Below are 135,739 nucleotides of genomic sequence, written 5' to 3' on the forward strand. Positions count from 1 at the left end.
CGACTACATTAATAACTACAATAATAAAACAAGGGCAACAAAAGGTAATAAATATTTAAATATATATCTAATATATACAAATATATATTTATATATAAATATTATACATAAAATATCTTCATATTAAATATATATTTATATATAATGTGTTTATACATTATATATTCATAATATATTATATATATACATATATATATATATAATCAGTGGTCTGGGAGGTGGCGCAATGGATAAAGCATTGGGTTCTTTTGCATGAGGTCCTAAACCTAAATTCAATCTCCAGCAACACATGTACCAGAATGATGTCTGGTTCTTTCTATATCTCCTATCTTTCTCATAAATAAACAAATTTGGGCAGGGGTAGACAGCATAATAGTTATGCAAAGAGACTCATGCCTGAAGCTCCAAAGTCGCAGGTTCAATCCCCCGCACCACCATAAGCCAGAGCTGAGCAGTGTTCTGGAAAAAGAAAGAAAGAAAAAAAAAAAGGAAGAAAGAAAGAAAGAAAGAAGGAAAAAAATCTTTATATATAAAACAATGGGGGCAGGAAACAGCTCATTAGGTAAGGCACATCCTTCGCCAAAGTCCATGTTCAACCCCAACCACGTGGCGCCAGAGAAGGCTCTGGTGCTATCTCCTCTCTCTGAGTGAAGAAGGCAGAGTGGTTAAACTGTGCATGTGTGCGGTCCCAGCTCTGCACCCCCATCACACACACACATATTGATCTCCTTTAAAATTAAATTGGGGGTGTTGGGGAGACAGCATAATGGTTATGTGAAAGACTTCCATGCCTGAGGCTCCAAGGTCCCAGGCTCAAATTCCCAGCATGTCCATAAACCAGAGCTGAGCAATGCTCTGGGCTTGTGCTCTGTCTTTCTCTTTGTATCTCTCCTGATGAAATTAAATGAATAAAATATTTTTTAAAAAGCCTTTTAAAAATTTAACTTGGGTGGTCCAGGAGGTGGCGCAGTGGATATAGCATTGGACTCTCAACCATGAGGTCCCGAGTTCAATCCCCGGCCGCACATGTACCAAAGTGATGTCTGGTTCTTTCTCTCTCTCCACCTGTCTTTCTCATGAATAAATAAATAAATTCTTCTTTTTCTTTAACTTTTTTTAAATCTTTATTTATTTATTTGATAGAAACAGCCAGAAATTGAGAGGAAGGGGGAGATAGAGGAGACAGAGAGACACCTGCAGCACTGCTTCACCACTTGTGAAGCTTTCCCCCTGCAGGTGGGGACAGGGGCTCAAACCCGGGTCCTTGCACACTATAACATGTGCACCACCACCCGGGCCCAATAAATAAATTCTTTAAAAAAAATTTAATTAGGGCAATTGGGAAGATGGTTCAGCAGATAGAGAGCAGGACTTGCATAACTGAGGCCTCAGGTTCAATCTAGTGCCTAACATAAGTCAGAGCAGTTCTCTGGTATCTCTCATGAAAGAAATACTAAATTAACCACCTAGGAGGTGCAGAAGTGGAGAAAATGTTGGGCTTACAAGCATGAGGTCCGCAGTTTAATCCCCAGGATCCCATATGCTAGACTGGTGCTCTGAAGCTCTCTCTTCTCTCTAGAACAAATAAATCTATTAAACAATTAATTTGAGCCTGCAAAATAGCTCACTTGGATAGTGTGCTGCTTTGCTATATGTGCAACCCGGGTTTAAACACAGCATCCACTGCACTGAATGAAGTCTCAGTGTTGTGCTGTCTTTCACTCTCTCCCTCTCTGCATCTATCTAAAAATAAATAAATTGAACTGTGAAAATACTGGAAACCAAGGACAATTCCTCTCCCTCCACTCCATGAAGTCTTTCCTTACAAATAAAAGCTTTTAAGCAGTCTATGGAGAGGCGTGCCAACAAAATGATGACTAGTTCGCAGTGCACATCAACATTTTTATCGCATTAAGTCAAGATTCTGGCAAAATGCTTGTTGAATAGACAACTCAAGGCAAAGCCACCAACTTCAGGGTTCTAGTCCTTCTGCCCACAAGCGAATCTAAAGAATTTCTGAGAAAGTGTGTGTGTGGGGGGTGTTGTTAGACAGCATAATGGTTATGCAAAGGGACTCTCATGCTGAGGCTCCAAAGTCTCAGGTTCAATCCCTCGCACCATCATAAATCAGAGCTAAGCAGTGCTCCGGTAAAAAAAGAATTTCTGAAAAGACCCCCACCACTACATACGCCTGCTTCACTTAGGGGTGACAGTCACAACTGTAATCAAAACGGCTGGCGAGAGGCCCCCTGAAAAGAAGGGCAGCTCGAGGGCTCCTGGGGTGACTCTTCGCTAGGGTTGCTGGGGATGCAGCAGACTCGAATTTCCCAGCCCTCCTTTTCCTAGCCACCTTCTAGCCTACCCGCTTGGCTGTCGTGATCCCAGAAGGCTTCGGATCGCATTTAGTTCTCCTCAGAAAAGCTGGAAATGGAGGGAAATCACAGATTTAGCCGGGCAAAACCGAGCAAGGGGTAGGCGTGGCACATGACGCCAAACGTGGGGGGCGTGGGCGGGGCCTCGGGCTGTGCAAAGGCTGTGGGCGGGGCCTACGACGGCCTCATGCTACAGCGGGGCGGGGGCACCGGTGATGCAAACTCATGGGCGGGGCCTGGGGCTGTTCAAAACTCGTGGGCGGGGCCTATGACTGTACTACTTTTGAGGGCGGGGCCTAGGGCAATGCTAAACTCATGGGCGGGGTCTGAGGCTGTGCAAATTCGTGGGTGGGGCTTAGGGCTCTGCTAAACTTGTGGGCGGGGCTAAAATTGGTATTGTTCTCCGGGCCAGGGCTGGAGGTGACTGCATCATGCTTTGGAGTTGCTCTGGCTTGCCACTTCTTGCCCAGGAAAACCCACTTCCTTTAAGATCGGGAGCAAATCAGGAAGATGATCTAATTTATACAGTTTACAGTGGAACTATGGTGAAAAAAGTCCAATAAGGGGCCAGGCAGTGGCGTAACTGGTTAAGCGCACACAGCTGGGTCCCCACCTGCAGGGGGAAAGCAGCGGAGCAGGGCTTCAGGTGTCTTTCTGTCTCTCTCCTCTGTCTCTCCCTCCCCTCTCAATTCTTCTGTCTCTACCTAATAATAAATAAATTAAAACATTTAAAAAATTTTAAAAAGTCTGATAACACAATTACAGTAACTTGTTAGAAAAATGTAGTTGCAAGACAGATGAAAACTTCGGCCTAATATATTTTAAGGAAATAAAGAAAATAGGGGCCGAGTGGTAGATCACCTGGTAGAGCAGACATGTTATCATGTGCTAAGACTCAACCCCCACCTGCAGGATGGAAGCTTCATGAGTGGTGGAGCAGAACTGCAGGTATTTTGACAGTCTTTTTTTCTTTTTAAAAGATTTTATTTATTTATTTATTCATGAGAAATGATAGGAGAGAGAGAGATAGAACCACACATCATTTTGGTGCATGTGCTGCCGGGGATTGAACTCAGGGCCTCATGCTTGAGAGTCCAAAGCCCCATCCACTGCACCACCTTCTGGACCACACTGCCTCTCCTTTTTTGTCTGTCTCGTACCTCAATTTTAAAAACGGTGAACCTGGTTGAGTGCACATGTTACAGTGCGCAAGGACCAGAGTTCAAGCCCCCAGTCCCCAGCTGCAGGGAGGAAGCTTCAGGAGTGGTGAAGCAGGGCTGCAGGTGTCTCTCTGTTTCTCTCCCTCTCTCCCTCTCTTTTAAATGAACATTTATTTATTTATATTATCTTTATTTATTGGATAGAGATAGCCAGAAATCAAGAGGGTGATAGGGAGAGAGACACCTGCAGCCCTGCTTCACCACTCACAAAGCTTTCCCCTTGCAGGTGGGTCCGGGGGGAAAACCTGGGTCTTTACGCATTGTAATACATGCGCTCAACCAGGTGCGCCACCACCTGGCCCATTTCTCTCCCTCTCTATCTCCCCTTTGTTTCTCAATTTCTGTCTCTATCCAATCAATTAAATAATAATATTAATAATGAATTTTAAAAAGGGGGAGTAGGCAGGAGTAGATAGCATAATGGTTATGCAAGGAGACTCTCGTGCCTGAGGTTTCAAAATCCCAGATTTAATCCCTGCACCACCGTAAACCAGACCTGAGAAGTGCTCTGGTTGAAAAAAAAAAAAGGGTGTGTGTGTGGGGGGGGGAGGGGCTAGGTAATAGTGCAATCAGTTGAACACACCCAGTCCCCACAGCAGGGAGGAAGCTTCATGAATGGTGAAGAAGTTCTGCAGGTGTCTCTCTCTCTCCCTCCCTATCTCTACTTCCCTCTCAATTTCTTTCTGTCTCTATTAATTAAATAAACAAATACATATTTAAATGAAAAGGAAAAAAGAGAAAGAAGAATGCTACCAGGGATGGTGGAATTGTGCAGGCATCAAAAACTTTAGTGGAAAAAAAGAAGTAATAGGTGTCCTGAAAAAACAGTACAAGTCAAATATAGAAAAGCAGTACAGAGAGCAGGGGAGATAGCATAATGGTTATGCAGACAGACTCTCATGCCTCAGGCTCCCAGGTCCGAGCTTCAGTCCCCCTCACTACCATAAGCTCGAGCTGAGCTGTGCCCTGGTTAAAATAGATAGAAAAGAAAAACAGTACAGCTAGAGAACCAATATTAAATAAGAACTAAAAAATCTCGGGAAAAATAAAAAAAACTTGTTTTTTATTTTTATTTCTTTTTGTACATCTACTTTTTATTTATTTTGTTTTCTCTTTATTGCCACCAGGGTTATCCATGGGCCTCAGGGCCAGCAGCTCCTAGTGACCCTTTCTTTCTGTTTCTTTTTTAGTATTGTTATTTTATTATTATTATTTGCCACCAGGGTTATCACTGGCTGGGTGCCAACACTATGAATCCACTGCTCCTTGTGGCCATTTTTTTTCTTTTTTTTGTTTTATTTGACAGGACAGAGATAATAACAGGGAAGGGGATGACAGCGAGAGGAGGAAGAGAGAAAAAGAGACACCTGCAGACCTGCTTCACTGTTCATGAAGCTTCTCCCTCTGCAGGCTGGGAGCAGGTCCTCAAACCAGGGTATTTGGTACTCAACCAAGTGTGGCATCGCCCAGCCCCTGGCTTCCTTTTTTTTTTTTTTTTTAAATATTTACTTATTTATTTATTTATTCTCTTTTGTTGCTCTTGTTTTTTTATTGTAGTTATTATTGTCGTTATTGATGTTATCATTGTTGGATAGGACAGAGAAATGGAGAGAGGAAGGGAAGACAGAGAGGGGGAGAGAAAGACAGACACCTGCAGACCTGCTTCACCGCCTGTGAAGCAACTCCCCTGTAGGTAGGTAGCCGGGGGCTCGAACCAGGATCCTTATGCTGGTCCTTGAACTTTGCGCCACCTGCACTTAACCTACTTCGCTACTGCCCAACTCCCCTTGGCTTCCTTTTTAAGCAGCAAAATGCTATTTTCTTTTTTCAATACTGCTTCAATAATCTGTTTTGTTTGTTTGTTTGTTTTTGTTTCATTTCTGAGCCAGGCCTTGGCATCACTCCAGCACACACAGTGCAGGGCTTGGGGTCAGACCTCATTCTTGAACGCCTTATGCTCTGCAGCCTGGGAGTTGGCACCGTGCTGGATTCTGGATTTAACCTAGCTTGAGGTCTTGAGTTGGATCCCCAGCATCACAGGTGCCTGAACAATGCTCTGGATCTCTCTCTCATGAAATACATAAAATCTGAAAGAGAGTAAATGGGAGGGGAGAGTGGAGGAAGGTCCTGCACTCTACCTGCCACAAACGGAACTTGTGAAAAAACACAGTGATACGGAAGATGACCCATCACCCTGACCTTGCCTGCAGGAAGTGAGGACAGATTTTCTTTCTTTCTCTCTCTCTTTCTTTCTTTCTTTTCTTTTCTCTCTTTCTTTCTTTTCTTCCTTCCTTCCTTTCTTTTCTTTTTTCTTTTTCTTTCTTCTGTTTTTATTTGACAAGACAGAGAAAAATTGAGATGGAGAAAAACAGATACTTACAGACCTGCTTCACCATTCATGAAGTGTCCTCCCTGCAGGTGGGGATGGGGGCTTCAGCCCTGATCCTTACCATGCACATAATGGAGTGTGCCACTGCCTGCCACCTCCCTTTAAATCTTTTTTAAAAAATCTCTTTTTATTTATAGAACAGAGACAGCCAGAAATTAAGAGGGAAGGGGAGACTGAGAGATAGACACCTGCAACATTGCTTCACCACTTGCAAAGCTTTTCCCCCTGCAGGTGGGGGTGGGGGCTTGAACCCGGGTCCTTGCGCATTGTAACATGTGCAATAAAGAAACCCCATGTTTCTCTGCAGGGAAAGGCTGCTTATGGCATCTTTTATCCACACAGCCTGTGTTAAATGTGGCCTGTAAATGGAGATGTAGCTATTTTAAGGCTTTAGCAGACTTCTGTGACCTGCATGGTTTAATTTGCAACAAACCAACATCAACATATGTACTGCAAGCTGTGAGAACAGAACTGATGCACATGCCCTAGAAGCTGATGAAACATATTATTGACAAGCAGATGTAAGATTTCACAGTAAATGCGTTTAAAACTAAGAGACGCAGTTGCATTTGAAGGTAGTATTCCGCTGCAAGCTTGAAGAAAAAGATGATGGTCTTTGAAGCCTGGAGTGGGAAAGGAGCTGTCTTCTGGCGGTGCCTCCTGAGCTTATTGAATGTTGGGCTCTGGAGGAGCAGCATGTAGTCAGGTTCTAAAGAGACGATTGGCAGTACTCCATGAAAAAGGTAGAAGGGCTGCGTTGTAACAACTCTCCTAAATATTGCACCAAAGTAAAAGACTCTGGGGTGGGTGGGAGGAGAGTACAGGTCCTGGAAAAGCATGACAGAGGACCTAGTGCGGGTTGTGGTGTTATGTGGAAAACTGAGAAATGTTATGCATGTACAAACTAGTGTATTTACTGTCAAATGGAAAACATTAATCCCCCAATAAAGGATAAAAAAAATTAATAAACTCTCCTAAACCAGTCAGGTTTTGTTCAGAACGCAGCTTCACACCCAGTGTTTCCAGCCAGTGAGTGTGTCCCCGGCCGGGCCTTGCGAGGCCTTGGCATGTGTGCGGCGGCAAGATGGCACGTTCCATGGTTCCATCAACCGACAGCCGCAGGGACCCTCCCGGCCGCGCAGGCCCCGCGCACCCCCAGCGGCCTCCAGAAACCCCTCGAGCCGAGGGCCCAAACCCTGAAAAGCAGCGAGGCCTGGCTGAGAGGAAGCCGAGGCTGCAGAGGTGCCGTCAGCCTCCTGATCCCTTGGCTGTGGACCGCGGGGCGGCGGTGGAGGTGAGCGCTGCCCTTTCTGTGCTAAAGCAGGCGGGAGCCGCTCCCCGGCTGGGACTGTGTTTACTTCCCGTGTTCCCAACTTTTAAGTGATGACCTACGGGACGGTTTGAATTTCAGCTTTTTCAAATTTTATTTTATTTGATTTTTCTTATTTATTTATTTATTTTTATTTTGCCTCCAGGGTTATTGCTGGGGCTCGGTGCCTGCGCTATGAATCAATCCACTGCTCCTGGAGGCCTTTTTTCCCATTTTGTTGTCCTCGTTGTTACCCTTGTTGTCATTGCTGTTTTTGTGGAGAGAAATGGAGAGAGGAGGGGAAGACAGAGGGGGGAGAGAAAGACAGACACCTGCAGACCTGCTTCACCGCCTGTGAAGGGACTCCCCCTGCAGGTGGGGAGCCGGGGGCTCGAACCCGGATCCTTACTCCGGTCCTTGCACTTTGCGCCACGTGCGCTTAACCCACTGCGCTACCGCCCAACCTTTTATTTTTTATTTTATTTTATTTTATTTTATTTTATTTTATTTTATTTTATTTTATTTTTAGTGGTGGGTATTAAAGCGACAAAACGGTACAGCCAGATCCCGAGTAGAGAAGAGAGTGCCCTGTGTTGCTGGTTCCAGCACTTTTGTGATGGTGTTTATGGCAGCGAGGCCAAGGCGAGAGGTCTGGGCGTAGGTCGTTCTGTCAGGTGAGCTTAGGGTGATACTCGGGCTTCCTTGTGCTCTCTGCCGTGAGAGATGGGAAAGGGAACTTGAATCAGAGCGAACTCCTTACAAATTACTCTCTGTCACTTTGAAAAGAAATGATGTAAAGGAAAAGACAAAGACATTTACTTTATCACACTTCGACTCACTTATTCAACTATTTTCTTTTCTAGATTGGCTTTTAAAAAACTATTCTTGAGAGGGTCAGGCGGTAGCGCAGTGGGTTAAGCGCATGTGTCCTAGAGTCCATGGACCCGCTTAAGGATCTCGGTTTGAGCCCCCGGCTCCCCACCTGCAGGGGAGTCACTTCACAGGCACTGAAGCAGGTCTGCCGGTGTCTGTCTTTCTCTCCCCCTCTCTGTCTTCCCCTCCTCTCTCTCTATCTTTCTGTCCTATCCAACAACAATGACAACAATAACAACGACAACAAGGGGTACAAAAGGGAAAAAAAAATAATGGCCTCCAGGAGCAGTGGATTCGTAGTGCAGGCACGGGGGCCCCTGTGATAACCCCGGAGGCAAAAAACAAACAAACAAACAAAAAACTATTTTCTACTAACAGGTTATTTATATTATCACAAGGGAAGTTTTTTTTTAGAGGGATAAGAACTATGTCATGTATTTTTGGAACTATTAAATCTTTTTGTTTTAATTTGAATAAGAAGTTTGTTAATTATTTTTTTTGGGGGGGCAGAGCTAGGACCTCACAAATGCATGACATCAGCACTCTGAGTCACACACACACACACACACACACGGGGGGGGGGGGGGGGGGAGAGGCATCCCACAGCATTGGACCTTCCTGCAATGTTATACACCTGCCATGCAAGCCATGATAGGCTTTTCCAGTGGCAAGGCACACTATCTGGTGAGCCATTACTCAAGAACTTAATGACTTTGTTTTTATTTTTGTTTATTTTATTTTATTGACTATATTGATGGGATAGATAGAAATTGAGAGGAGAGGGTGAGATAGAGAGGCAGAGAGAGGATGGAGATAGATAGTATAATGGTCATACTAAGGGAATCTTATGCCTGAGCCTCCAAAGTCAAAATCCATCAGTCCTCTGCATCACCATAAACCAGAGCTGAGCAATGCTCTAACTAATTAACTAAATAACTAAATAAAATATATTGAGAGAGACCTACATCACTCCTTCACTTCTTGTGAAGCTTCTTTCCTGCAGGTGGAGGCTGGGGCTTGAACCTGAGTCCTTGTGCACTGTACTGTGTGTGCTTAACCAGATGCACCACCACCTGGCCCCCTTACTTTGAAAAAGAGAAGTTAGACGCTTCTTTTTTCTAGTGTAATAGCTACCTCCCCATTGGGCTTACAGTCAGCAGTAAAATATAATATTTTTGTACATGTGTAACATTTCTCAGTTCTCCACATAACAATCTAACCCTCCTCTGCCATCATGTTCCAGGACCTGAACCCCCCCCAGAGTCCTTTACTTTGGTGCAATGCACAAAGACACCTTTAAAAATAATTATAAAATGAAAATATTGACAAGATCATAGGAGAAGAGAGGTACAATTCCACACAATTCCCGCCACCAGAGCTCTGTATCCCATTCCCTCCCTTGAAAGCTTTCTTATTTCTTATTCTTTACCCCTCTGGGAGTGTGGACCCAGGGTCATTATGGGGTTGCAGAAGGTGGAAGGTCTGGCTTCTGTAACTGCTTCCCCACTGAACATGGGAGTTGGCAAGTTGATCCATACTCGCAGCCTGTTTCTTTCTTCCCCTCATGGGGCGGGACTCTGGGGAGGTGGGGTTCCAGGACACATTGGTGAAGTCATCTGTCCAGGGAAGGCAGGTTGGCATCACGGTGCATCTGCAACTTGGTGGCTGAAAAAGAGTTAAGGTACAAAGCAGAACAAATTGTTAAATAATCAGGAACCAAAAGGCAAGAATATAGCAGCTGAGATTTGGGGGGGTCTCCATTTTGGTAAAAAGCTAGTAAGTCTATTTTAGGTATATTCCAAGGGGCTCATGACTACTAATTTTTGCCTAAGCCCTACAGTTAGACACTGTTAAACTAATTTTAATGTTTGTTTTTTAAAATAAGATCACTGAAGAGCCACTGCGGTAATACAGTATGACGTGTGTGTGTGTGTGTGTGTGTGTGTGTGTGTGTGTGTAAACGGCATTTATTAGCAAGCTGTAAATTAGGGGTGGAGGTGGGGGTGGTAGGAGGCGACCACGTCACCTTTTAGGTTCTTTCCCTCTGTCCTCCTGGGCCTGGGGCTTCAGCTCATCGTCCAGGCGCTCCTTTGTCGGGACCACCTTTGACTGCAGGTAAAAGGAGCCGCCTACTGACTTGTTCACCTTGAACAGGTGTTCATACTTCTTTTGGATCTCCTCGGGGGTTCAGCTTGGAGACATTGAGGATCTGCTGGGCCTCCTGGAGGCTGAAGCCAGTGAGGTTGGTGCAGACTGGTGTCCGGCGCGGCCCGGCTGGCTGCAAACTCCGTCCACGGGGCGTCCCTGCCCAACACCTGCGCCCCCATCACGATGATCTGGGCCAGGTACCTGGCCATGATGGCCGCTCAGCCTCGGGGGCGCGGGCCTCGTGGTACCGACTCATGGGCAGCCGGCGGGTCAGATGTCACGAGGAGCGCGCATGTGACAGTATGGCTTTATGTGCATAAAGTGTACACATAAATGTTATTGATTTATTTTATTTTTGAGAGAGATGCAGAGAGAGAAAGACACAGAGATAAACACCAGAGCACTGCACAGCTCTGGTTTATTGTGGTGCAGGGGACTCTTGTGCCTGGAGCCCCAGGCACAAGAGTCTCTTTGCATGACCATGATGCTATCTACCCCCGCCGAAATTTTATTCATTAAAAGCAAATAATTTTCATCATCCTTATATTTTGCACAACTATTCATTTATGTCTTACATGTTATCTTATAAATTAGTTGGATCACATTTTTAAAAATGATTTTTATTTGTTAATTGGATAGAGAGAGCCAGAAATCAAGAAAGACAGGGGTGATAGGGAGAGAGACAGAGAGACACCTTTAACACTCCTTCACTACTTGCAAAGCTTTCCCCCTGTAGGTGGGGACCAGGGGCTCCCACCTGGGTCCCTGTGTACTTTAACATGTGTGCCCATCACACATATTTCTACTGTCAGTAAGCAGTGCCCTAGGTGTGTTATAAATAAATTCCTAAAGTAGGATACTTGCACTGTTTAGAAAGAGTAAAGGAAGGTAAATATACCTAAAACATTACCTTTTTTTTTTTTTTTTCAAAATAAATCTTTTTCATAAAAAGTAATGTAAGTGGTCCAGGAGGTGACGCAGTGAAAAAGCTTTGGACTCTCAAGCATAAGGTCCCGAGTTCAATCCCCCGCAGCATATGTGCCAGAGTGATGTCTGGTTCTTTCTCTCTCTCTTCCTATCTTTCTCATAAATCAATAAAATCTTTAAAAAAGAAAAAGTAAAATAAAGCTAAGCAGAGAACTACCATAATGTATGTCCCAGAAATTCCATGTCCAGATGGATAGATATATCTAGGCCACCTCGGTTGGAAGCCATTTGATTGTTTGCTTTATTTGTTCCTCTGGTTTTTTTTTTTTAATCCTTGTGGAGCACTTTATGGTAAAACCTGTGGGTTTACTAAACATTTTTTGTTAGAATTAATTAATTAATTTATTTACATATGAGTGAAGAAGACAGGAAGAGAGAGAAAGAACCAGACATCACTCTGGTATATCTGCTGCCGGGGATTGAACTCATGACCTCATGCTTGACAGTCTATTGTTTTATCCATTGCTTCACCTCCTGAACCATGGATTTATTTTTATATAGTGTCTTCAATTATATCTTTGTATATAATTTTTTAAAAAAAATTTATTTCTCCCTTTTTGCTTTCCTTGTTGTTTACCATTGTAGTTGCTATTATTGTTATTGCTGTTGTCGTTGTTGGATAGGGTAGAGATAAATCGAGAGAGGAGGGGAAGACAGGGAGAGAGAAAGATAGACACTTGCTGACCTACTTTACTGCCTGTGAAGCAAACTCCCCTGCAGGTGGGAAGCGGAGGGGGGGTTAGGGGTTTTGGGGGGGGAGGGGTTCGAACTGGGATCCTGATGCCTGTCAGTGCATTTTCTGCCGTGTGCACTTAACCCGTTGCACCGCTGCCCGGCTCTCGTATGTAGAGTTTTAAATGGTTTTCTTTTTCTTTTCTTTTATTTCTTTATTTTATTTTTTATTACCTTTATTTATTGGATAGAGACAGTCAGAAATCAAGAGGAAAGGTAATAGAGAGGGAGAGAGAGACAGAGAGACACCTGCAGCCCTGTTTCACCACTCGCAAAGCTTTCCCCCTACAGGTGGGGACCAGGGGCTTGAACCTGGGTCCTTGCACATTCTAACATGTGTGCTCAACCAGGTGTGCCCCTGCCCCCTTAAATGGTTTTCTCTAGATATTATATTCTAGACATGTAACTTATTGCTTATATTCCGCAGTATTGAAAACAGACTCCAACAGATACTTAACATGAGTGGTCACAATTTTGATGAAGCATTCATTGTTCACAAAGACTAAAAGGGAGCCAAGGAAATAGCATGGTGGTTACACAAAAGACTTTTATGTCTGAGGTCCTAGGTCCCAGGTTCACTCCCCAGCACCACCACTAGTAGTGCCTGGAGGAAGATGAGGATGGGGAGTTGCAAAATGAGTGCAGGGTTTCTGACTGAGGTGGAGAAAATATTTGGAAATGGAGGTGATAGTTGTATGAAATTGTTAATATAGTTTACACTATTTACATAATGGGGCCAGCAAAACAGCTCACTTGTGATTGTGTACTGCTTGGTCCTGTGTGTGGCATCTACCACCCTGAAGGAAGCTTCATGCTATGGTCTTTTTCATGCTCTTTCTGTCTTTATCTTAAAAAGAAAAAAAAAAGTTGGGGGTCGGGTGGTAGCGCAGCGGGTTGAGCGCATGTGGCCGCATGTGGCGCAAAGCGCAAGGACCGGCTGAAGGATCCCGGTTCGAGCCCCTGGCTCACCACAGGGGAGTCGCTTCACAGGCGGTGAAGCAGGTCTGCAGGTGTCTGTCTTTCTCTCCCCCTCTCTGTCTTCCCCTCCTCTCTTCATTTCTCTCTGTCCTATCTGGTGGCAAACAACGACAGTAATAACCACAACAAGGCTACAACAACAAGAGCAACAAAGAGGGAAAGAATGGCCTCCAGGAGCAGTGGATTCATGGTGCAGACACTGAGCCCCAGCAATAACCCTGGAGGCAAAAAGAAAAGTTAACATGGCCCCCAATTTTTTCCCCATGTCCTTTGTCTAATACTTGTTTATTTACAGAGTGAAGTAGAGTTGTTGCCATCCATGGAGTTCTTGAATTTTTGTTGTTGTCATATGGTACCAGGGCCTCCCACAAGGCAGACCCTCCTCTACTGAGTCACCTGGCTGGTCCCAAAATGGCAAACTTTACATGATAGTAGTTTTACCAAAGTAAACAGTAAGACTTGTTCATACTGTGCAGTCCTATTTCTGAATTCTCTTGTGCATATCATTGATCAGTTTGTCTATTTAAAAAAATTTATTTATTATTGGATAGAGACAGAAAGAAATTGAAAGGTAGGGGGAGGTAGAGAGACAGAGAGACACCTGCAGCCCTGCTTCACCACTCAGGAAGTTTTCCCCCTGCAGGTGGGGACCAGGGGCTTGAACCTGGGTCCTTGCGCACTGTATCTGGTGTGCTCAACCAGGGGCGCCACCGCCCAGCCCCTCAGTTTGTTATTTTGATGCTGCCCCCCACACTGAGATTTTTAACTTTCCTTTCTTTTTTCTTTTTATTTTTCCCAAATGAAGAGACAAAGCAGTTTGTTTATTTAAATATTTCTTCTTTTAAATTCTTTTTATTCTCTTTATTTATTTATTTATTGGATAGAAACAGCCAGAAATTGAGAGGAAAGTGGTGGATAGACAGGAAGAGAGACATTGCAGCACTGCTTCACCACTTGTGGAGCTTTCCCCCTGCAGGTGGGGACTGGGGACTCGAACCTGGGTCCTTGTGCATTGTAACATATGAGCTCAACCAGGTGTACCACCACCTGGCCCGACTTCCTTTCTCTCTCCTATTTTTAAAATTAATTAATTTATTATTGGATAGAGACAGAGAGAAATTGAGAGGGAAGGGTAAGACAGAGAAGAGAGACAGACAGACACCTGCACCCTGCTTCACCACACATGAAGTTTTCCCCCTGCAGGTGGGGACCAGGGGCTTGAACCCAGGTCCTTGCACACTGTAATGTGAACACTTAACCTGGTGCACCACCACCTGCCCCCCCTTGCATCATTCTTTCCTTCCTTCCCCCACTCTCTTTTTTTCCAGATTGAAGGTGAGAGACAGAAGAAGAAAGGGCTGGAGGTGGTGTACCCTGTTGAGCACACATGTTAACATTAACAAGGACTCAGGTTCAAGCCCCCAGTCTCCACCTGCAGTGGAAGCTTCATGAGTAGTGAAGCACTGCTGCAGGTGTCTTCCTTCCTTCCTTCCTTCCTTCCTTCCTTCCTTCCTTCCTCTCTCTCTCCTTCTCTCTCTCCTTCTCTAAATTTTTCTCTGTCCTATCAAATTAATAAATAATAAGTAAGTATTGAGAGAGAGGGGAAGTTGGACGGTAGTGCAGCAGATTAAGCACACATGATACAAAGTGCAAGGACCGGAGTAAACATCCCAGTTCAAGCCTCTGGCTCCCCACCTACAGGGGGGTCACTTCACAAGTGGTGAGCAGGTCTGCAGGTGTCTTATCTTTCTCGCCCCCTCTCTGTCTCCCCTTTTCTATTGATTTCTTTCTTTCCTATCCAACAACAACAATGTCAGTGGCAACAATAACAATAAGGACAATAACAAGGGCAACAAAATGGGAGAAAATGGCCTCCAGGAGTAGTGAATTTGTAGTGTAGGCACCTAGCCCTAACAATAACCCTGGAGGCGAGAGAGAGAGAGAGAGAGACAGAGACAGAGAGACCACAGAAACACTTCTTATTCAAGAATCATTCTCTTTGAAAAGCTGAAAACTTTCCCCCTAAAATCAGGAACCAGAGAAGGATGTCCACTGTATTCACTATTATTTAACATAATCTTTGAGGTCTCACCACTGCAGTCAGATAAAAAGGAGATATGAAAGGTATAGATTGGAAAGAAAAAAAAATAAAAGACTATCACTATTTGCTAATGACTATCACTATTTGCTAATGACATTATAATATACTTAAAGGTAATATACTCAAAGGCTCCACCAAAAAACTACTAGAAATAATTTAATACATTTAGTAAAATAGCAGGATACAAAACCAATACTCACAAAGCTGCATTTCTGTATACAAATAAGGAGTCAGAGGAAAAGAAAAGAAAAGAAAAGACTCAATCCCATTTCTAATTGAACCCAAAATGGTAAAATACTTTGGGATGAATCTCACAAAGGAAGTGAAGGATCTTTACAATGAAAACTATCCTTAGGGTGGGGGTAGCTAGCATAATGGTTATGCAAAAAGACTGTCATGCCAGAGGCTTCCAAGTCCCAGGTTCAGTCCCCCCCACAGCATAGACAAGAACTGATCAGTGCTCTAACAAAAGAGAAAAACAAATTTGACAGCCACATGTAGCAAAGTGAAACTAGACCGCCACTTAACACCACACACCAAAGTCAAATAAAAATGGATCAAAGATTTGGTTGTTAGTCCAGAAACTCCAAAAATTATAGAAAAAAACATTGGTGAAACTTTGCAGGATCTTCACATCAAAGATGTATTTGGAGACTCAACCCCCTGGGCATGAGAAATAAAAACAAGAGGAAATAGATGGAATTACATAAAACTAAAACTAAAAGACATCCACATATCAAAAACAAACTACGCAAGGATAACCGGGCAACCCAGTAAATGGGAGAAGTTATTTGCATATCACACATTTGATAAATGGCTGATATCAAACATTTTTACAGAACTGGTACAGATTTACAAAAGAAGTAAAAATAACCCAGTGAGCGCACGTGGCGTGAAGCTCAAGGACTGGTGTAAGGATCCAGGTTCAAGCCCTGGCTTCCCACCTGCAGGGGAGTCGCTTCACAGGTGGTGAAGCAGGTCTGCAGGTGTGTCTTTCTCTCCCCCTCTCTGTCTTTCCTTCCTCTCTCCATTTCTCCCTGTCCTATCCAATAATGACAACAATAACAACCATAGTAACTACAACAATAAAACAAGGGCAACACAAGGGAACAAATAAATAAATATTAAAAAAAATAACCCAATGAAAAAGTGGGTTAAACAGACAGCTTTCTAAAGAAGAAATACGCATGGCACATGGACACATGAAGAAATGCTCCACTTATTATTAGAGAAATGCAAATTCAAACCACAGTAAGATTTCATCTCACATCTGAAAGAATGGCTTACAGCAACAAAGCAAGAAATGACGGGTTGTGGAGAAAAAGAAACTGTGCTAGACTGCTGGTGGGAATGCAGACTTGGGAAGACTGGATGGAGAGTCCTTAGACAAGTAAAAATGGAGTTACTTTGTAATTCAGTGATACCACTCCTGGGCATTTATCCAAAGGATGCTGAAACACTACTTTGAAGGAACATAGGCACCCCTGCATTATTCACAGCAGCCAACGAGTGGAAGCAGCCTAAATGTCCATCAACAGGTGACTGACTAAAGAAATTATGGGATATATATTCCATGGGATACTATTCTGCAATCAAGAAATGTGCTGTTGTGTATTTTGGGGGAAAAATGGATGGAACTGGGGGTGATTATGCTTAGCGAAATAAATAAAGAGATCAAAGACAACTACCAGATGGTTTCATTCATATGTGGACTCTAGAAATCTGATGAACTGAGGGGGAAAAAAAGCAAGCATACTGTTTCTAAGACTTGTGAGAACTATGGTGGTTATCTTTGGGAGGTGAGAGGGTGGGGATACAGAGCTTTGGTGATGGGTGTGGCGTGGAGCTGTACACTGTAATCTTACGACGTTGTGACCTATTAATCACAAATAAAAAATAAAAATTAGGGAGAGTCCGGCGGTAGCGCAACGGGTTAAGCGCACATGGCGCAAAGCTCAAGGACAGGTAGAAGGATTCCGGTTTGAGCCCCCAGCGCCCCACCTGCAGGGGAGTCATTTCACAGGCGGTGAAGCAGGTCTGCTGGTGTCTATCTTTCTCTCCCCCCCTCTGTCTTCCCCTCCTCTCTCCATTTCTCTCTGTCCTGTCTAACGACGACGACATCAATAACAACAATAATAACTACAGCAACAATAAAAAAAAAAACCACAAGGGCAACAAAAGGGAAAATAAAAAAATTTAAAAAATTAGGGGGATCCAGTGGTAGCACAGAGGGTTAAGTGCAATGGCGCAAAGCTCAAGGGCCTGAGTAAGAATCCCAGTTTGAGCCTCCAGATCCCCACCTGCAGCTCCCCACCTGGGTCATTTCGCAAGTGGTGAAACAGGTTTGCAGGTGTCTTTCTCTCCTCCTCTCTGTCTTCCCTTCCTCTCTCGATTTCTCTCTGTCCTAACGAACAACAACAGCTGTAACAACAATAACAGCTACAACAAGGGCAGCAAAATGGGAAAAATGGCCTCCAGGAGCAGTGGATTCCTACTGTAGGCACTGACCCCCTGGAGGCAAAAAAAAATTGAAATTAGGGGCCAGGTTACAATGCCCAAGGACCCGAGTTCTAGCCCCCGGTCCCTACCTGCAGGGGGAAAGCTTTGCGAGTGGTGAAGCAGGGCTACAGGTCTCTCTCTGTCTCTCTCCCTCTCTATCTCCCCTTCCCTCTTGATTTCTGGTTGTCTCTATCCAATAAATAAAGATAATTTAATAAAGAAAGTTATTGAAAAAAATTAAAATTAAAAAATTGAGTCAGGAGGTCAAATCCAAGTACTTGCTCTACAGGGTGAGATATCTCTAATTCCTTCATCTTAAAAAAAAAAAGTACTGATTTTTTTTTTTCATGAGAAATAGGGCAGAGTAGCATTCTGGCATGTGTGATGCCAAGGTTCCAACTTAGGATCTCATACTTGCAAGTCCAGAGCTCTATCACTATGTCACTTCCATGATCACTTTATTTTATTTATTTATTTATTTATTTTCCCTTTTGTTGCCCTTGTTGTTTAACATTGTTGTGGTTTTTGATGTCGTTGTTGCTGGATAGAGCAGAGAGAAATGGAGAGAGGAGAGGAAGACAGAGAGGGGGAGAGAAAGACACACCTGCAGACCTGCTTCACCGCCTGTGAAGTGACTCCCCTGCAGGTGGGGAGCCGGGGGCTTGAACCAGAATCCTTATGCTGGTCCCTGCGCTTTGCATCACCTGCGCTTAACCTGCTGCACCACTGCCCGACTCCCGATCGTTTTATTTCTAAGTAATTATAGATTCACAGGAAGTTGGGTGTGTGTGGGGGGAAGTACAGAGAAGTCCCACATACCATTATTTAGATCTCATCAGCTGGCTTCTCATGAAGTAAATAAACCTTTTTTTAAAAATGTTGTACTTTATTTACTCATTACATACGAGAGAGAGAAATATACAGAGACACCATTCTGCTTCATGTGGTGCTAGAGATGAAGCAAGAGTGCATAGGCATGCATGTCTGATGCCCTGCCGGTGGAGCTATTTCCTCAGCTAGTTTGCCTTATTCTTGCTTAGGGAGAAAACATTCTAGATATCTCTTCTAAGTATCGTGTTAATTGTAATTTTCAAATGAACGTCCTTTATAAGACAGGGGAAGTTCCTTTCTTTCTCTAGTTTTCCGAGAGTTTTGCTCCAATCCCTTTCTCATTTGGATAGAGAGGAAGAGAGAGACAATGCTCTGGCATTGTTCTCCCCTGTGGTGTCCAGGGTTTGAATCTCAGCTATGTGCTTAAGGAGACATACATTCTACCTGGTGACCTATTTCTCTGGTCTCCAAAATCTAATTTTTTTTAATATTTATTTTATTTATTTATTCCCTTTTGTTGCCCTTGTTGTTTTATTGTTGTAGTTATTATTGTTGTTGTCGTCGTTGTTGGATAGGACAGAGAGAAATGGAGAGAGGAGGGGAAGACAGAGAGGGGGAGAGAAAGATAGACACCTGCAGACCTGCTTCACCGCCTGTGAAGCAACTCCCCTGTAGGTGGGGAGCCGGGGTTCGAACAGGGATCCTTATGCTGGTCCTTGTGCTTTGTGCCACCTGCGCTTAACCCGCTGCGCTACAGCCCGACTCCCCAAAATCTAATTTTTATCACCGGCAGGCTACTGATCAGATAGTCCTCTCTGCTCAATTTAGCCATCCTCCTGTGAGGTTTTTGTTTGTTTGCTTATTTTTGGTTTTGTTTTGTTTTAGATCTATTATATATATATTTAAAAAAAACCTTTTATTTGTTTATCAGATAGAGACAGCCAGAAATTGAGAGGGAAGGGGGTGTTTTCCCCCCTGCAGGTGGGGACCAGGAGCTCGAACCCGGGTTCTTGCGTACTGTAATGTGTGCAAGTAACTCAGTGCACCACCACCTGGCCCCCTAGTTTTAGATCTATATATGTGGCTGGAGAAACAGTGTAACTGGTAGAACATCGGATTTGCTCGTCTGAAGCTCTGGGTTTGATCCCTAGTCCCACAAGTATTAGAGTGGTGTTCTGGCTTCTCTCTCCATCTCTCTCCCGCTATCCTATATGAAACTCACTGTCCTTCATATGTAATAAATAAAATACATCTTTACATTTTTAACTTTATTTGATGAGAAAGAGAGAGAGAGATTGGTAGTCTGGAAGGCTGGTGTAAAACCACTGGACTTTCAAGTATGAGGTCCCAAGTTTGATCCCTGGCATTGCAGGTTATGTGCTAGAATGGTGCTGTGGTTCATGTTTCTCTCTCTCTCTGTCTCATAAACCTATAAATTAAAATAAAAAGTTAAAAATATGAAAAAGGGGGCTGAACAGTGGTTTACCTGGTTGAGTGTACATGTTACAGTGCACAAAGACCAACGTTTAAGCCCTTGACCCCCATTTGCAGGGGAAAAGACTCACAAGTGTTCTCTTTCTCCCCTTCCTCCCTTCCCTTTCTCCCTCCCTCACTCTTTCCCTCCCCCTTCTTCCCTCAATTTATGTCTGTCTCTAGCTAATCAATAAAATAAAAATATAAAAACAGAGAATCCAGTTGGTGAAATATAAATAATGTCATGTGACATCAATATTTATTCATTTTGATGCTGTAATATACATGACATGTGCTGCTGGGGATTGAACTCAGGACCTCATGCTTGAGAATCCAATGCTTTATCCACTGCATCACCTCCCAGACTTTCTTTCTTTCTTTTTTTTTTAATTTTATTTTTAGAGAGATGCAGAGACAGGCACACACACACACACACACACACACACACACACACACACACACACACACACACAGAAACACCAGATCATAGCTCAGCTCTGGCTGATGGTAGTGAGGGGGAATTGAACCTGGGACTTTGGAGCATCAGAATGAGAGTCTGTTTGGATAACCATTATGCTATCTCCCCCACCCTAGACTTTATTTTCTACGCTAGTGATTTCTCCAAGCAGTAGAGAGATCCACTGAATTATGTAGGTAAAAGGAGAATCAGCCAGTACATAAAGTTATCACCAGAGGGTACCACAGAAGGGCACTGAGCATGTCCCGTATGCCAAGTATATATGTATATATTTTCCAGGTTCTGTATCATTTTTTGAGGGAGTGTCCATTTATAGGCTTGCTGTTATCATGAGGATACGTTTCTCCAAGATAGGTGTCAGTACATCCACCAAATCATCATCCTGTCCATCATAAGGACTTGGATCCTTGTCTTCCCCTTAGGAGCACCTCTTTTCCCCCTTTTGAGTCCCTGAATCTGCTGCGACAGACAGCAGTCCATTGAGGATCCACCTTGTATTGTCCTTTGCGTGCCAGCTATCTCTCTGTTGAGACAGAGAGGGAAAGAGAAAGAGAGATACCCTGAATTGCTCCACCACTTGGGAAGTTTCCCTCTGCAGGTGGGGTACTGGGAGCTTGAACCTGGATCCTCACTTAAATAACCTGTGTACTTAAGTAACTTGTGTGCCCTACCAGAGATGAGCCACCTCTGACTTTATAATTTTAATATTAATCTCATCTGGAAATACCCTCACAGACATATCCTGACACTTAAAAATAACAACTAGGGAGTTGGGCGGTAGCGCAGTGGGTTAAGCGCAGGGGGCGCAAAGCACAAGGATTGGCGTAAGGATCCCAGTTCGAGCCCCCGGCTCCACACCTACAGGAGAGTCACTTCACAGGTGGTGAAGCAGGTCTGCAGGTGTCTATCTTTCTCTCCCCCTCTCTGTCTTCCCCTCCTCTCTCCATTTCTCTCTGTCCTATCCAACAACAACAACAACAACAATAAAACAACAAGGGCAACAAAAGGGAATAAATAAATAAAATATAAAAAAATACTTAAAAAAATAACAACTAAAGGCACAATTAGGACCTAATTAGTCACCATAGTTATTGACATTCCCATAGTTAAGACATTCTTGGATACAAGGCCTGCAAGGGGGGGACTCTTTGTACAAGTCTTTCTTGGAACTTTGACTTCAGAGTATCAACAACTGGCAGTAAATAATTACAATTTATCTTGAAAATAGATCTTAATTCTTCTAACTGATTCAATATGCAATGGTTATTGAATGCATGCATTTGCTTAATTCCTTCCACGTACTGCTCTAGGCATTAGGGACTAATGATGAAGAAGCAAGTAAAGGTTTTGGGGGTCAGGCAGTGGCACTTCTGGTTAAGTACACACACGACAGTGTGTAAAGATCGGGTTCAAGCCCCTGGTCCCCACCTGCAGGGGGAAAGCTTCACAAGTGGTGAGGCAGGGCTGTAGGTATCTTTTTGCCTCTTTCCCTGTCTTATCTCCCACCTCTCAATTGCTCTTTGTCTGTACCCAATAATAAATAAAAATAAGTAAAAAAAAAAGAAAAAAGAAAAGGTTTTTTTCATTTCTTTGGTTTTTTTTTTTTTTTTTTTTGTGGAAAGTTTTAAGCGTACCAAAAGCTAGAGAAGATAGTTTAATCCACTGTCACCCACTTTAAGCAATATCAACTCATAGACTTTTTTGTTGTTGCTGTCCAAGTTTCACTGGGCTGCTCTGGGCTGATTTTTTCCCAGATAGAAAGAGACACACAGGGAGTCAGGCGGTAGCGCAGCGGGTTAAGTGCAGGTGTCGTAAAGTGCAAGGACCGGCATAAGGATCCCGGTTCGAGCCCCCGGCTCGCCACCTGCAGGGGAGTTGCTTCACAGGCAGTGAAGCCGGTCTGCAGGTGTCTATCTTTCTCTCCCCTTCTCTGTCTTCTTCTCCTCTCTCCATTTCTCTCTGTCCTATCCAACAATGATGACGTCAATAACAACAATAGTAATAACTACAACAATAAAACAATAAGGGCAACAAAAGGGAATAAATAAATAGATAAATAAATAAATAAAAGAAAGAAAGAGATATACACTGGTGGGGGGGGGGCATATCACAGCACCTAAGCTTTTTCCAGTATGGTGGGGGCCAGACTCACAGCCGGATTCATGCATGGCAAAGCAGGAATCTTTGTAGATGAGCTATTTTGCTGGCCCCAAATTTCATTTTCTTTCTTTTTAAAAAAATATTTTGGGGAGTTGGGCAGTAGCACAGCAGGTTAAGCACACATGGAGCAAAGCTCAAGGACCGGTGTAAAGATCACGGTTCGAGCCCCCGGCTCCCCAACTGCAGGGGAGTCGCTTCTCAATCGGTGAAGCAGGTCTGCAGGTGTCTATCTTTCTCTCCCCCTCCCCGTCTTCCCCTCCTCTCTCCATTTCTCTCTGCCCTATCCAACAACAATGACAGCAATAACAACAACAATAGAAACTACAACAATAAAACAACAAGGGCAAAGGGGAATAAATAAATATTAAAAATATCTTTACTTAGTATTGGATAGAGACGGAGAGAAGTTGAGAGGTGAGGGGGAGATAGAGAAGGAGAGAGACCCCTGCAGCATTGCTTCGCCACTCGTGAAGCTTTCCCCCTGCAGGTGGGCACCAGGGGCTTGAACCTGGGTCCTTGTGTACTGCAATGTGTGTGCTTAACCAGGTGTACCACTGCCTGGTTCAGGCCCAGATTTCTTTCACTGACAACCTACTGCCCCTTTCCTCACTTCATAGTATTCTGAAGCAAATTCAATATGCTGACTTATTTCATCCATAAATATATTGACATAGATCTCTAAAAGCTAAGTTTTCACTAACTATAACCATAATATCATTACTTCACCAAAAGAACCCCAAATTCAATAATCTCGAGCTTATATTTGAATAATTCAAACAAACAAATAACGTTAAATAATGCTTAAAAAAATAACATATCCCAGGAAGTCGACCTCACCAGTGTGTCCTGGAAACCCACCTCCCCAGAGTCCTACCCCACTAGGGGAAAGATAGAAACAGGCTGGGAGTATGGATTGACCGGTCAACACTCATGTCCAGTGGAGAAGCAATTACAGAAGCCAGACCTCCCACCTTCTGCACCCCATAGATCTTTGGTCCATACTCCCAGAGGGGTAAAGAATAGGAAAGCAGGGAGTCGGGCAGTAGCGCAGCAGGTTAAGCACAGATGTCGCAAAGCTCAAGGACCAGTGTAAAGATCCCAGTTCAAGCCCCTGGCTCCCCACCTGCAGGGGAGTCGCTTCATAAGCGGTGAAGCAGGTCTGCAGGTGTCTGTCTTTCTCTCCCCCTCTCTGTCTTCCCCTCCTCTCTCCATTTGTCTCTGACCTGTCCAACAACGATGACATCAATAACAACAACAACAATAAAACAACAAGGGCAACAAAAGGGAATAGTTAAAAAAAAATAGGAAAGCTTCCAATGGACCAACGGCAAGGACAGGTTACAGAACTCTTGTGGTGGGAATTGTGTGGAACTGTACACCTCTTATCCCACAATCTTGTAGATCATTATTAAATCAGTAATAAAATAAATTTAAAAAATAACATAGAGGGACTGGGTAGTTGAGCCCACATGTTACAGTGCACAAGGACCCCGGCTCAAGCCTCTGGTCCCTACTTGCAGGAGTAAGCTTCACAAGTTGTGAAGCAGGGCTGCATGTGTTTGTGTGTATCTCTCTTTCCTTCTCTATCTTCCTCTTCTATCTTAGTTTCTCTCTGTCTTTATCCAATAAACAAATAACTAAAATTTAAAAAGGCTTTATTTATAAAATAATAATAACAACAACAATGAGTGATTTTGGGGGTTGGGGAGAGACATTGCCAGGGCCTCATGTATGTGTGATTTCAGTGCTCCAGGCAATGAAATTTCATTCACATAAAGAGAAACGGAGGGTGGGTGGGAGGACACAACAGCCCAGTGGTAAGGTACTTGCTTGCCGAGTCCAGGGGCCTGGTGTTGGAGCCCTGTGAAGTCTTGGGGCCAGGTAGTGGCGCACCTGGTTGAGCGCACATGTTACAATGCGCAAGGACCCAGGTTTGAGTCCCTGGTCTCCACCTGCAGGGGGGAAAGCTTCATGAGTGGTGAAGCAGTGCTACAAGTGTCTCTCTGTCTCTCTCCCATCTCCCCCTTCCCTCTCAATTTCTCTCAATTTCTCACTGTCTCTATCCAATAAGTAAATAAAGATAATAAATTTTTTTAAAAAGAGAGAGAGAGAAATGGACAGATAGACAGGAAGGGAGAGATAGTACCATGCTGCACCCTCCCCCGGTGCCACTATAGCACCGTAGCCCACGTGGTGCCTGGGCTGGAACAGCCACGTGCATGGCGAGGCAGGCACCCTACCTGGTGCTATGTTTCTCCTGCCTGAGACTGATTTTGTATTAAGTGCTCAGAGAAATCCCATGTGCAGAGGTAAGAGTTACTGCAGGGAATGCCATGATGCATACAGTGTGTGACTGTCTAGAAGTGCATTCCTGACAGGGGCTCTGGCTAGCGCAGAGGCTGAGGCAGAGCTTTCTTTTCTTCAAAGAAAGAAGCCTGTGAGTCTGGCACTCACCATAGAAGGAAGAAAAGAGAACTATGGCTTGGAGACAGCCATCTGGACCATGACAGAGATAAAATTAGATTTTTTTTTTAGAAAAAAAAAAAGATGTATGCATGTATGTATTTACAGGAGAGAGAGGGAGAGAGGAAGAACTATAGCATTACTGTGGTACATGGGATTAAACTCAGGACTTCATGTTAGAGAGTCCAGTGTTCTAGGCTCTGCACCATATTCTTGCCCCTCCCGCCCTCCCTTCCTTCCTTCCCTGTTTTCTTTTGCTGTAAGTGTTATGGATGTGGCTCAGTGCCTGCATAATTAATTTACCACTGCTGGCAGGCAGTCATTTTCTCAACCCCCTTTCCCTTCCTTTCTCTCTCTCTGGATAGAGACAGAAAAATTGGGGAGGGGGGTGCAGAGGGTAGCACACCTGTTACCATGCATAAGAACCCAGCTTCAAGACCCTGGTCCCCACCTGCAGGTGTGAAGCAATGCAGTTTGTGAAGCAGGGCTGCAGGTATCTCTCTTTCTCTCCTCTCTGTTCTATTAAATAAAATAAAGAAGGAAAAGTTAAAAAAAAAGCCTTTGGGAGCGGTGAATTCATTGTGCTGGCACATAACCCCACTGATAGCCTTGATGGCAATAAAAATAAAGTAAAATAAAAATAAAAACAGAGGGAATAGGAGAGAGAAAGAGAGGGAGAGGAAGAGGGAGAATTGCAGCACTGCTTCACCCCTGGTGAAGGTCCTTTACTGGGGGGCTTGAACCTGGCTTCTTGTACATGATAATGTGTGTACTCTACTGGATGCACTACCGCCCAACCCCTAGATTTGATTAGTATAATGGGCAGCCTTTGAAGGAGAGGGGAAGTTTTTTTTTTTTGCCTCCAGGCTTATTGCTGGGGCTCAGTGCCTGCACTACAAATCTACTGCTCCAGGAAGCTATTTTTTTTTCCCTTTTGTTGCCCTTGTTTATCGTTGTTATTGCTATCATTGTTGTGGGATAGGACAGAGAGAAGTCGAGAGAGGAGGGGAAAACAGAGGGGGAGAGAAAGACATATACCTGCAGACCTGCTTCACTGCTTGTGAAGCGACTCCCCTGGGAACCTGGGGCTCCAACCTGGATCCTTAACACAGGTCCTTGTGCTTTACGCCATGTGCACTTAACTCTGCACCACCACCCAGCTCCCGGGGGAAGATCTTAAAGGATTGTTCTGGCTGCTTGTTGAGAATGGTAGCTGGTATTCTGTAGAGAACAATTGTTCTATGTGCGCTTAACCCGGTGCGCCACCAATGGGGCCCAGTGGGACCGGACAGTGGCACACTGGGTTAAGCTCACATAGTAAGCTGCAGAAGGGTCCACACAAGGATCCCGGTTTGAGCACACCCCACCTGCAGTGGGGGTCGCACAAGCGGTGAAGCAGGTCTGCAGGTGTCTTGTTTTTCTCTCTCCCACTCTATTTCCCCCTCCTCTCTCAATTTCTCTGTCTCATCAAAAAAGTCAAAAGAGAGAGAGAACAATTATAGAAACAAGGAAACCTATTAGCAAGCTATCAAAGTAGTCCAGGTGACAACTGGTGAGCTAGGGTGTGGCGGTGAAGCTGATAAGAAGGGACTCAATTCCAGATAAGTTTAAATCAATAGTTAGCATAATGGAATGGCAAACCATAGGAAGTATATGTGCGAAAAAGATAAGGTTGATTCCAAGATATTTGATCTGACAAACTGGTGTCAGATGGGGAATTCTGGAGGAAGGGCAGGTTTGGAGTGTGCCCACTCAGGGAGTTTGAGATGCCTAGCCAGAGACACTGAGTAGTAGCTATACAGAGAACTCTAGAGTTTATAGGAGAGAGGAGGGCTGGATCTCTGGATCTGGGAAATATCAGTGCATAAGTGATACCAAGAGTCACTGGATTTGGTGAGGTCACCCAGGTAGTGAGGACAGAGAGACAAGAGGAGCTGTTGCGAAGAGAATGGACTCAGGGAATAGCTTGAAGAGGCTGGTGTAGGAAGTGGGAGAGTGGATTGCTAGATTGAATGGACTACGTGGTGGCTGGTGATGACCTTGATTCAGTCTATGGGGATAAGACTGGGGAGATTGTGTAATGGTTATGCACTAAGACTTCCATACCTGAGGCACCAAATGTCCTAGGTTCAATCCCCAGTACCACCCAGAAGCCAGGGTTTAGCAGAATTAACTAAATAAAATAGTGGTGGGGATAAAGATAAATCCTAGTGTGGGTGGAGGTGATGAAGTAAAGACAGGGGAGCAGAGAAGTTGGATAGCAGCTGAAAAAAGTCAGGGAAGTTCTTACAACATATGTGTATGCTGATTGGGATAATCCGGGAGAAAGTGAAAACTAATGATGCAGAGAGAGAGAGAAAGAGAGGAATGACTGCAGAAGCAAAATCCTTGAGCAGCTGAGATAGGGCAGAGGCGCTAGTCCTGGTGTGGGGGAACTGCAGTAGAACTTGAACACCTCTCACACCTCTATTTCTAGGGGCGGTAAGGTCAAGACATGGGTAGATCACAGGTAGATGCAGAGGCAGATCACTGTGCTCAGTTCTTCTTCTTCTAGCATTTGCCCTTCTTCTGTAGCCAGTCAACAGCGTCAGGTTGAGCCTGATGTAAAGTTTCGAGACCTCCTTTGAATCTGGAGAGGTGGCAGTCGTTGACTATGTGGGTCATAGTCTGTCTGTAGCCGCAGGGGCAGTTCGGGTCGTCTCTGGCTCCCCAGCGATGGAACATAGCGGCGCACCGGCCATGGCCTGTTCAATAGTGATTGAGGAGGGCCCAATCATAACGTGCTAGGTCAAAGCCGGGTTGACGCTTGCAGGGGTCTGTGATGAGGTGTTTGTTCTTGACCTCAGCTGACTGCCAACTCTGTTTCCAAGAGACTGGAACAGAGAAGTTCAGTGTAGGCGTAAGGGACCAGATTGGGTGACGAGACGTCAAGCGTTGGACAGGGTGGGCGAAGATATCCACTTATATTGGCAGGTCCAGTCGAGTGTAGACGTGGGAAATGAACTTAGATGATGCCGCATCCCGATGAATATCTGGCGGGGCGATGCTGCTAAGAACTGGCAGCCATGGAACCGGGGTGGAACGGATGGTTCCAGAAATGATCCTCATGGAGGAATTTAATTTGGAATCGACCAAGTGGACATGGGGGCTACAGAACCATACTGGGGCACAGTATTCTGCAGTGGAATAGCATAATGCCAGAGATGATGATCGTAGTGTGGAAGCGCTCGCACCCCATGAGGAGCTGGCCAGTCTTGCAATGATGTTATTCCTCGCGCCCACCTTTGCTGCGGTTTTTATGAGATGTTCATGAAATGACAGAGTGCGATCGAGAGTAACGCCAAGATAGACTGGCTGGGCTTCATGCCGGATTCTCGTATCGCCAAGCTGCACGTTAAGCTCACGCGAGGCCGAGGCATGGTGTAGATGGAAAACAGATGATACCGTTTTTGCAGTGCTAGGGATTAGTCGCCATTTTTTACAGTAATCAGATATCAGAGACGTGTCTTTTGTGAGTGTTTCCTCAAGGATGTCGAACTTTGATGCCTGAGTTGCACAGCAGATGTCATCGGCGTAGATGAACTTCCTTGAAGAAGTTTCTGGGAGGTCATTGATGTAAATATTAAATAGCATAGGAGCCAGAACAGAGCCCTGGGGGAGGCCACTTGAGACAAGTCTCCATCTGCTAGACTTGTCACCCAGATGCACCCGGAATCTTCTGTTTTGGAGAAGAAATGATATAGTGTTGGCCACCCATGGAGGCAGGCATCTTGAGATCTTGACTAGGAGACCAGACCGTGTCATAGGCTGCTGTGAGATCAACAAAGACAGCACCCGTCTTTAAATTCTTCTGGAATCCATTTTCAATGTAAGTTGAGAGGGCCAGGGCTTGTTCGCAGGTTCTTCCTGGGTGGAAACCAGCTTGGGCGGGTGATAGGAATTTCTCTGTAAGATGAGAAATAGGTGACAGAAGCAGCCTCTCAAGGAGTTTGTAACACACGGGGAGGAGAGAAATTGGTCTATAGCTGGCGGCCAGTGTTGGGTCTTTCTTTGGTTTAAAAACCGCTATAATCTTCGCACGACGCCAAACTTTGGGCATAGACTCAGATTCCAAGATGTGGGACAGGAATGAAGCGAGCCACTTCTTTGCCACGGGACCCAGGTTAAGAATGAGTTCTGGGGTGATGTTATCATAGCCAGCAGCTGTTCCCGGTTTAACCCTCTTCAAAGCGTCTTCCAGTTCAGACAGTGTAAAGGGAAAGAGTTTTGGAGATGGACAAGATAACCAGAAGTGGGATGACCACTCACGGGAAGTTTCTCTTTTCCAGACTGGGTCGATCTTAGCACATCCAACTTGAGTTAGGTGACTGGCCACTGAGTTTGGAGATACGAGAGGATGGGAGACGGGAGAGGGTTGGCTACCGGCACCCAGTCTGTGAAGAAGCTTCCAGGCCTTCCTACTTGAGTGGGCGAAGTTCAGACTTTCCGTGAGTTGTTGCCAGCAGGCTTGGCGTGCTGCATCCAGGGAGGCAATGAGATGGTTGGCCACATCTGGGTCGCCCAACTCATCATACTGCTTTAGTAGTTGCTCACATTCAGCATCAAGACAAGGCGTAAAGTTAGCACGTCTCCCACGAGGAATGGCTTGGGAAGCTGCTTTGAAGATGGCTTGGCGGAAGCGCCTGTAGGAATCTTCAGGGGGGGATAGAGTTAATTGGAATTGCAGGAATAGATTTGTTGGTAAGATCACTGAACAGACGCCAGTTTGCTTTCACTGTGCTCAGTGATGGGAAGACACACAAGTTCTCTTCTGGGCTGGGGGAATAGCAGAATGATTATGTAAAGAGACTATCGTGCCTGAGGCTCCCAGGTTCAACCCCTGGTACTACCAAAAACCAGAGCTGAGCAGTGCTCTGGTAGAAGAAAGAAAAGTGGGGAGGAGAAGGAGGAGGAAGAATAGAAGAAGGAGGAAGAGGAGGAGGAAGAAGAGAGAAGAAGAGATGGTAGAGGAGGAGGAGGAAGAGAAGAAGAAGGAGAAGTAGTAGTAGTTGTTGTTCTTGTTCTGTCAGCCTGTTTATCTTTTCTCCATGAAGCAGTAGGCAAGGACATCAACTAAAAATGAGAATTCAGGTGGGTACTGGTTTGCCAAGAAGGGAAGGTCAGGGCAAGAGTAAATTAATGAGAGGAGGGTAGATAGTATAATGGTTATGCAAACAGACTCTCATACCTGAGGCTCCAAAGTCCCAGGTTCAATCCCTCGTACCACCATAAACCAGAGCTGAGCAGTGCTCTGGTGAAAATAAAAAAGAGTAAATTAACTGACTGCAGGGCTGTGGTCAGACTGCAGGGCAGTGTTGAAGGCATGCTTGAGAGGTCTGTGCTCTATAGGAAATGGTCTTCAGAGTTAAACCTTTTCAGATGGCATTTTTTCCCTCTTTCTACAGTCCAGACCCTCTCCAGATAGCTACAATTAACTGGCAGTTAGTCTGTTGGTTGTTGTATTATTTATTTATTTACATGTACGAATGTGCTGCCATGTATTATTATTAATGTCTCACCATTTATCCAGTCCAGCATGATTTTAAGTCTGAGAGTTACAGTAGTGACCAAAGCAAATCTCAGGGCATTTGGAACTTAATCTACTACATCCTAAAAAATAGGAGTCCTCATATTTGACACACATAAGTCCTCAGTGAAGATCAAATAGGACATAGAAACTTCGATATTTATTTTTCGTTGCCAAGGTGTCACAGTTCCAGGCTGAGTTTTTCAGATTGAAAGGGAGAGAGTGTGTGATATCCGTTTCCTCTAAAGTGGTGGGGGCCAGGCTGGATCCAGGGGTCCTGTGCATGGCAAAGCAGGCATACTGTCCAGGTGAACTACTTTGCTGTTGCACAAGTGTCCACATTTCTAGTACAGAACTATAGTCATCTACCTTAGGTCCAGCAAAGGAGTGAGTGATGTGCAGCCTGCCTCAGAAAATGCATCTCCCTCTCTTTCCCACTAGAGCTGGGCTGGCTGCATGGACTCTGGCCAAGTGCAGCAGACAGAAGAGTAATCTGCTGGAATTTTTGTCTCCAGTGTCAAAGTGTGGATTCATCATTATCTCTAGGCGAGCATGAATTAATTGACTATCACAAAACAGAATCTGCTCCATCCAAGTTCTCAGGACTGCATAAGCCTTAGACAATACAGCTTCCTTTGAATTGTGAATATATTCAAGAGGCAAACAGAGCATACACTAGAAAGGGCTTATTAACTAGGCAGTACCTTTTCCTTTCTTCTTTTCCTTCCTTCTTTCTTTCTTTCTTTCTTTCTCTTTCTTTCTTTCTCTCTTTCTTTCTACCAGAGCACTGCTCAGCTCTGGCTTACAGTGGTACTGGGGACTGAACCTGGGATCTCTGAGCCTCAGGATGAAAGTCATTCCCATATGCTATTTCCTCAGCCCTTTTCCTTTTTTAAAATTTATTTCATTAAAATTTTTTTATTATCTTTATTTATTGGATAGAGACAGCCAGAAATCAAGAGGGTGGTAGAGAGGGAGAGAGACAGAGACACCTGCAGCACTACTTCACCACTTGCAAAGCTTTCCTCCTGCATGTGGGGACCGGGGGCTTGAACCCGGGTCCTTGCACATTGCGTCACCACCCGGCCCCTAGCCCTTTTCTTTTCTTTCTTTTTTCTTCCTGCTCTGTCTTGGCCGTACTTTCCAATCTCCTTCTTTTGTGCATTAATATCCATTTGCCTTCCATTTCCAATGAAATAAAGGCTCTGCCAGTCACTAGCGCAGGAAGCCATTATTTAAGCATGAGCAGTAGTTGTTGGGACTCTAGGAAGAGATCTAAGTTTAACTGAAATCACTACTATTTCCTTCTGACTCTTGGCAGGTAGGTGTGAGGAGAGAGCTGAGTAGGAGAGCGTAGACTGTGAGCTCCCCTCTGAAAGAGATCTGGGTCCAGTTAGTGACCTCAGATTTCACTGATATACTACAAAGAAAATGAACAAAGTGTTTGTCTAGTGGATCCACGAAAAATTAAATCAAGAATGGAGTGATTGTGCTTTGGGTCCTATCCTTTTGTATCAGTAGATAGATACTTCTGTGTTGTTTGAAGATAGAATATTAATAGCATAGCATATCCCTATGTCATAGCTCTCTTTATACAGTAGGTGTCAGCCTCACACAGCCTTTCTCTTGTTAGAACCACAGTCTTGGGGGGGGAAAAACAACTCTTCTACTCACCTAGTTGAAAGGATCTGATTCCCAGGTTAAAAGGATCTTTCTCCTCCTCCTCCCTCTTCTTCATCTTAAACATGCAAAACAACAGTATTCACTTACTCTAGTATTGAAGCCAGTTGTAAGGACTTGTAATTGAAAATGACCAAGGGCTGGGGAGACAGCATAATGGTTATGCAAAAGACTTTCATGCCCGAGGCTATGTAGTCTTAGGTTCACTTCCCAGCACCACCATAAACCAGAGCTGAGCAGTGCTTAGTTTCCCTCTCTTTTTCTCTCTCGTGAACATAAAAATAAAATTAAGTTAAAAAATTATCAGAACAGTGGTCCGGGAGATGGCGCAGTGATAAAGCTTTGGACTCTCAAGCTTGAGGTCCCGAGTTCGATCCCCGGCAGCACATGTGCCAGAGTGATGTCTGGTTCTTTCTCTCTCCTCCTGTCTTTCTCATAAATAAATAAAATCTTTTTAAAAAATTATCAGAACAAGGAGAGTGTGAAGGGGTAATAAATGGGGGGTTAGGTGGGGTGCAGATTCAGCCTTGTGGGTCTAGCTGTTATCTAGGTGTCTCTCTAGAAAGATGTGGACATTACCCTGATCAAAGTTCTTCTGTTTTCCTCGTGCGAATGAAATTGAAGCATCAGCAAGTAGCTACAGTGTCCAGGGGAAAAGTTCTCAGTGTGGACAATTGATACCTTTGCTTAGTCATGAAGAGATTAAGTGTCTTGTCTTTGACCCCAATTAAGACACTTTTCTGACCTCAGCTTCCCAAGTTTTATTTATTTAAGAGAGAGAGAGGAGAGAGAGAGAGAGGAGGAGAAAGAAAAAGAGAACCAGAACATTACTCTGGCATGTTCAATGCTGGGGATTAAAACGGGGAGCTCAAGCTTGAGGGTCCAATGTTTAATTCATTGCACCACCTACCACCTGAGCACAACTTCCTAATTTTTAAAACAAACAACAAACACCTGCTTTGTCTATCTAAAGTATTTAATGAAAAGACATTTTTGAAGGAGTTAGGCGGTAGCGCAGCAGGTTAAGCTCAGGTGGTGCAAAGCACACCTGCGTAAGGATCCTGGTTCAAGCCCCTGGCTCCCCACCTGCAGGGGAGTCGCCTCACAAGTGGTGAAGCAGGTCTGCAGGTGTCTATCTTTCTCTCCCCCTCTCTGTTTTCCCCTCCTCTCTCCATTTCTCTCTGTCCTATCCAACAACGATGACAACAATAATAACTATAACAATAAAAAGGGCAACAAAAGGGAATAAATACTAAAAAAAAAAATTTTTGAGATACTGTACACAGAACAGTGAAGTATAAATGGTAAATCACTATTTAAATGTAGACAGTAAATTAATATATATGTAAATGTAGAGTAGATTTAAGAATTTTAAAAAATGCAATGGTCAACATAGATTTTTCTTTGCCTCCAGGGTTATTGTTATAGTGGTGCCTGCACTCCACGTGGCTCTTCTCCTCCTTCTCCTTCTCCCTCTCCCTCTCCCTCTCCCTCTCCCTCTCCTTCTCCTTCTCCTTCTTCTTCTTCTTCTTTCTGTTTTACTAGAGAGGACAGAGAGAAATTGGGGGAGGGAGGATAGAGAGGGAGAAAGAAAGATAGACATCTGCAGACGTGCTTTACTACTTGTGAAGAGATCCCCCTGCAGGTGGGGGGACCGCTCAAACCCGGATCTTTGTGTGGGTCCTTGCACTTCCTTTGTACTATGTGCTTAGCCCAGTGCGCCACCACCTGGCCCCCTAGAGATTTTTCTAAATGGATTATACTGAAACTTTTTTTTTTTTTAAGATTTATTTATTAGCAAGAGGGGTGGGGAGGAAAGAAGCAGAGCATCACTTTTGTACATGCAATGCCAGGAATCATACTTAGGGAGATCATGCTTTTAAGGTCAAAATCCACTGCGCCACCTCCCAAGCCATATACCCAAATCTTTTCTTTTCCATCCTGTGTTCTGTGTTATTCTTGTGGGATTTTGACACAAAGATCCCAATGAAAACAGAGCCAGAAAATATGAATAATTTGTCTTATCGAAGGAGCATGGTTTATTACTGAAAAAGCTAGGAAAGAACTTGCCTTTACCACTTGTAAATTCAAAGTGCTAAAGAAATAGAAACAATCATTTTCAGTGAAACTTCCTGTCTAATTAGGTGTGTTTAGTATCAGGGTATTCCAAGCATATATAACGTCTGTAATCTCCCTTTAGCTTTTAATTAATTAATTAATTTCCCTTTTGTTGTCCTTTTTTTGGTTGTTGTTGTTACTGATGTCATCATTGTTAGATAGGACAGAGAGCAATGGAGAGAGGAGGGGAGACAGAGAGGGGGAGAGAAAGATAGACACCTGCAGACCTGTTTCACCGCCTGTGAAGCAACTCCTCTGCAGGTGGGGAGCCTAGGGCTTGAACCGGGATCTTTACACCCGTTCTTGCGCCTTCCTTTAGCTTTTTAGTTTATAAACTGGGATTAAAAAAATAAAAAAATAAAGTAGGATGACTAAAGTTCACCATATTTGTGGTCTATTTGCACTGGTTTTAGCAAAAGGCCTCAAAATCATCACATTCAGGAGGGGTAGATAGCATAATGATTATGCAAAGAAACTCATGCTTGAGGCTCTGAAGTCCTATATTCAATCCACTGTCCCACCCACCAACCATAAACCAGAGTTGATCAGTGCTCTGGTAAAAAAAAAAAAAAAAAAACACTTTGAAAATCATCACATTACATTCATGCTTCATCTTCCATCAAATCTCTATTACTTCTATTTGAAACCTAGGCAGCTCATGTTTGAGAAGCAGAAAGATTGTTTATCTACACTTTGATGTTGACATCTGAGCAAAAATCATCAAATCAGGTTGTTGAAAAATGAATCCCTCAAGTTTTCCCTCCATGCTTTGTTACACTGTCAGGAAAGGCCAAAGGCAATTCAAAATTCTTTCATTTCCCATGACTCATACTCTCCCATGGAGTTTTGTGCTATATATTCCCTGCCTTGCCTATCCTTTCGTTGAAAATCCTTTTTCACATCATAACTCCCACCTCTCTCTTTCTCCTTTTTTGCTGGGGCTTTCAATTTGCAGTATCTTTAACTGGTAAGAGAATGGATTGAACACTCAGCCTTTGAAACCCGTTAGTACTTGCTGAGTGATCAAGATGGCTGATTGGACTTTGCCACAGTAACTCAACCATCCCCACTGTGACAAACAAAGGCTTTATTTTCCTTGTGATCCAAAATCTTTTGGAATATCCCCCCCCAAAAAAAGGTCAAATTTCTGTAATTGTTGCTCAGCTGAGGTAACTTAAATAATTTTGTATAATACAGATTCAATGTATTTTTTAATTTAACCAAAAGATTGAATTAGGACCATAGAGATAGCTCACTGGGTAAGGCAAGTGCTTTGCTTTTAAAAAAATTAATTTTTTTCCAAAGTCCTTTTATTATTTTATTTATTTATTTTACAGAGCGCTGCTCAGCTCTGGCTTATGGTGGTGCAGGGGATTGAACCTGGGACTGGAGCTTCAGGCACGACAGTTAGTTTGCATAACCATTATGCTATTTTATTTTCTCTTTTGTTGCCCTTGTTGTTTTTATTGTTGTTGAAGTTATTGTTGTTGTTGATGTCATCATTGTTGGATAGGACAGAGAGAAGTGGAGAGAGGAGGGGAAGACAGAGGGGGAGAGAAAGATAGACACCTGCAGACCTGCTTCACTGCTAGTGAAGTCCTTTTTTTCTTAAAAAAAAGGAAAAAAAAAACTACCGATCAGCTCTGGTTTATGGTGATGGGGGAATTGAACCTGGGACTTTGAAGCCTCAGGCATGTGGGTCTGTTTGCATAAACCATTATGCTACTTACCGCCACCTGAAAAGTGCTTTGCCATGTGCACAGCTCAGCCTCAAGCCCCAGCATAGGAGGTGTGGCACCAGAGGAAGTTTTGACTCTTTCTCTTTCTCAACTGAATGAGAAAAGCAGCCCAGGGCAGTGAAATCACGCATTTCCAGGGAATATCTATATCTGCATCATCTCCAGAGCATCACTGTGACTGTCACATGCAGAGCCAGGCATGAACATTGCACCTCACTCATTCGAGTCTTGTGCTCCACCTACTAAACCACTCTGGCCTCTGTTTGCAAATTATATTGTCTTTTATATTGCCTCCTACAGCTTTCACAAAATACAATTATTAATAGGCATCATTATTGTCATCCACCAGGCAGCAGTTTCTGGATGAAATTCTTCAGGAAAGCCAAGATACAATGTCAATATAATAAAAAAAAAGTAATCTCTCTCTCTCTCTTAAAGATTTTATTTATGAGAAAGATAGGAGGAGAGAGAAAGAACCAGACATCGCTCTGGCACATGTGCCGCTGGGGATCAAATTCGGGACCTCATGCTTGAGAGTCCAATGTTTTATCACTGCGCCACCACCTCATGGACCACAACAAATGAAATATTTTAAAAAGAGAGATGTGGTCTAGGAGGTGGCGCAGTGATAAAGCTTTGGACTCTCAAGCATGAGGTCCCGAGCTCGATCCCCAGCGGCACATGTGCCAGAGTGATGTCTGGTTCTTTCTCTCTCCTCCTATCTTTCTCATAAATAAATAAAATAATATTTCATTTGTCTGGTGGGGCTAGATAGCATAATGGTTATGCAAAGAGACTCTTATGCTTGCGGCTCCGAAGTCCCAGGTTCAATCCCCTGCACCACCATAAACCAGAGCTAAGCAGTGTTCTGGTTTTTTTTTTTTTTTTTTAAATCATCTGCTTCCATGAGAGAGAGAGAGAGAAAGAAAGAGACCGACCAAAGCACTACTTAATTCTGGTGTTTGGTGGCCAGAGGATTGAACCTGAGTCCTCTGGAGCCCCAGGCGTGAAAGTCGGGTGAGTTCCCACTACCTACCTCCCAGGCGTAAAGTGAGTCATCTCTTCATAATAGATCTGCTTCCTGAGCAGCTAAGTCACCCCATTCTCTCCCCATCTGCCTTTCAAATTATCGATGCCAACAAGTAGACCGGAGGTCCAGGATGGTAGTTTAGCCTGAGTAGTTTGTGCTTCTCCTGAGGCCCTGGGCTCCATCCCCGCCCCCCGGCCTCCCACCCCTGTGCTTGGACACTTGTGCATGGGCCCCATTCCGTCAGACTTTGTGTCACTCTTTCCTGGGCATGGATGGAAGTCACTGCGTTTCCTGTCTCAGTTAAAGCTAAATAAGGGCTCAGTCAAGTGTGGACGACCCTTGGCTTCCTCGTGACTGGGCTCTCCTTACAGTCTGCCCAGCTCTCAGCTGGACAGACAGACGAGCCCGTTTGCCATTACTCTCCATTCTTTCCACTCCCCTGCCACCAGCTTCGGGTTGCTCCTGCTCTCAGAAACTGGAAGCCGATCTCCTGACAGCCTCCCCCGCCGTATCCTCAGGTGATCCAGGCATAAATATTGCAGCGCCCGCACCCGCGCCCGCGCCCGCGTCCGGATGACCTTAGCGCCTCGCCCCCGCGGCCCGGGGTGCGGAGAGCTCGCTCGCGGTGCGCCGCCTTGACCCGCCTCGCCAGCCCAGCGAAGGAACTCGCCCGAGCCGGCCGGCCGGCCGGCCGGCGCCCGGCTTCTCCCACCCCTTCCCGGGAGGCCGGCGGGGAGAGGGAGGCGGCCGCAGGCGCGCGGGGCGCGGGGCGCGGCGGCGGCGGCGGCGGCGGCGGGCGGCGGCGGGCGGAGCGGGGCCGGGATGGAGCGGCTCCGGGCGGCGGGGCGGGGCCAGCGCGCCGCATAAAAGCCCCTCGCCGAGCGGGAAGCGCCACCGCGGGCGCCGGGCCACGCCGCTGTCACCACGGTGATGGGCTCGGTGGCGCTGTGAGGACAGAGCTCGCGAGCCGGAGGGCAAGGACGAGAGAGCCGCGGCCGAGCGGACCCTGGAGAAGCCAAGCGGCCGGCGGGAGAAGTAAGAGCCCCCGGCGCGCACAGCACAGCCCGAGCCGGCCGGCCCGGTTCGCGGCGCCGCGCTGCAAGCGGAGAAAGTCCCGGAGCCTTGGCTTCAGCTAACGAGAACTTCTGTCATCCTCATCCTCAAAGAGGAGGCTGGCGGGGCGGCACAGGCAACCTGATTTCTCCGGCGGAGAGCGGCCGCTTCTGGAATAAGCCGCCGCCTGTGCGCGCGGAGCGCCGCATCCCTTGCGGGGTTGCAGCTGCGGGCGCCCTGCACCTCGCCCCTCACCCCCTCCAAAGCCACTCTTGTCCGTAAGCACAAGTGACAAGGAAGTAGCCATCCAGTGTAGGAGTCTTTTCTTTTCTTTTTTCCTTCACCTTCTCTGCCAGTGCCTGTATATTTTTTATTTTATTTATTTATTAGTATTTTTTAAAGAGAGTAGAGCTGGTCCTTACTTCGGGAAAGGTTTTTCTTTTTAATTGGAAAGGCTCTTTCTCTGAATACGTTCACACCCACACACCTCTAAAAAGACAGAGACACATCGGAGGCTGAGCGCCCAAGGAGAAAGATGGAAAAGGGAGCCCGGCACCGGAACACCGACAGGAACCACCCGGGTGGGAGCGAGCCCGAGGCGGACCCCGACGCCGGGTCCGGAGGGGGCGGGGTGGCCCTGAAGAAGGAGATCGGATTGGTCAGCGCCTGCGGCATCATCGTGGGTGAGTACCTTGGATTCGCAACCCCCAACCCCTGCAAAGGATTATTCCCCCTCCCCCGTGCCGGAGCTTGTGCCCACGGGTCAAGTTTGACAGGTGTAGGAAGTGTTCAGGGCCCAAGTCTCTGCCTTGAGCACGGCTGGACAGGTGCTGGCAGTTAGTTAGTTTTGTCCTCCAACTGGTTAAAAGCAAGTCTCCAGACTCTATGTTGGTAGGTTATGGTTTAGTAGGCTGGGGGGAGGGAGGGGAAGAGGGGCCTGAAATATTGACATTTCTGCAGCCACCTCCTCTCCAAGAGTTGGACTGGCTGCTAAGACACACTTGTGGGTATATTGTGCTGTATGAAACTAAGGGTCTAGACAGTATGTAACTATAATAAGAAATCGCTGGACTGGGTGGGGAGCACACACTTTCCGGTCCAGAAGGACCGGGGTTCAAGCCCCTCGTCCCCACCTGTGAGGGGAAAGCTTCACAAACTTTGGAGCAGTGCTGTCTTTCTCTCCCCTTCTCTATCACTTTCTGCCAAAAAATAAAAAAATTAAAAAAATGGCCATGGGCAGAGGTAGATAATATAACGGTTATGCAAGGAGACTCTCAGGCCTGAAGCTCTGAAGTCCTATGTTCGATCCCCTGCACTGCCATAAGCCAGAGCTGAGCAGTGCTCCGGTTTAAAAAAAAAAAAAAATCACTAAAAATGGCCACTGGGAGAGGTGGAGTCATCATGCAGGCATCACGTCCCAGTAATAATCCTGGTGGCAAGAAAGAAAGAGGGAGCTTCAGGGGCAATAGTAATGCCTTGCCTTTCTGTAGTCACCATGTTTCATGTGCCACTTTCACTTTGTGAAATAGCTGTGACAGGACATTTCATAGATGAAGAAATACTTCGTGGAAGAAGAGAGAGCGTGTAACTTTCTTTTTTCTTTTCTTTCTTTCTTTTTTTTTTTTTTTTTTTTTACCAGAGCACTGCTCAGCTCTGGTCCATGGTGGTGCAGGGGATGAACCAGGGGCTTTGGAGCCTCAGACATGCCTGTGAGTCTCTTTGCATAACCATTATGCTATCTATCACCCCCACCCCAAGCTTGTAACTTTCTAAAAGTGTGTAGCATGCAGGCATGTAGTTTCGCTCTCTCTCTCTTTTTTTTTTTTTTTTTTTACAGTTTTTTAAAAATATATCTTACTTATTGGATAGAGACAATCAGAAATTGAGAGAGGAGGGAGAGAGGAGAGAGAGATACCTGCAGCACTGCTTCACCACTTGTGAAGCTTTCTCCCTGCAGGTGGGGGCTGGGGATTTGACCCTGGGTCCTTGTGCATTGTTCCATGTGCACTCAACCAGGTATGCTACAACCCGACCCCCCCTAGCATGCAGTTTCTCTTGTTGTTTAATGGAGGTGTTTTTTTTTCTTTTTTTTTTTTTTTCTCAGAGCACTGCTCAGTTCTGGCTTATAGTGATGCTGGGGATTGAACCAGGGACCTTGGAACCTAAGGCATGAAATTCTTTTTTATAACCATTATGCTCTCTCCCCTACGGTAGCCCTCTCAGTGTTCACAAAAGACCTGTGAATCTTTGAGGTTCTCTAAAGGGCTTGAATTTGGAGTCAAATGGGAACTGATGGGTCAACTGTGTCCTGGCTGGGAGACTGGAAGCAGGCGTGAGTGCCCTTGTACCTAACCGTACTCTGCTGGGCCCTGGATGTAACACCATCCCTACATGACACAGCCCCTCTTTCCAGAGAGGCCTTGGAGATTGGGGGTGGGGCAGTGGCTCATTACTGTCCTCACTCCAAGAACTGAGACCATCTGGTCAAGCATTTTTCCTCCCTCTCCCCACCCCCCCCCCACCCTTCAGAGAAAGGGTGCTCAGGCAGAATATGCTGCTGGTGCCCAGGAGCCGGCTGCTCTGGGTGAGCCTGTGGCCCATGCCGAGCACAGACACATGGGCTCCCAAGCAGCAGTGACACTGGAGTCGCCCTTGAAATCGAATAAAATCAGTCGAGTATTCTGATAAGCCTCTTTCACTTCTACACCTAGAAGCCACCAATCTTGTTATCTTACGCTGTTTTTGAAGTCGAACCTCCACTTTATTTGATTTTCTGACTCGAGGTTTTTCTAGGCGTTAGATGATAAGCTGTAAGCAAGGTAATGTCATTAAATACCAAAAAAACCTGTAGTCATCTTCTGAATCTCTCATTACCTATTCCTTGCCCCTCCTTTATCTCAGTGTTCTTGGAAGAATGAGATCAGCAAAGTACTCAATACATACAGCACATGCCAATTTAAGGTCTAAAAATAGACCAGAGGCTGCTCTCTCCTTTGCCAGTTTGACTGATAGGATTAAGCCTTTTCCTCCCTGATTCATGCACAGATGTGCACACCCACACCCACATAAGCACAGTCAGACCTCCTTCTTGTCTCAGCTTTGCTCGCCCACCCCTACATATGTGCGGGTGAAAGGGCAGAGGGTGCTTTCTGATGTGTGGGTGAGTTTTTGTCTCCTTAGCATCCTCCTAAGACTCTGAAGAAACCAGAATGTTCGGGCTTAAGAAGCACAGACTTCAGCTGATGGATGTTGTTGCTGATTTGTCCACAGCCTTATTGATGGCACTTCAGTGTGACAACAGTCCCAGCTGGGACCATGGTGCCACTACAGTAATAAGAATAATAATGATGTGCCCTGGGTGGGGGGGATGCAGTGGGAAAAGTTTACCTCTCAAGCATGAGGTCCTGAGGTCAATTTTCAGTATCACATATGACAGACTGATACTCTGATGAATAAATAACATTTTAAGGAGTAATGATGTGGGTGTTCTATAATGAAAAGTGATCCTGAAATATGTAACCTTGGGGAAGTTAAATTACTTTTCCAAAGTGTGGGAGTTACTATGGAGTGATTGGTATTTTATTAGGCTGTTGGAAAAGTCTCAACATTGTTTCTATGCAAACATGTGTGGTGACCTCAGCTTAAGAGGAGATGCAGAGTTCCCCTTAGGATGGTGTACAGGCTGGGGGGGTGGGATGTAAGGGTGTTGTTTGGCTTCCCCTCCTGCGGGGCTGTTGACTTATCTGAGCACAGACTCCTTGTGGAGCACAGACTTCTCTTCTAGAAGGATTTCTGAGTGGATGCAAGTGATGCAAGTTTTTTCAAGAAATGTAGAAATGGCGTTTTCCACTGGGAACTCAGTGATCCAGGTTAATGCGGAAGAAAGAGAATTAGAAGGCCAGAAAAGAAAGGAAATTGCCTGAGTGGATAACGTGATGCACTATGGGAAAGTAACAACTGGCCCACATCTTTTTCATACTCAGTTGATTTAGAGGGATGAATTATCACAGGCTTATAGAATCAAGCCATAGGACAAAGCAATAAGCATGCACAGTCATTGTTGATGATTTAAAATGGAAATGACAGTTGCTACAGAAATATAAAATGAAAAAAGAAAAGAAATATAAAATGAACTAAAAGAGAATTTTATCCTTATAACCTGATTGGGGAGGTGAGATTCATGTGCATTAGATAGAACACTGAATATTAGGTTCATCTGGATGTATAAGACCTGAAGGGGAGCAAAGTGAGCGAACAGTGGGCAGCATAAAAGAGAAGCTCTCGGGAGTTGGGAGGCATCGCAGCAAGTTAAGCGCACATGGCACAAAGTGCAAGGACTGGGGTAAGGATCCAGGTTTGAGGCTCCAGCTACTGACCTGCAGGGGAGTCGCTTCACAGGTGGTGAAACAGGTCTCCAGGTGTCTATCTTTCTCTCTTCCTCTCTGTCTCTCTGTCTTCCCCTCCTTTCTCCATTTCTCTCTGTCCTATCTAACAGTGACGGCATCAGCAAGAATAACAATAATAACTACATCAACAATAAAAAAACAAGGGCAACAAAAGGGAAAATAATAGTAATTAAAAAATTAAAAGAGAAGCTCTCACCCAGAAATAAATTAATAAGTATCTTGATGGGGGCAAGGAGACAGCTCACCCAGCAGAGCAAGGCATGAGGATCTGGGTTTGAGTCCCAGACCAACAATTGGAAGCATCTGCATGAAGGAAAACTTTATGAATTCTTTGGAATCTCTCCTTCTCTCTCTGTTTCTCTTATCTAAAAGAGAGAAAGATAGTGAAATTCCACCAGCGCTGGTGGAACTGTGCGGGTATGGAGCTCCAGTGATAAACCTGGTGGTTAAAAAAAAAATCTTGAAGGATGTGGGGAAAGATGGCATAGAGAAGGTGATTCTGGGAAAATTTTTAGAAAATTAATAATGACTAAAAGGACTGGGTGATGATGCACCTGGTTGAGTACACATGTTAACAATGCGTGAGGACCTGGGTTCGAACCCCTGGTTCCCACCTGCAGGGGGAAAGCTTTGCAAATGGTAAAGCAGAGATGCAGGTCTCTCTATCTCTCTCCCTATTGCCCATCCCCCTTGATTTCTGGCTGTCTCTATCCAATAAATAAATAAAGATAATAATAAAAAGAAGAAGAAGAATGACTAAAGGGTTACTTCCTGAGGCTGGGGGATGTGTCCTGCTCATCTCTTAAGCTTCAGTGCTCAGGAGAGTACCCGACAAGGAATACTCAAAGGACTGTGGAATTTCATTGACTCTTATATAAAAAATTCTTGTACTGAGGGCAGTATAGCAAAAGAAGTATTTATCTGAGGGGCCACTGGAAACCAGACCTGAAATTATTTATTTTGGAAGCATTAGGGAATGCATTCAGGGCCTCACAAGTGATTCTACTGAACAACCTCTCAGGCCCAATTTCTTTCTTTCTTTTTTTCCTTCCTTCCTTCCTTCCTTCCTTCCTTCCTTCCTTTCTTTCTCTCTTTTTTTTTTTTTTAAAGATTTTATTTATTTATTAATGAGAAACATAGGAGGAGAGAGAAAGAACCAGACATCATTCTGGTACATGTGCTGCTGGGGATTGAACCCAGGACCTCATGCTTGAGAGTCTAATGCTTTATCCACTGCGCCACCTCCCGGACCGCTGGGCCCAATTTCTAATCCACCAATCCCCCTCACCTTTTTATTTTTTTTCTTTTGGGGGAGAGGAGACAGTGAGCAGCAGAGAGAGAGGAGAGACTCCACAGTGCTGCTCACAGTCCAGTGCTCCCTGGGCAGCACATTCTCCCGGGTGAATGAGCTGTCTGCCTCCTGGCACTTTGAAAAATCTTCCAGTCAGAGTTATTCCATCAAAACTGGACAATCAAGTTGGCTTATTTAAAAGTTTTAACCTCGCCTTTGCCCTAATCTAACCAATGTACTTGGCTAAGGGGACCTGTTACCAACAGGAGAATTTAGATTTGCCCAAAGGTGTGGAGTCTCCCCCAAGTCTGAAGAGAGATGAAGAAGCAGCAACTTTAATTTATTAATGATACCAAAGCTATTAATATCTCTCTTTATTAAACACTTACTATATGCCAGGCACTTGCCCAGTTACCCAACATGCATTACTTAATTGAACCCTCACAACAGGGATAGGAACATACTATCCCTGTCCCCAGATAAGGAAACAGAAGCTCTGAGGGTTAAGCAATTTGTTGAGGACACAGCTACAAAGTAGTGAAACCAGAATTCAAAGTTAAAGGTTGTCTGAATTCTCCTCCCTTCCTTTCCTTCTCTCTCTTGTTATTTTTAAAAAAAACATTTATTTGTATTTATTTTTCCCTTTCATTGCCCTTGTTGTTTTAGTTTTTGTTGTTGTAGTTGAGGTCGTTGTTGTTAGATAGGACAGAGAGAAATGGAGAGAGGAGGGGAAGATAGAGAGGGGGAGAGAAAGACAGACACCTGCAGACCTGCTTCACCACCTGTGAAGCGACTCCCCTGCAGGAGGGGAGTCGGGAGCTCGAACCGGGATCCTTACGCCCGTCCTTGCTTCGTGCCACATGCTCTTAACCCACTGCGCTACCACCTAACTCCCTTTCTCTTTCTTCTTACTGCCGCTCAGGGTACAGCCTACATTACTAATCAATCCACTGTTCCCAACAGCCTTCTTTTTTTTTTTTTTCTGATAGGACAGAGAGAAACTGAGATAGTAGGGGGTGGTGAAGAGAGAGAGACCTGTAATTCCCCCTTTCAGGTGAGGACCTGAGGCTTGAACTGGGCCTTTGTGCATGGTTAACATGTACATTTAACTGGGTGCACCACATACTGGCCCCCAAGCTTGTGTGAACTCTCAAACAGAATTATTATCTTTTTCTTTTGGCCCTAAAAGGGAACTTTTCTTTTGGCTCCTGGGCAAAGATCCTTATTCATTTTAAACGTGGAGTAATTAGCACGGTGCTCCTGAAAGTTGATGACCCCATTAAGGGGGAGCTGAGTGGGTCCGTGGGGAGTGGAAGAAGGTGACGCTCTCTGTTGCTTAAGACTTGGGGGATCTGCCCATGTAGACCACGCTCCCACTCACCCTCCCAACATGCACCTACAGGATTAGAATTCTTGTAAATCATGGGAGAGGTGTCCATTAACTTTCTGGTCTTCAGGTCATTTTTCCCCCCACTAGTTTTATATTTAGGCTCATGGCCAAAACCTAGATCTGAAGGCTCCAGACTGGCTGCAAAGCCTGAAGAAAAATGTGCGCCCTATCTTTCTGTCTCATCATTTTGTTTTTAACACAATGTATATTTTGGAGGGAACTTGGTGTATTTGCTGCAGGGCAGTAGTGGAAGCAGGTTTAGCCACTGGCCCGCTGTCTCCCAACTTACTGGATTTGAAAAACAGTGCTTATTGGAGCCGGGAGATGGCTCGTGATAAAGTGCATCGTTGCATGTTTGCAGCCCTGGGTTCAGTCCACATAACAAAACAACAAACATCATAAGTGACGATGTGGTGCTCTGGTCTCTCTCAGACATTTTAAAAAATATTTTTATTGTCTTTATTTATTCATTGAGTAGAGACAGCCAGAAATTGAGAGAAAGGGGACAAAGAGAGGGAGAGAGACATCTGCAGCCCTGCTTCACCACTCACAAAGCTTTCCCCCTACAGGTGGGGACTGGGGCTTGAACTTGGGTCACTGCACATTTTAACATGTGCACTCAACCACCACCTGGCCCCTCTCATACATTTTTTTAGTCAGACTAAGTAACATTTATTGGATCCTCATAAAATATCAACTCCTGTGATGTTAGCTCATTTAAAAAATATTTTATTTATTACTGAGAAAGAGAAAGAATCAGACATCACTCTGGTACATATGCTGCCGGGGGATTGAACTCAGGACCTCACGCTTGAGAGTACAATGCTTATCCACTTTTCTACCTCCCAGGCCACCTATTGGCTCTTTTTAAAAGCATTTTTATAATTGTTAAAGATGCATTTATTTGTGATAGAGCTAACCAGACCGTCACTTTGACACATGCCATGCCAGGGTGTGATCAGACTCAGGGAATTCTATGCTTGCGATTCCAGCACTTAAAGTCATGTCACCACCTCCCAGGCTGGTAACTCTTTACATATATTGCCTTATTAAGTCCTGACTACAATGCTAGTGAAGCAATACTATCTTTATTTTAAACATGGGAAAGACCTGGTAGATAGTTTGCCAAGGGAGATGTAACTGATTTCTGATATGATCTGACTTAGCTGCCAAAGCTTTTATTATCCATTTCTAGTAGGTGAACTAAGAGCCAAGAGTGACTGGGAAAACCATGCATGTCTAATATTGAAAAAGTTGGGGGGACACTTTTTTAAAAAGATATTTGTCAACAACAACAAAAAAGTGTGACTGTGTAGAGCTATACTGAAATGATGCTGGGCTGACTTGGAAACACTTTAGGTCCAAAAAAGTTGTGGATCCCATGGCAGAGTCTACACCACTGAAGAATGTTTTATAGTTGCAGCCCAGGTGCAATAGCTTGCATAGGACTTGCATGTTTGAGGCTCTCCATCTGAATCCTGGTGTTGCCTGTTCCAGGGTGCTACTCTGACTTGTCTCTTATATGAAACCCTCTCTTATCTGATTTCAATAATACAAATTAATCTTTTTATCTACTGCACCATCTCCTGAACAACACACAAATTAAACTTTTTTAAAAGAACATTTTAGCCTCTTCTTTTTTTAAAAAAATATTTGTTTATTTATTTATTCCTTTTTGCTGCCCTTGTTGTTTTATTGTTGTAGTTATTGTTGTTGTTGTTATCGATGTCATCATTGTTGGATAGGATAGAGAGAAATGGAGAGAGGAAGGGAGGACAGAGAAGGGGAGAGAAAGATAGACACCTGCAGACCTGCTTCACCGCCTGTAAAACAACTCCCCTGCAGGTGGGGAGCTGGGGTCTTGAACTGTGATCCTCACGCGGGTCCTTGCGCTTTGCACCATGTGCGCTTAACCCACTACGCTACCGCCTGACTCCCAATTTTAGACTCTTAACAGTCTGTGTTAGTCTGTACTCCCTAAAATGTCTATGGGGTGTTAACCAGAGAGTGGAAGTGTAAAAACAGTTTCTTGATGTGTACTTCAATATATTTTTTAAACATGGAGAGATTAGGATTGGGTTTCTTCAGTATGAAAATATGTTTAAAAGTCTCATTGTTCACAAGGAAAACTCTGAGACAGAAGCCAGCACAGAGGCTTGTCAAAACAAACACATGTTGGTGAATAGAGAAAGGCCATGCCCAGTAGTATAATAATAATAAGTAGCCACAATTTACAGAGTGCTGCTGTGTGCCGGATACCTGTTCAGTGCTTCATAAGTGCTCGTATCGGGTGTGTGTGTGTGGGGGGGTAGATAGCATAATGGTTATGCAAAGACACAGACTCTCATGCCTGAGGCTCCAAAGTCCCAGCTCCAAACCCCCCCCCCCCACACACACACACTACCATAAGCCAGAGCTGAGCAGTGTTAAAAAATAAAAAAAAGGAAATAAAATAATAATAATTAAGTGCTCACATCTAGTCCCACGACATAAAGAGAAGGGAATGTTGAAATGAGTAAGTCACTGGGCTGCATAGACGCCAGGCTTAACTCTTGGTGATTAAAGTCTGAAGCCCCTAGGCTTAGCCAGAATGCTCCGCCTCACGGAGCTCCGGGCATCAGAGCTGGACCCTGGATCCTGCTGCAAGCTTCCTGCCTCCAGGAACCAGGCAGCTCAGGGAACAATCTAGTTAAGCCTGCTGCTGGAGGGCTGCAGTAAGTTCTCCCCAAAGAACAGAGTTGCAGCTTTGAGCGGATGGCAGGAAATCCTTAGGGTTGGCAGAAGAAAATAGGAACCCAGCAGCTAAAAGTCATATCCTAGAGCAGACCCAAACAGCCCATTTTATTTCTAAAAATAACAACAAGAAAACAACAACAACAACAACAGCAAAATTCTTACCCCAATTGAATGACTGTGTCAGAGGCTAGCACTGTCTTATATGACTTGGCTGAAATAAATCAGCTTATTGATGTGGTGTGGGAGGATGAGGTCACACTGGTGGGTTTTCTGCTTTTCTCTGAGGGAATCCCACAGCATGCTGCCTCTCCCCCTCTCTGTCTTCCTCTCCTCCCTGTTTTTTAAAAATATTTATTTATTTTTCCTTTTGTTGCCCTTTTTTTAATTGTTGTTGTAGTTATTATTGTTGTTATTGATGTTGCCGTTGTTAGATAGGACAGAGAGAAATGGAGAGAGGAGGGGAAGACAAAGAGGGGGAGAGAAAGATAGACACCTGCAGACCTGCTTCACCGCCTGTGAAGTGACTCCCCTACAGGTGGAGAGCCGGGGGCTTAAACCGGGATCCTTAAGCCGGTCCCTGCGCTTTGTGCCATGTGAACTTAACCTACTGCACTACTGCCCAACTCCCTTGTTTGTTTATTTTTTAAAGATTTTATTTATTAATGAGAAAGATATGAGGAGAGAGAAAGAACCAGACATCACTCTGGCACATGTGCTGCTGGGGATTGAACTCAGGACCTCATGCTTGAGAGTCCAAAGCTTTACCACTGCGCCACCTCCCGGACCACTGGTTGTTACTGTTTTATGGGTGTCAAAAAAAGCAAACGTGAGCAGATAACTCCAATGACAGATCCTGAGCTACCAAAAGCAGCAAACGCTCAGGGACTCAGAGGGTCTAGGAACTGTTCCCTCCCAATTTATTTTACTTTATTTTTGGATAGAGACAGAGGAAAACTGAGAGGGGAGGGGAGATAGAGAGGGAGAGAGACACCACTTGTGAAGCTTCCCACCTTGCAGCTAGGGAATGGGGGACTTGAACCCAGGTCCTTGCATACTGTAGCATGCGCTCTACTGGGTGTGACACCTCCCGGTCTTTCCTCCCAGTTTTTTAACTCCCCACTAAGTACGGCAAGCACTTAGCATCTTATTTCCCTGCTAAAGTGGGTCTAGAGAGAGCCCCTAACCACAAGTCCCCTTCCCCTGGCAAACCCGACAGTACAAAATGCAGTCTGACCCCTGGGCCAGGGGCAGGAGCCGTGGGTCACAGGATTCAGGATCATTCTACGATTTAACATTCGGTGAACATTCATCCAGTATGTATGCTCAGTCCTGTGCCAAGCCCGGCGAAATATCATTTCACTGAGGCAAAATTACCCTCTCGAGTTTATTTTCAGCTGTTCTATTTATAGAATGAATGAATTCTGAGCTTTATCGATCACATCTCATCCTTCATCCTTTGCACAGTCACAAGTCTTGTCAGTTGGTTTGCTGTCTGCTTTAAATATCCTCAGCCCTGGCAGTGACGTCACTGCTGGGGAGAGGGTTTCACAACCTGTCTGAAGCTGTTCCCGGCAGCCTCCCTCCGAGCTGCACTGTGTGAAGTTGGGCTGCCCAGGGAGAGGGCCTACTGTTGCTGCAGAATTAATTATTAGTGTGTCTTTCTGGTCTATAAATAGACTTTAAAGGGCCTAGTCTGTAGACCTGCGAAATGCACTAAGTCTTCAGCTGTTTCCTGGGAGTCTGCCGTTGCGTGTTGTATAGAGTGTCCAGGAAGAGCTGCCAGAGGCATTTGCTGAATGGCCTTCAGGCTGGAAGTGGGAAGAGTACATTCTCACACGATTCACATCGGTGTGTTGTGGAGAGGGAGGCAGCAGAGAGGGCAGAGCAGGAGAGGGTATTTAGAGACAGTCTTGGCTTTGCAGATCACTCCTTGGAACTCGTGAATTACCAGCTCACTTAGCTGTAGATGGGAGTTCCTTGTGAAATATTAAAACACAGCCAGTTTCCTACGGTAAATATAGGTCCTGTTAATAGGACTTCTTAACTTGAGTTCATGCCTTCCCACTCTTACTTCCTCTGCGGTGTTACCTTCCTGCCTCAACTCACATATATGATACACTCACTGACACTGGTACAGAAACTTAAAGTTGACAGGTTATGTGATAAGAACTGGCAGTTACAGCTTGAGCCTGCGCGGCTCCTAGCCCAGCCAATGCTTTTGCCTTTTTCTCTCTAGATTTGGTCTCCTTACTCATCAGAGCTTCGTCCCCATGCTTCCCCTCCTCCAGGAAGCTTCTTCTGAACAGCTCACCCAGTGACCTTCCCCATGCCTGCTGTTCTGCCTACAGTAGCATTCTTGCTACTTCTCCTCTGTCTGGTGTTGTCAGCTCTGTGTCCACATATTGCCTTCTCTTGGCCACACAATGTCTTGACGACAGGAACTGAGCATCACTCGTGCTTACATCCCCACTTAGTCTGGTACACTGTAAGGACTTAGAAAGCATTTGTTGAACAGTAACAGTGAAAAGTAAATCGTCCGTCGGAAGACTGTTTCCCAGTAATGTGGGTATACTTTGCATTGTTGAACTGTACACTTAGAAATAGTTAAAATGGGGCTGGGGTGTAGTTCACCCAGTAAAATGCACACGTTACCATCCCCGAGGACCCTGGCACCACACGGGAGCCACGGTGGGGGAGGATACTTGATGAATGGTGGATCAGTGCAGTTGTCTCCTCTTTCTCTCTCTCTCTTTCTCCCTCTCTCTCTCTTCTTCTCTATGAATTAAAAAAGGAAGAAAAATAGACATCACGAGGAGTGGTGGAATCATGTATGAAACTGGTGCAGAAAACAAAAAAGGTTAAGACAGTAAACATACTTATTTTAAATTAAATATTTATTCCCTTTTGTTGCCCTTGTTTATTGTTGTAGTTATTGATGTCATCGCTGTTGGATAGGACAGAGAGAAATGGAGAGAAGAGGGGAAGACAGAGAGGGGGAGAGAAAGATAGACACCTGCAGGTGGGGAGCCAGGGTCTCGAACTGGGATTCTTACGCCGGTCCTTGCACTTTGCACCACGTGTGCTTAACCCGCTGCACTACCGCCTGACTCCCATTGATTTATTTTCTTTTTACACCACACAGCATTAAAATTTTTTAATTAGTTTTGTGAGAGGATGAGGGGACCACTCTACTCTGGCATATGTGATACTAGGGATCAACCTTGACAACAACAAAAATTTAGTTTAGAGGCTAGGTGGTGATGTACCCAGTAGAACACACATTATCATGCTGGAGTAACTGAACTCAAACCCTTATCCCCACCTTCAAGAGGGAAGCTTCATGAACAATGGGAGCAGTGATACAGGTGTCACTACTTCTCTTCCCCTCTCTGTGTCTCTCATCCTCTGCCCAAAACAAAAAAAGGACCACCAGGAACCGTGGATTTGTTCATACAAGAGCTACAGCCATAGCCCTGGTGGTGGTGGGGGACTTAAAAATGAGTTATTTTTCAAGCCAAGATGTAGCTCAGTGGTAGAGCACATGCTTTGCATGTATGAGCTCTCATTTCAATGGTTTATTTTATACAATATAAGTCACCAGGGTAATTGCGGGGGTCCAGTGCCTGCATGATGACTCCACACTGCCACTCTTTCCTTCCTTCCATCCTTCCTTCCTTCCTCTCTTCTTTTATTTTATTTTTTGATAGAAAGTAGCAGAGATAAATGGAGGGAGAGAGGGAGAAGGAGAGAGAAGGAGAGGTAGCTGCAGCACTGCTTCACCTCTCATGAAGTTTCCACCCTGCAGGGCCTGCGCCTTGGTCATCAAGCATAGTTACATGTACCAAGGGAACCACTGCCTGGCCTCAATTTTAATTTTTTTTAAACCAGACCATTGATCACCACTGGTATATGGTGGTACTGAGGGGTAAACCTGGGTTTCAGAGCCCTAGGCCTAAACCACTGTGTTACTTCCCCATCCCAAGGTTTATTTTATTTTATTGCTTTTATAAGAGTCATTCCCATGAATGGTAAATTTTTGTTTTTGAGTTAAAAAAACAAATCAAACGGCTGGGTGGTAGTGCAGCAGGTTAACCGCACATGGCACGAAGCACAAGGACAGGCGTAAGGATCCCAGTTCGAGCCCCTGGCTCCCAACCTGCAGGGGGGGTCGCTTCACAAGTGGAGAAGCAGGTCAGCAGGTGTCTATCTTTCTCTCCCCTCCTTGTCTTCCCCTCCTCTCTCCATTTCTCTCTGTCCTATCCAACAATGACGACATCAATGGCAACAATAACAGTAACTATGGCAACAATTATAATAATGACAGCAACAAAAATGGGAAAAAATGGCCTCCAGGAGCAGTGGATTCATGGTTCAAGCACCAAGCCCCAGCGGTAACCCTGAAGGCAAAAACAAAAAAAAAACCAAGCAAACAAACAAACCAAAAACCAAATCCAAGTTCAAGTCTGAAAGAAACATTGAGGCTTGAAGGCAAGGAAGGCACCATTACTCTTCTGTTTTCTGTTCCGGAACCGTCCTGCGCATTGTGGAGTGTTTAGAAGTATCCCTGGGCTCCACCCAGCAGATACCAATAGCACCCTTTCCCCCAGCAACCAGGAACATCTACAGACATTGCCAACATTATCTGGGATGTGTGTGTGTGTGTGGGGGGGGGGGGGCGGCTGAGAAGGGTGGTGCTGAAACACCCCTGGATGAGAACCACTGAGGCAGACAGCCTCTCACTGCTGCTACCTGACTCCCCTGCTGGACTGGGAGCTTCTGGAGACCAGATGTGAATCCTTAATAGGAATAGTTGAGGTCTCTACATCCTTGGCCCCTCAGGCCAGGATGCCTGTCTTTTAGGAGGTGGTGGGTGGTGGTTGGCTCCAGCTATTCCATTAAAGTCCCTGTGTGAACAAGTGCTCCCCAATTACCTTTTCAAGCAAGCATGTACAGAGTGGGTGCACTGCAATTACCTGCGGGCCGCCCACCTACAGCATCTGAAAATTACACCTAGACAAGCAGACATATGATTCAGAGACTGCTTCACAGTCCTGGCTCCACAACGTTATCCTGGAGCCAAGCCTGCAAAGCAGATTCTGTCAGGGTTGATATGTATCCCAAATGGTAGATGCCAGCGATCTCTGATATTTGCCAGTGTGTCACAAATTACAGAGTGCTCTCCCACACTTTCTTATCTCCCTTGATCTCCACAACCACCACCCCCAATGGGGGGGTGGTGGCCGGCAGATGGAAATGATTGCAGATGGAGGAAGGGACTTGTAGAAGAATTCAGGCCCTGTGGCCTGGGAGGTAGCACCGCAGATAAAGTGTTGGACTCTCAAGCTTGAGGTCCTGAGTACAATCCCTATCATCACATGTACAAGAGTGATGCTCTGGTTCTCTCTTTATCATTATTACATAAATACAGAGAGAGAGAGACAGAGAGAGTGGGGGGGGTCTTTACGAGAGAGAGGAGCTTTAAGAGCCAGTAAAATAGCTCACATGGACAGCATGTTGCTTCATCCTATGCATTATCTAGTTTTTTTCCTAATTTTTTTATTTATAAAATGGAAATATTGACACGACCATAGAATAAGAGGGGTACAATTCTACACATCTCCACCACCAGAACTCTGTATTCCATCCCCTCCCTTGAAAACTTTCCCTATTCTTTATCCCTCTGGGAGTATGGACCCAGGGTCATTATGCGGATGCAGAAGGTGGAAGGTCTGGCTTCTGTAATTGCTTCCCTGCTGAACATGGGAGTTGGCGGGACAATCCATACTGCCAGTCTGTCTCTTTCCCTAGTGGGGCAGGGCTCTGGAGAGGTGGGGTTCCAGGACACATTGGTGGGATTGTCTGCTCAGCGAAGTCAGGCTAGCATCTGGAAGGAACCTAGTGGCTGAAAAAGAGGTAAGATATAAAGCAGAACAAACTGTTGACTAATCATGAACCTAAAGGCAAGAATATTGCAGATGAAGATTTGGGGTCTTCGTTTTGGAAAAAGCTAGTAGGTCTATTTTAGGTTTCCAAGGGGCCCATGACTTTTGCATGAGTCTGACAGCTAACGTGCAGGTGGACCCAAGGTATTATCTGGGGAGATGGTTGGAAAAAGGACTAGAAAGATGGATCAGGAAAGAGAGTAGCTCCCAAATATGGGAAAAGTATATAAATATTGTTAACTGTAAACTCCATTGATTTGAGCTGGGGCCCATACTCAGCACAGGAGCCTGTGTAACCTCTGCATCCCTGTAGGTCTGAGCTCACATTCTGTGGTCATGGCTAAGAACATTCCAGGCTGTACTAATTTCAGGACCCATCTTCCTCAAGTGGTAGACTATGTTGCCCAACCTTCCTTTGGAGAATGGAATAGTCCCTACCATTGTTGATCCACTGAGGGCCAGGTCCTGAAGGGGCCCACAAAGGGGTCCATTATGCTGTTCCTAATGGAGATGATCAGTGACCATGGAGAGAGGGACCTGCTAGAGGTCTAGGCCCATCATGTCTGTGTGGGAATCCCAGGGCTCCCTGCATCATCTAGTTTTGAGCCCAGCCCCATGCATTGAAGGATTCTTCAGTGCTATGGTCTCTTTCATTCTCTTCCTGTCTTTATCTAAACAAACAAAATAAGAAAAAATAAAAAAGGAAAAAATAAAATAAAAAGAGAGATCCTGTAAGGGGGTGGGGTGGGGGGGGGAAACATTTAAGTCCTATGGCTTGTGAATGACATAGCTAGGACTCAGTGGTTGCCCTGACTCTAATTCTAGTGGCCTTTTCACTTTTGAGTGAGGTATCCCACACACCAGAGCCCTAGCACCTCCACACCTCCACTCATGCCATCAGAGATGGCAATTCCACAGGGGTGTGTCAGAGTCTAAACTTGCTGTCACCCATTGTTCAGCCCTGATGGGAAAATGTATACAGGGTGGGTGAGAGACCTGGTGAGCTTCCTGGCCAGCCCTGAAGCTCAAAGCCTAGCCCTTGCTTCCACACTCTCCCTCCAGTCCCAAGAATCCTGAGCTCCTCCCAGCCACTTTATGTAAGAAGCTCAAAGGTTCATCATGGCTTTCTCCAGACATCCCAGAAATGGCCTGAACATCTAAAGCTGAGTAGGAGTTCTAGCTAGATTTCAGGGCTAGCATGAGTTAGTATGGGAGGTCAGAACGTTTTGGATCTGAGCATCTATTAGGCATTAGATGCCTATGATTCCATTCCCAAGAAAGTCATGTCATGGCCATAGCATTCCAGTGTGGACAGGCCTGGATGTGAGTAAGACCTTAATAGGAGTCACGTGGGTGTTGCCCACAGATGGAGAAGTTAGAGATTATTCATGGCAAGTGTGTATTTTCTCAATTCTAGCAATTTTCCTAGTAAAGACTTGCCCATAGATACAACTTGGCTCTCTTTTAATGGAGTGGTTTACTTGGAGGTTATTTGACAGGAAGAATGACAGGCATGCTAGGACCCATTTTCACTCATGAAGATTCATGTAACAGGATGATTAGTTTACTAACTGGGGTGGATGAAAGAGAGGGCTGGAATCCTGACCTCAAGCACCTTGGCTGTGTTAGACCAGTGGGCATCTCATGTTTGAATGGCTTTCTAGACAATGGGTCTGAGTAAAACAATTCAGGCAAACATTCCCACTGTGGTCATTCTGCAACCATTTTATCAAGAAAGTAGGAAAGCCCTTTCTTGGCTTTCCCCTTTTCCAAAGCCACTCCAGAAACTCCTCTGGGCTGTGCCCAAGTTTAAAGGCCTTGCAGTGCAGCTAAAGGGTGTGTTGTGTAATTCCCAGAGGAGAGGCATCCTGGATGAGGGAGGAGACCCTGCTCCAGGAGTCCAAGGACTTGACCTCCCATCCAGAATTTGCTAACTCTGTGAATATGCTCCTTTAATCAAGCCTGATCACTCTGAACCTCAGTCTCCACAAAGGTGAATGGAGGTGATAGTGTGTGCCCTTGCACTCAAGAGCACAGTTATAAGAGTCCAGTAAGGTAACTCCAGATAGAGGCAGATCGTAAACCACCACTGAAGGTGACTTTGCAACAGAAAAAAAAGGAACCGTGTTCTGATTGTTTCGTAAGGGTCTTCTAGGAACCATTCTTTTTATATATATATATAATAAATAATAAATTAATGTAATAAACAATAATTCATATATTGATTATTATTTATTTATTTATTAGTGGATAGAGACAGAATTTGTGAGAGGGGAGGGGAAGGTAGAGAGGGAAGGAGACAGAGAGATACCTGCAGCCCTGCTTCACCACTTCTGAAGCTTTTTTCCCTGCTGGTGGGGACCAGGGGCTTAAGCCCAGGTCCTTGCACCCTGTGATGTGAGCGCTTAACCAGGTGAGCCACCCCCCGGCCTTCTTGGACCTACTCTTACTGCCTATAGACTAGAAGCTGTGAAATTACTATTTTCAATGAAAAGCTTGGAAGTTTGATTGAAGATTAGTTTCTTACCCAGATACTACTAGCTTAGTCTGTGATTTAGGCACAATGACTACCGCTGGGCCTCTGTTTCTTCACCCACAAAGATAAGGAAAAGAGCTCCCCGTAGGGCACACCTGTTACTATGCGTGAGGATTGGGGTGCAAGCCTCTGTTCCTGCCTGCAGGGGGAGGTTGCACAGGTGGTGGAGCAGTACTGCAGGTGTCTCTCCTCTCCCTCTTTGTGTCTTTCATGCTGTAGCAAAATGAAACCATCAAAAAACCTTCTCTCATTCTTCAGTTGGAAAAATGGGAATAACAGTTGTCCTGCTTCCTTCCCCTATAAATTAGAGACTGCATAACGGTCTCTCCTCAGCAGTGAAAGACATGGGCTGCTTTACACTGCCCGCGATGCGATCTGGACAGATTCATTGGGTTTCAGAGCTTCCCAAAAGGTGTGGTGGTATCTACAGCAATACATTTTAGACTGATGTCAGACACTGTTCATTTGGCAAACTTTGGAACTGAGGAGATGTGCAACTGTAGCTCACAGGATGTGCATATGAGAGGTGCCAGGTACCATCCTTGGCACCACCACCGGACAGGGCTGAGCAGTGCTCTTGTCAAGAAGAAAATGGGGGTGAAGTTTTATAGCATGTTCACTATGTGACACTTCACAGGTGGGGGCCAAGCAATACAGTTTGTGCTTTCCTGGAGCTTATAGACCTGTGGGGGAGATAAATATTAACCAAAAGATTGTATACTGTAGGCGTCACTTTTGAATAAATGTATTGTCAGTCTTCTGTGCTTTGAGTGACACTCCACCCCCTGCAGAAGTTCCAGAGGCTCTTCTGCTGGAGGAAATGTTATCTGATTCTGCTTTTCTCAGCAGTCACTTCCTGGAATCTGCAAGATTCTCCTCCTTATTCTCTCAATTTGACTGGCATAATTATCAATTTGACTGGCATAATTACAATTTTATGTTATTTTAATTTTAATATTAGCTTTTTTTTCTCTTTGTATTTGTAATGGGGTCAGAATTCAGATGGGGAGAGAGGACCCAGTTTTTATAAAATGAGGATATTTGAGGAACCTATGATGAGTCTCACTGACTCCCACAGCTCTGTAGATAGACCTCTTACCCAGAAATAAGTGGAGGCAGGAAGAAGCCAGACACTGAGCAGACTATTGTCCATGTGAGTCCCACCTCCAAGTGGTTCCCTCTACCTGGAAGGCGGGAGGGAAGGCATTCTAGAAATGTCAGAGCAAAAGCAGGGAGGAAGAGCAGTGCTTACTGACCACCACCACCACCACCACCACACACACACACACACACACACACACACACACACACACACACACACACACACACACACACAGACACACACTGCTGTGCTTGTTTTCCAAGAGCTCTTCGTGGATTGTTGATGGTCTTCATTCCTGAGCCTGTCTGATCAGATCTTATTGATAAAACCCACCTTCCTGCTTTGAGAAATAACTATTTCCCCACTCCTCTCTGTTGAGCACCTTAAAGACCAAAGTCAAATCTTGTTTTTCTTCCCTGTTGATTGTTTTTCTAACCCCTTGAGCTGGTTTTATGGCCCTAATTGTATTGCTCTACTCTTGGCTGGTCTTTGAAATGCCCTGCCGCTAACTCATGATAAAGTCTTGCTGGGCAAGGCATTTACTCTGCTGTTTCAACACTATTGTGGCTCTGCCTTTTCTTCCTTCCTTTTTTCTCTCTTTCAATATATTATTTATTTGTTTATTATCGGACAGAGACAGAGATACTGAGAGTGGAGGGGGAGATGGAGAGGGAGACAGAGAGGCACCCTGCTTCTCCCTCATGAAGCTTCCCCCCCACTGCAGGTGGGGGGGTTGAGGGCTAGAACCTGGGTCCTTGCACACTGTAATGTGTGCACTTAAGCAGGTACACCACCGCCTGGCCCCTGGCTCTGTCTTTCTCTCAGCTCCCTGGACTTGGTGTCTTCCAGGAATAGTAACATGTATAGTTTGGCAGGCAGAGCGATCACTTGATATGGTGACCATGTCCTGAGTCCTACATCTGCTAGATGGCCTTTCAGTTTCTGTTAAGCGGGTTAAGTGCAGCAGCACAGGTGGCGCAAAGCTCAAGGACCAGCGTAAGGATCCCAGTTCAAGGCCCCGGCTCCCAACCTGCAGGGGAGTCGCTTCACAGGCCATGAAGCAGGTCTGCAGGTGTCTACCTTTCTCTCCTCCTCTCTGTCTTCTCCTCCTCTCTCCATTTCTTTCTGTCCTAGCCAACAACGATGACGTCAGTAACAACAATAAAAAAAAAAAACAACAAGGGCTGCAAAAGAGAATAAATAAATATTTTAAAAAATTGATTGGACCATGGAGAGGTGCAAATGGTTTCATGTCTGGAGGCCCCAAGATCCCAGGTTCAATCTTTAGTTCAGCCATAAGCCAGAATTGAGTTGTGCTTTGGTTAAAATGATGATGATGATGATGATGATGATGATGATGATGATGATGATGATGAGAGAGGAGTGAGAACACGAAAGAGAAAGAAATAGAACCAAAACCAGCAAAGTAGCTCCCACAGATAGCTGCTAATTTGCCATGTGCATGACCCAGGTTTAAACCCAGTCCCACTGCTTTGCAGGAAGCTTTAGTGCTGTGGTTTCTTTCACTCTCTCCCCCTGCTTCTGTTTCCCTGTCCCTAAGAACAAACAGAGGAGGAGGAGGAGGACCAGAGTGTCACACTCTGGCATATGCAGTGCAGGGGCTTGAACTCAGGATCCCGCAACAATTCCTGTGCTCTGCCATTGATTTTTAACTTCCTGGCTGCTAGAATCTCATTTAGATCACAAATTTGAAGGAGGATGTGTTTCTTCCTTTGGTTTCATCTCCACACACAGGCCTACTCTGCTGGGGTAGACTGCTAGCAGGAGGGGGTGGGAGGCATGTTGTAGACAGAAATGTGTTTCTTTTCCATCTGAGTCTAGCGATGGTCCCACGCCCTCAGGTTCTGAATTTCAGGCTTATTGCTTGATGTTGTTTTGAAGCCTGTCTGGCTCCTTCCTTCTCCCACTACTGATGTCATGCTGAGATTTTTGTGAAAAGATATATTAGCATACTTGTTATGAAGAAGGGAGAGAATGAGAGAGAGCACTACACAGTTCTGCCATATGGTGGTCCCAGGATAGAACCTGCAGCCTCTGGGGCCTCAGGCATGCATGTCCTGTACTCCAGCAGGCTGAGCTATCACCCCAGTACTTGTGCTTTGATTTTAAAGTTTGAAAAGAGTCTTAGAATATTACTGATTTTAAAATGTGAATATTCCCTCTTGCTCTTTGGTGGAGTAAGTCTATGCATGGCCTGGGGTTAAAGATGGGGCTTTGGTTTAGAAGTGGAAGTCGCAGGCCAGAGACTAGCTCACCTGGTACATCATGTGCCTTGCTTTATGTGTTACTCCTAAGTTTAATTCCTGACATTGCAAGTGTCAGAATGATGTTCTGGTGTACTTTCTCTCTCATAAGTAAATAAATAAAAATTAAAGGAAACAAAACAAAGGAAAAAAAGAAAAGAAAAACCCAGTCATCTAGGGAACATTGAAGCCCAGGTGCCAATAAATAAACAACAACAAGTGAAAGTTTTAGTATTGCCTTGGAACTGAGTTATGGTTGCACTTTCAAAGTCAGTTTTGGGAAGTTGAGCATAAATTCCTGTCTTGTCTTTCGTAAAAAAAAAAAAAAAAAAAAAAGCTACAGTCTTTATAGTATGTGTGATTTGTGTTTCAATAAAGTTGAAGAAACCAACAAACAGGACTGGGGAGACATCATAATGGTTATATAAAAAGACTTCATGGGGCTGGGTGGTGGTGGTGCACCTGGTTGAACATAACAGCTTACAATGCACAAGGGCCTAGGTTCGAGCCCCTGGCCCCCACCTGCAGGGGGAAAGCTTTGGAATTGAAGCAGTATGCAGGTGTCTCTCTCTGTCTCTCTCCCTCTCTTCCCCCTTCCCTCTTGATTTCTGGCTGTCTCTATCCAATACATAAAGATAATTTAAAAAAAGAAGAAGAAGAAAGACTTTCATGCCTGAGGCACCAAAGGTCCCAGGTTTAATCCCCAGCACCACCACAAGCCAGAGCTGAGCAGTGCTCTGGGAAAAAGCAAATGAAGAATCTAAACCCTGCCTGTGGCCCAGCTTGGTTCTGAACCACTTCAAGGGAGCCAAGGGACTTCACATGCTTCCACAGTTGTGCCTCCCCACACTGCAGCCCCGCATGGCTGTCTGCTCCCTATAGGAGCAGCCGGGGGTCCAGTGGACCATCGCCATTTTGAATCTCAAGGAGTGCACAAGGGGACCTCTGGAAGGAGCGTGTCAGGAACTGCCTCTCATGTGTTCTTCCCTCCCCAGCACACACCCTGCTGGCCAGCCCCATAGCATCCCTCCCCAGCCTCCTCAGGAGAAGCCCAGCCCCTGCATGAGAAGCAGAAGTGGATTAGAGGGAAGTGCTGGATTAAGCATCAGGAGACTCACTGACTTCTAGATCCAATTTTACCCATCAGTGGCTATGGAATTTGGAGAAATGCCTCTCTTAACCCTTCTGTGCCTTAAGGTCTTGGCTAGTGGAACAGCGAGACTGCCCTCCCCTCCTTCCCCCCACAGGGCTGTTGTGATGATCACATGAAGCACTGGCAGGAGGGGGGGTGACCTTTGGAAGAAGAGTGAGCTGAGGTTTAGCACTTGATGCTTCCCGGAGTCCTGGGACTGTTTTTATAGGCTTCTTTCACAAGCCTCACCAAGGGTGGGGTCACCATCTTGGGTAGAGGCCAGCCTTCAGGAGTGTTCATGGGGCTTGAAACCCCTAGTCCTGGGGTGTGACCACAATCTGTCCGAAAGGTGTTTGTCCTTTGACTCACTCCTGTTGTTCTAAATGACACTCAGTCTCCGAGAACTGCCTGCTTTTCCAGCCCTGTCCTTCCCAATCAATCTTAAACCTTGGTCACCTGGGGTGCACCCTGGGCAGCCTGGCCAGAGGATCCTAAGGTCCCTTCCCTTGCAGCCCTGGATGACAAACGTGATATCTCTGAGACTCGGTGTCGTCCTCTGTGAAATGGCGAAAGTGTACGCATCCCAGAAGTGTTTAAGATTTGGGCCAGGCACTGCTCCTGCCACCTGTACTAACTCCACTGTCTCCCCGTCACCTCGGTGCCTTCTGCAGGGAACATTATTGGCTCTGGAATCTTCGTCTCACCTAAGGGTGTGCTGGAAAACGCCGGCTCTGTGGGCCTCGCACTCATCGTCTGGATTGTGACAGGCATCATCACAGCTGTGGGAGCCCTGTGCTATGCCGAACTTGGGGTCACTATCCCCAAATCAGGGGGTGACTACTCCTACGTCAAGGACATCTTTGGAGGACTAGCTGGGTAAGAGGATCTGCAGAGCCTGCTGTGGTCCTAAGACACGGAGGTCCAGGGCGTCCAGTGTGCTCAGGAGAGCTGGGGGGAGCGGAGGGTGGGGAGTGCCAGTCCCTTCTGGCCTTCATGTCACAGCTGCTAATGCAACTGTGCCCCCAGGAACTCCCGAGGGTGGCAGCGGAGCAGGTTAGTTTTAAATCTCTGTTGACCTGAGTGGGCAAGATTGTATCAGTAAGAGCAAACAGAGCTGCAGGACAGCTCTGCCCACAGCCTCTCAGGAAAAGGACGTCGCTATACACAGCCCTTTTGTCCTGAACCATGACAAGGTGGACACCCACCTCTCACATTACAAGCTTAATGGCTTCTCTGTAGAACCAGGCCCTGGTCTTGAATTTCCCCAATTTCTGCACTCCTGCTGCTTGAGAGCTGAGCCCCCACCAATGGGCTCGCTGGGGGCCAGGAGAGGAGAGAGAGAGCATACCAATGAGCGTCAGTACTAGTTGAAAAAGCTTTTTATTGTCACTGCAAAGGGCTGGGTGTGTCATCTGAGAAGGGGCCAGGCTGCTCAGCATCTGCGGAAATGAAAAAAAAAAACAAAAAACCGAGGCACCCCTTGAGTTCGTCTGCCTCCCAGACTGCCCCTGAGGACTGTGACATCCCTCTAGGGGGACCTGGGGGTGGGCCAGCTTGAATCAAGTTCTGTCCCGTTCCTTCTTCAGCTTCCTGAGGCTGTGGATTGCAGTTCTGGTGATCTACCCCACCAACCAGGCCGTCATCGCCCTCACCTTCTCCAACTACGTGCTACAGCCACTCTTCCCCACCTGCTTCCCCCCAGAGTCGGGCCTGCGGCTCCTGGCTGCCATCTGCTTGTGTAAGTGCCCCTGGACCAGGCCTTCCTGGTGGCCTTTAGGTCTCTGCTTCTCTCTCCTTCTTCCTTTCTCTCTTTCTCTTTTCCCTTCTTCCTTTCTTTCTAAAATTTTTAATTAACTTTATTTATTTATTGGCTGGAGACAGCCAGAAGTCAAGAGGGTAGAGAGAGATAGAGAGGTAGAGAGACAGAGAGACACCTGCAGCCCTGTTCACCACTCACAAAGTTTTCCCCCTGCAGGTGGGGACCAGGGGCTGGAACCTGGGTCTCTGCGCATTGTAACATGTGAGCTCAACCAGATGTGCCACAGCCAGGGATCCATCCACCTTCTCTTACTTTCTCTCTTCCTCCCTTCTTCTCTCTCTCTCTCTCTCTCCCTCTCTCTCCCTCTCTTTCTCTCTCTCTCTCTCTTTCTAACAAGATCCAAGGCTGGAGGAGTTGGGGGAATGGGGGAGGCTGAGGTCAAACAGAAATAGCCGCCTTTTCTGCCACCAGACATGCTGATGTGGGTGGAGGGGGAGGCAGCAGTGCTCTAGACTCCCTCCTGGCCTGACTGATGCTCCTCCCACAAGAGGCTCCTCTTCACCCTCCAGCTAGAAACCGAGAACCTTGTTCTTGGCTGTGTGGTGTGTGGCCTCGGCGAAACACAGGCATCTGGAACCCACAGCTTCTTTTGATTTCCTGATCTGCTGAGGGTGGGTGACCTCGGGTACAGCGACTCTCTGGTATAGCCAGCCTGCTGGATGTCTCCTGAGGCCAGACAGGCCAAGCCCTTCTGGAGGATGAGGACTGCTGTACAGCCTGGTTCTGGAAAGAGTTTGTACACAGCCCCTCCTCGGTCCATCCCTCTGTGCCTCACCTCTCAGCTGGATAGTGCTAGAACCCTCCTAGGAGGAATCTAGAGGCTCTGAGGGCAAGAGAAGAGCCTCATTTCCCTCAGCTCCTGCCACCAGAGGCTCCTGCAGCTTGTCTGACCTCTGCCTGCTAGGCCCAGGTTCCACAGCAGGCAGCCTGGCCCTCTAGGGACAGAGGTTTAATCAGTGCCCTTGAGATATGTGCTCACACACCTTTCCACCATCCTCAGAAGCAGAAACACATCTTCTCATAATTGAGCTTTGCCCTCCTCACTTCCTGGGGGGGCCGGGGGGGGGGGACTTGCTAGCGCTTCACCTCATCCCGTGTGTGCTCTTTCCTTCCAGGGGGCCACCCCAGCTCCTCTCCCCAAGGGGCACATGCCTGGAGTCTAGACCTAGACAGAGTCACAGGCAGGCTGACCCTTTCACACCAGGCACGCCCAGTCGCTTTGATCACAAGATTTCTGTTTCCTAGTTTGCTGAAAAAAGAAAATCCATTTCCACAGCTCCCTCAATTGTCTCTTAAAGCTTCCAGTCAAACAGAAACCAGGCTGTCAGTGAAGACTTGGGGGCTGCCCTCTTTCAGCAAATGTTGGTGTCTTATATCCAAGCACTGCCTCCACCGTCACCTTCCCCCGCTCCCCTTAGCACCCCATTCTTTCAGCAAGTGTTAGGCAAGCCAGCCACAGAGTTAAGTCCCAAGTTTTCCCCAAGTGGATCTGACAGGCATTGTGGTCCATTCACCTAACTTAGTTTCTTCCCTAGAGAGGCAGCAGGGAGCGTGGGTGACCTGAATGCAGTTCTCTGCAAGGCTCTGCCTTCTGCTTTGGTGTGCTGCTGATGGCGTGGAGCAGCTGTGGGGTGAGAGGGTATGAGGGCAGATCGCCTTCTAGAGAGAGGGTGTGGGATGGAGGAAGCTGGAGGACAGGGCACAGAACCTGGGGAAGAGCCCCTGTGGCAAAGCCCCTGGCCAGGGCTTATTGGGGGAGGGAGGAGGTAAAGTCAAGTCTGGTTCCTTGGTGAGGTTGTTTTTGGAAGAGATGAAATGAGAAATGTTAGTGCGATGAACCAGATGGGGGGGTGGAGAAGCAGAAAAAAACCTGCTGTAACTGGCTCAACTCACAGAGCTGGAGAGGGATGAGGGAGAGGAGAGGTGAGGAAGGAAAAGGAGCTGCAGATTTGGTTCACGATTATGCAATGGCAGTGGTCACTTGGCGTCGTCATTCTATTATTTAGGTCAAAGCTGATTTTCATTGCTGAGTCAGCAGAATATCCCTAGCCACCAGGCAGCAGGAAAAAAAAAGAAAAGGAAGGCGTCTTACATCTTAATTAAACGAAAAGCCTTTCTCTCTTTTCTGCAGAGCAAACATGTCAGTGAGAGAAAGGAACTAGGAAGGAGGGGGATGAAAAGTGTCAGAACTTGGCTTTGATGGCTTCTTTTGTGTTTTACTTGGGTGTTTCATAATTCTTTCCCTTTTTTGTTGTTGTTATTTCATAAGTGAATGTCTATATTCCCTACATAAAAGATCTATAATCTTTTATAATTTAAATAATATATATAGAAGTGACCATAAAGACCTCCCCTTATCTTCATCCCAGCAGTTGTACTGACAATGGTTAGGTGTTATCACAGTCTTGAAAATGTATTTATTAGGGATAGAGAAAGAGGGGAGAGAGAGAGGACCAGATCTTCACTCTGACATATGCAGTATTGGGGGTCAAATTCAAAACCTCATGCTTATCAATCCAGCACTCAAAGGGCAGGAAGACAGTATAATAAGCGACTTTACTTTCATGTTTGAGACTCCAAGGCCCCAGTTTCAATCTCCAGCACCACTATAAGCCAGACTTGATTAATACTCTGGTAAAACACCGATTAATTAATTAGTCTAGTACTCTGGCCATTACTTCACCTCTTGGGCCTTTTATAGCTCTAAACAAAATGCATCCATCCTTAAACCTCTCTGCATCTGTAACCAGACATACTGATAGTTCCGTTTCGTTTTTCAACATGAGTGGCTCTTTTATTATGTACCATATGATACTTGGAGAGATAGCACATCCTCACAGCTTTCTTTCTTTTTCATTTTTCCTTATTGGGGGGATTAATGGTTTACAGTCAACAAAAAAATACATAAAATAAAATACAGTAGTTTGTACATATATAACATTTCTCAGTTTCCCACATAACAATTCAACCTGCTCTAGGTCCTCTGACATCATGTTCCAGGACTTGACACCCTCTTCCCCCACCCCACCCGCCCCACACACACCAGAGTCCTTTACTTTGGTGCAAGACACCAAACCCAGTCCAAGTTCTGCTTTGTGTTTTCTTATTTTTCAACTTCTTTTTTTTTTTTACATTATTATTAGTGATTTAATCATGATTGAGAGATTGTGGGATAAGAGGGGTACCATTCCATATAGTTCCCACCATCCATATCCCATCCCCTCCGTCGGAAGTTTCCTGTTCTTCATACCTCTGGGAGTATGGACCAGATATCTTTATGGGGTGCAGAAGGTGGGAGTTCTGGCTTCTGTAATTGCTTGTCCTCTGGACATGGGTGTTGACAGGTGGATCCATACCCCCAGCCTGTCTCTCCCTTTCCCTAGTGGGGCGGGGCTCTGGGGAGGTGGGGCTCCAGGACACGCTGGTGGGGTGGTCTGCCCAGGGAAGGCCGCACAGCTTTCATTACAGTGTACTACAGTACTTCTGTTTTTAACCCGAGCACTTCTCTGCTTTATTCCAGTGGTGCTGGGGATTGAACTTGGGGGTCTCAGAATTTCAGGCATGAAAGTCTTTTTGCTCACCTCTGGCTTTATGGTGGTGGTGACTGGACCTGGGGCTTTGTAGCCTCAGGCACCATTTTACCTTCCCTGTAATGATTTTATTAACTATTGTTTTTAGGCATTCATGGGGGGGGGAGGGCTTTAGGAGGAATCCCCCACAGATAAAGGGGGACTGCTGGGTAAACAAAGTGAGTGGTCCCAGCAAGAAAGAGAGTGCCACAACTGTTTCATCTCTCTTTCCCTTGGGGCTTCCGCCCCCTCCCCCCTTAACAGGGGCTGGCCACTTTTTCTCACTCAGCTCCACACTCCCTTCCTCTCTTGATGCTGGGGTCACATCTAGCATCTGAACTCAGTTTCTTTCTTCTTATTCAAGAGCCTCCCTCCTCCCCTAGTTCCTGAACTCAAGATGTCCCTTCTCTTTCATATGCCCTAGGAGAAAGAATTGCCTTGCGTACACATCAAGAATCAAAACTGCTTCTTATCCAGCTTTTTATCTTTCTGTTCAGATTCCTAAGAGGCTAGATTTCCAGAGCCTCAGATTCCTCCTCCTTCCCTAATGGCTTAGACAGGAAATTCCCCACAAGTATACTTTTAACCTAGCTCTACAATTCCTCCACATAGATTCCATGCCAGATACTTGATGTTGGATGCTGTGATAGGGGTGTGTGTGTGTGTATGTGTATTTTGTTTTGCAAGTCTCTTGCAAATTAATCCCTCGACATTAGGTTCAACGATCTTTCCTAACTTCTAAATCCCTTAATCTCAGTCCTTTCTCCTTTGTGACTCTGTATTTTCTAGTGCAAACTTCTCAAGCACTGTCTGTATTGCTCCACATGCCTGAGTAACCCCTCTTTCTTGCCCTTCTCTAGTTCTTTGAGTGTCCAGACAAATACAGACTGAGGTCTGATTCTCATACACCCAACTCTCCCCCCCCCCCAGCTCTTCTAACTAGCCAACATTTAAAATCTAAATGTATTTTTTTTAAATCTGGTTTTTATTCAGAGATCATTTTGATGAAATCACAGTCTTCTTTATTTCCTACCCCTCCTTCTTACATTGGGATTAATATAACTCTGTAGGTAGATTTCCTAGAGAGAAAAATGAATCTATAAAATCACTAGTTAACCTCCATATTGTCTTCCTATTTTGCATGGAAATAAGGTGCTATCTCTACTGTCTTGGGAGAAATTAAAATCAGATAGACTGGTGTACAAACAAAAAATAGTGCTTTAAAGAGAAAGATGCCTTAATGTTGGGAGGGGCATTCTAAAAAAGGCATCTGGATCAAGCTAAATCTTGAAAGGTAACTAGGTAGGTTCCAGATGAACACAACCTCGGTCAGGCTGAGGGGAAGAAGGCACAGGCAAGATTAGGAGAAAGGCAAGAACAGCTGGTCTTCAAATGTCTCCTCCAAAGTCACTGAGTTACATGCTGATGAGAGGAAAGAGACCAATCCTGATGTTGTTGAATTTGGGTCCCTGACAAAGTTGCAGTTTCTACGACCTGACCTTTCGAGGGCATTAAGTAAAGACTTACTATACATTTGGGGGTAGAATTGGAGCCTAGGAGAGGACAGATGGGGCTGAACGGGGAATAGGTGAGCTGGAGTCAGATCTTGAAAATCCTAGACTCTACCCAAGGAACTGGAACCACTGAAGAATTTTAAGCAGAAAGGGGTTGGGCGGTAGTGCAGCGGGTTAAGTGCACATGGCGCAAAGCGCAAGGACCAGCATAAGGATCCCGGTTTGAGCCTATCCCTTCCCTTCCCTCCTTCTGATGGACACAGAGAAATCAAGAGAGAAGTCTGCAGCACTGCTTCACTGCTTATGAAGTGTTCCCCCTGTAGGTGGGGACCAGGGGCTTGCATCTGAATCTTCATGCATGGTAACGTATGCACTCTACTGAGTGCGCTACCACCCAGCCCCATCTGGTAAAATCTACATATCAATGTGACAAGGTAAATTTATCTCCCATATCCAAGAACATAAAAAAGAAAAACCAATTCAGAGAATGAGGTCTACTTGGACTTTGGCAAGGGAGTGAGGCCCACTGAGTTTTAGAGGCAAGATTTCTTCTGAGAGGTTAGCCAGTTTGAACATTGGCTGCCCTTGAAGTCGGGTTCAGAAGTCTTGGGAGTTTCATAGCCTGGGTCCAGATTCATAGATCTTCCTGCCTGAGCACTAAGCGGACTCCCCAGCAGCACTCCTCCTGGCTCGCCAGACCTAGACCCATGCTTCCTTGCTCCTCCTTGGGAGGTAACTGGGACACTCAGTGAAAGGGGGGCTTCCAACAGGACTCCCCAAGATCTACAGGCGCCCTGGGTCTGCTTCTCCTGGCCTCCTGTGTGTCTGCATTTTTTTTTTCTCTCTTCCCCCAGCTCAGGAACCATGTCTCACTAATACTAAAGAGCACACTACTCAGCCCTTAGAAAGTGCTGAGCTGGGCCGTTCAGGCGTCTTGGCTGAACTATGTACGAGATGGTGATTCAGCAGAAACCTCAGGCCTGGCAACTGGCAGGGAGGGATCAGGATAAGAAAGAAGAGAGAGGGCTGCGCCAGGACGGAAAGGGGCAAGGGTGGGGCAGCGTGGGCAGGAGCTTAGCTGAAAGTCTTCCCGGCAAACTGTGATTCAGGACTTCCACCACCAGCACCCTGCCTCTCGGTGGGGTGGCTCACCTCCTCTGCCTGTTTGTCCTCGGAGGTCCTTCTGGAAGGCTCTGGGACACCTCTTTTCAGAGGGGCTCCTGTGACTTCAACAAAAAAAAAAAAAAAAAGAAAGAAAAAGAAACAACCTTCTGGGCTTCGTAGATGAAAAGGGCTGGAAGGGGGAGAATTTTACTGTAGGCGAGGTCTATTTCAAAAACTCACTGTGGGTCTCACAGAAGCTGGGATCAAAGCTTCATTTATAGGAAAGGGCCGCTTGGATTTTTCTTTGTTGTTGTTGCTGCAGTTGCTCTGTTTTTGATGTTTTTGTCTTTCATCAGCTGAGTTATTTAAGTGCACAATAAGACAGACCTTTCTTTGAGGCGGACGGAGGTAATGAGACTATAAGGTGGCTTCACCCCCCCCCCCCCCCCCCATGAAAGATGACTGGCCCTGAGAGGGAAGAGGAAGGATTCTAGAAAGCAGGCTGTTTGGCTTGCCCGGTCCCCCTGGACCTGTCTGAAGCCCGCTGGAGGAAATACAGCTCAGACAGACCTTATCAGAGCCTTGACTTACGTGCCTCGGAACTCAAACAGGGTGGGTGTTTTCTTTGCCTATCAGTGCCGGTTGGCAGCAGCCACTCACTACCTCCCAGATCTGGAAAGAGCTGAGGTGGGGCAGGCCAAGCCCAGGCAGCGTTTCCACAATTAGAAACACGTGCCCGCTTCTCCTAAGCGCTGGGGAGGTGGCCAGGGAGCCCCACACAGCCTATCAGAGAATGGGAGCATTGCCACACCCCTTCCCTGGCAGGCTGGGACCTTCCCAGCAGCTCCCCGGGTACCCCAAGGCTAGGCCTGAGGGCATCATCTTGCCCCTTCTGCCCCAGTCCCAGAGGGCGGGAGTCAAGGGGTGCTAGCTAGGGAGAGGCCCAGGGCAGAGGGCAAGCTAAGAGGGTCAGGTGAGACGAGACTCATGGCTGCTCCAGAGGGCTGGGTGCCCCATCCGAAAGGTGCTTGTTTTGAAGTTCTGGAGAGGAACAGGCTGTTCTGCTTTCTGCAACGTGGCGTCACCAGCTTCCCTTTTCGGCAGCTGTCTGCTCGGTACATTCCATCTTTCTTTCTTCTTCTCTGGCCTTCTCTCTCCCTGGTCTTCCTCAGGCTTCCCCTCACTCACAGGGATGTGTGCGGCGCCTCCTCACCCTCCCCTGGTGCTTCCCATGGCTCCTTCCTTCCTCCCTTACCATCGTCTGTCCTATGGACTCTGGCAAAGGCTGGGCCTTTCACCCTCTGAACTGTTTTCTCTCACCTGAAAGGCAAGGAGCGTTCTGTTTGTGGAAATGCTTAAAAGGAGAGCAAGCTTTTCCAATTTGCCTCCAACCCACTCCAGTGTGAGCCAGCAACACCGAGGAATCCGGAAATCCACATAGTGATGGGGACCTGGGGGTAGGAGATAGAGAGTGGGGGAGGGGACACGGGCAGAGAAAGCAGTCTGCCTGGGAAAGTGGTTTTGTGAACTCTGGGGACAGTGGGCACGCCTCTTGGGGTTTGAGGGTTAGCCCTCTCTCCCCCTTTGGCCACAGTAGCTTTTTTAAAAAAAAAATTTTTTTTAATATTCATTTATTTATTTTCCCTTGTTTTTTATTGTTGTAGTTATTATTGTTGTTGTTACTGATGCCGTTGTTGTTAAATAGGATAGAGAGAAATGGAGAGAGGAGGGGAAGACAGAGAGGGAAAAGAGACACCTGCAGACCTGCTTCACCACCTGTGAAGCAACTCTCCTGCAGGTGGGGAGCCAGAGGCTTGAACCGGGATCCTTATGCTGGTCCTTGTGCTTTGCGCCATGTGTACTTAACCCACTGGGCTACTGCCCGACTCCCCACAGTAGCTTTTTCCTGCTGTATAACAAGCAACCCAAGTTGGGGTCAAGCCAATCTCTTTAGGCTACCCTCAGAGCCCCTAGTGGCAGTAAACAGTGCACCATTGACAGGGACAGAGAGGAGGGAGCTGGTGTCTCCAATTGACCCTTAAAGGACTCAGGACTGGGGCACCACCCCTGCACAGATGAGATCTGATCCCCCACACACACCTGTTGAACTGTAAGTTGCTGCTTATGGGGTAACATGCATCAACTGGGGTATTTTGTATGTTTTATGTATTATATACTTTATTCTGTGATAAAATAAGCTAGAGAAAAGATAATGGTCTTAAGAAAGCCACTGTGTGATAGCAGAGTGGTTATGCAAAAGACTTTCATGTCTGAGACTTCAAGATCACAGGTTCAGTCCCTGGCACCACCATAAGCCAGAGCTGAGTAGTGCTCTGGTAAAAACAAAAAAAGGAAGGAAGGAAGGAGGAAAGAAGGAAAGGAAAGGAAAAGAAGGAAGAAGGAGGAAAAGAAAGCTGTAAGTGAGAAATGGCAAGAAAGCTAGCTTTCTCTTGTGGGTGACCCAAGGTAAGCCCAGTCCCCACTTTACTGAAGGAAAGTTTGGTGCTGTGATGTCTTTCCTTCTGTCCCTTTGCCTCTCTGTACCTGAAAAAGTCAGTCTGGAGTGATGAAGCCCTAGAGAAAGAGAGAGAGAGAAAGAGTGGGCTGGGGGGAGTGCTCACTGGGCAGGACACTGGCCTTGCTCTGCATGTGACATCTGCCCCTTCTCTTGTCTTCTCTCTATCCAAATGAAAAAGCAACTCAGAGCGGGGAAATCATGTATGCACGAGGCCTAGCAGAATAAGTAACTGGAGTGGGGGTGAGGGAAAGTGAATGGACTCTCCCCATCCTAGCTTTGGCGCTAGTTAGCTGAGGTGCTACTCCACTCACCTGGAGAATGAGCTTCTCTCCAGACATTGTGACTCTGCTCACCGTAAGAGCAGAAACACACCTCTGGGCAGTGGGGGCACAAACCTCTGGTGCCAAGGGGTGTCTCCAAGGAGAACTTCAGCTGGCTCACTCGCCTGAGCACTGCTCTGAGAACAAGCACTCCCATCCCCACTTGCTCGATGTAAATGACCCAATTAGCAGTGAATCTTAGAGCAAAAGCTGGCTCCCTCAAGAAGGAGGGAGACTGATTTGGGACCCGTGTGGGAAGGCTCACTGGCTCATTTGCCTCTGATGAACTCACAGGGTGACCTTCTTTTGGCCTGGCCAGCCAGAGGTCAGGATTTGGTGTCCAGAAGCAAGAGGCCACGGAGAGATCCAGTGGCCCCTGGGGATGATGTGGTTTTTGGGAGCTTTCTCAGGAAGAGAAGCAGCCTCAATATGTAATATACACACACCCTCCCCACTCTGGCTGGCGTCACAGTTTCGTGGCACTGATGTTTATTCCTAAGAAGTGCACGGTGGCACTGTGCTCCCTCTGTGTGCCAGGTTGTCAGTGTTAGAGAATGCTGAGGTCACACTGGCCGAGATCTTGTGTCCCCCCCACCCCCAGCAGCAGTGGTCCTCCCTGACTTCCTACAGCCCCCGCCCCCTTTTCCCTGGCAACTGCAGGTAAGGGGTGTTGTAATTGTCTCTTATTCATCAAAGCCAAAGCATAGGGACCTGCATGAGCACCTAGGCTCCTGGCTCAGGGCTCAGGTTCATGCTCACCAGTCCCACAGCCCCATACTTTTCTATTGTGCCAGAGATGCACGCTTCCTGACAACCCTTGTTAAAGGACCCTGAGAAGGCAGTTTATGGGGAACCGGGCACGTACGTAGTACTAACTGCAAGGGCCCGGGTTCAAACCCCTGCTCCCCATCTGCAGGGGGGACACTTCACAAGCAGCAAAGCAGGTCTGAAGGTGTCTGTCTTTCTCCCTGTCTATCTTCACCTCCTCTCTCAGTTTTTCTTTGTCCTGTCCAATAAAATGGAAAGGGTGACCGCCCGGAGCAGTGAATTCATAGCACCTGCACAGCCCCAGTGATAACCCTGAAGGAAAGAAAAAAAGGCAGTTTGTGGAGGAGCCTCTTCCTGAATAAACATGCGATAGATAAGACCTTGATGGAGAAATAGTTCGGGTGAGAGAGATAGCATGATGGTTATGCAAACAGACTCTCATGCCTGAGGCTCTGAGGTTTCAGGTTCAGTCCCCCACACCACCATAAGCCAGAGCTGAGCAGTGTTCTGGTTAAAAATAATAAAATAAAATGTAAATAAATCTTAAAACAATAAAATTAAAAAAGAGAGAGAAATAGTTCAACTGGTAGAGCATTTAATGCGCCAGAGTGGTGCTCTGACTTTTCTCTCCCTGTCAAGCGGAAGTCTCCCATATATTATGTCATAAGTCTTTAGGAGACTCAAGTAGAAACTGATAAGGGTGGAGGGGTAAGCAGGGCTTCAGTGGCAAATGTGGCCCGAGATCCCCCTAGCCTCCCTTCTTCCTACCTACTCTCCTGTGCTTTGGCTATTAGCAGTCACCCTAAGTAAATGGCGCCATCCCCAGAGTTCTATTTTTTTTTTCATCTCTGCACAGTCAACCACATAATGTTTTAGAGCACTGTGGCCCTGGGGTCTGCCGATTCTCAAGTTCAAGATGCTTAGCGTCAGCCCAGGCGAGCCTCTGAGGGAGTCATCTCTGCTGCTCCTACCTCTCTCCTCCTCCTCTTCTTTCTCCTCCTCCTCCTTTTTAATGATACCACTTTATTGGGGGGTATAATGTCGATTTACAAGGCTTGTTGTCACAGGGGTAATGGTTTCACATGTCCCCTGGATGTCAACACAGCTCACCCACTGCCAAGTTGTCATCATTCTCCACCAGAAGGTGCTGCCCCCCATTTCCATGCCCTCGCCTCCTCCCCACCCTGCTTCAGCCCTCCCCTGCCCCCTGCCCCGTGTCCTTGGATCTGTTGAATTAGCCCACAGTTTATTAATGTTTCCCCCTGTCTTTTCCCTGCTTTGTTTCTTAGGTCCCACCTAGGAGTGAGACCATCCGGTGTTCGTCCTTCTCCCTCTGGCTGCCAGCCAGGCCCTGCCCCCACCACACACACTGTTCTTACCACTTTACTCTTTATGTAAGGTTCCCTGGGCCTGAAAAAGACACCAGAAGTCACATGATCCTTCTCTGGCCAGGCCTTGCTAGGGGGCACTGAGGGGAGGAGGGACAAAGTCACAGTCCTGACTCTGGTTTCTGACAGTGCAGAGACCAGCCCCCACTTTTTTCCCCCCCTTTAATCAGAGCACTGCTCAGCTCTGGCTTCTAGGAGCTTGAACCTGGGACATGGGAGTCTTTTTGCAGATCCATTATGCTGTCTTCCTCACCCTGTCCTTAAGGCTTCCATACAGGAGAGTTTATTTGTTTATTCTGATGATTTTCTGGCGTCCTGTTTCAAAAGGAACCAGAGAAGGATTAGTTTAATGTTTGTTTATTAATTAATAAAGGAGGAGGAGAGAGTGAGGGCATCACCCTGGCTTATGTGATATTGGGTATCGGCTTCGTATCTTCATGCTGCAAAGTCCAACACTATCCACTGTGCTACCTCTTAGGCTATGACTCCTTTATTAAAATATTAAGTAACTTATGAATTTATGGCTTGAAGAGGTGGGAAACTAGAGTATCACTGTGGTAGGTGCACTGAGCTCAGAAGCTCAAGCTTGCAAGTTTAATACTCTATCCAACTGTGACACCTCCTGGGCTGCAGTGTGACCTACCGTTTGCCCTCAACCTCAGGGAGGAATTCAGATGCAGGATTCCTGGATTCATCTCTTGTTTTTCCATGACTGTCAACTCTGATCAGTGGCATAAGTTAACTGACAGAACCCAGTGAGCAGAGAACAAAGGCCTTGTGTCTGGGAGCAGCGGCGCTGGGCTTACAGGAAGCCCGAAACTCTTGGACCGGTTTTTGTGCATGTAGCTGGGTCTAGTGGGTCTGACGCTGTCCTGGAGCGTGGGGCCTGGAATTTGCCTGGTATTAGGCGAATATGAGGAATGTGTCTCGCCCTGAAGTTGTATGAAACACATCTTGACCAATTATAGGCAAGCCTGTCTCCTGCCGTGCTGAGTGGCTCTGGGCAGGCAGGTGGGGGGTTGGGGGTGGGTGGGGGGATATGGAGCCAGGGCAGTGGGAAAGCTGGGGCATGTCATGTGTTGTGGGAACTTGCCAGCTAAATCAGTATGCTGATGACCTTACTTTTACTTCCTGTTTCTAGGGAGTCCCCCCCCCCACACACACACACACAGCCCCCCATTTCCCTTCCTCTGTCCGTGGACAGGCAAACTGGAGGGTCTTCATGGGCGGTTCAGATGTTCTTTACAAATTGTTCTCTTAAAGACTGCCCTCTCGCCTTTCTGTGCCGTCTAGCCTGTAGTCGTCTCTGCTGCCGTTGCTGTGAAGAGATTGCACAGACTTACTTTTGAACCTCGCAAAGTTGTTATATCACAGTCCTGGAGGCCAGAGGCCCTGTGTTCTTCTGAGGACTGTGGGGGTGACTTCCTTGTTTGCTTGGTCCAGCTTCTAGAGGCCCCTACTTCCTTTGTCTCAGAGCCCCTTCTTTGACCTTCAAAGTCAACCCCTTGGTATTATCAGATATATTTTCTCTCTCTCCCTCTCTCCTCTCACTCCCCCATCTCCCCCCCCCCTTTGTTCCCTTCATCAAATCTTTTCTAACTCTCTGTACTAGAGGACTGAGGTCAGTCACACCCCAGATTACACTTCCAAGAGAGGCTGAGACTGTAGTTCAGTGAGATATTAAATCTTGGGGTTGGGGAGGTAGCATAAGATTATCTAGAAGATTTACATGCCTAAGGCTCCAAAGTCCCAGGTTCAATCCCCTGTTCCACCATAAGCCAGAGCTGAGCAGGGCTCTGGTTAAAAAAAAAAAAAAAAAAAATCAATCTTGGTTTGAAGAATGGGCTTGGCATGAATGACTTTTCAGACTTAGTGCTTCTTTTTCTTTTCTCTCTCTTTCTAAAATTTATTTTCATCAATTCATGCCTTTTTCTTTCTTTTACTCCTCTCTCCAGCACCTCCCGCCTCTACAAAGCATCTGTGAGGCCCAGGTGGTGAGGGCAGTGGTAGAGTGCAGGACTTGCAGGTGTGAGGTGCTAAGTTTCATCCCCCATTGCATATGCCCGAGTGGTGCTCTGGTGTCCTCTCCCCACCTCTTATTAATAAACAAATCTTAATTTAATTTAATTTATTTATTTATTCCCTTTTGTTGCCCTGGTTGTTTTATCGTTGTAGTGATTATTCTTGTTGTTACTGATGTCATCATTGTTGGATAGGACAGAGAGAAATGGAGAGAGGAGGGGAAGACAGAGAGGGAGAGAGAAAGAGAGACACCTGCAGACCTGCTTCACCACCTGTGAAGCAACTCCCCTGCAGATGGGGAGCCGAGGGGACGAATCGGGATCCTTAAGCTTTGTGCCACTTGCGCTTAACCTCTGCGCTACCGCCCAACTCCCATAGATAAATCTTTAGAGAGAAAGAAAGCAGTGCTTCCTGTGAGGTACAGGTTCCTCATGGGTGCCCCCTAGTTCTGCCATCCCTTGCAGCTCACCTGTCTCCTCTCTCCATGCGGCCAACTTCCTGACAGAGACTTGGGTCTTATTTATAACCCACCTCTTTATCAGAATGCTAGACAGATCTTGCTGTTTGAAGATCTTTTAGTTATTCATTTCTTTTTAAAAAATGTTATTAATTATATTTATTTATTTATTTATTTATTTTTGGCTAGAGACAGTCAGAAATTGTGATGGGAAGGGAAGATGGGGAGAGAGAGACACCTGCAGCCCTGCTTCACCACTTGCAAAGCTTTTCCCCTGAAGCTGGGCTGGGAGCTTGAACCTGGGTTCTTATGCATTGTAATGTGCGCACTTATCCAGATGTGCCACTGCCCGGTCCCTGAATTTATTTCTATATAGTGCCCAGACTTTGCACACACATGTTCTCGCCTGTCCCGGGCCTTCCTTCTTAGTGCAGATGATGACTGAGTGGAAGGTGTTTGGGTGGGCTGGACAATAGGAAGGAAGATAAAACTTCACCTTGTAAGCTGCTCTGGTCACTGGTCCCCATCCATGGGTGACTTCCCTGCAGTCACTGTATCTGGAGCTCACAGCATGCAGGGTCTGGCAGAGATGAGGGAGGGGACATAGCTATTAGGACAGAAGAGGGGAGTTGGGCTGGGGAGCTCTCAGTATGGCCCACACGCAACTTGGACTGAAGAGTCAGGCTTCTGCCCGCAGTGAGGGATGCCACCTGTCTGTTGTCCTCAGGTACCAGGGGGCTGGTGCCCTCCTCACAGCCAGTCACGTGCTTCCCACCTGCAGGCAAAGGGCCAGCCATGGGCCCCTATAGCCGTTGTCCCAAGGAGATTAGTATCCTCACCTCATTCTCTGAATTTCTTTATCCTGCTGGAAGCTCCCTGTAGAGGGGAAAGGTTACACATTAGTCAAGAGCTGGATTCTTGTGAAGCTGTGAAGATAAGGTCCTGGGGCAGGACTGATGGTACCCACAGGCTGCTCTGGCAAATTATCCCTTTCCTTCAAACACCTAGGTGGTACTGACAATCCCAGGGAGATATCCCCCTAAAGCCCCTTCACCTGAGAAAAATGGATTTTCTGTTTTCTGTCTCAGCACAGTAGGAGGTAGGGAGACTGTCTCAGTGTCATCCTGTTCCACCCTTACTTGCCTGCCCTCTCCCTTATCCAGCCCCGCCCTGACCTCGCCTCCCCTTGGAGGACACTTTCCTTACCAGGAGATCCCTCCTTTGTTCTGTAAGGCTCACCTGTCCCTGAGCTAATCTGCCTTTCAAGAGTTTAGTTCCCAGTGTCTACAGGAGCTCGGAGGCTCTCCCTGCCTCACCCACATCCTGCCTGGGGCCCAGCGGTCTAGGCTACCAGAGATTGTACAGTCACCAACATCTCAGTGAACCGAGACACTAGAGTGTGTTATCAGGCTGGCTCAGGCCTCCTGGGAGACTTGCAGAAGGGAGGATTTAAAAATTCTCTCCCCATCCAGTCCAGGCACTTAAAAGTTTTCATTCTCCTTTTATGACACCTTCTCAGACTAACAGTTTGTTCTCCTGAAGTCGTGTTTCCTGCTGCTCCTTTGACTCTGCTGGGAAGCCTACCTCCTTTTGATGAGATTCCTGGGGAGCAGGGGAAACCGGTGTGCCTTGTGGAATGTGTAGGCTGATGGGCTGGGGGGGGGGGGGGGGGCACTTTCTGTACTCAAGTGTTTAGTCTTTGTCGGACACCTACGATTTGCAGGCACTGCTAATAGGCCCTGGGATCCAAAACATGACAGAATCTTGGTCCCTGCCCTCCTACTGTAGAAGGAGACAGAGAAAAAGAAACAGATACTTATAATACGAAAGAAAACAGGCGTCACAGTTAGATGGGAAGAAAATGGTCTGTGAATAGAGGGCAGGGAGAAATGTTGTTCCTTCTCTATGAAACGTGGCTGATGTATCTTGGGGGGGGGCTATTTCACATTGTTGGAGTGAGCACAGAACTGGTGACAGCTGCGCTGGATCATGACAGATGTGAGTTTTCTAGGTAGCATTAGGGAGGAAGGTTACCGGTGGGTGGTAGGTAATACCAGATCCCTGCCCTGCTGAAATAGTCTCAGAATCAAGCAAAATTGGAAAAAGCACAGCTGGGGCCGGCACATTGCTCATCTAGAAGTGAAAATAAAAAAAGAAAAATGTGCCCGGCCCAGGCTCGAGCCCCGCTACAATGGAGGAAGTTTTGGTGTGGTGGTCTCTTTCCATATCTGTCTGTCTGTCTGTCTACCTACCTACCCATCTATCTGCCTCTCTTTCTCTTAAAAAATTAAAATAAAATAAAGCATGCCATAAATGGCCTGGGGGTGGTACAGTGGTCAGAGCTCTGGATTTCAAAGCATAAAGACCCAAATGCAGTTCCTGGCCTTGCGTATGTTAAAGCGATATGCTGGTTTGCTCTCTCTCACCTTCTGTCTCTCATATCGATACACAAATACATTACCTTTGTTTATTTAAACACAGCTTAAGGACAAGACGTTGCTGGAATGACCAACTAACTGTTCATATGATATTAAAGCCTGCAAGGAGACAGTCTTATGATCTTAGTCTGTTAAGCATAATCCCAAACTGGCAAGATAGCTCACTTGGAGGTGCTTACTTAGCCATGTGCGTGGCCCAGGTTAGAGCCAGTCCCCTTGGGACGAGGGCCTGGGTTCTGTTCCACCCCTCCACGTGTGTGTGTGTTGTTTGTTTGTTTGCTTATTTTTTTTCACCTGCAGGGTTATTGCTGGGGCTCGGTGCCTGCACCATGAATCCACTGCTCCTGGAGGCTATTTTTTCCCCTTTTGTTGCCCTTATTGTTTTATCGTTTTTGTGGTTATTATTATTGTTGTTATTGATGTCGTTGTTGTTGGATAGGACAGAGAGAAAGTCAGAGAGGAGGGGAAGACAGAGGGGGAGAGAAAGATAGACGCCTACAGACCTGCTTCACCACTTGTGAGGCGACCCCCCTGCAGATGGGGAGCCAGGGACTCGAACTGGGATCCTTACTCTGGTCCTTGTGCTTCACGCCATGTGGCTTAACCTGCCGCACCACCGCCCAGTCTCTCTCTCTCTATCTGAAAATGTCAGTCCAGAAAGGTTAAGCCCCAGTAATGACAGAAAAAAACAGTGCCAAAAATATGGGAAGATTTCATTGGCTATATTCACTGAATCTCACCTGGCAGCATCCCACCTCAAAAATGGAAAGGTGCTTAGGACTGGGGAGATAGCATAATGGTTATGCAACAGATCCTCATGTCCAAGGCTCAAAGGTTGCAGCTTCAATCCCTGGCACCACCCTGAGCCAGAGTGAGCAGTGCTCAAATAAAAATAATAAGAGAAGCAGAACATCACTCTGACGTGTGACTAGGGATCAAATCTGGGACTTCATGCTTGCAAGTCTGGCACTTTTGTTACTGTGCCACCTCCCAGAGCACTAAACAAACATTTGAATAAATAAACAGCTCAGTGTACTTGTCCAGTCTCATCCAAGTGTACACTCAGAAAAGTGAATTTTACTCTGTAAATTCTGCCTTGGGGTGGGCAGAATAGCTCACTTGGATAGGGTGCTGCTCTGCAATGCATGTAACTCGGGTTTGAGCCTGACCCCCACCACTTGATGGAAGCCTCAGTGTTGCGGTCTCTTTCACTGTCTCTCTTTGTCTCTATAAAATACAACAAAGTAAAATAAAACAATCTGCCCTGATAAATATAAGCAACAAAAATTGCCCCCCAGCTTCTGTTTAGGCTCAAGAAGATGGCATTGTGCCCTACCAGCGGCTCCAGGCTCCCCTACGACATGCAATAGCTTGAAAGCAAAGTTTGAGCTCAGAAGTTCGGAGATAGAACACACGCCTTGCGTATAGTAAGCCCTGGGTTTGATCCCAGCACCAACAACCAGAGCCCACACTTCAAGTCTGCTTCTGGCTTCCAATCCTAGTCAGGACTCCTTCTGGCCCAAAGCTCATCTGCAACATGTAATCTCTGTCCGCAGCCTGCTGCCAAGCCGGGTTCTAGATAGTGGGACGGAACTCGCAGGTTACTTGGCTTGCCTGCCCTGTTCCCATTATCAGAAGCAAGGAGCACTTTTGTTTCTGTACAGAGGTGGTCTGCAGCTTCTCTGTGACCCCTGAGAGTTGATTTGTCAGGGGTTCTGTCATTTCAGTGCTTCTCACATGGGTCAACTGCTCCAGCGTGCGGTGGGCCACACGGGTTCAAGACATTTTCACAGCTGGGAAGCTCCTGGCTCTCGCCCTCATCATCATCATGGGATTCGTGCAGATCTGCAAAGGTGAGTGTCCTCAGAGCAACTAGATCTACCCAGCTGTTCACCCTCTTGAGTACACACATTGCCTACTGCCTTGGGGTGCATGCACACCCTATGGTTTCTTCATTTGGCCTCGAATGATTTTCCTTCTTCACAGGCTTGACAAAGGGGGAGAGAAGCCTTTTCCCACGGGGTATCTGGGAGTAGCAGAGGCCGCCTGTCTCAGGTCTGCAGTCTGGACTTCCTTGGCTGTTCCCTGCTTTGACTCAGCTGAGGGGAGACTCGGATCTCTGTACTGGTTGTTAAAGGTGGAAAGACCACACCTCCACCACCACTCCCCAAACACTCCTGATCTCAGACCTCTGCACTCCAGTGCTCTCTGGTCTCAACCCAGGGAAGCTTCCTGTGTCACACTGTGTCTTGTCTATGCCATACAGTGGGCGGCTGGAGGGACTTTTATGTTTCAAAGAATTCTCATAATCTGTCTGAGAGAGTTCTACATTCCTGGGGGCCCTGCCAACATTCTCCAGTGGATTTGGTCCTTTCCAAGCCTGAACCTGCGTTCAGTTTCCATGGGGCCCCAGCACCCGTAGGCTCTGCCCAGTGTCATTGCATTCGGAAAGCAGTTGGGCTCTTGGCATTTCAGTCCAGGAAACATAATTAAGGATCTACTCTGCAATGCACCTGATAACTTTATTGTTTATTTTTATTTTTTACCAGAACACTGCTCAGCTCTAGTTTATAGTGGGCTGAGGATTGAGCCTGGGACCTTTGGTCAAGCATTAGTCTTTTTGCATAACCAGTCTGCTATCTCCTTCGTCCCTAATTTTTAAGATTTTTTTTTTATTATTACTATACATCAGAGAGAGAATTTCACATGTGAGAGGCAAGTCAGAGTACTACTCTGGTACATGCAGTGCTGGGCCTTCAACCGGAATGTCAGGCACACAAGTCCAGCGCTCTAGCTGTGGAGCTGTTTGCCAGCTGCTGGCTTTTCTTCTTCTTTTACTGAGAAAAATGCTGTCTCACAGCACTCTGTCGTCTCGGGGCGACACCTGGTTACTCTGAAAGCTTATCTAGAGGTTCTAACATGAGAGCAAACTATTCATTTCCACTTGACCAGAGAAGATTGTCCTCTCCCCCCCAGGGGTGGGTCAGCCCTGGAAATCAGTGGAGTGACAGATATCAGGTGTTGCAGCCAGGTCATCCTCCCATCCTCTATACCTGTTGTTTTTATCAGGTGGGTTGAACTCTTGGGCACAAGACATTGTCTTCAGGAACTCACACTAAGGAAGATGACTGTGCTGCGTTCTCAAAGGCAGTGGGTCTGTCCTCATGTGCATGTGGCCCCTCTCCTGATCCTGCTGATCTCTTTGTTTCCTGTTCAAACACTGGCTGAGAGATGAACGATACCGCAAGGGCAATTACTCTGTATCTCATTACAGCCTCATCAGCAACCTTTCCTGAGGCCCCCTTGTACGCCGGGCACTGTGCAGAGAGCTGGAGAGACATCTGAGAAGCTAGTTATTGGGAGCCCGGTAGTGGCACACCTGGTAGAGTGCACATGTTGCCATGCACAAGGACGTGGATTTAAGCCCCCACTTCCCACCGGCAGGGTAGAAATTTCACGGGTGGTGAAGCAGGGATGCAGGTGTCTCTCTCTCCCTGTTTCTTCCTTCCTTCTTGATTTCTGTCTTTCTGTAAAAAGAAAGAAAGGAAGAAAGAAAAAAAAAGAAGGAGAGAGAGAGAGAGAGAGAGAGAGAAAGAAAGAAAGAAAGAAAGAAAGAAAGAAAGAGGGAGTCAGGCGGTAGCACAGTGGATTAAGCGCATGTGGCGCAAAGCACAAGGACTGGCGTAAGGATCCCGGTTCGAGCCCCCGGCTCCCCACCTGCAGGGGAGTCGCTTCACAATAGGTGAAGCAGGTCTGCAGGTGTCTGTCTTTCTCTCCCCCTCTCTGTCTTCCCTTCCTCTCTCCATTTCTCTCTGTCCTGTCCAACAATGATGACATCAATAATAACTACAATAATAAAACAACAAGGACAACAAAAGAGAATAAATAAATATTAAAAAAAAAAAGAAAAAGAAAGAAAGACACCCACCAGGAGTGGGAGATTTGCTGGGCAGTTAATTGAGCTCCAGCAATAACCCTTAAAAATTGAGGGGCAGGGAAGGGAGAAGAAAAGTTTGATTAGTGAGACAACCCTAACCTCAGGGACACTTAGTGTAGAGATAGGAAGAGAGCGACAAAGAAAGCCAAACAAGCTTGAACTAACACAGCACAAGGAAGTCTGTGTTGGAGTGTTTGTTGTTCTTACTGCTTTCTTCATTAAAAAAAAAAAAATGGACAGGCTTACATTATCAAGGAAGATGGTCAGCAGACTTCCGGCAGCCCTCATCAAGCCAGTTCTGATTTACATAGCTTTCCTTCTCTTCTAAGCAACTACCTCTCTCTCTCTCTCTCTCTCTCTCTCTCTCTCTCTGTCTGTCTCTTCTTTTTACGTAGAGACAGAATAGCAGAGAAAGTGAAAGAGACCAGAGCAGCAAAGCTTCCTTCCATGCAGCTGGGGCCAGGCTCAAACATGGTTGGGCATGTGACAAACTGTCTTTTTTTTTTTTTAGAATTTTTTTTTATTATCTTTATTTACTTATTGGATAGAGACAGCCAGAAACTGAAAAAGAAGGAGGTGATAGAGAGGGAGAGAGACAGAGAGACACCTGCAGCACTGGTTTACCACTTGTGTGAAGCTTTCTCCTTGGGTCCTTGTGTATTGTAACATGTGCACTCAACCAGGTGCACCACCACCCGGCCCCACAAACTGTCTTTTTAAAATGGAACACTCAGGACTAAGCTTTGAGCCTGGGCTCCTATTTGGACTCACAGTTACCACCTCCTCGGGTGTCCTGAGTCCATATTTCCCTGACCCTTTGGGCTCCAGGTCTCCAATCCGTGGGATTCACCAGAGACTAGGAGGAACAGCATCGGTGGTACAGGGAGGGGTGGAGAGGGAGCCGGGCCGGCCAGGGGCCTGACCCATTTCTCTGCATGGCCTCCTGCCTCTTGTATCCACAGGAGAATACTTTTGGCTGGAGCCAAAGAACGCATTCGAGAATTTCCAAGAACCAAATATTGGCCTCATTGCACTGGCCTTCCTGCAGGGATCTTTTGCCTATGGAGGCTGGAATTTTCTTAATTACGTGACTGAGGAACTTGTTGATCCCTACAAGTAAGTTGAAATAGCCTGGCTTGGCACCTGTCTCTTGAAAGGTCACAGCACCTGCTGCTGGAAAAAATGGAGCTAGTGTTTCCTGCCCGAGTCTCCCCCCTACCAGCTCCTGATCTGACCTTGACCTGGACTGTCCTAGGGAGACAGTTCATTCCCCAGCAACTTAGGTGTTTGCTTAGACCACTCTGCCCAGAGGATGAAAATGAGCTCATGACTGTCCCCCCAGAGACCGTCTGGGAAGGTGAGGTGACCCCTCAGCCGTTGAGAACTCGACATATCCTGTGAGGTTCCCAGGCATCTTAGCTATCTGAGGACAGAAGGGCTTTAAATCTTGAAGTGCGATGGGCACATTCCCATGTTCCTTCCCCCTCACCTCCTCTCCCTCTGCAGGAACCTTCCCAGAGCTATCTTCATCTCCATTCCACTGGTCACATTTGTATATGTCTTTGCCAATATCGCCTATGTCACTGCAATGTCCCCCCAGGAGCTGCTGGCATCCAACGCAGTCGCTGTGGTAAGAAATCAAGCCAGGGGCCAGGCGGTGGTGCACCTGGTTGAGTGCTCACATTACAGTGCACAAGGACCCAGGTTCAAGCCCCTGGTCCCCACCTGCAGGGGGAAAGTTTCACAAGTGGTGAAGCAGGGCTGTAGGTGTCTCTCGGTCTCTCTCCCTCTCTATCTCCTCCCCTCCTCTCAATTTCTGTCTCCATCCAATAATAAATAAATAAAAATGTTAAAAAAGAGGGGGCCAGGTGGTGGTGCACCTGGTTGAGTGCACATGTTACAGTACACAAGGACCCAGGTTTGAACCCCTGGTCCCCACCTGCAGGAGGAAAGCTTCATGAGTGATGAAGCAAGGCTGCAGGTGTCTCTCTCTCTCTCACCCTCTCTATCTCCCCCTTCCCTCTCAATTTATGGCTGTCTCTATCCAATAAATAAATAAAGTCAATAATAAAAATTAAAAAGAAATCAAACCAGAGGCAACCAGGTAGTGGCACACCCAGGACACGGGTTCGAGCCCTCGCTCCCAGCCCGAAGGCGGGGAAGCTTTACAAGCAGCAGAGCAGGTCTGCAGGTGTCTTTCTCTCTTTCTATCTCCCCCTCTCATCTCAGTGTCTCTTGGTCCTATTAAATAAAATAGAGGGGGGAAAAAAGGAAAAAATGGCAGCTGGGAGAAGTGAATTCATAGTGTTGGCACTGAGTCCCAATGGTAACCCTGGTGGGGGAAAAAATCAAGCTAGAATGGAAGGCCTACTAAGCCCCACACCCCTGCCCTCCCCTCCCCTCTGGATTTGTGGGTTTGGATGGCACACCAAGTCCTCAGGGAAGAAACCACCTACTTGAGTGCAAACTGACCCAGGCTTGTACCTGGAACAGCAGAACCAAGTAGTTGAAACTGTGTTACCACAAAGGAGAAATATTTACTTTACAGTAAATCCTTTACAGGAGATGTTTGAGGACACTTCACTATTTTTTAAGTACTTGTTTCATTTATCCTGTGAAATGGGATGGGGGCGGCCAGCGCAGCACCGTCACCTGTGCAGTGTTGGGCATCTGACCTCTGAGACGTCACACTTCAAGGCCAGAACTCTTGCCACTGCACACCATCTACTGAGCTCTCTAAGGCACATTCTTTTATTTTATTTTTCTATTTTTCAATAGAGACAGAGAGGCAGAGAGAATGAAAGAGACCACAGAGCAGAAGCTTCCTTGATTCACTGTGGTGAGGGCCAAGCTTGACCCTGGCCACACCCACGGCAAAACAACACACTATCCATGTGGGCTATTTTGCTGGCCCTCTAGAGCACTTTAAACTCCCAATGTGATGATTATATCAAGGAGGGAAGCTTCTTTTCATAAAAACAGAAGGCACATACACACCTTTTCTCTCTACTTCCATTTCCTCCAGGAAATGTGCAGCCTGACTTGCTTCGTGGTCCGGGAACAGTGTCAGCAAACAGAGGCAGTGTGTTGTCAGACCTTGAGCAGAGAGAGTTAACACAGGTCCAAGGAGTACAATCCCAGCGTCTAGGGAAGGCCTAGGGGTCATGCTGCTTGTTGACCTGGTCTTACCTGGTCTCACCTGCCAAACAGTCACTGCTTGGATTATTTCTGGAAACCAAAGAAAGAGGACTTTCAGAGTCAGAATGGAATAGGTGGCTTTGTGGTGCAATGGATAGCACATTGGACTTCTATTGACAGAGTCAGAATGGACTGTTTTCCTGCCTCAGTGAGTCAGCTATTTTTTTTTAATTGGATAGAGAAAGGGAGAAATTGAGAGGGAAGCGGGAAATAGGGAGAGAGACACACACCTGCAGCACTGCTTCACTGCTCATGAATCTTCCCCTCCCTGCAGGTGGGACCAGGGGTTTGAACCTGGGCTTTGCACATTGTAACCAGGTGTGCCATGCCCATCCCCCAGGAAAATCATTCTAAGTGATGCCTCCCACAAATGTGCCACACACTGGGAGTCAGGTGATAGCACAGCCAGTTAAGCGCACATGGCACAAAGCACAAGGACCAGTTAGGATCCCGGTTCAAGCCCCCGGCTCCCCACTTGCAGGGTAATCACTTCACAGGCGGTGAAGCAGGTCTGCAGGTGTTTCTCTGTCTCACTTCCTCTCTGTCTCCCCCTTCTCTCTCAATTTCTCTCTTTGTCCAATAACAATAACAACAACAAAAACAATTTTAAAAAGAGATAAAACAAATGTGCCACACACCAAGCATGTCCCTGACTGGAAGAATCAGGAAAGCCTGGTCCCAGACATTTGCTGTTCCTTTTCTTTTTTCTTTTTCTTTCTTTTCTTTTTTTTCTTTTTTTAGTAATTTAATAATGATTAACAAGACTGTAGGATAAGAGGGGTACAATTCCATATGATTCTCACCACCAGAGTTCTATGCCCCATCCCCTCCACTGGAAGCTTCCCTATTCTTATTTTTTTAATATAAATTTTATTTATTTTCCCTTTTGTTGCCCTTGTTTTTTATTGTTGTCATAGTTATTATTGTTATTGATGTCATCATTGTTGGATAGGACAGAGAGAAATGGAGAGAGGAGGGGAAGACAGGGGCAGAGAAAGACAGACACCTATAGACCTGCTTCACCACCTGTGAAGCGACTCCCCTGCAGGTGGGGGGCCGGGGGCTCAAACCGGGATACTTACTCCGGTCCTTGCGCTTGGCGCTGTGTACACTTAACCTGCTGTGCTACCACCCAACTCCCAGCTTCCCTATTCTTTATCCTTCTGGGAGTGTAGACCAGAATTCTTTATAGGGTGCAGAAGGTGGAAGGTCTGGCTTCTGTAATTGCTTCTCCACTGAACATAGATATTGGCAGGTCGATCCATACCCCTAGCTTGAGCTGTTCCTTTTGTATGTATAGACAAGTTTGGCTTGATCATCTTGGCCTGTTCAGTCTCTATATAATAAGTCTGCTTTTGTGAACTGGGAAATTCTCACCCCAGGAATGAGGATACATCTCTACTTTATAGGTGGGAAAAGTGCAGCTCAAAACCAAGAACCTTGCTCTAGATCTCACAGCTTCTGAGTGAACAGTGAAGATTTGAGCCCCAGATCCCTACAGCAATAGTCTTCTAAAAAACATTTCTTAGATAAAAGTTAACTAATTATCCAAAAAAAAAAAAAAGTGAAGAAGAAAGAAGGAAAAGAAATTAGTGGGCTGGCCAAACACCTCGTGTAGTGTTATGCTTTGTCATGTGCGTGACCCAGGCCTGAACCTGGCCTCTATCAGAGGGCTGTGTTTTTTTTATCTACTCTCTTTCTGTGCCATCTTTGTCTCTCCTGTAGAAAGAAAGACAGAAAGAGAGAGGAAGAGAAAAAGGAAAGTTTAAGATCAGAGAAGTAACACAGCAGTCTACAAGATTCCAGGTTCAGTCCCTGGCACCATCATAAACCAGAGCTGAGCAGTGCTCTTGTTAAAAAGGGAAAAAGCTTTTATTTTATTTATTTATTGCCTTTTTATTATTACTATTAAATGTGAGTCCAGGGGCTGGCAGGTGGCTTACCCAGTAGAGCGCACACAAGTGAGAGGGTCCTGGGCCACCACATAGGAGCACCTGCAGGGGAAGCTCCAAAGGCAGAGGAGCAGTCCTGCGGAATTTCCCCTTTTCTGTCTCTCCCTATCTCTCTCTTTCTCTCATGCTTTATTTGAAGGAAAGGAAAACAACTGACCACCGGGAATGGTGGAGTCATGCAAGCCCCAAGCTCCACCACTAAAGCTGGTGGAAAAAAAAAATAGTACTTGAGCCTCTATCTGTCTTCTTAGCCGGTGCCCTCACCGTGTGGTGACACCATATAATGCCCTTGAGCCTGGACTGAGCACTAGCCTTGACTCTCTGCTTCCTGGGTGTCTTAAGTTTCCTCAGCCAGAAAACAGGGGTGACCAGTGTTCACTCATTATTGCTGTTTTTGCTGCTGCCATTATTACTGGCATTGTTGATGCCACACACTGTCTCCCTGAGCTAGTGAGCCATGCGAAGTGGCTGTCCCTGCTCCCCGACTCTTAGCCAGTGGCCTGGTGAAGATGAGTGAGGAAGAAGTAGGTCCACTGGTGACACCCACACAAGGGGCCATGGCCCCTCCCTCTGCACTCACCCTTTGTCTTCCCTCCCAGACTTTTGGAGAGAAGCTGCTGGGTGTCATGGCTTGGATCATGCCCATCTCGGTGGCCCTGTCCACCTTTGGAGGTGTCAACGGATCTCTCTTCACTTCCTCTCGGTGAGTACCATCTGGGCCTTTCCCAGGCTGGGCGTCTCCGCTGTGCATAGCACTGTGCCTCTGTGGGGCTTGTCTCTGTCAGGTGTTCTGTGTGGGCACCCAGGCAGTGACCTTGCAGTGGGGGACTGAGTGCTCACAGGCAGGCGGGCGTGTGTCAGCATGCACGTGGAGGTCTGTGTGCTGCAAGCTGATTGTGACTGGGCCTCACACAGCCCCAGACTGTGGGACCCTGGCTGTCAGCAAGGCAAGGACCCCTTCTCCTGGGAAGTAGGCTGAGCTAGCTGGAAAGGAAGCCCACTGTGAAAGAGACTTGGGGTGGAAGTGGGGGGCGCAGAAGCCCAGGCCTGGGCACTGGTTCTTCAAGAGAGCTCTGAGACCAGGGGGCAGGCTCCTCTCTGCGCAGCACACTCGACCCTTGGGGAGCATTTGAGAACAGCGGAGTATGTGCTGTGAGAGGGCTGGGGCTGGGGTGGGGGAGGAAAGCATTTGTTCCGAGTGCTTTGCCCTACCCCAGAACCCTGTGGGAGACCAGGAGAGGGCCCAGGAGTTCCCAGCTCCTCTGCTTACCCAGGATTCTGGGCCCTACTGGGTGACCCCACTGACTGTCCATACTAGACGACTGAACTGAACAGATGCACAGTGGTTGCCATTGGTGTGGGCCTTTGGGTGCCTCTAGAACTCTTGGAAAGCCCTCCAGCCACCCTCCACCCCAGCACCGTTCTGCTCAAAAGATGTAACAAAAGCAGTAAACAGGACCAGCAAGAGAACTCACCTAGGTGGTGCGTCTGCTTTGTCATATGCACAGCCCAGGTTCAGGCGTGGCCCACAATGCACTGGAGCAGGCTTTGGTGCTGCGGTGCCTTCTCTGTCTCTGTCTCTGTCTCTGTCTCTTCCTATCTGGAAAATTCCCCCTGGACTGGTGAAGCCCCAGCGAGGACAATAAATAAGTAGTAAGCTTCCTGAGTTCCAGCAGTACCCATTCCATCCGAGAAGGGTCCCGAGGAAAAGTGACACACAAGGCATGAAGAGGGAGTGTGGGGGGACCCATACCCAGGACCCCTTGACGCTCACCCACACAACCTCATGTGCGTGTCACGCAGGAGCAGTGGGCACCTGGAGGCCCAGCCAAGGGCGAGCGGCAGCAAAGCAGTGACCCATCAGGTCCTCTGGGATCTATTGGAGGAGGGTGACTGACTGCAGCCGCCCTAGAGCAGGGTTTGTCCTTGGGCAGGCTGCACTGCGGTCTGTGTGCATGTGGTACTGCTGTGTGTGCATGCAGGGTGGGCGACCGGGGCGTGCCCAGCCCGCCCCAGTAGAGAGCAGGTGCCCACAGGCCTCCTCAGCTCATCTTCTCCTTCCTTCCTTCCTTCCTTCCTTCCTTCCTTCCTTCCTTCCTTCCCTCCTCCTCCTCTTCTCTCTCACTCTTGTCCTCTGGGCTCTGGAGAGGGTGACCCTTCCCAGGGAGTAGGTGTGTGTGTGGGTGTGTGTCATGCTTAATGTCATTGTCTCCTCTGTTGTCCGCTCGCTGGGCAAGGACTGTCTCTTGTTAACTTGACACTTGCAGACATTGGGGTCTGGACAGCAACACCTCATCCCGGCTTCATGGAGAGCCAGGAGTGAGTGCAGGCCTTCAGCTGGGTGCATGGGAGACTCCAGGGAGGCCCCAAGGAGCCCAAGTTTGGGGTGTGTGTGTGTGTGGGGGGAGGCCAGGAGCTGCACGCTAGAGGGCCAGAATCCTGTTGCTGCATGACTAGTGGCACTGGCCTGGGGAGCTGATGGTGCTGCCAGATGGGGACGCACATGGGCTCCAGGGAACTGGGAACTGCTTCCAAGGCCCTCTCTCCCACACACATCAGAGTCAGAGCCAGTTCTCCACAGGACACCCTGTCCCCATTCCCTTCCTCTGAGCCCTGAAGTGCTCCTTTCTCAACAAATCATATAAGCAAGGGCCAAGGAAATTGCACAGGGATTTTACACAGTAGACTCTCATGCCTGAGGTTCCAAGGCCCCGGGTTCAACCCCTAGCACCATCATAAACCAGAGCTGAGCAGAGCTCTGGTAAAAAAAATAATTTTTATTAAATTTTTATTTATAAAAAGGAAACACAAAAAACCAAGGGATAAGAGGGGTACAACTCTACACAGTTCCTACCACCAGAACTCCGTATCTCATCCCCTCCCGATAGCTTTCCTATTCTTTATCCCTCTGGGAGTATGGACCAAGGGACATTATGGGGTGCAGAAGGTGGAAGGTCTGGCTTCTGTAATTGCTTCTCCACTGAACATGGGCATTGGCAGTTTGATCTATACTCCCAGCCTGTCTCTCTCTTCCTCTAGTGGGGTGGGGCTCTGGGAAAATGTGTCTGGATCCAGGACACATTGGTGGGATCATCTGCCCAGGGAGGACTGGTGGGCATCATGGTAGCATCTGGAACCTCGTGGCTTAAAGAAGAGTTAATACATAAAGTCAAACAAATTGTCGACTAATCATGAACCTAAAGGCAAGAATATTGCAGATGAAGATTGGGGTCTCCGTTTTGTAGATTGTTAATAGGCCTATCTTAGTTAGATTCTGTAAAAAATGGCGACTAATCCCTAGCACTGCAAAAACGGTATCATCTGTTTTCCATCTACACCATGCCTCGGCTTCGCGTGACCTTAATGTGAAGCTTGACGATACGAGAATCCAGCATGAAGCCCAGCCAGTCTATCATGGCGTTACTCTCGATCGCACCGTCATTTCACGAACATCTCATAAAAACTGCAGCAAAGGTGGGCGCGAGGAATCACATCATTGCAAGACTGGCCAGCTCCTCATGGGGCGCGAGCGCTTCCACACTATGATCATCATCTCTGGCATTATGCTATTCCACTGCAGAATACTGTGCCCCAGTATGGTTCCGTAGCCCCCATGTCCACTTGGTCGATTCCAAATTATATTCCTCCATGAGGATAATTTCCATGAGGATAACCGTTCCACCCCGGTTCCATGGCTGCCAGTTCTTAGCAACATCGCCCCGCCAGATATTCGTCGGGATGCGGCATCATCTAAGTTCATTTCCCACGTCTACGCTCGACCGGACCTGCCAATATACGCGGATATCTTCGCCCACCCTGTCCAATGCTTGACGTCTCGTCATCCAATCTGGTCTCCTACACCTACACTGAACTTCTCTGTTCCAGACTCTTGGAAACAGAGTTGGCAGTCAGCTGAGGTAAAGAACAAACACCTCATCACAGACCCCTGCAAGCGTCAACCCGGCTCTGACCTAGCACGTTATGATTGGGCCCTCCTCAATCGCTATGGAACAGGCCATGGCCGGTGCGCCGCTATGTTCCATCACTGGGGAGCCAGAGACGACCCGAACTGCCCCTGTGGCTCCAGACAGACTATGACCCACATAGTCAACGACTGCCACCTCTCCAGATTCAAAGGAGGTCTCGAAACTTGACATCAGGCTCAACCTGACGCTGTTGACTGGAAGAAGGGCAAACGCTAGAAGAAGAAGAAGAAGTTAGATTCTAAAGGGCCCATGACTATACTAGTAGTGCTCAGTGCCTGCACTATGAATCCACTACTCCTGGAGGCTATTTTTTTTTCCCTTTTGTTGCCCTTGTTGTTGTTGTTACAGTCTTTGTTGCTGGATAGGACAGAGAGAAATGGAGAGAGGAGGGGAAGACAGAGGGGGAAAGACACCTGCAGACCTGCTTCACTGCTTATGAAGCAACTCCCCTGCAGGTGGGGAGCTGGGGCTTGAACCAGGATCCTTAAGCTGGTCCTTGCACTTCATGCCATGTGCGCTTAACCCACTGCGCTACTGCCCAGCCCCCAGTTTCCTCTTTATTTAAAAAAAAAAAAAAAAAAAAAACCAGAACACTGTTCAGCTTTAGCCATTGGTGTCAGGGACAAAGCTGAGACTTCTCACCTGCTAACTCAGTGTGCCACCACTGCCCCTAGATTATGAGTTTTCTACAAAGTCTAAGGAAGAAAGTAAAAGTCTCACAATCTCAACTGCAGATACTCAACTAGAAATTTTTTAAAAGATTTATTTATTTGGTATGAAGAGAAAGCTCAACAGAGAGGACATGTGCCTGGTACCATGGGGAGGTGTTGTACACAACTGGAAGATGCTCTGGTGCTGTCCCTCCCCCTCCCTTCTCCCTCCTCCCTCCTTCCTCTCTCTGTCTCCCCACCCCCCTCCGTCTGCCCACCCCCCTCCACCTCCACCTCCACCTCCACCTCCACCTCCACCTCCACCTCCACCTCCACCTCCACCTCCACCTCCACCTCCACCTCCATCTTTCTTGGTCTATCTGAATGAAAAAGCAACCCAGAGAGCAGTAAAATTGTGTGTGCATGAGATGAAAACAAAAAGTACCTATTTATTAGGAGAGAGAATGAGAAGAGCGAGACAGAAAGGGAGAGAAGTGAGAGCAAGACTAGAGCAGTGCTCAGCTCTGGTTATGGTGGTGCTGGGGAGAGAAATGGGGTTGCAGGACCTTAGGCATGAAAGACTTTTCTAGAACTACTATGCTATTGCTGACTACTCATTTCTTCTTCTCTTTCTTTCTTCCTTTCCTCCTTTCTTTCTTCCTTTCTTTCTCTGTTTCTTTCTTTCATGAGGCTGGGGACCTTACACATGTTTAGTACCACTGATTGGGCCTCCTGGACCCAATTTTTTTCATTTCTTATTGGGTTGGAGGAGTGGGCAACAGCAACAAAGAACAGAAAGTAACTTCAACACTGCTTCACCGTCCACAGAGATACCGTACCCTACGTGGTGTTGGGAGCTCAAACCCAGGGCCTCTCACATGGTGAGGTGCCCCCTATGCTGGGAGAATTGTCTCCTGGTCCAGTTTCTTTATGTTGACTTTTTAGGACTAGAATAAACAACTTAAAAGATACAAATTTTAAGTGTAGCTTACATTGTGTTGCGTGTACACTCTTTAAATTGATGGGTTTGCTTTTCCACATTAAAAAGCATAAATTTTAAGTGTAGCTTACATTGTGTTGCGTGTACACTCTTTAAATTGATGGGTTTGCTTTTCCACATTAAAAAGCATTCCTTTTTTTTTTTTTTTTAAGAGTTTATCTAGATAGAGTATCATCTACGGAGATTCACTTACTTAGTCCTTAGAGGTTTTTTTTTTTCCCTTATTTATATGTCTTATGAGATAAAACAAAACAGAGAACCACCCTGGCATATACAGTGCCAGGTCATGAACCCATGACCTCACACAGGCTAGTACTGGACTCTACCACTAAACCAACTCCCCAGACTGATGAGTTTTTGACAGTTATAGGGTGGAGGGAGACAGCATAGTGGTTTTGCAAAAGACTTCCATGCCTGAGGCTCCAAAGTCCCAGATTCAATCCCCAACACCACCAAAACTGAGCATTGCCCTGAGGTGGGGGAGTGGAGGGGGGTACACACACACACACACACACACACACACGCACGCATGCACACACATACCATAGAAGTACCCAGAACCAGATCTAGAACATACCCCATTTTCAGTGACCCCAAGCGTGCACTCAGGTCTCCACTTCTGGGCTCCATCCACGTCCTCCCTGGCTGCCTGTGGTTTGCCTGCATCTGCACATGTCAGCGTGGGTCCTGTGATAGTGGGCTGGGCGGTGTGCACAAGGAGGCTGGCCCCTGGCTGCAGGGGAGCTGTGGACCAGCAGGGAGGGAGCTGAGCTGGACAGCAGGTGTTCTTGGTTGTTCCAGGGGCTGTTCCAGGCTGACCTGCTTTTCTCTCTGCCAGGTTGTTCTTTGCTGGAGCCAGAGAAGGCCACCTCCCCAGTGTTCTGGCCATGATCCACGTGAAGCGCTGCACCCCCATCCCAGCCTTGATCTTCACAGTAAGGACCCTCTGGACGCTGGCTCTCAGCTAAGGGCTCAGGTCCCCTACACACTTCCTGTTCCCCTTCTCAGCCATTCTTTGGCTTCACTACATCTTGGGTTGAAAAGAAAAAGAAAAAGAAAAAAAAGACATCTCCCATTTGCACCTTCTGAATCATGTTTTTCCCTTCTGGATCCTGAATGACCTGTTAGAAGCAGTTAGACCGAGATAATAAATAGAGCCGTTGAGAGTCATGGGCAATCAGTGTAGAACATGGAGGCCCTGACAAGGTCATTCTTGTGGGGCAGCTACAAAGGGTGACTGGAGAAGACCCAGTGGGTCATCTAGTCTGAGCTGCTGATGTAACACTGCAGCAAGGACAGGAGGAAGCCAGCTTATTTGGCTAGTAAAACCTTGATTGTTTTCACCTTCAGTGTCTCACAGGACAGCCAAGCCTTCCCCTGGTCTTAGTAACCGAGTCTTGGGGGAAGAAGATGATTTTTGAAAAATTTATTTTTTTCAAGATTTTTATTTATTAATGGGGGGGGGTGGCCAGACATCACTCTGGTACATGTGCTGCCAGGTATCCCACTGAGGGCCTTATGCTTAAGAGTCCAATGCTTTGTCCACTGTACAGCCTCCCAGATTGCAGAGATGATTCTGACACTGGAAAATGGATTCCACCAAGAAAGCCTCATGGGCCGCTGGGAAGGCCACACAGTGGCAGAGCACAGGGATGACAGACACGAGCTCCTGAGCTGACACCCCAGTGCTGCCACATACTCCAGAGCAATATTCTTGTCCTCCCTCCCTCTCTCTCTCAGTAAATCACTACAAAGACCACCCTCTAAATAGAAAACTTCACAGGGATGTTATAAAGGGCAAATGAATTCATATTTATATCTTCTAAAAGTAAGGCCTGGCACCTAGTAAGTACTATATAATTTTATGATATTACAAGAAAAGGAAGGAAAGAAAGAAGAAAGGAAGGAAGAAAAAGGAAGAAGAAGAAAGCAATGAGGATTGATTTGTTTATTTTCTTGAGATATGGGAGCTCAGCTCAGCATGTGCATGTGTGCAAGGAATGCACTCTACCTGCTGAACAACTTCCCTCAGCTACAAAAATATATAAATGAGTTGACTCAGCCAGCACAGAAGGATGAGGGTCATAAAACAACCTTAATCTGCAGTGAACCATCTTCCCTAAGGGATAAATGACAAGCTGTGGCCAAGGGAGAAATGTCGCTGAGTCCAGGGCAGACATCAGAGCAGGCTTTTGTAACTGATGTCTGTTCAGACTGGTTTGAGGGCCAAGCCAGACCAGTGGCTCAGTATTTTGTCCTGTCATAAAGAGGCACATACACGGCTGGGCTTTGAGGCACCCAGTAGAGTGCACATGTTACCACGTGCAAGGACCCCAGTGCAAACCCCTTGTCTCTACTTGCCGTGGGAGAAGCTTCATAAGCACTCAGGCAGTACTGCAGGTGTCTTTTCTCTACCTCTCTCAACTTTTCTGTGTCCTATCTAATAAGAAGGAAAATTAGGGGGACCAGGAGGTGGCGCACCTGGTTAAGTACACATAGTACCATGTGCAAGGACCCAGGTTCAAACCTCTGACCTCCACGTGTAAGGGGAAAAGCTTCACAAGGAGTGAAGCAGGTCTGCAGTTGTCTCTCTATCTCTCTCCCTTCTCTCTCAATTTTTTTTTTAAATCTTAATTTTTTTTTTTTTTTTTTTTTTTTTTTACCAGAACACTGCTCAGCTTTGGCTTATGGTGATGCAGGGAATTGAACCTGAGACTCTCAAGCTTCAGGCAGTAGTGGCTCATTGCATAACTATTGTGCTATATCCCCCCACCAAAAAAAAAAAATTAACTATATGAAAAAAATAATGAAATAAGATGGGAATAAAGAAAATAATAAGTTACACAGTTTATTTAAAATCATAATAATGAAATAATAGAGAAAGAGCACGTGGGGGATGCTGGTTAATTGCCTAGCAGAGTGTGCATTTGCCATGTACAAGGACCCAAATCTGAGCCCCGGATCACCACGTGGGACACCTATAAAGGGGAGGCAGCACTGCTGCAGTGCCTCCCTTTCACTGTGTCTCTCTCTCACCATCTATCAAAAAATGGACTAAACAGAGACATAAAAAGGGAAAATGACCACCAGGAACTATAGGGTGATGCAGGTACCAAGCCCAGCAACAACCCAGGTGGGAAGGGAAAAAAGAAAGGAAGAAAGAGGAAGATGAAGGAGCATAGGAGGGAGAGAGGAAAGAAGAGGGAGAGAGAAGAGAGAAGAAAAGAAAAAATGTGGGTGTTGACAGTGGCTTGGGTTGCTAGTGGAGGTTGTGGACTCTCCATCTTGAGACACCGGTTTCAAAAGAGCTTTGTCAGGCGGAAGCAGGGTGCACAGTGTCCCACCACGTGTCATCTTTCTGGCCACTGGTGAAGTCTTCCCTCTCCCCACAGTGCATCTCCACGCTCCTGATGCTGGTCACCAGTGACATGTACACACTCATCAACTACGTGGGCTTCATCAATTACCTCTTCTACGGAGTCACAGTGGCCGGGCAGATAGTCCTCCGCTGGAAGAAACCAAACATCCCACGCCCCATCAAGGTACACGACCCCCCCCTCCAGGGACCCCCTGCCCATCCTTTGCTGGTTCTGGGGCCCCCTTCCCCTCTGGCTACAGCTCAGTGTTGTCTTAAGTCACATTGATTTGTAACGTTACGTTGGTTCCAGACAACAGCATTTACGTGTGTGTCTGAACATGCTGCATTCGCAGGTGGGCACCAGAAGTGCAGTCTTTTTTTTTTTTTTTTTAATTATTTATTCCCTTTTGTTGCCCTTGTTGTTGTCGTTGTTGGATAGGACAGAGAAATGGAGACAGGAGGGGAAAGACAGAGGGGGGGAGAGAAAAATAGATACCTGCAGACCTGCTTCACCACTTGTGAAGCGACTCCCCTGCAGGTGGGAGCCTGAGGCTCGAACCGGGATCCTTATGCCAGTCCTTGCACTTTGTGCCACATGCGCTTAACCCGCTGCGCTAGCGCCTGACTCCCCAGAAGTGCAGTCTTTATCCACCCTGACACAGCTGGTGCCTCCTGTCCTTGATAACCACCATTATGCTCTTATAATCTGAAAGTTTGCTTCTTTGTTTGTTTGTTTGTTTTGCCTCCAGTGTTATCGCTGGGGCTCAGTGCCTGCACCATGAACCCACTGCTCCTGGAGGCCATTTTTTCCCTTTTGTTAACCTTGTTGTTGTTGATGTTGATCGTTGTTGGATAGGACAGAGAGAAATGGAGAAAGGAGGGGAAGACAGGGGGAGAGAAAGATAGACACCTGCAGACCTGCTTCACCACTTGTGAAGTGACTCCCCTGTAGGTGTGGAGCCGGGGGACTCGAACCGGGATCCTTACACCGGTCCTTGTGCTTTGCGCCATGTGCGCTTAACCCACTGCGCCACCGCCCGACCCCCTGCTCTATTTATTTTGCTTTGTCTCTGTCTCTCTTTTTTTCTATCTCCCTCTCCCCTCTCAATTTCTCTCTGTCTCTATCTAATAATAAAATTTTAAAAAAGAATTTGGAGTCTTGAAGATGACTCCTGGTGGTTTCCATCTGGGCCACAAAGAAAATGATGTCTCTCTGTGAAGTCAAGGCATGACCCGAGGCTGCCTGAGAAGGTGCTAGGTGTCCTGGTTTGTCTCAGGTCTGGGCCAGTTCACCTTCTCAAACTGCTTGAAACAAATTGGGTTAGGTTCTGGTAATGGGGGTGGGTTTTGGCCACACTGTGCCAGAGGAAAGACACCTCCCAGTGTCTCCTTCTCTCCCCTCACTTGTTGCTCTGCCTGCCATCCTCACTCCCAACTGTCAGGCTTCCCAGCAAGCCCCTGGCTCCTCTTGCTGCCCTAGGAACTTAGCTTGGATGAGGAGGGAGGAGGGAGGCGGGCAGTGGGGATGTGGCTCCCTCCCTCTCTCACCCCACTTCCTGCCCACAGCCCAGGTCCGCCAGCACTTGTGTCCAGAGTGCTGTCCCTCTCAGGACTTGGGGTGTGAGAATCACAGGGCTTAGGGAGGCCCTCACACAGGATTCCCTGAGGCTGAGCGAGAGGACGCCCCAGTCCTGTGTCCTGGCTCACCCAGCTCTGCTCCGCACACAGATCAGCCTGCTGTTCCCCATCATCTACCTGCTGTTCTGGGCCTTCCTGCTGGTCTTCAGCCTGTGGTCGGAGCCTGTGGTGTGTGGCATTGGCCTGGCCATCATGCTGACCGGAGTGCCCGTCTACTTCCTGGGTGTCTACTGGCAGAACAAGCCCCAGTGTTTCAACAGCTTCATTGGTGAGTTGTCAGCCACTCTGGGGGCCATAGGCCAGCTGTGGAGGTCTAGGCTGGGCCCCTCCACATTGGGGGTATGCCCAGAGGCTCTGAGCAGAGTATGTTAAGGCGCCATGCAAACTTAGATCTGTCAGAATGGACAGCTTGGTGGGCAGCACTGGGCAGGACCCTTGGGCTAGCAGTGACCACCACACGTGTGGGAGGTGGACACAGGGCCTTGAGGGTGCGGGCAGCTGGCACCCAGGTGCATTGACCACCCCGTGAGCTCAGTGTCCCTGGGCAGAAAGCCCAGTGCTGAGCCGCTTTCCCTGTGGCCCCTCCTGCAGAGTGGATCACCCTGGCGAGCCAGAAGATGTGTGTGGTGGTGTACCCCGCCATGGAGGAGGGCTCGGGCCGAGAGGAGGAGGACGGGGACGACATGGCCGAGCAGCGGCAACCCATCTACAAGCCTAGCGCCTCCAGGGAGGCCTTGGAGCACGCCTAGCCTGGACCACAGCTCCTCCACCAACCCTGCCCTCTCCCACCCATGTCCCCTCTCCAGGCCCCCCAGCTCACACACACACACACACACACACACCCTGCTCCGCCAACAGAGCCAAGACTGGGTGTAGGTGGAGAAGCACTAAACCAAGACTGACATCAGGACCTAAAAAAGCAGCCTCTCACCCACATGGCCTGAGGCTCCACTTAGAACAGCCTGGATGCCCATGGTCTTCCCTCTAGCCCTCAGTTTCCTCCCCTGGAGCCTGAGTTCAGTATTGCCTCTCTCCTCCCCATCTCTGAACCCAAGGGGGTTGGGGGCGCTCTGCTCAGAGTTGCCAGCAGTGAAGTGCAGCTGGAGAGACTAGAATCCTCCTCCCTTCATTGGGGACCCAAGAAACCAGAGGGGGCGCTTTGCTGGACGTTCCCTGCCTCAGCCGGGCCCATCCACAGTCGGGTTCCGTAGGCCATAGCCTAAGGACCAATGCTCAGGAGCACCGCCTGGCCCTGGCACAGCCTGCGCTGTTCGCAGGAGGTCAGACTGCCCCGCCTCCTGTGCCCCCCAGCCCGTGCCAAAGCTGCCAGAAGGGCTGCTTATCTTCCCTGGTGCCAACCTCACTTTCCCCGCCCCTCCCCGTTCCTCCCCTCCCCTCCCCTCCCCTCCCCTCCCCTCCTCATGACAGAGCAGTTCCACTCTTGCCCCTACCCCCAAAGGGAAGGAGCAGTCATCAGGCTGCCCCCAGACACACCCCTGACACCCCCCCCCCCCCCCCCCCCCCCCCCCCGCAGCCGGCTGCCTAGCGCCCTTTTCCTCCTCTCTGGGCCTGACTGGGTATGAAAGCTCCCAGAGCCCTTCAGGCCTGCAACCCAAGCCAAGTGAGCCTTAAGTCACCTCCCATCCAAGAACTGGGCCTAAAAATACCCCCCTCGTTTCTTGCCCTCGGGACAGGCCGGGTGTGAGATGCCCAGAAGTACCCTCCCCCGCCCCACCATTTCCGAGAGTTCTGCAAACCAGCCCTTACAGGCCAGCCTCTGCATAGACCCCAGGACAGGGGCTGAGGGGAGGACCACTGGGCACCAGGCACCCTTTGGAAACCCTCAGAAAACCTACCCTCTGTACCATGCAGAGCTCCAGCATCCGCTCTTCCCGTGCGCCCAAGGACCACCGCTGCTCAGCCTCTCCACGTGATGGCCCGCCCGCTCCCCGCCCCCACTCCCCCAGGGAGGCACTCCTGTGGGTCCACCACATAGTTGGGGGCCAGACTGGGTCTGAGTCGGGGTCCTTCCCAAGGATCTCCAGGTGGGATGGGACTGGCCCCAGAGGGCCAGGGGACCACCCTCCTGCCCCTCTTCTCATTCCTCCACCCTCTTTCAATTATTATTATTTTTTTTGTAAAGTGGATGCCTTACTTTTTGGATAAATATTTTTGAAGTTGGCATTTCTATTTCTTTTGAAAGATTTTTTTAATGTAAGGTTTTTTTGTGTGTTTTTCCCCCAGGGGATGGGGTGGGGTGGGAGATGTCATTGTACCTGAAGAATCATCTTCTGTCTTTGAGCTTTGTTTAGGTCTTAGAGGGTGCTTTGTTTTGTGCAGGGTTCCTTTATTCTTTTGATGTAATAAAATTTTCAAAAGAACCGTGGAGTTGGTGGTGCTGGTGATTAAATGACCTTCTGAGCCAGTCATCAAGCATTTCTCAGTCCTGTCAGAGGTGGGGGGTGGGGTGGGCAGGGGTGGAGTCTGCCTGTTGGGCCCTTTCCTTGGCACCCTGAGGGACCCTCGGCAGCGCTGTCGGACTCCTCATCCTGAACCCAAAACTCTTTTTTGCTGTAAAATCACAAAGCTCCTCACCTCACTGTGCACACTGGCTGGGGGGCTGGGAGAGGGTCAGAGGGACCCCAAACCAGAATGGGGGAGGAGAGGGCTTTGAGGGTTCTGGTATGATGGGCTCAGCCTTACAAAGCCCTCCAGCTGTCTAGGAGGTGGTGCAGTGGATAAAGCGTTGGACTCTCAAGCATGAGATCCCAGGTTCAAACCAGCATTGCATGTACCAGAGGGATGCTCTGGTTCTCTCCTATCTCACTAGTTACAAAAAAAATAATAACAGTAGGGTTCTGATTCTTTTTCTCTATGTCTATCTTCTTCATGAATAACAAGATCTTTTTAAAAAATGAACTTGGATTTCAAAACAATAAAATATTTAATAAATTAATAATAAAAAGATGCATACATTACTATGTACAAAGACCTACTTAGAGTGATCTGGGAAGTGGCGCAGTGGATAAAGCACTGGACTCTCAACCATGAGGTTCTGAGTTTGATCCCCGGCAGCACGTGTACCAGAGTGATGTCTGGTTCTTTCTCTCCTATCTTTCTCAGGAATAAATAAATTTTTAAAATTATTTTCCCTTTTGTTGCCCTTATTTTATTATTGCTGCTGTTGTTGATGTCGTCATCGTTGTTGGATAGGACAGAGAGAAATGGAGAGAAGAGGGGGTGCCGGGGTGGGGGGGAGAGAAAGATAGACACCTGCAGATCTGCTTCACCGCCTGTGAAGGTACTCCCCTGCAAGTGGGGAGCCGGGGCTTGAACCGGGATTCTTATGCCTGTCCTTGTACTTTGCACCATGTGTGCTTAACCTGCTGTGCTACCGCCCAACTCCCAATAAATAAATTCTTTAAAAAAAAAAAAAGGACCTGGTTAGAGACCTGGCTCCCCACCTGCAGGGAAGGAAGCATCACCAGTTATGAAGCGTGCTGCAGGTGCCTGACTCTTCCTCTCTGCCCCCATCCCCTCACTGGCTCTCTACCCAGTCAAATAAAGACAAAAGGGAACAGACACCAGGAGTACAGGCACTGAGCTCCAGCAATAACCCTGGTGGCAACGATGACAAGAAACCTTCAGACATTTGTGGGGGAGGGAGGGAAGGCAGAGACAGCTGAGCAGAGGTTGCTCAGGTGGGCATGTCAGCACCACACGGGAGGTGCTGTGGCATCAGAGAAAGCTCTGGTGCTGGGATGTTTCTTTTCTCTTTGAGTCCCTCTGGGTGAGAAAGTGGCCTGTAGCAGTGAGCCGTGCGGGCACAAGGCTTGATACCCCCCACCCCTCAAACACACACACAGATTTGGGGTGGGGGGCTATACTGAGATGAGCCCAGAGCCTTGTATGTACAAGGTGCTCTCTCACTGAGCTATGTTGTGGTCTCAGTAAGCATAATTCTAAAAGAGGACCAGGAAGAAGCCATTAAGACTGTGGCTGTTTCTCCTGGAGCTCTGGGTCCTCTCGCTGGAGGAAGTGGAGGGGATTCGCTGAGTCTCTGCTCCTCCTTTGGGGCAGCCCTCCCAGCCTCCTGTCCTGGAACGGCTTCATTGTGGAGCCAACAGCTGACAGCTGGGGTGGAGACATGGGGGGGGGGGTCAGACGTCACCCTTCACCATCTGGGACACTGTAAGGACACAGTTGCCACTCACCACCTTGGCAAGGGCCCAGCATTCCTGCACTGCACTGTCCTGGACTGAGCTGGAGGCTGGGCCCTGACAGCACGACTGTTTTGTTCTGGCTCAGCCGCTGAGCAGCTGTGTGTCCTTGGGCACGTCACCTAACCCAGCAAACATATCTAGAAGGGGGAGGGAAAAAAAAATTAAGCCTAATCTCAAGGAGTTCTTCAATCCTCAGGCCCAAGTTTGTCCTCCCTAAAGAGCGAGGGTTAGTTATACTGGACAGGGGCCAGGCTCAAGGCAAAGGTCGGCCTCCTGTCTCCAAGTCTTGCCCACCTTACAGGACCCAGCTTTTTTTTATTTCCTTTTGTTGTCCTTGTTGTTTTATTGTAGTAGTTATTACTGTTGTTATTGAGGTCATTATTTTGCCTCCAGGGTTATCGCTGGAGCTCGGTGCCAGCACTACAAATCCACTGCTCCTGGAGGCTAGTTTTCCCATCTTGTTGCCCCTGTTATGGTTGTTATTGTTATTGTTGTTATAGCTATTGTTGTTGGATAAGACAGAGAGAAATGGAGCGAGTGGGAGAGAAAGACAGACACCTGCAGACCTGCTTCACTGCTTGTGAAGCAACCCCCAATACAGGTGGGGAGCTGGGGGCTCAACTTCTTGCATTTTGCACTATGTACACTTAACCCACTGTGCTACCACCCAGCCCTCACAGCCATTTCTCTTTAACCTCTCATTTTGATATTTTATTAGCTCCTTTAAAAATATTTTTGTTTTTATATATTTATTATTGGGCTGAGACAGAGAAAAATTGAAAGGGGAGGTAGAGAAGAAAAGAGACAGAGAGACACCTGCAGCCCTACTTCACCACTCGTGAAGCCTTCCTCCTGCGGGTGGGAACCAGGGTTTTGAACCCAGGTCCTTGTGCATTGTAATGTGTGTGCTTAACCAGGTGTGTCACCACCTGGCTCCACAACTCGGTCTTCTTTCAGGCTTTTTAAAAATACAGCATCTAGAGAGTCAGGCAGTAGCGCAGCGGGTTAAGCGCACGTGGTGCGAAGTGCAGGGACCGGTGTAAGGATCCCGGTTCGAGCCCCCGGCTCTCCACCTGCAGGGGAGTCACTTCACAGGCAGTGAAGCAGGTCTGCAGGTGTCTATCTTTCTCTCCCCCTCTCTGTCTTCCTCTCCTCTCTCCATTTCTCTCTGTCCTAGCCAACAATGACAACATCAATAACAACAACAATAATAACTATAACAATAAAACAATAAGGGCAACAAAAGGGAATAAATAAACATTTTTTAAAATATAGCATCTGGGAATGAACTCAGGCATGTGTGACACTCAGAGGCCCCTCAGGCCTCATGTTTTTATTTTATTTTAGAGACAAAGATGCAGATGCTACAGCACCATCCACCATCCATGATGTCCTCCTACTGTTATCCATGGAGCTCCTATGTGGTGCCAGAGCCTCACGTACCAGCGAAGTAACCTTGGCCTGTGTGCTGCTTTGCCGTGTGTGTGTGTGTGTGTGTGTGTGTGTGTGTGTGTGTGTGTGTGTGTGTGAGAGTCAGAGTCAGATTTGAGTCTTGCTTCCACTGAAACTTCAGTGCTGTGGTGTCTTCTACTCTCTCTGCTTCTCTGTCTCTGTCTAGAAAAAGGCATGGGGTCTACTGAGTGAGCTATTTCCCAGCCCCAGTGAATTTATTTTTCAATCCTGGACTTCACCCGGGTCAAACCCGTCAAGCATTCTACATGTTAGGAATTCCAGAAACTCTACCCTTGGGCAAGTTGGGTACCTTCTGGAGGTCACTGAAATCATAGCTGCCTTAGCATTCTTCCATGAACACAGTCACAACAGATTGTTTTAAAACCACCGTGTCCAAAGATGTTGCTTTATGCTGTGGGAATAGCAAAGTTATTCATTCCTGAGTTGTCCACGTCAGCCTAGGCTTCACTTCACATAATCGGTTCCATGGCCTCAACGGATGTCAACTTAGTTGCTCTTAGCCTCGGTTCAGGCCATGTGGTCACCAGAGCTGAAGAGGGCCAAAGAGTGCACTTGACCCTGCCTTCCAGGAACAGGATTCTATGGCCACAGGGCAGCTTGAACCCGGGTCCTTGTGCATGGTCACATGCGCTCCGCTGCTCGGCTCCTATGTAGACCTTTAACAAAGGAATGGACGTGGTATGAATGGCATTTCTCGGCAGCAGTGGCTCTCCAGAGAGTCTCTCTGGGCCCCAGAGCCTGGCACAGAGTGCTCAGATATGCTTGTCCATGGAGGCGGCACTCCAGGCTGCAGTGGGCGGTCAGAGGAGGGGAACGTTTACCCAGGCTGGCTGTTTTCCATGTGCAGTAATCATAGTCCAGATTAATCAAACAGCTCAGCAAGGCCGGCATCACTACCACCGTGCCACAAGGAAGCTTATGTAACCTGCCCAAGGTCACTGGGCTGCCCAGTGACAAGGGTGGGTGTGGGGTCTCTGTCCCCCTGCTCCTCCAGGGCCGTGCTCCCAGCCCCCCTGTGAGAAGGGAGGGTTGGGTCCCAGGCCTGTGACTCAGTGACTGGGATGACCTCAGGCATTGTTTGGGCAGCTGTTCCCAAACCCCAGGCTCAGAGCTGACCCTAAAGGACTTCTTCATGCTTCTTTTCTCTCTCTTTTTCTCTCTCTCTCTCCTCCCACTCTTTCTTTCTCCTCTTTCTTTCTCTCCTTCTTTCTTTCTTTCTTTCTTTCTTTCTTTCTTTCTTCCTTTCCTCCTTCTTTTCTTCTTTTCTTTCTCTCATTCATGCATTCATTCTTTCTTTTCTTTCTTTCTTTCTTTCTTTCTTTCTTTCTTTCTTTCTTTCTTTCTTTCTTTCTTTCATTATTGCCACCAGTGTTTATCGCTGGGGCTTACTGCCGGCACTACAAATCCACTGCTCTTCCTGACTGCCATGTTTTCCTTTTTTTTTTTTTTTTTTTCTTATTTCATTAGCTAGGACAGAGGGAAATTGAGAGGGGATGGGGAGATAGGGAGCGAGAAAGATAGACATCAGCGTCCCCCATGCAGGTGGGGAGTGGGGACTCAAACCCAAGTCCTTGTGCTTAGTAATACGTGGCCAGTGCCTGCCCCCACTGTTTCTCAACAGCCTGGGGGAGCTCCCAGCCTGCCCACCCTGGACTGGCACTTCCCTACCCACCCCTCCTGACTCGACCACTGTTACTGGGAGACACTGATGTCAGAGAGCAGCCTGGAAGGCCCATCCCTTATCTCCCAGAGGTCGTTCTCATTTCCTGCCTGCTCTATTTGCACCCTTCCTGCTTCCTCCAGCACCCAGCTCACGAATGACTAACACACTGTCCTCCCCCGGCAGGGGGCTGGCTGAGGGCAGAGGGCTCTCTGAGTCACCTGGCTCACCCAGCCTCTAGCTCTTATTCCTGTGGTTGTGAGAGGAAGCCACTGAACTCTCCCCCAGGACCTGTGATGGGCAGTCTTGGATGACCTTAGGCAGCCCAGCCTTCCAGCCACTTTCCTCATTCTTTAAGAAGAAAGAGCAGGTAGCCGGAAGCCAGCTCACTGGGCAGGGTGCCTTGCCACACACTAGGGCCAGGTTCAAACCCTAGCACCACATGGGAGGTCCAGCACCAAGGGAAGCTCTGGTGACTCTCCCTCTGTGTGTGTGTGTGTATACATCTCAAATAAAAAGAGTTTTTAAAAGGGCAGGGGTAGATGGCAGAATGGGTATGCAAAGAGACTTTCAGGCCTGAGGTTCCAAAGTCCCAGGTTCAACCCCCTACCCCACCATAAACCAGAGCTGAGCAGTGCTCTGGTAAAAAGAGAGAGAGAGTTAAAAAGTTGTTCAGGGGGTCAGGTAGTTGAACCTGGTTGAACACACATGCTACAATTCATAAAGACCCAGGTTCGAGCCCCTGGCTCCCACTGCAGGGGGAAATCTTTGCAAGTGGTAAAGCAGTGTTGCAGGGGTCTCTCTCTCACTCTCCCTAACACCTCTTCCCTCTTGATTTCTGGCTGTCTCTATCCAATAAATAAATTAAGATTTTTTTAAAAAGTTGTTCAGCAGTGACACCCCCCCAAGCCCTAGTGTTGTCAAAAAAAGTGGGAGGGAATATGTGTTTCAGAAACAACCAATATGCCCTTTGACAGATGACCAGATAAAAAAGTCATAGGACATATACTCAACAGAGTATTATGTGACAGTAAACAGGGGTAATGTTGTCTCCTTTGAGATGGAATTGGAAAAGATGATGCTTAGTGAACAAGGAAGGAGGTGAGGACCAACTGAGTATACAAATGTGTAAAAACAAAATATCCACCTATTTTCAAGACTGTGGGAGAACTATAGAAGTTATCTCTGGGGATGGGGACACAGACCTTTGGTGATAGGAGTGGTGAAAAACATAACTAGAAGCTAAGAAAGAAGGGAGTCAGGCGGTAGCGCAGCGGGTTAATCGCACATGGCACAAAGCGCAAGGACTGGCATAAGAATCCCAGTTCGAGCCCCTGGCTCCCCACCTGCAGGGGAGTTGCTTCATAAGTGGAGAAGTAGGTCTTCAGGTGTCTCTCTTTCTCTCCCCCTCTCTATCTTCCCCTCCTCTCTCCATTTCTCTCTGTCCTATCCAACAACAACAACATCAATAACAACAATAACTACAATAAAACAAATGAAACAAAAGGGAACAAATACATAAAATAAGAAAGAAAGAGAGACATAGAAAAGTATGTAATGACTTTTCCAGTAACCCTATATTTATGCTAGTTTTCCATGAAAGTAGTGTTAAAGAACTTCCTTTGGCGGCCAGGTGGTAACACAGCAGGTTAAGCACACATGACACGAGGAGCAAGAACCCATGTAAGAACCCAGTTCGAGCCCCCGGCTCCCCACCTGCAGGGGGGTCACTTCACAAGCGGTGAAGCAGGTCTGCAGGTGTCTTTCTCTCCCCCTGTCTTGTCTTCCCCTCCTCTCTCAGTTTCTCTCTGTCCTATCCAACAATGACAACAGTGGCAACAAAATGGAAAAAATGACCTCCAGGAGCAGTGGATTCCTAGTGCAGGCACCGAGCCCCAGCAATAAACTTGGAGGCAAAAACAAACAAACAAACAAACAAATAAAATAAAGAGAACTTCCCATTGAAACACATTTGAGGGGTAGGGGTAGATAGCATAAAGGTTATGGAAAGAGGCTGTCATGCCTGAGGCTTAGAAGTCCAGGTTCAATCCCCCACACCACCATAAGCCAGAGCTAAGCAGTGTTGTGGTCAAAAAAAGAAAGAAAGGGGGGAGTCGGGCTGTAGCGCAGCGGGTTAAGCACAGGTGGCGCAAAGCACAAGGACCGGCATAAGGATCCCGGTTCGAACCCCGGCTCCCCACCTGCAGGGGAGTCGCTTCACAGGCGGTGAAGCAGGTCTGCAGGTGTCTTTCTCTCCCCCTCTCTGTCTTCCCCTCCTCTCTCCATTTCTCTCTGTCTTATCCAACAATGATGACATCAATAACAACAACAATAATAGCTACAACAATAAAAAAACAAAGGCAACAAAAGGGAAAATAAATAAATTAATTAAAAAAACAAACAAACAAAAACCAGTTTAGGGGGGAGTCTGGCAGTAGCACAGCAGGTTAAGTGCAGGTGGCCAAAGTGCAAGGACCGGTAAGGATCCCAGTTTGAGCCCCCGGCTCCCCACCTGCAGGGGAGTCGCTTCACAGGTGGTGAAGCAGGTCTGCAGGTGTCTATCTTTCTCTCCTCCTCTCTGTCTTCCCCTCCTCTCTCCATTTCTCTCTGTCCTATCCAACAACAACAACAATAATAACTACAACAATAAAAAACAACAAGGGCAACAAAAGGGAATAAATAAAATAAATAAAATAAAAAAAATTTTAAAAAGATAATAAAAAAAAGAAAGAAAGAAACACATTTGAGTAAATGAAAGGAGTTAATTGGAGACAATTATCTAAAAGGTGATAGATGACACCATAAAAAATCATAAAACTATATAGGGATCAGGACATGTGTGCATTAACCTTGGGAACATGCAAAGCGACTCCCTTGGTGGGCAGTCGTGACAATTATGGCCTTAGACACAAGGTACAGGCTGCCTGCATGACATTTCCCCTTCTGTCCCCTCAGCCTCCAAGTGATGCTGATGACACCAGTTTCCCTGTGAAACCCACGGATGTGAGCCACCTGGGTAGTGTAGCATGGGGACAATTCTGTTCGGTCTTTAGATTGGTTCAAACTCAAAGGGATTCCCTCAATGCATTTAATGGAAAGTCATTTCAGTGGCCCCTCCCAATTATGAACCACTGGCTTTCTTTTTTTTTTTTTTAATTATATTTATTTATTTATTTATTTATTGGATAGAGACAGCCAGAAATCAAGAGGGAAGGGGAGATAGAGAATGAGAGAGACAACCCTACTTCACCACTCGTGAGGCTTCCCCCCTGCAGGTGGGGACCAGTGGCTTGAATCCGGGACCTTGCACACTGTAATGTGTGCACTTAACCAGGTGTACCACTGCCTGGCCCTTTGACTTTTTTTTTTTAATATTTATTTATTCCCTTTTGTTGCCCTTGTTGTTTTATTGTAGTTATTTATGTCGTTGTTGGATAGTACAGAGAGAAATGGAGAGAGGAGGGGAAGACAGAGAAGGGGAGAGAAAGACAGACACCTGCAGACCTGCTTCATCACCTGTGAAGCGACCCTCCTGCAGGTGGGAAGCCAGGGGCCAGTCCTTGCGCTTTGTGCCGCCTGTGCTTAACCCGCTGCGCTACTGCCCGACTCCCGGCCCTTTGACTTTCTATACTAATGATAAAGGGACCAGAATTCTCAACTGAACTATTGTACTTTAAACAAAATATTACCTTCTGAAATAAAAGCCACTTAGGCATACCAACGCCCCCCAAAAAAAAAAAAACCAAAAAACTCAAAAGCTGGGAATAACAAGACAATAAAATAGTTCAGTTGGCTAGTGCTCCTTCTTTGCCATGTGTACAACCCAGTTCTAGTTCAGCCACATTGAAGGATGCTTCTGTGCTGTGGTATCTCTGTCTCTCTTTGTACCTGAAAAAGTCAGCCTGAAGTGATGATGCCATGACAATGATAAAAACAAAGTAAGGTAGAGATCACACAGGCTCCTAAGCTAATTATGGGCTCCAGATCACATCAAATCGATGGGGTTTACAGTAATATTTATACCCCTTTCCCATATGAGGGAGCTACTCTCTTCCCTGATCCAGCTTTCTGGTCCTTTTCCCAGCCAAGATATCATCTCCCCAGACAATAATTAGGATCCACCTGCATATCAGATTTCAGGCTCAGGTAAAAAAACAAACAAAAAAACCACTAGTATAGCTAGAGGCCCTTTGAAATATAACTAAAATATGCCTACTAGCTATTGACAAAATGGAGGACCCCCCCCCAATGCTTCACCTGCACTACTCCAGCCTTTAGGTCCATAATTGTCCAACAGTTTGTTTGGCTTTGTATGTTAACTCTCTTTTCAGCCACCAGGTTCCAGATGCTAGCAGGATGCCAACCAGAGTTCCCTGGACAGACAACCCCACCAATGTGTCCTGGAGCTCTGCTTCCCCAGAGCCCTTCCCCACTAGGGAAAGAGAGAGACAGGTTGGGAGTATGGATCAACCTGTCAACACCCATGTTCAGTGGGGAAGCAATTACAGAAGCCAGACCTTCCACCTTCTGCATCCCACAATGGTCTTGGGTCCATACTCCCAGAGGGATAAAGAATAGGAAAGCTATCAGGGGAGGGGATTGGTATATGGAGATCTGGTGGTGGGAATTGTGTGAAGCTGTACCCCTTTTATCCTATGGTTTATTTTAAATAAAAATAAATAAATAAATAAGATAAAAATAAATTAATAAAATTTAAAACTTAACACTTTGAAAAGAGAGAGAGAAAGAAGGGATGGGGGAAGGAAGGGAAGGAAGGAAGGAAGGAAGGAAGGAAGGAAGGAAGGAAGGAAGGAAGGCAGGCAGATATGATATGTTTCAAGTATTGGAAAATCACCCAACTATCATTGTTTTCAAGTCAGGGCAGCCATAGAATTCCCCCCAATCTTCAGACAAGGCCTGGCCCAGGCAGCTCGCCTGCCCACTCTCCCAGTAAATGCCCCTTCCCAGCCACATGCTCTCTTCTTCCTTCCGGATGGCCCAGATCTGTGCCAGGGCTGAGGGAGGCTGCCCTCTGCTGACCACTGATTCCTGACCACACCCCCTCACCCCCACCCCCTGGCATTTGGAAAAATATTGCCACCTAGTGGCTAGTAGAGGCACTACCCCAAACTGAGGTGACTCAGCTTGGGTGCTATAGTTTGCCACAGGTGGCTTGGAAATGGGAAGAAGTCTGCCAGGGTGGATCCTGAGTTTTGTTTCCAGCAGGCATGCAGATCTTCCCACCCTGGGTCATGGGTGTTGCACAGGAAACTCCTGAGATGAGAGGGATAGGGGGAGAAAGTGGGCTGATTCTGAAAGAGATAATTTGCCTATCCTGTAGGCGAGACTGTCTACATTGCCATCCTTTATTATTTTTTAAATGACTTTCTTTCTTTCTTTCTTTCTTTCTTTTCTCCAAAGTTATTGCTGGGGCTTGGTGCTGGCACTACTAATCCATTGCTCCTGGAGGCCATTTTTTTAATAGTATAGAACAGAGAACAATTGATAGAGGAGGGGGAAGACAGAGGAGGGGAGAGACAGAGACACCTGCACCTGTGAAGTGACCCCTCCCCTGCAGGTGGGGAGCCAGGGGCTCGAGCCAGGTTCCTTGCGCTGGTCCTTGCGCTTTGTATTATGTGTCAACCCAGTGCACTACTGCTTGGTCCTCAATAACTTTCTGGTTATTTAACTTGCCACCAGAGTGACACAATGACCCCACCACTCTTGGTGGCACTTCCTCCCAACAGTACCACCACTGAAGCTAGGTACCTGCACTAGGAATCCAATGCTCCCGGCTGCCATTTCATTTCTCCCACCTACCCTACTCCCTTTTTTTTTTTTCTTTCTGATAGAAGAGAGAAATTGAGAGAAGAGGGAGAGGGAGAGAGATAGGGAGAGTAGAGAAACAGAATACTGTGCAGGCACTAGAGAGGGAACTGGGAGCCCCAGCAAGCAAGTCTAGTGCTGGCCCACATGTGCTCTTGCCCACAGTGCTTGCTTTGCTTCAGCCTCCCATGCCATGTGTGGCCTCTGCACCTGCCCCTCTGCGGCTTGGCCTTTGGAGCGCTCAGCGAACAAGCCCTAGTCTCCATGTGACACCCTCACCATTTGCTGGTGATGAAAGAGCCAGAGACCTGTCTCTCTGTGTCCTTTCCATCTCCCTGAATGAGCCCTAAATTGCAGAAAGGAACCCTGGGCTTCTGCTGGAGACCCTGAGACAGAACCCCAAGAAGACAAAAGAGAAGCCTCACAAGAGGAAGTCAAGGCAGGAGACCAGCACAGAGGTCAGAGAGCGGCCGTGCAGAAGGAAAGTCAGCACACCACACTGGGGCCCGGGCGGAGCACTGCACAGCACCGGAAGTGCGGCAGAGAGCCAGCCTGTGGCTGCGAAGTTCAAACCCTTGGAGGAAGATGCTGGGGCCAAAGGAGGAGGGCAGCTGTCAGCTCCTGGGCCTGCAACCTGCCTGGCCTGGTGCACAGAGCCCACCATGCCAGCCAAGCCCGGCAGTCAGGGACTCTGCCCACCTGCTAGAATAAGCCAGGTCTGGAAATAGAGGGGGACTGGGCTCATGCACAGAACTCGTGCAAAATCTTAGCTGCTCTGGTCCCCAGCACAGGACCCCAACGCCACCCCCTGCCGTGTGTCCTGTTCCCAGAGCCTAGCGCTGCTGTCCAGCCCTCACTCATCCTGGCCAGCTCCCTAAAGAATGCCCAGGGAGGTGCGGCCTCTGGGGGGAGGTGGAGGCCCGCACTGTGCAGGGAGGAGCTCATACCAGCCTGGGGGTCAGTGCTGCAGGAGGTCTCCCCCACTTCACTGTGACTTGGTACCTCATTCTGCACAGAGCTGAGGGTAGTGGCTATTGAAGCCCCCTGACTCTGGCTGTCGATGTGGAGAGAGGCAAGCACTCCCAGAAGTTTCAGCTACTGGGCATCACAGAACCTCAGCCTGGACCCTGGACCCAGAGTGTCCCCAACTACCAACTAAGCCCAGAACCCCATTTCTCAAGGCCCACATCCCTCTCTTGGGTGCACCCTGCCCCTCCCCAAATCACCCCAGGAGAGAGGGGGGAAAAAGGGAAGAGAAAAGAGGCATTGGCTGCAGAGGAAGGAAAAGGAAACGGCGGAGGAGGGAGGAGAGAGGCGCCCAGGAGTGGGTGACAGAGACGCCCAGGGAGGCAGACCAAGGCAGGGAGTGGCCGAGGGAGGGCACGCAGCATCCCGAGGGGCGCCCCGCAAGCCAGGCACAGGGGCGGGGAGCTGAGGGGGGCGGGACAGCCATGTCCCACGGGACCTACTACGAGTGTGAGCCCCGGCCGGGCCAGCAGCCACTGGAGTTCGTGGGGGGCCGTGTGGGGCCTGGGGAGCTGGGGGACATGTGTGAGCATGAGGCCTCCATAGACCTGTCGGCCTACATCGAGTCCGGGGAGGAGCAGCTGCTCTCAGACCTCTTCGCTGTGAAGCCAACGGCAGAAACACGCGGCCTTAAGGGCCCCGGGACACCCGCCTTCCCCCACTACCTGCCTCCAGATCCTCGGCCCTTCACCTACCCGCCTCACACCTTCGGCCCTGACAGGAAGGCACTGGGGCCTGGCATCTACAGCAGCCCGGGCAGCTACGACCCCAGGGCGGTGGCTGTGAAGGAGGAGCCCCGGGGGCCTGAGGGGGGCCGGGGGCCTGCCCGTGGCGCCTACAATCCTTTGCAGTACCAGGTGGCACACTGCGGGCAGACAGCCATGCACCTGCCACCCACCCTAGGCACACCTAGCCAGCCCCTGCGCGTCCTCAAGGTAAGAATGGGGCAAGCCGAGGGCCTGGGGAGACAGCCCAGCAGAGAGAGACACAGCAGATCTTCACACTTGAAGCTCCCAGGCTCAGTTGCTGGCACCACCACCAGCCAGAGCTGAGCCATGCAGGGGCTGGACAAAGGCCTGTGTGGATAGTGAGTTGAACCCAGCTGACGGGTCTGGGGATCTGACTTAGCCCCAGCCCTCTGTGCAACCCCCCCACCACAGTGCCCCATGCTTGTCTGTGAATTCACTCCCAACCTAAGCCTCTCCCTGGCTTTCTCTCTCACTCTCTCTCTCTCTGCCCCTTCCTTTCTCTCTCTCTCTTCTCTCTCTCTCTCTCTCTGTTTCTCTCTCTCCCTCTTCTCCCAATTTCCCTACAGTACCTGAGCCCAAGGAGCCACCCTGCCCTCAGTGCCCTGCCAGCTTCTCTGCCACCTCCTCTATTTCCTCATAGCTGCTTCTACATCCTTCTGCCATAGGACTAGGGAGTAGACAGAGCGGGCAGGGTCCTCAGAGAGTGTGGGGACAGGAGAGGGAGTTTGGACTGGAGTAGAGGGCCGTGTGCATGCGGCAGGTGTGGGGTGAGAGGAGGCAGTTCTGACCTGGGATCCAGGAGGGGCCCCTGATTCCATAGCCCCTTTTTAAAACAAAAACTATTTTGCTATTACTTGTTTATCATTCATTTTCTTATTTGACAGAGAGAACTTGAGAGTGGGGAGGAAGGACAAGAGAAATAGGATGATGGTTATGCAAACACTTTCAAGCCTGAGGCTCCAGGCTCAATCTCCACCACTACCATAAGGCAGAGCTGAGCAGTGCTCTAACAAAAGTTAAAAAGAAAAAGAAAAAGAAAAGAGCTGGGGGTGGGGTGGGGTAGCGGAGGAAGGGAGAGAGAAAGACACCTGCAGCAACGCTTTCTTGCTTGGGAAGCATCTCCCCTGCAGGTGAGGATCGGATCGGGGGCTCGAACCCGGATCCTTGTGCTTTGTAATGCATATGTAATGCACCACCGCCCAGCCCCCAAATTCTCTAATAATCTCTTCTAACCAGAGCTCCGCTGGGCTCTGGCTTATGGTGGCGCTGGGAACCTAACCCGGGCGCTCGCAGCCTCAGGCACGGAAGTCTGTTGCATAACCGCTGTGTTGTCTCCCCGGCCTCACCTGCCCCCGTGCCTCCCCAGGCCCCGCTGGCGGCCGCGGCGCCCCCCTGCAGCCCCCTCCTCAAGGCGCCGTCGCCGGCGGGCGGCTCGCACAAGGGCAAGAAGGCGGTGAACAAGGACAGCCTGGAGTACCGGCTGCGGCGGGAACGCAACAACATCGCGGTACGCAAGAGCCGGGACAAGGCCAAGCGCCGCATCCTGGAGACGCAGCAGAAGGTGCTGGAGTACATGGCGGAGAACGAGCGGCTGCGCAGCCGCGTGGAGCAGCTCACCCAAGAGCTCGACACCCTCCGCAACCTCTTCCGCCAGATCCCCGAGGCCGCCAGCCTCATCAAGGGCGTGGGTGGCTGCAGCTGAGCCCCAGGGCGCATGGGAGCGCGGGGCGGGCGTGGGGGGCTCACCCGCCAGGGCCTCGGGACACACGGACTGCGGACAGAGGACAGCGGGTGGATGCTTCTGTGGCTGAATAAAATTGCACGGTGCCTCAGTGCTGGGGCTGTACACAGCGACGGGATGCGTGTGCGTGTGCGTGTGTGTGTATGCACAGAGCCTGGAGGGGTGTGTGTGTGTGTGTATGTGTAGCCTCGTGTGTCTGTGTTTATCTGTGTATACAAGAGCCTAGAGGCGTGTGTGTGTGTGTGTGTGTGTGTGTGTGTGTGTGTGTGTGCACAGAGCCTGGATGCCTGTGCATGTGCGCAGGCGCAGAGCCTGTGTGTGTGTGTGTGTGTGTGTGTGTGTGTGTGTACACAGAGCCTGGATGCCTGTGCATGTGCGCAGGCGCAGAGCCTGTGTGTGTGTGTGTGTGTGTGTGTGTGTACGGAGCCTGGGTGTTAGTGTGTGTGTCGGTGTGTGTACATGTAACCTGAGTGTAGTGTGTGTATTCTGTGTGTCAGTGTGTGTGTACACAGAACCTAGGGGTGTGTGTGTGTGTGTGTGATGGAGCCCCCAGTTCCAAGAGCAGGGCATGCATATGGCTGGAGCTGCCTACCTCAAATATGCCAGAATATTCGGAATACACACTGCCTACAGCCTCCTCCCAGCCCTCCCTGTATGTCTGTCCTCCCCTCTTCTCCTTCCTCCCTCCAGGCCTTCTCTGGCCTTCTGGAGCCTGCAGGCACCTTTCCAGTCACCTCCGCCCATGTGGGAGCTGGAGAGGCTTCAGGACACCCATGCAGCCCAGCTCTGGGGCTCATAGGAGGATCCCAGGACCAACCCATCCCTCCTACCCAATTTGTGACTCTGCACTCTGCTCTGCCCTACCTGGAGGTCCAGTCATCTGGAAGCAAGGCCTAGGAGCTCCAGAGCCAGGTGGCCAAGGGAACGTATGTGGTACCTTATCGTGAGAGCCCTTCTTCCTAGTCCTACAGCCTCCGCCATCAGACGATTCCCCCAATGCGCTCTGTACCCCCTCCACCTTGGTACCCACGCCCTGAGAACTGGATTCCCTAAAGAAAAATGTGAGGCTGGGTGGTGGTGCACCAGGTAGAGTGTGCACAAGGACCCAGGTTCAAGCCCCCTGTCTCCACTTGCAGGGGTCTAGCAGGGAAGGCTGCAGGTGTCTTTTTCTCTATCTCCCCCTTTCCTTTCAATTTCTTCCTGTCTCTATGGTTAAGAAAGGAGGAGGAAGAGGGTCTGAGTGCACTGCTTTGAGACTTGTTTAGTCAGTGCACTAAAATTGGTCCTAGAAGGCTGTCAGTTCTTTCTTTCTTTATTCATTCATTTCTCATTTAATTACTGGCTGTCACGGCTCCAAGCTCACTTTTCAGAGACAGATGAGAGGAAAAGATACCACAGCACTGAAGCTTCCTCCATTGTGCTGGGGGGCTGGGCTCGAATCAGGGTCATGACCATGACGAAGCAGCACAGTTGTCAAGTGAGCTATCTTACTGGCCTGAGAATCTGTACTGTTTAGTTCCTGTTTGACCTTGGACCCCTTACCCCTCTCTTTGCCCTGGTTTCGTCCGCAGCACAGGAGGCGCGTAGCTCCCACCCCACACTGCGGGGGAGTTTCAGATAAGCACAGTCAGCTCAGGGTGAGTGGGCAGGCGTGTGACGCTTCCACTCCACCCTTCCCGCACTTATGTGAACTTCTCCTTCTGCAGGTGAGGAAGCTCAGGTCTCAGAGAAGGGAAGGCAGCCAGGTCACGCAATGGGTGAGAGGCAGGGCCAGAACGAGCTCTGGGAAATTACAGATCGAGCTCAGGAGGTGCTGGAGGAGACCTTGAGAAAGAAGCTGGTGGACTGTGGACACTCAGCCAGTCTCTGTGCCCTAGGACACCAGCCCAGTGATGCAGACACCACCTCTCTGCCCTGTGCTCACACACTGTACCAAAGGGGCACAAACCCCTCAATCATCTGTCAGGCACTGCCAGTGGATGGAGACGTGGGGCACGATAAGGACTGGTCTCTGAGTCACATAATCGCTTGGATAGTGGACTGCTTTGCCACGTGTGTGACCCAGGTTTGAGCCCGGCCCCTACCACACTGAAGGAAACTTTGGTGCTGTGGCCCTTCATGCTCTCTCCCTCTGCCTCTCTGTATATAAACTAGTAGTAGTAGTAGTAATAATAATAATAATAGTAATTGAGTTGAAAAGACAACATAATGGTTATGCAAAAGTCTTTCATGCCTGAGGCTCCAAGGTCCATTGTTCAGTCTTCAGCACCACCATAAGCCAGAGCTGAGCAGTGCTTTGGTAAAAAAATATATATATATATGTATCTCCATCCCTTGGTATTTAACACCGCCTTTCTTAGTGGTAGCTTATGGGAGATCAGTAGTTCAATTTTATTTTATTTTATTTTATTATGGTGGTGGTGAGTATTACATCTGAAACTCCAGAGGCTCGGGCATGAAAGTTTTGTTGTTTTCTTTTTTTTTTTTTTTTTTACAATTCCATCATGCAATGTTCCCAGACCTATTTATTTGTTTATCAATGAGAGAGAGAGAGAGAGGACACGAGAGAATCATTCTGGCACATGCAATACTAGGGCTCAGACCTGGGACCTCATGCCTGAGAGTCCAGTGCTTTACCCACTGCATCACCATCGAGGCTGCCAAGGGATGCCTGTCTGAGGAAGAGAGTGTTAAGGAGCCGGATACTCCCAGTGCTCGCTTTCTCGCCCTCCTAACTCCACTTCACAGCATCAGAGCCTTCCTGGAAGCCCAGGTGTCCTGTGCACCCCTCCTGCCTCACCTGGCACTCAGCACTCTCAGTCACTCAGGTGCCACCCCCTTACATCTGTGCTCCAGAGTCCCTGCCCTGGGTTTGGGGAAGAGGACAGACAGATTGGAACCTTCCTAAAGGGGGGTAAATAGTAAAAATGCAACTGAGTTCATTATCAAGGTCAAATGAACTTTATTAAATGATTTCTGAATTAGATAGCATCCCATTTGGCAAGTAGAAAGAGACTACAAAATGGCTTGAGTGTTAGGGGCTGGGCGGTAGCACAGCAGGTTAACCGCACGTGGAGCAAAGCGCAAGGACCAGATGTGAAGATCCCGTTTTGAGCCTCCAGCTCCCCACCTTCAGGGGGTCACTTCACTGGCAGTTAAGCAGGTCTACAGGTGTCTATCTTTCTCTCCTCCTCTCTGTCTTCCCCTCCTCTCTCCATTTCTCTCTGTCCTGTCCAACAGCAATGACATCAATAGCAACAATAATGATAAACACAACAGAGATGGGACAACAAGGGCAACAAAAGGGGAAAAAAGTGGGGGATTGGGTGGTAGCGCAGTGGGTTAAGCACATGTGGCACAAAGCTTAAGGACAGCCGTAAGGATCCTGGTTTGAGCCCCAGGCTCCTTACCTCTAGGGGAGTTGCTTCACAGGTGGTGAAGCAGGTCTGTAGGTGTCTTTCTTTCTCTCCCCTTCTCTGTCTTCCCCTCCTCTCTCCATTTCTTTCTGTCCTATCCAACAACAACATCAATAACAATGATAATAACTACAACAACTATATATATATATATATATATATATATATATATATATATGCAACAAAGGGGAAATAAATGGCCTCCAGGAGCAGTGGATTGGTGGTGCAGGCACTGAGCCCCGGCAATAACCCTGGAGGGGAAAAAAAAAAGGGTGGCCTCCAGGAGCAGTGGATTCATGGTGCAATCACCAGGCCCCAGTATTAACTGTGGAGGCAAACAACAACAACAACAAAATGCTCACGTGCTGGAGCACAGATGATCACAGATGATCGCTCTCTATACTGCCTTAGAGAAAGGCAGAGAGAAAGACAAAGGAAGAGACAGACATCGAAGCTACACGCCACTATCCACAGAGCCCCTCTGGTGCTCCAGAACCCTGAGACCGTAAAGTGTGTGCTTCACCTGCTGAGCCGCCCTGAGACCGTAAAGTGTGTGCTTCACCTGCTGAGCCGCCCTGAGACCGTAAAGTGTGTGCTTCACCTGCTGAGCCGCCCTGAGACCGTAAAGTGTGTGCTTCACCTGCTGAGCCGCCGGCACTGCTTAGCCCTTGTAACTGAGGCTTTTCTAGTCAGAAAGACCGTGGGGAAGTATCAATAGCCAAAGAAACAAAACACCTTCCATAAGGGAAGCTTGAGTGATTCTTACCATCCAAGTAGGTTCACTAGCTCTGACCGAGGAATTTGGGGTCTGTGTGTTTGCCAGACTTACAGCTGCGGCTCAAGAACCTGCATGATGAATCCACTGCTCCCAGCAGCCATTTTTCCTTTTTTCTTTTCTCTCCTTTTTCTTTTCCTTTTCTTTTTTCTTTTTTTTTTTTTTTAACTTGATAGGACAAAGAGAAAGTTAGAGGGAAGGGGGAGATAAAGAGGGAGAGAGACATTTGCAGCACTGCTCCACCACTCATGAAGCTTCCCCCCTAACCCCCAGAAGGGATCCAGGAGTTTAAACCTAGACCCTAACACAGCCCCCTGGTTAATTTATATATATATATATATATATATATATATATATATTTCTGAGATCAAACCCAGGGTCTCAAGCATATGGGACAGTTGCCTTACCACTGATCCACCTTCCTGGCCCAGACTGCTTAATCTAAAAATTTATTTATTTAATAATTAATGAGGGAGAGAAGGACAGAGAACCAGAGTGTCACCTTGGCACATGTGACACTGGGAACTTAGGACACTGAACTTAGGACCTCATGCCTTAGAATCCAGTGCTTTGTCCACACCTTCATGAGATTTGATATAAGCCACTCCATTTAAGGTCTGTTTGTACTTTCATTTGTCTGGGTTTTTTTCCCCTTTTGTTGCCCTTGTTGTTTTTTATTGTTGTTGTAGTTATTGATGTCGTCATTGTTAGATAGGACAGAGAGAAATGGAGAGAGGAGGGGAAGACAGAGAGGGAGAGAGAAAGACAGACAGCTGCAGACCTGCTTCACCAATTGTGAAGCGACTCCCCTGCAGGTGGGGAGCCGGGGGCTCAAACCAGGATCCTTACAGCAGTCCTTGCGCTTTGTGCCACGTGCGCTTAACCCGCTGTGCTACCACCCAACTCCCTTGGCTTTTTAAGAAGATTTCTTTTAATATTTATTTATTTAATCCCTTTTGTTTCCCTTGTAGTTTTATTGTTGTAGTTATTATTGATATCGTTGTTGTTAGATAGGACAGAGAGAAATGGAGAGAGGAGAGGAAGACAGAGAGGGGGATAGAAAGACACCTGCAGACCTGCTTCACTGCCTGTGAAACGACTCCCCTGTAGAACTGGGATTCTTACACCGATCCTTGTGCTTTGCACCACCTAAGCTTAACCCGCTGCACTACTGTCTGACTCCCTGTTTGTCTGTTTTTTAAGTGGTAGATATCCTCTCCTTGTGAGAATGTGCTTGGCCCACTGAACTCCATCTGTGACTTTTTTTTAAATTTGTACTTTATTTATGTTATTGGATAGAGACAGAGAGAAATTGAGAGAGAAGGGGGAGATAGAGAGGAAGAGAGACAGAGAGACACCTGCAGACCTGTTTCACCACCTGTGAAGCGACTCCCCTGCAGGTGGGGAACCAGCGGGCTTGAACTGGGATCCTAAGTGGTCCTTGCACTTTGCACCACATGCGCTTAACCTGCTGCACTACCGCCCAACTCCTGACTTTTTTATTATTATTATCATCTTTATTTATTTATTGGATAGAAACAGCCATAAATTAAGAGGAAAGGAAGGGGGTGATAGAGTGGGAGAGAGACAGAGAGACACCTGCAGCCCTGCTTCACCACTCATGAAGCTTTCCCTCTGCAAGTGGGGACCAGGGGCTCGAACCTGGGTCCTTGGGCATTGTAACATGTGCGCTCAACCAGGTGTTCCACAACCCGACCTCCCATCTGTGACTCTTCCTTTTCTCACTGTTTTTCCCCCAACCTGGTTGGTGCCTGAGTTGGAGCTGGAGGGGGGGTGGTGCGGGTCTCTGGGAGCCAGGAGAATCCAGCATCTTCCTTTCAGCCCGGGGGGGAAGAAATTGCACAAGGGGCGTTTGTACAGAGCGTGGTGAGTGACTCAACCTCCGGATTTCCTCCTCTCCTCTCAGGACCACTGCACCTCAGCTTCTCCTCAAGGTCTTGGGTGCTGGGAAACTGAGTCGCTTCAACACCCACCTGGAGATATGTTTCCACAGTCTGTGACCCCCTCCCAGCCCTGGGATTGGGAGAGAGAGATCTGGTTCCCACGAGGGCGGCATGCTTGTAGCAGGTCAGGCCCCAAGGGGGTGGGGCAGGCATCCAGGAGGCACTGTTCTGCGCCACGGAGATCCATTCAACAAGTCCTTTTGGGCCATCCTTTTGGTACTGGGTCATTGCAGGGTGCTGAGGACACTAAGGGGAATAGGGGAACAAACTCAGCTTTAGGTCGAGGTGCTTTTCACAGGACCCTCTCCCAGGACTCTGAGCTGGTGGGTGGTCCCTTCTTGGGCTAGTCCAGCCTTTTACTGCTATATACTGTTTTCCCTTAACCCGGCTCTGCTTCCCCTCTAGAAAGCACCTTCACTGGGCAGGGGGTAGATAGGATAATGTTTATGCAAAAGAGACTCTCATGCTTGAGGCTCTCCAAAGTTCCAGGTTCAATTCCCCAAACCACCATCAGCCAGAGCTGAGCAATGCTGTGGTAGAAAACAAACAAGCAAAAGCAAAGAAGCACCTTCACTAAATTCACTCATTATTCTAGTTGCTTTGTTGTTGCTTTTGTTTTTATTTGTTTATAGAGTGAGAGGGATAAAGAAACAAACAAGGAGAGATACCTGCAGCACTGTTCCACTGCTCATGAAGCTTCCTTCCTGCAAACAAAGACCAGTGGACTTGAACCTGGGTCTTTATGCCTGGTAATGCGTGCACTCTACTGAATGCACTGCCTCATAGCACTGCTCAGCTCTGCCTTATGGTGGTGGTGGGAATTGAACCTGGACCTGGGAGCCTTGGGTATGAAAGTCTTTTTTGGGGGCTGGGCAGTGGCGTGGTGGGTTAAGTGCACATGGTGCAAAGCACAAGGACGCACATAAGGATCCCAGTTCGAGCCCCCGGCTCTCCACCTACAGGGTGGTCGCTTCACAGGAGGTGAAGCAGGTCTGCAGGTGTCTGTCTTTCTCTCCTCTCTGTCTTCCCCTCCTCTCTCGGTTTCTCTGTCCTATCCAACAACAATGAGAGCAGTAATAGCAACAATAAACAACAAGGGCAACAAAAGAGAAAAAATAGCCTCCAGGAGCAGGCATGAGTCCCAGCATAACACTGGAGGCAAAAAAAAAAAAAGTCTTTTGCATAATCACTATCATATTTCCCTGTCCCTAGAGATTTATCTCTTTATTGTTGAGTGAAAGAGAAAACCAGAACACCACTCTAGCACATTCACTGCCAAGGATCAAACTCAGGACCTAGGCTTGAGAGTTCAACACTTTAGCCCTGCATCACCTCCGAGGCTGCCATCACTCCATTCAAACACATTCATGCAGGAGGTGGAGCCAACAAGCAGGTAGGTAGGTAGCTGGGGTGGTTCAGGCAGATGGCCTCTTTAAGGAGGTCAAAACTTAAGAAATTCCAAAGAGGCAGGTGTGTCAAGTTGTAGGGGAGCCCACACACAGGTTGCTAAGAATCCCAGGTGACTTGGAATGGAAGCGCAGTGTAGGCTGAGGAGGCAGCATAATGGTTCTGCAAAAGACTTTCATTCCTGAGGCTCTGAGGTCCCAGGTTTAAGCCCCAGTACCGTCATAAGGCTGAGCTCAACAGTGCTCTGGTTTCTCTCTCTCTCTCTCTCTCTCTGTCTGCCTGCCTGTCTTTCTCTTTGCATCTCTCTCTCTCTCTCATAAAAATAAAATAAAATGGGGGCCAGGAGGTAGTGCAGCAGGTTAAGTGCACGTGACGCAAAGCGCATGGAACAGCGTAAGGATCCCGGTTCCAGTCCCCGGCTCACCAACATAGGCAATGAAGCAGGTCTGCAGGTGTCTGTCTTTCTCTCCCCCTCTCTGTCTTCCCCTCTTCTCTCCATTTCTCTCTGTCCTATCCAACAATGACAACAACAACAATAAACAACAAAGACAACAAAAGGAAAAAAGATAGCCTCTGGGAGCAGTAGATTTGTAGTGCAGGCACCAAGCCCCAGTAATAACCCTTGAGACTAAAATAAAATAAAATAAAATAAAATATTTAGGGAGTCGGGCGGTAGCATAGCAGGTTAAGCACAGGTGGCACAAAGCACAAGGACCCGCAGAAGGATCCTGGTTTGAGTCCCCAGCTCCCCACCTGCAGGGAGTCACTTCACAAGTGGTGAAGCAGGTCTGCAGGTGTCTGTCCTTTTCTCCTCCTTTCTGTCTTCCCCTCCTCTCTCCATTCCTCTGTCCTATCTAACACAACTACATCAATAACAACAACAGTGATAACTACAACAATAAAACTAAAAGGGCAACAAAAGTGAATAAATAAATAATTTTTTAAATAAAATATTTTAAAAAGAAGGAAAGTACATTAAGGCTGGAGGGGTGGGAAGCCACTATCCCCCACCTGCCACCTACCTTGCCCCCACTTACTCCCCCTCACCAGGAGGACAATGACAATTTCACCCCCCTCTGTGGAGGACTGGTCTGGAGGGCAGGTGTCAATGCCTTCCTCTCATGGACAGGAGACCCATCACCACCACTCCCCCAAGGTCTGGCAGCCCAGGGATGCAGTAACATGCATCCTGAAGTGCCAAAGGGCTCATCAGGGCCTCCTGGAGGCTGAGCCACCTCCCAAGCCCCAAGAGAGAGAGAGAGAGAGAGAGAGACAGAGAGAGATTGATTGGTTGATTAGTAAGAGAACCAGAGCATCATTCTGGCACATGCAATGATGAGAGTCAAACTCAGGGTCCATATGTACTTATCTTTTTTTTTTTCCTCCAGGGTTATTGCTGGGCTCGGTGCCTGCACCATGAATCCACCGCTCCTGGAGGCCATTTTTCCCCCTTTTTGTTGCCCTAGTTGTTGCAGCCTCGTTGCAGTTATTATTGCCATTGTTGACGCTGCTTTGTTGTTGGATAGGACAGAGAGAATTGGAGAGAGGAGGGGAAGACAGAGAGAGAGGGGAGAGAAAGACAGACACCTGCAGACCTGCTTCACCGCCCGTGAAGCGACTCCCCTGCAGGTGGGGAGCCGGGGGCTCGAACCAGGATCCTTACTCCGGTCCCTGCGCTTTGCACCACGTGCGCTTAACCCACCGCGCCACCGCCCGACTCCCATGTACTTATCTTTATGAGAGAGTGGGAGAGGGACAGACAGACAGAGAGACCAGGCTAACGCTCAACTCTGACATACGCTGTTGCCAGGAGTAGAGTCTGGGAAGTCTTGGGGAATGGGGTCCTCAGGTGTGCAGATCTGGCTCCCTGGTCTCCTTTAATGCAGTCACTGGGTTGTTTTGTTTCTGTTTCTGTTGGAGTATTGAATGTGACTAAGCATGGGTATCTCCAAGGCTCTTGTGAGTACAGGCTCCAGTTTGTTCAGGGGGGCCATGTGACCTCACAGCCGTCTGGAATGAGGTGCTTTTCATCCACCACGTTCTCAAACCCACCCACACTAAGCTTAGCGAAGCCTCATCTTCTTGGAGATGAGGGTTTTCTGGTTGCTGGGGAGCTTGGACTTGGTTCTATGAAGGGCCTGAATCATATGTCCTGTTGGACACAATGATCTGCTCAGGGTGGACCCTGGGCAACCTAGCCTGGGGCTATCCAAAGGCGTCATATATTTCTCTGGAGTGTAAGGCTGGGGAGAACAGGAGGGCAGACATGAAACGAATGCCCAGTGGTCTGGGAGATGGTGCAATGGATAAAGCATTGGAATTTCAAGAATGAGGTATTGAGTTCAGTCCTCAGCAGCCCATGTACCAGACTGATGTCTGGTTCTTTCTCATTAATAAACAAATAACATATTAAAAGAAGGGAGTCGGGCGGTAGCACAATGGGTTAAGTGCACGTGGTACAAAGCGCAAGGACCAGTGTAAGGATCCCAGTTCGAGCCTCTGGAGTCGCTTCACAAGTGGTGAAGCAGGTCTGCAGGTGTCTGTCTTTCTCTCCCCCTCTCTGTCTTTCCCTCCTCTCTCCATTTCTCTCTGTCCTAGCCAACAACGATGACATCAATAACAACAACAATAATAACTACAGCAATGAAACATCAAGGGCAACAAAAGGGAACAATAAATAAAATAAATATATTTTTTTAAAAGTTTCAGGAAAAAAAATGCAGCTCCCAGGTCTGGGGAAGTAGTTCAGCACCAGTTTGTATGCCAAAGACTCCAAAGATCCCAGGTTCAATCCCTGATACCACCTTAAGTCAGAACTGAGCAGTGCTCTGGATCTCTCTCTCTCTCTCTCTCTTTTCATTCTCTCTGTGTCTCTCATAATAAAAAGCTAAATCGAGGCTGAGTGGTAGCACATTTGGATGAGCACACACAGTACCATCTGCAAAGACCCAGGTTCAAGTCCCCAGTCCCCACTTGCAGGGGGAAAGCTTCACAAGCAGTGAAGTAGTGCTGCAGGTGTCTCTCTTTCTCTGTCTGATTCTCCTCTTTTCCTCTCAAGGTCTCTCTGTCTCTATTCAATAAAATAACAATAAATAAATATAATAATAAAGAGACGGGGGCTGGGTGCTGGCACACTTGGTTAGTGCCAGCTTCAAGCCCTCACCCCCACTTGCAGCAGGCGAAGCCTTATGAGTGGTGAAGTGGCCTCTGTTTCTCTCCCTCTCTATTTCTCCCCTCCCATCTCAATTTTTCTCTCTGCATCCAATAATAAAATATTTTTTAACAAAGATTAAAAGAGGGAGTCAGGTGGTAGCACAGCGGGTTAAACGCACATGGTGCAAAGTGCAAGAGCAGCATAAGGATCCCAGTTCGAGCCCCAGCTCCCCACCTGCAGGGGAGTCACTTCACAAGCGGTGAAGCAGGTCTGCAGGTGTCTATCTTTCTCTCCCCCTCTCTGTCTTCCCCTCCTCTCTCCATTTCTCTCTATTCTATACAACAATGACAACATCAATAACAATAACAATAATAACAACAACAATAAAACTACAAGGGCAACAAAAAAAAGAATAAATAAATATTTTTTTAAAAATTTAAAAGAAGGCAAAAAACGATTAAGAGAGAGAGAGAGAGAGAGAGAAAATAATTTGCAGCCCCTCCTGCATAAGCAAAGCAAAACAAGGGACGAGGGTGTGAAGGTTACACTGAAACAGGGGACCTCGGGCTCTAGGAGCAGCTGGAGGGCAGCTGTCTGACTTGACCACGAGGAGGGAGGAAGCCGTCCAAGGTGAGCGGCCAAGGTCAGCCCGCGGTGGTGGCTGCTTGTGAAAGCTGCTCCCAGCTCAGTACGTACCTCCCCACGGCACCCTCACGATTGCCACATGCCCAGGCCCCCAGGGCCCCCATCCCAATGTTGCAAGATCCTGGTCGGGGCTAAGGGGGGTAGAAAGAGGCCTCTTCACCTCCCCTCTTGACTCTCCTCACCCCCAATCCCCATCGGTGAGGGCTGTGGAGTCCTGGGAGCAGAGCAGGAGATACTGTGTATGGGTCCGTCACTCTCTGTCATCTCCCAGCCCCAGTAGCAATGCTCTCCTCTTAGGGCTCAGCTTGGGTTAATCTAGAGTGGCCTGACCCAGGTGGGACTCCAGGCTGGCTGGGATCCCTGCTCCCATAGCCCTCCAGGAACACCTCAAACCCTCTCCAGAGGGGGTTTTCAGAGGAAAAACAGCTACCAGCAATCATCAGTTCTGACTTCAGGGCACAGAGAAAGGAAGATACAAAGCAAGGCTTCTTTTGAATATTTATTTATGAGATAGAACCAGAGCATCATTCTGGCATAGTCAATGCTGGGGATCAAGCTCAGGGACCTTGCAAATCCAACACCTTGGCCAACACACTGCAACGCCTCCCAGACTAGGAAAGGGCATTTTATGGAATGAAGAAACCTACCTGCAGAGCTGGAGTCTTTTACCCACCCCCCAGCTCCCACCTCACTTAGAAATGGTGTCTGGGGGCGGGGGTAGATAGTTTAATGGTTATGCAAAGAGACTGTTGTGCTTAAAGCTCCAAAGTCCGGGTTCTCAAAAAAAAAAAAAAAAAAAAAAAGCTCCAAAGTCCCAGGTTCAATCCCCAGAAATACCATAAGCCAGGGTTGAGCAGTGGTCTGGTAAAAAAAAAAAAAAAAAAAGAAGAAGAAGGAGGAGGAGGAGAAGAAGGAGGAAGAGGAATAGGAGAAGAATAGAGAGAAAGAAAGAAAAGAAAAAGAAAGAAATGATGTCTGAGGCTGGGAGACAGTATAATGGTTATGCAAATGACTTTCATGCCCACAGCTCTGAGGTCCCAGGTTCAATCCCCAGCACCACCATACACCAGAGGTGAACAATGCTCTGATAGAAAAGAATGGAGAGGGGGCCTGACGGTAGCAGAGCAGGTTAAGCACACATAGTGTGAAGTGCACATACTGGCATAAGGATTGCGGTTCAAACCCCCCAGCTCCCCACCTGCAGGGGGTCGCTTCACAAGCTGTAAAGCAGGTCTGCAGGTGTCTGTCTCTCCCAGTCTCCGAATTCCCCTCCTCTCTTGATTTCTTCCTATCTTATCCAACAACAATGACAGCGATAACAATAATAAGGGCAACAAAAGGTTATAAAAATAGTCTCCAGGGGAGTCCAGCGGTAGCGCAGCAGGTTAAGCGCAGATGGCACAAAGCGCAAGGACGGGGCAAGGATCCTGTTTCCAATCCCCGGCTCCCCACCTACAGGGGAGTCGCTTCACAGGCGGTGAAGCAGGTCTGCAGGTGTCTGTCTTTCTCTCCCCCTCTCTGTCTTTCCCTCCTCTCTCCATTTCTCTCTGTCCTATCCAACAAGGACGACATCAATAACTACAACAATATATATATATATATATAAGACAACAAAAAGGAATAAATGAAGATTTAAAAAAATAGTATCCAGGAGCAGTGGATTTGTGGTGCAGCACCGAGCCCCAGTGATAACCCTGGAGGGGAAAAAAAAAGAGAGAGAGAGAAAAAGAAAGAGAGAGAGAAGAAAGGAGAGGGAGAGGGAGAGAAAGAGAGATGCAAACCACATAGCACTCACACCCCCTAAACCAGGCTTCAGCCCAAATCCGGGTGGCCCCCACACCAAGCTCTGTCTTCCCTGGCCAGGCCTACTAGCCCCTCTGCAATCGGGACGGTTTGCAAAACCCGCCAACCCGCCCGCCAGCCCTGAGGTCAGCGCTGCAGTCTGGAGATAAGCCCGCCCCACCGCCCTGCCGGCCCAGCGCGCCGCCGACCTGCTGCAATCGGGACGGTTTGCAAAACCCCTGCCGGCTCCAGCTCTGTCACCATCTGAGGTTAGCGCTGCTCCCCTAGATAAAGCCTAGCCCCGCCTGCCCGGCCCGCGCTGCCTGCAGCCCTCAGGCTGGCCCAGGGACCGAGCCTTCTCGGGAAGCCCACGCAGGCCAGCGCCATGTGTCTGGTGCCCTCCCCACCTGTCACCTTTGCACGCTGTCATCTTCCAGCCTCACCTCCCCCCCCACCTTCTTCCTGTCATCTTGCTTCACTCTTCATTCATTCATTCATTCATTCATTCATTCATTCATTCATTCATTCATTTCCAAAATACTTATTAGATCTAGTCCCCGGGCCAGACCTGTGTTGTAAGAACAGGACAAATAAGAAAGACACCCACTGGGAGTTGGGTGGTAGTGCAGCGGGTTAAGCCCAGGTGGCACTTGGCTTAAGGATTCCGGTTCAAGCCCCTGCCTTCCCACCTGCAGGGGAGTCGCTTCACAGGTGGTGAAGCAGGTCTGCAGGTGTCTATCTTTCTCTCCCCCTCTCTGTCTTCCCCTCCTCTCTCCATTTCTCTCTGTCCTATCCAACAACAACGACATCAATGACAACAACAATAACTACAATGACAAAAAAAGAGCAACAAAAAGGAAAACAAATTAAAAATAAAATAAATAAAATATATTTAGAAAAAATATGGACCTGGGCACACAAAGTATTAAGCACAAGAATGCATGCAAGGGCCTGAGTTGGAGCCCATGGAGCAGGGACACTTCACAAGCTGTGAAGCAGGTCTGCAGGTATCTATCTTTCTCTCTCCTCTATCTCCCCCTCCTCTCTCAATTTCTCTCCATTTTATCCAATAAAATGGGGGGGGGGGAAAGGCCTCCAGGAGCAGTGGATTTGTAGTGCCAGCACCAAGCCCTGGTGAAAATACTGAAGGAAAAAAAAATAATTAAAATACATTAAAAAATATAAAAAGAGGGTGGGGTATATCATAATGGTTATGCAAAGAGACTTTCATGCCTGAGGCTCTCAAGTCCCAGGTTCAGTCCCCCACACCACCAGAAGCCAGAGCTGAGCAGTGCTCTGGTAATAAATAAATAAATAAATAAATAAATATTGACTTCTTAAATATTTTTAAACTTCTTTATTTATTTTCCCTTTTGTTGCCCTTGTTTTTTTTTTTATTGTTGTTGTAGTTATTATTGTTGTTGTAGGTCGACTTATTTTTGAGATAGCATCAAAGTTCAGTGCACCTTTGCATCCCATGCAGAGTTGGGAATCAAACCCAGAACCTTATATGTTTGAGGAATGCTCTGAGCTGCTGGGTTACTTCCCCAGTCTGTGCCTCCTCCTTGTTGTCGCCAGCAGAGAGGATGGGACTGCCTCCACCTGCCGCAGACCTAACGGCGGGCCTGCTCCTTCATGCTCAGAAAAGACCTGTTCTCTTCAGGTGTTTCCAGCCTCTCAGTCTCTGGCCCAGAGCAACGTCTGCCGAGGCTCCTGTCTATAGACAAGAAGAAACAGCTGGACTAGCTAGACGGTACAGTGGTTATGCAAAAAGACTTTTCCTGTCCAAGGCTTTGAGGCCCTAGGTTCAACCCACAGCACCACCATAAGCCAAAGCTGAGAAGTGCTCTGCAATCTCTCTCATTAAACTAAATAAATAAATAAGGTATTAAAAATAATAATAACAATAAAGGATCAGCTCTGGCCTTTACATGCCTCTGTCTCTCTCTCTCTCTCTCTCTCTCTCTCTCTCTCTCTCTCTCTCTTTCTTCTGGAAGTGTGCTTCTCACCAGGTTGTCTCCATTCACCTCTTACACAGCTCCCTATACATCACTTCCTCAAGAAGCCTTTCCTGATCCTCACATCCAAATCAGATGCTTTAAGCAAACATGTTACCATGTACAAGTGCCCGGGTTCAAGCCCAGGTTCAAGCCCCTGACCCCCACCTGCAGAGCGAAAGCTTCATAAGCAGTGAAGCAGTGTGGCAAGTGTCTCTGTCCCTCTCTCTTCCCGTTTCTCTCTCTACTCTCAATTTCTTGCTTTTCTTCTTCCTCCTCTTGCTTTTTTTTTTTTTTTTTTAACTAGAGCACTGCTCAGCTCTGGTTTATGCTGGTGCTGGGAACTGAACCTGAAACTTCAGAACCTCAGGCATGAAAGTGTTTTAGCAAAAACATTATGCTGTCTCCCCAGCCCAAAGAAAGTGTTTGTTCTTTATGTATATGTAAGAGAGCACACGAGGGAGAGAAAGAGAAACCAGAGCACTTACTTACTGTTCAGCTCCGGCTTAAGGTGGTCCTGAGGCTTGACTCTGGGAGCTCAGAGTCTCAGGCATGAAAATCTTTGGTATAACTGTTATGCTCTCTCCTCAGCCCAACTATTTTTTAGTGTTTATTGTTATTATTATTAACCAGAGCACTGCTCAGCACTGGCTTATGGTGGTGCTGGAAATTGAACCTGGGAGCTCAGAGTCTCAGGCATGAAAGATTTTTTGTGTGTCCATTATACTGTCTTCCCAGCCTGTCATTATGATTTTTTTATTTCATTAATTCATTAATAAGAAAGATAGGAGGAGAGAGAGAAAGAACCAGACATCATCCTGGTACATATGCTGCCAGGAATTGAACTCTGGACCTCATGCTTGAGAGTCCAATGTTTTATCCACTGCACCACCTCCCAGACCACCATTATTAAAAGTTTAAAATAGTTATTGATTGGTTGATGAATGAGAGAGAGACAGAGAGAACCAGAGCATCATTTAGGAATATGTACTACCGTTGATTAGTAGGTAGTACATATTTTCACCAGGGCTTGGTGCTGGCACTACAAATCCACTGCTCCTGGAGGCCTTTTTTTTCCCCCCCATTTTATTGGATAAAATGGAGAGAAATTGAGAGAGGAGGGGGAGATAGAGGAGAGAGAAAGATAGATACCTGCAGACCTGCTTCACAGCTTGTGAAGTGTCCCTGCTCCATGGGCTCCAACTCAGGCCCTTGCATGCATTCTTGTGCTTAATACTTTGTGTACTTAACCGAGTGTACCACTGCCCAGGTCCATATTTTTTTCGAAATATATTTTATTTATTTTATTTTTAATTTGTTTTCCCTTTTTGTTGCTCTTGTCTTTTTTTTTTTTAATTTGTCGTTGTAGTTATTGTTGTCATTGATGTCGTTGTTGTTAGATAGGACAGAGAGAAATGGAGAGAGGAGGGGAAGACAGAGAGGGGGAGAGAAAGACAGACACCTGCAGACCTGCTTCACCACCTGTGAAGCGACTCCCCTGCAGGTAGGGAGCAGGGGCCTCAAACCAGGATCCTTATACCTGTCCTTGCGCTTCGTGCCATATGTGCTTAACCCGCTGCAGTACCGCCGGACTCCCTATTTATTTTATTTTCATGATAAAGAGATGCAGAGAGAGACCAGAGCATTGCTCAGCTCTGGCTTATGCTGGTGCCGGGGACTGAATCTGTGACTGCAGAGTCTCGGGGATGAAAATCTTTTTGTATAAAACTATTATGCTATCCACTTTGCCCCTATTTCATTTTATTGTAGATAGAGATGGAGAAGTAGAAGCAGAGAAAGAGTAGAAGAGACCACAGCACCAAAGCTGCCTTCAATGAGGTGGGGGCCAAACTCAAACCTGGGTCATGAGTACTGCAGAGCAATGCGCTGCCCTAGTGAGTGAATTCAACAGTCCTCAATCAATCTTTTTGACAAATTAAAAAACATGGTGGTACAACCTGGAATGTTCCTACTTGTGATCATAGAATGGGAGCTCATACCTACAGGGATGCAGAGGTTACATAGGCTCCTGTGCTGACTATGGGTCCCAGTTCAGATCAATGGGGTTTATAGTCAACAATATTTACACACTTTTCCCATATTTGGGAGCTGCTCTCTTCCCTGATCCAGCTTTCTGGCCCTTTTTCCAGCCATGACATCATCTCCTCAGACAATAACTTATGTCACCTTCATATCAGGTGTCAGGCTCAGGCAAAAACTAGTAAACTCATGGACCCCTTGAAATATAACAAAATAGACCTACTAGCTTTTCCCAAAATCTTCACCTGCAATATTCTTGCCTTTAGGTTCATGATTAGTCAGCAACTTATTCTGTTTTATATCTTAGCTCTTTTTCAGCCCCCAGTTTCCAAATGCTACCATGATGCCAACTGAACTTCCCTGGGCAGACGACCCCATTAATGTGTCCTGGAGCCCCACTTCCCCAGAGCCCTTCCCCACTAGGGAAATAGAAAGACAGGCTGGGAGTATGCGCCAACACCCATGTTCAGCGGGGAAGCAATTACAGAAGCCAGACCTTCCACCTTCTGCATCCCACAATGACCTTGGGTCCACACTCCCAGAGGGATAAAGAATAGGAAAGCTATCAGGGGAGGGAAGGGAATACAGAGTTCTGGTGGTGGGAACTGTGTGGAATTCTACCCCTGTTACCCTATGGACTTATCAGTGTTTCCATTTCATAAATTAAAATAATAATAATAGTGCAGTGGTCCAGGAGGTGGTGCAGTGGATAAAGAGCTGAATTTTCCAACCCCCGGCATCACACATACCAGAGTAATGTTCTAGTTTTCTCTCTCCTTAATTCATAAATAAATAAATAAATAAATAAATAAGGCTGATGCACAAAGGTCCCAGTCACACCACCATAAGCCAGAGCTGAGTAGTGCTCTAGTGTCTCTGCACCACGAATCCACTGCGCTTGGCAGCCATCTGTTTTCCATTGTTGTTGCTGCTGCTGTTGCTGCTCTGTTGTTGTTGGATAGGACAGAGAGAAATCGGGAGAGGAGGGGAAGACAGAGAGGGGGAGAGAAAGATAGACACCTGCAGATCTGCTTCACCATTAGTGAAGCGACCCCCCTGCAGGTGGGGAGCCGGGGGCTGAAATTGGGATCCCTGCATGGCTCCTTCCTCGCTTCACACCATGTGCGCTTAACCCAGTGCACTATCGCCCAGCCCCCCTCTCTGTTACTTTCTCTCTTTCATTAAAATAAAACAAATTAAATACCTTTAAAAGGTATGATTTTAGTCATCTTTAAAATGAAAATCCAGGGCTGGGGAAAGCATAATGGTTATGCACATAGCCTGTCATACTTGAGGCACCAAAGTCTCAGGTTCAATTCCTAGCACCACCAAATGCCAGAGCTGAACAGTGTTCTGATGTCTCTCTCTATATGGAGAGCTATGCCGTTGAAGGTATGAACACTAATGCTGAGAGTGGCAAGATAACCCACCTGAAAACTTGACAATTTGTTGTTGTTGTTGTTACTTAGATAGTGAGGCGGTGAGGCAGAAATGGCAGGGAGAGAGGATTACACCACAACACTAGAGCTCCCTTCGACGTAGTGGGTGGGGCTCAGATCTGGGCCACACACATGGCAAACAGCACACTGTCCGAGTGAGCTATTTCGCTGGCCCTGGATGACAGTTTTAGAGAGACAGCAGTCAGCTCTTTGATGATTTCCTTCAGTGATGACCTGGCCTTGGGGATTGACCAAGAAGGTGGGATGGGAGGGCAGTCAGTGAAGGAAAGTAATGGTACCGGGGTCTAGGGGTGCTGCATCTGGTTGAGCACACATGTGACTATGCACAAGGACCCAGGTTCGAGCTCCGGCTCCCTCTTGCAGGGGGAAAGTTTCACAAGTGGTGAAGCAGTGCTGCAGGTGTCTCTCTTTCTCTCTCCCTCTCTACCTCTCCCTTCTTTCTTGATTTCTGGCTATCTCTATGCAATAAATAAATAATTAAAATAAATAAAAGAGAGAGAAAGAGAGAAGGTACTTAGCAGGAAGGGATATAGTGGGAAAAGCCTGGAACCCAAGGCAGAAGAGGTGGGATGAAAAAACAAGAGGGGGGTGTTGGCACACACATTACTATGTGCCAGGAGGGCCTGGATGCAAGTCCCCCTGACCCCACCTGCAAGGGGGGAAGATTCGTGAGCCATGAAGCAGTGCTGCAGGTATCTCCGTCTGTCTCTCTTCTATCAAAATAAGAAAGAAAAAAAAAGTCACAAGGAACTATGAATTTGCAGTGGAGGCCCCCAGCAAGCTCTAGCAATAACCCTGGTGGCAGGGAAGAAAAAGAAAAAAAAAAAAAGGACAGACAGACAGGAAGTGGCCTAGGAGGTGGCACAGTGGCTAAAGCATTGGACTCTCAAGCATGAGGTCCCAAGTTTGATCTCTAGCATAGTGCTCCAGTTACCTCTCCCACCCTCTCCATCAAATTAATACAGAAATCAAAAAGAAGAAAGGAAGAATGGAAGGAAAGAAGGACAGCAGACAGGAGCCAGTAGAGTGGACACTTTACCATGCAGGAGGACCTGGGTTCAAGTCCCTGATACCACATGGGAGCACCATAAAAGGGGAAGCTTCCAGCTTTCTGGTCCTTTTTGCAGTCATGACATCATCTCCCCAGATAATAACTTGGATCCACCTGCATATCAGATGTCAGGCTCAGGAAATGAAAAAAGAAAAAATGGAGTAGGGCACCAAAGTGAAAACCCTGGGTAGAAGGTGAGGGTAGATGTTCAGCTTCATGGGACAGGTGGGGAAGGGTGGGAGAAGGGGATGGGACACAGTCTTTTTGTGGTGGGAATGGTGTTTATGTACACTCCTATTAATTTGTAGTCATATAAATCACTACTTAAGTAATATGAGAGGGGGAAAAACTGATTGAATGTCTTAAACTTTTTAAAGCACAGACTGAGTCTTTTTAATACATAGGCTGAGTCTTTGAAATGTTGACCCTCTTAAAAGCTTAGTCCAGGGAGATAAGAAGCAACCGGTGGCATAGGTATATACAAATAATGTCAAAGGGCATAAATTATGGTGATGTGGTGTATGACACAACAAATCCTAACAAGGGGGGTTTTCAAAGTTAACCCAATTGCCAAACAATGTGATTATAGCAATAGCTATCTATTGTCTTCTTAAGTCCTAAGACAGCAGGAACCTCCTGCTTCCTCTATAGAACCTGTATTTCCCCCAGTCCTGAAACCTCTGGGGTGGGGCTCACTTTCCTGCATGCTTCTCTCA

At 47.5% G+C, this 135,739-nt stretch overlaps 3 protein-coding genes and 1 pseudogene across 8 annotated transcripts in view; 2 read left to right on the top strand and 2 right to left on the bottom strand.

Annotated features, from left to right (window-relative positions):
- Positions 1–2,482, bottom strand: part of RNF212B (ring finger protein 212B) — a 57,704-nt gene extending 55,222 nt beyond the window's left edge. For all 5 annotated transcript variants that reach the window (XM_060175343.1, XM_060175341.1, XM_060175339.1 and 2 more), the window contains exon 1: positions 2,363–2,482. The gene's annotated coding sequence lies outside the window, so the exon portion shown is untranslated. The remainder of the gene's footprint in view (positions 1–2,362) is intronic.
- Positions 2,483–10,185: 7,703 nt separating this feature from the next.
- On the bottom strand, positions 10,186–10,544 carry LOC103126782 (mitochondrial import inner membrane translocase subunit TIM16-like; annotated as a pseudogene).
- Positions 10,545–37,948: 27,404 nt separating this feature from the next.
- On the top strand, positions 37,949–101,776 carry SLC7A8 (solute carrier family 7 member 8). 2 transcript variants are annotated; one of them, XM_007537704.3, is made up of 11 exons: positions 37,949–38,882; positions 61,670–61,874; positions 62,585–62,736; positions 80,643–80,768; positions 83,815–83,968; positions 84,359–84,482; positions 88,602–88,705; positions 94,477–94,573; positions 97,031–97,180; positions 98,725–98,902; positions 99,226–101,776. In XM_007537704.3, the coding sequence occupies exons 1-11, from the start codon at positions 38,735–38,737 to the stop codon at positions 99,381–99,383; spliced, it is 1,596 nt and encodes a 531-aa protein (XP_007537766.1). In that variant the 5' UTR covers positions 37,949–38,734; the 3' UTR covers positions 99,384–101,776. The 2 variants fall into 2 exon arrangements, with proteins under 2 accessions (XP_007537766.1, XP_060031320.1); XM_060175337.1 differs by lacking the exons at positions 37,949–38,882; positions 61,670–61,874; positions 62,585–62,736; positions 83,815–83,968 and having other exon boundaries at positions 80,653–80,768.
- Positions 101,777–113,128: 11,352 nt separating this feature from the next.
- On the top strand, positions 113,129–115,423 carry CEBPE (CCAAT enhancer binding protein epsilon). Its single transcript, XM_007536619.2, has 2 exons — positions 113,129–113,777; positions 114,958–115,423. The coding sequence occupies exons 1-2, from the start codon at positions 113,268–113,270 to the stop codon at positions 115,291–115,293; spliced, it is 846 nt and encodes a 281-aa protein (XP_007536681.1). The 5' UTR covers positions 113,129–113,267; the 3' UTR covers positions 115,294–115,423.
- The last annotated feature ends 20,316 nt before the right edge of the window (positions 115,424–135,739 follow it).

Source organism: Erinaceus europaeus, chromosome 16 (genome assembly GCF_950295315.1).
Source record: "Erinaceus europaeus chromosome 16, mEriEur2.1, whole genome shotgun sequence".
NCBI lineage: Eukaryota > Metazoa > Chordata > Mammalia > Eulipotyphla > Erinaceidae > Erinaceus > Erinaceus europaeus.

Coding starts and splice junctions, on each gene's coding strand:
- CEBPE (XM_007536619.2), top strand. CDS start 113,268: ATGTCCCACGGGACCTACTACGAGTGTGAGCCCCGGCCGGGCCAGCAG. Junction 113,778..114,957: donor AGCCCCTGCGCGTCCTCAAG/GTAAGAATGGGG, acceptor GTGCCTCCCCAG/GCCCCGCTGGCGGCCGCGGC.
- SLC7A8 (XM_007537704.3), top strand. CDS start 38,735: ATGGAAAAGGGAGCCCGGCACCGGAACACCGACAGGAACCACCCGGGT. Junction 94,574..97,030: donor TCCCAGCCTTGATCTTCACA/GTAAGGACCCTC, acceptor CTCTCCCCACAG/TGCATCTCCACGCTCCTGAT. Junction 98,903..99,225: donor GTGTTTCAACAGCTTCATTG/GTGAGTTGTCAG, acceptor CCCCTCCTGCAG/AGTGGATCACCCTGGCGAGC.